The 144,179-nt window shown below is 37.1% G+C and overlaps 6 protein-coding genes and 1 long non-coding RNA gene across 12 annotated transcripts; 4 read left to right on the plus strand and 3 right to left on the minus strand.

The window, feature by feature from the left end:
• The first annotated feature begins 332 nt into the window (after positions 1–332).
• amotl1 (angiomotin like 1) lies at positions 333–42,230 on the plus strand. Of its 3 annotated transcripts, XM_043259354.1 has the most exons (13): positions 333–381; positions 728–4,752; positions 14,489–15,697; positions 16,046–16,367; positions 16,606–16,750; positions 16,962–17,042; positions 17,427–17,572; positions 21,194–21,343; positions 29,747–29,937; positions 36,626–36,742; positions 38,101–38,285; positions 40,995–41,420; positions 42,034–42,230. In XM_043259354.1, exons 3-13 carry the CDS (start codon positions 14,553–14,555, stop codon positions 42,120–42,122), a joined length of 2,997 nt encoding a protein of 998 aa, XP_043115289.1. In that variant the 5' UTR covers positions 333–381; positions 728–4,752; positions 14,489–14,552; the 3' UTR covers positions 42,123–42,230. The 3 variants fall into 3 exon arrangements, with proteins under 3 accessions (XP_043115289.1, XP_043115288.1, XP_043115290.1); XM_043259353.1 differs by lacking the exons at positions 333–381; positions 728–4,752 and adding an exon at positions 8,792–8,938; XM_043259355.1 differs by lacking the exons at positions 333–381; positions 728–4,752 and having other exon boundaries at positions 14,493–15,697; positions 16,046–16,265.
• Positions 42,231–44,556: 2,326 nt separating this feature from the next.
• On the plus strand, positions 44,557–46,494 carry her8.2 (hairy-related 8.2). The gene is made up of 4 exons (XM_043259558.1): positions 44,557–44,963; positions 45,052–45,147; positions 45,279–45,357; positions 45,652–46,494. The coding sequence occupies exons 1-4, from the start codon at positions 44,898–44,900 to the stop codon at positions 46,038–46,040; spliced, it is 630 nt and encodes a 209-aa protein (XP_043115493.1). The 5' UTR covers positions 44,557–44,897; the 3' UTR covers positions 46,041–46,494.
• Positions 46,495–47,750: 1,256 nt separating this feature from the next.
• her13 (hairy-related 13) lies at positions 47,751–51,377 on the plus strand. Its single transcript, XM_043259152.1, has 4 exons — positions 47,751–47,972; positions 48,059–48,145; positions 48,277–48,358; positions 48,450–51,377. Exons 1-4 carry the CDS (start codon positions 47,895–47,897, stop codon positions 48,875–48,877), a joined length of 675 nt encoding a protein of 224 aa, XP_043115087.1. The 5' UTR covers positions 47,751–47,894; the 3' UTR covers positions 48,878–51,377.
• Positions 50,606–69,389, minus strand: LOC122359034 (period circadian protein homolog 2-like). 3 transcript variants are annotated; one of them, XM_043259148.1, is made up of 23 exons: positions 69,229–69,389; positions 67,718–68,097; positions 65,858–65,950; positions 65,446–65,600; positions 65,225–65,346; positions 64,539–64,740; positions 64,194–64,245; positions 62,596–62,738; positions 62,422–62,500; positions 61,935–62,041; positions 61,070–61,223; positions 60,829–60,937; positions 60,487–60,657; positions 60,165–60,261; positions 59,884–60,016; positions 58,912–59,036; positions 58,613–58,813; positions 58,012–58,245; positions 53,986–54,887; positions 53,718–53,880; positions 52,959–53,133; positions 52,014–52,164; positions 50,606–51,868 (listed from the first exon to the last, which is right to left on the minus strand). In XM_043259148.1, exons 2-23 carry the CDS (start codon positions 68,035–68,037, stop codon positions 51,725–51,727), a joined length of 4,032 nt encoding a protein of 1,343 aa, XP_043115083.1. In that variant the 5' UTR covers positions 68,038–68,097; positions 69,229–69,389; the 3' UTR covers positions 50,606–51,724. The 3 variants fall into 3 exon arrangements, with proteins under 3 accessions (XP_043115083.1, XP_043115082.1, XP_043115081.1); XM_043259147.1 differs by having other exon boundaries at positions 59,884–60,019; XM_043259146.1 differs by having other exon boundaries at positions 59,884–60,028; positions 69,229–69,388.
• Positions 69,390–69,399: 10 nt separating this feature from the next.
• LOC122359038 lies at positions 69,400–71,827 on the plus strand. Its single transcript, XR_006252677.1, has 2 exons — positions 69,400–69,597; positions 70,348–71,827. It is a non-coding gene; the product is annotated as an uncharacterized LOC122359038 (long non-coding RNA).
• On the minus strand, positions 71,540–103,460 carry pik3cb (phosphatidylinositol-4,5-bisphosphate 3-kinase, catalytic subunit beta). Of its 2 annotated transcripts, none has more exons than XM_043259151.1 (24): positions 103,001–103,460; positions 95,502–95,559; positions 89,817–90,000; positions 89,161–89,389; positions 87,869–88,089; positions 87,591–87,773; positions 86,712–86,879; positions 85,415–85,504; positions 84,828–85,079; positions 84,540–84,636; positions 84,173–84,303; positions 83,913–83,963; positions 82,221–82,409; positions 82,019–82,140; positions 81,786–81,929; positions 81,586–81,685; positions 79,894–80,078; positions 79,082–79,191; positions 77,297–77,375; positions 75,384–75,551; positions 75,152–75,275; positions 74,770–74,915; positions 74,508–74,640; positions 71,540–73,090 (listed from the first exon to the last, which is right to left on the minus strand). In XM_043259151.1, the coding sequence occupies exons 3-24, from the start codon at positions 89,964–89,966 to the stop codon at positions 72,959–72,961; spliced, it is 3,204 nt and encodes a 1,067-aa protein (XP_043115086.1). In that variant the 5' UTR covers positions 89,967–90,000; positions 95,502–95,559; positions 103,001–103,460; the 3' UTR covers positions 71,540–72,958. The 2 variants fall into 2 exon arrangements, with proteins under 2 accessions (XP_043115086.1, XP_043115085.1); XM_043259150.1 differs by having other exon boundaries at positions 95,502–95,565.
• A 7,123-nt stretch (positions 103,461–110,583) lies between these two features.
• foxl2a (forkhead box L2a) lies at positions 110,584–114,811 on the minus strand. Its single transcript, XM_043258312.1, has 2 exons — positions 114,669–114,811; positions 110,584–112,253 (listed from the first exon to the last, which is right to left on the minus strand). The coding sequence occupies exon 2, from the start codon at positions 112,238–112,240 to the stop codon at positions 111,320–111,322; it is 921 nt and encodes a 306-aa protein (XP_043114247.1). The 5' UTR covers positions 112,241–112,253; positions 114,669–114,811; the 3' UTR covers positions 110,584–111,319.
• Positions 114,812–144,179: the final 29,368 nt, after the last annotated feature.

Below are 144,179 nucleotides of genomic sequence, written 5' to 3' on the forward strand. Positions count from 1 at the left end.
GAACTTATTGGTTATAATAAGATATAATTTTATTATATATAGGTTAAATACATTACAAATAAAATACTAATATAAAATAGAAATAAAAACAAAGCTGTGTAATCTGTGAGCTTGGTCGTTCGGAGGCATCGTGGCGAGGCTGTCTGGCATCGGAGAAGCGTGTCGCCAAGGTGCAGCTTGAACTTCTGGCTTACTTCTAAGTACAGCCCTCCTTTATAGGCTACAGGTGCAAGTCGACACTTTTTGGGAAAGTCCCATACAGCTAGAGACCTCCCTCTCAAGAAGCTCACTATAAAAAGACAGCCATCTTATCAGTCTGCTCTTCTGCGAAGATCTTTCTAAGATGTCCTCTTCTCTGCGTCAGGAACTCAGTACTCAACGGTAACTTTCCTAGTCTTCAAAGTTCTTACTAATACATATTTTATCTCTGGCTATACTTTAAATGCTACATATGTTGATGTGGCACATCACATGTACTTAAAAAAACTTAATGTGGCACAATGTATTAGACAGTGATATTAAAAGACTAAACTCTGCACAAAATTATATCAAAAGACTGAACTCTACACACACTTTATTAATCAAAACCTTATTAATAGAATAGCAGATAATATAGAAGCAGTTGAGTCCAGAATATGAACACAAGTTTAACTGATTGACAGAACTCATAAAAACATGTTAATGTATTAGCTTTATCCCTATGTGATCTTCTGGTTTTCTTTTATAGGACCTGGGTTGGTCCCACCCTTCATCAGCACTCACACTCTGGACTTGGATGATATTGGAATTTATTTGCCTCCTGCACATAGAGCAGTAGGAGATAAAGGGCAAGTTCAAAGATGTTATAGTTCCACCCACAGCAGTTCTACACAGTTCTCCATAGCTCTGCAGCACTTAATATAACAGTAAACAGTATGGAGTTATAAACAAAACAGACAAAAATAAAACGTAATCTGAAATATACATTTCTTTATGACAAGGTAGTGACAGTTCTATCAGTGTCTATGTTGTATAATAGCTTTCAGGCAGTATCTAACATTTCACATGAAACGATATTTTTAACTTTTGGCGTGGAGCTACAACAAAAACTACTTACCCACAGCAGTTTTCCATAACTCTGCTGCAGACTGTTTAAACTCAATGGGCAATAGCTCCACCAGCGCAACCAATAATAAGCACGATCACATTAACGCAGGATTTACTTAAAGGACTTTCAAACTAATGTTTATAATTACAGAAAATGTATCGTGTTACATCTTCAATTCTTCATTATGCTTGTTATACAAAGATCTGTTATAAGTTTTCTTGGTGGGATGTGGTAAGCATGTTAGCGATTCTGGGTTCTATTCAGTCCTTGTAATTTCCATTTGTTAATGCAAAGCAACTCACAGGTGCTTCTGTAACTCCCTCTTCTGGCCACAAGAGGTCTCTAATACCCTGAGTATTAAACTTTGCCCATTTCACTACATTTCCCATTCACCCCATATCTGACACTGATGAGCTGTTTCCCACTACCTGGACAATTTAAGAAGTCAGACCAGTGAGGCTCTTTGTGAAGTTTTTTGAAGTGTTAATAAAGAATAATTAATAGTGTTAATAAGCGAATTTATTTGCCTCCTGCACATAGAGCAGTAGGAGATAAAGGGCACGTTCAAAGATGTTATAGTTCCACCTACAGAGAATGGCAATCAGAATATATAGGAGAAATGCTTGGTAAGGCCGTAAGACTGGTAATACTTCGCACTGAGCACATGGAGGGCCTATGGTTATAAAGCTCTCAAACAGGAAATGAACCAAGAAAAAGCAGAGGGGATGAGTACAGCTAGTACTCAGGCGAGGGCTCCCTCTGTTGGCTAGGCATTATAGATTGATACTAACAGAGATAAAATAGTAACTATGCAGCCTTCAGCTACAGTATCACATCAGATAGTGCACTATAGATCCCTTGAGGCAAAATTATACTCATTCTCTATTATAAGAGAGGAAGAATTGTACAAACTTATTAAATCATCTAAACTGGCAACACGTATGTTAGACCCTATTCCATCTAAACTATTAAAAGAGCTACTTTCAAGTCATAGATCCTATTTTGACCATTACTAATTCATCACTATCATTAGGATATGTCCCAAAAAACTTCAAATTGGCAGTAGTTAAGCCTCTCAATAACAGACCACATCTTGACCCCAAAGACTTAAAATGGTAAATTATACACCAATCTCAAATCTCCCTTTTCAGTCAAAGATACTAGAAAAAGTAATATTCTCGCATTTAAATTCATTCTTAAAATGGTTTCTGTGAGATTTTCATTCAGACCATACCGTAGTACTGAGACTGCTCTTATTACAAACGACCTGCTTATATCATCTATCGTTATTAGAGCTATTAGATCTTAGGGCAGCGTTCAATACTATTGATCACAACATTCTCTCAAATATATTGGCCCGGTTCTGTCAACACTGTATTGACTCCCATTCAAACAACGGATAGATTTTAAAAACTTGTTAAGTACTTATTAAGCCCTAAATGATTAAGCTCCCCAACACCTGAACAGGTTCTTTTCACATTATTGTCAGCACCCAGATATAATATTCATCGGAGACCAGAACACCTAGATGAGCTCCGTGGACCAATCACCAGAACCAGATGCACATTCACATACAATATGTCCTTTGCACAATCCGACATCACTGTGTTTAAAATTTAACTGGACATTAAGTGCTGGTATCCGGCCAGAGGAGAACTGATCCCAAATGAGATGTCTCCCAGGTTTTCTCCCAGGGTTTTTTTCCATTCTGTAATGGTTGGAGTTTTGGTTCCTTGCCATTGTCACCTCTGGCTTGCTTAGTTGGGGCATTTAATTTCTAGCGATTATCATTGATATCATCACAGAGACCATCTTTCCTATTTTCCTATCTGAAACTGTTCAGTGCTTTGATACAATCTGTATTGTTAAAAGCGTTATATAAATAAAAGTGAATGATTGATTGAATAAAGCTGCAAATGATAACAGACAAGGCACAATAGTGGGGTTTATATGCTAAAGTTGTGTTTGAGAAGTTTGTATTCAGGTATTTATAGTATCAGGTCAGATGTCAGGTCAGTTTTACATGGAGATGAGGAGTCTGATGACTTGGGGGAACTGCCCTGCCAATCTGCAGTCTGACCGTGAGGGTCTGAATGCTTTTGTACCTTCTGCTGGTTGGTAGGAGGTTGAAGAGCTGATGTTGAGGGGTTGGTGAGCGTGATTTCACCAAGTACAAGATGTTCTGGAACAACATTCCAATCAACCAATCGGATTTGAGGGATAGGTTTTCAGCAAATATTGTTTATCCAGCAGTCCTGGATAAACAATAATGAGAGGTGTGTGGGGTTGCATTCAATCATGGTGGCTTTCCAAATGGAGCAGGTGGTCTAAATTTCTGTGCTAGAGGAGAAAGAGACGCTGATGATTTTCAGGGGTCCTCACTATCTGTTGCAAGGTCTTGCAGTCTTGCATTTGTTACTTTTACTGTGTATTTTGGAAGACAATAATTTGCTTTACCACCAGATAGCACAGATCCGTTCACTTTATTACAAAAATAGACTGTGCTTAATTTATATTATATACATCTAACATGCTACAATGCAACAAATTCTTAAAACTCTGTATTGTCTTTATGAAATTATGCAAATTTATGCAATTTGGTGAATAAGTAAAGTAAAAATGCCCACATGACCAAATAATGTGGAATGTGCACACAAACCCAAGTAGCAATGTATAATTATGGTCAAGGGTGGGAGCCCATTGAATTCTGGGACAGCTAAAAAAAGCCACTAAGAGAAAAGGAGCGATACACATTTAGTTTGGGATCTATTTGTGTCATCTAAAATGTTGCCTTTTAGTATAAAATGTGTATGTTCTTATTACATATTACTTGCATTAGTTATTGAATAAATGAATTTTTTACTAAGCATATATCAAGGCTATCGCCTATTACAAACAGTACACTTTATGATATTCAAATATAAACAATAGCACAAATATATAGGAATAATATAGTGATATAAAACAGAAGTTCTTAAGATCATATGCTATTACCATTTTCCAAAATTCTATCTGCAACCGTCTCAATCACTATATTGTTGCTGTTTAGTGGGAATAAAAGTAGTTATTCAATTTGTGTTTGAATATGTATGTGTGAGTTGATATAATAATTTCTTAAAATGCAGAAATTGTTCAGGTTAGGTTACAGTATTTAAAAGGAAAAGTTTATAGGGTACATTTCTAAAACTATGTATATGTGTATATGTATATGTGTATCTGTATGCATATGTGCATATGTACACATCACTACTTTTATTTCTGTATCCTTTATTAATTGTAAAGGATGTTTGCATGGTTTACTTCTGACTTTTTGTCTCTTTTCCTTTGTCTGTATTTGTGCCTCTGATTTTATTTCCCTTAACCAATGTCTCTTTCTCACACTCCCTTTTTTCCATTCCAAGGCCTTTGGAGTTTGTTCAACCAGCATGTCCATGCAGAGGATGTGTGTGTAGACTTGGACTGGCATGTCAAGACAAGACACATGCACTGAGGCAACATATTTTGCGTCGTTTTCCGTCATAAGTGCTCATACCTTGATTGACATTTCATATTCTCAGGACAGCTATTGAACACCCAAAGTAGTCTGCTGTATTTTGCCTGTATTTGATAATATTGTTTGTGGCAGCTGCAACAACATTAGCAATAACACAAGAACAAGTGAAGAGGTAGGAAATCTTTTATAGTATGTGAAGTTTCAAATGTTTGCTGAAAAGATAAATAATGAAGTAGTAAAGTTAGAGAGGCAAGCAAGAGAGAAGAGGAAAAGAGTAAAGATTGTTTTGAATTAATTCAAATTCGAATTCATGATTTTGAGTTTCAATTATTGGCCATATCACATCATAGTGACTTGCAACAATTTGTTCTTGCTTTATTTTATTTTGTGTAAGAATGGTATACTTATTTACTTTAATCTGGGGTCTTAATTTGTTTCCTATAATCTTGTCTCCTAGCTTTATTTGAAAAACACTAAATAAAGAGGGAAAAAATCAGATCCATTTTATAGTTTATTGAAGTTTAGGTGTACAGTCTTTGATACTTTTACATCAGTGTCATTCATCTATCATTTCCTCTGATTTTAGGAATTACTCCTATAAATAGCTTATTCATGATTTAGGAATTACTGACATGAATGGCTTATTCAGCCTTGATTACTATTTGACCAACATGATTATTAATACATATGGTAGAAATGTTTGAGCTCATTTTGAGACTTTTGACTTGGGCTTGGGTATCCCTGGTCTGTTCATTCCTCTTCATTGTGTGTTTTCTTTCCCCATGTGCTCTGTCTCGGTGTGACCTAGTTTCTGTCTCCCATGATTGTATCTTTCTCTTCAGGTGTATGTCATTATCTTTTCTCCTCTTTATAAGTTCCGTTCAGTTCAGTGTGCTTTGTCTGGTATTAATGTTGATTTGTGTTGTGTATGTGTGGTTCTTGCCTTTGTCTCCATCTGTATGGATTATTAAATATGTTAATTAATGAATCTTTGTGTCTTCATTCTACACACCGTGACAGAAAACAGGACTATAAAGAAAAACAAATCCGTGATTTGTTTTCCACTCAGCAATCACAGCCAGGAGAGCCGTTTCCGAATTCCTGACACAGGGGCGGCGCCGTCAATTTTGATATTCTTGGTATTATCAAATGGTCAGAGTTTTGAGAACGCAGCAGACATGGAGGACTATAATGTGATTGCTCAGGTTCTGAGGAGCTAAGCCATTCAAGGATTCACAAATATTAACAAGATTTTAAAATCTATCCAATGTTAAATAGGGAGCCAGTGCAGTGTTGACAGGACAGGGCTAATATTGTCATACTTACTGAACTTCAACTGCTGCGTTTTTTACACCTAGGTTCCTAACTGACGAAGAAGAGTTTACAGAGCAGCCATCAACTGTTAGACACTAGGTCCAATAACTAGCACCTTTTTTCAGGTTTTAGTGTTAAGAAATTACTCATTATCCAGTTTTTTATATATATATATATATATATATATATATATATATATATATATATATATATATATATATATATATATATTGACTATGCATTTTGTTTGTTTCTCAATTTGGTGTGTTTCACCAAACTGAGAAATTAAGGACCTTAGCACTGGCGCTGTACGGGCAGCCCTCATTTAGCCCTTAGGAGGCCCTCACTTTGCCCACACAGGGTCCGCACTGTTAATCTACAAGAATACACTTGGTTTGATTTCCAAGCAAAACCGAGTTCGATTGCATCCCCTCTGCCTTGCAGTGGACTACACATATGACCCTATTGGGTCTGAAAAGCAGTGTCATTAAGTCAGCAACTGTTTACCCCATTACTTAGTTAACAATGGCGCAGAAGAAGGAGACCAAAGGTGACACTTTTATAAAAGCTCATTACGTCAAATGTTTCTAAAATGTTTTTATTAACAGGCAGATTGCCAGCAACAGCCAATTTAAGATGGTTATGAGTTGGTCTTAGTGACTTAGGGGTCCTCTTTACTAGATTTAGGAGCTTGTTGTTGCACTAAAACACCAATTTCCACCTAGTCCTAGACTAAATGTAAATGTGAGCTTTTTTTAACCTAAAGAAAACTTCCACTGACTGAACTTAAAACATGTCAGTGCCTTTGTTTTGTGATGCACATCAGTAATGCTTTATTTTGAAGGCATGTTTATAAAAATTACTTGATTGTTCTAAATGAACTAGCCTAATTCTTTGAAACCGGGCCTGTAAATACTCTTACTGTAATACTGTAAATACTCTTACAGTAACAATTTAGGAGTCCTAAATTTAGGACTGACATGCCAATAATTTTTTAAGATTTTCTCCTAAATCAGCAAGTTAGGAGCAACTTTTAGCCTTAATATGTTTTGTGAATATGGGCCCAGGACTCTTCCTAGATCTAGCCTCTTGGCCAAACTGAACAATAGAAAGAGAAAGGTTTTAGTTAGAGAGGTGATGAAGATACGGATGGCCCCTCTGGTTGAGTTACGAGATTTTATAAACAGATGGGAGAAACTTACAGAAGGTTAAACGTTAACCTGGGCTTGATGACAAAGTCACCAAATTCGAGCTTCTCCTGAGTAAAGGTAAACGAAACCCTGATTAGAATTCATAAAAATACACCCAAATAACTCTCAGACTATGAAAAAAAAGATTCTCTGGTCTGATGAAACTCAATTCCTTGGAAAATTATAAGCACCGCTTATCACCTGCATAATACAAACCCAACAGTAAAGCATGGTGGGGGTAGCATCATGTGATGGGGGTGTTTATTAGTGGCAAAGACCAGAAAAGTGATTAGAGAAGACAGAAAGCTAAATGCAGTTAATACAAAGATATTCTTAATAAAAATCTGATTCAGAGCGCTCAGAACCTCAGACTGGGCTGAAAGTTCACCTTTCAAAATGATAATCACTCTACACACACATTCAATACAATGCAGAAGTGGCTTAGGGACAACTCTATAAACATCTTTGAGTGGCCCAGCCAGAGCTGAGACTTGGAATCAATCAGACATTTTTAGAGAAACCTATAAATGGCTGTCCTCCAATGGTCCCCAGCTAACCTGACCGAGCTTGAGATGATCTAAAGAGAAGAATGACAAAAAAACAAAAACAGCAACTAGGAATGATTTTAGTTCCAGGAACTCCATTTGGAGGAACTAAATTAGCTCCTACTTTAGAGTGGGGCCTAAAAAAGTACTAGGAATTATCAATGACATAAGTGTAAGCTGATTGTATAAACCATAGCTGTCCAAACTCAGTCCTGGAGGGCTGGTGTCCTGCAAAGTTTAGCTCCATCTTGCCTCAACACACCTGCTTGGAGGTTTCTAACAAGCCTAAAAGCTTGATTAGCTGCTTTAGGTGTGTTTAATTAGGTTTGCAGGTTTAGGTTTAACATTTATCACTGCTAGCAATAGCTACTCTACAGAGCCAGTTTACACTAACCACCACCATCTTGCCATTTGCCCCTGTTTAGATTATAGCTCATTATAAGATTTCCCTTCATGTCAAGTCCCCCGTAGTTCGAAGACCCACGCATGTTTATTGTACCTTTTATATGACATAACCTTTTGTTAAATCTAGCAACAAAATTTTAAGGTAGCAACCCTGCAGACATTTCAGTATTTTGTCACCAAATGTCACAAACCACACAAAATTCAATAATGCATTCAAATGTAGTATTGTGCACTTTTCACAAAAGTGAAATTTGGTTTGTAAACAATTTAAGCAAATGTTTTTACAGCAGTATTTTATTTACGTAGTAGCAGTTAAAATATTTCTTGTATATCTCAACTTTATTTGCCACTGTAGGTGGCCAGTCAGTGGCCAGATTCACAAATCTCATTCTTAAGAAGAAATTTCTTCTTAACTGTCATTTTTTATTTTGTATTCTGTATTAAATTTTTCTTAAGAATATTCTTTTTTTTTTCTTAACATTGTTCTTAAAATCTAAGCAGAATTCAAATTCTTGATAAGATTCTTCTTACAAATCTTAAATATCTTCTTAAAGTTAAGATAACTACCAACTAGTCGCGGATCCATAAAGGTTTTAATTTTCCAAATATTAAACATTACAAAATAATAAAACTTATAACTTTCTGTGTAAAGATATATATATATAACATATTCAATTATAGTCCACGTGCGTATCCTAAACTGGTGCTAGGACCCAGGAGCTCATGTTGCCTAGCGGTCCGGGCACACACATTCCTGCCATACCACAGTGAATGGACATGATTGTTGCAAGTCAGTCAAATGTGTTAAACAGCAGACATCCAACAGCTAAAGAGTCCGTGGAAATTCACTTACAAAAATTCTTCCCTTTAACGGATTAAATAATCCGTGTCAGGATCTCGCTTGGTAAATATGACATACATAACTTTGCTAACTTTGTTGTGTTTTTCGAAGTTTCTTCTGTCGATTCAAATATAGCGGATAATGTGATCAATGCAACGTAATGCGAGACTCGTGTTTAAAAGCTTTCAGTTGCAATTTAGAAGAATGTGCCAAGCAGGGTTTCTTCACTGATACATTTATTTTTCAAATGCAATGGATTACTTGGAAAAGTACAAGTTTAAAGCTTTTCACGTCGGATTGCATAAACCTAAGAACTGAGTATATATGCTTTGATCCTAAATGTTTTTTAATGTTTCATGCTTCCTGTCTGCGATATGGGGTTTTAATAGCTGGCGACGTAATGCTTAAATTCATCTGGTGGTTCTATTTTTGGGTTCTCTGGTACGTTTCCCTGTTAACTCCTCCCGTCATTTCGCTTGTGGTATATTGTTGATAATGCTTCATATAACTGGTTTGTTTTTTAAAGACACCATGAATATACGGAAAAACGTGCAGATGGGAGATATTCCTGCCTAATTTTTTTTTTTGTAGATGTAAGCAGATGTGGTTGTATTATAATTATGCACATATCATACCTGTGCGTAATTGTTTATATATTGCGTTTTTGCTATTTTGTACATTGTCTATTTTATATATTTGTATATTATTATTTTTTATTATCTGTGTCACTAAAACAACCTGGCAATAAAGCTAATTTTGATTCTGATTCTGAAAAGTAACTAACCGTAACGACTGCTTATGGACTAAACTCGCTAAAGTTGTGTGCCGCTTTAAATGCTGATATACTCACCTTTGGGACATTCAAGGGGAATCATGACATCATTATTCAATAATAATAATAATAATTTAAAAACTAATAACAATACTTCCCAATTCCAGCTATTTACAAATATCGGCCTAACTGTATTTTTTCCAAAAAAAACAAAAAGAGCAAAAAATTACATTTTAAGATTGATAAATGTTGTGCATACATTTAAACTGGAGGGTTTTAGAGCATCCTGTTTTCTGGAATTCAGTAATTCAATAATTTGGCATCTTGTTCCTCAGTGCATTGAATGAATGTTCCACACACTAGAAAAAGTGTTAATTTTATTACAGACTTTGTAATGATAATAATGTGTGTGTGTGTGATTTTATATATATATATATATATATATATATTGTGACGAGTCGGCTGCCCCCCCCCTAGATTGTCATCATCACGCCGTCCTTTATTTGCCGCCCTTCACCAGGCTCCCGATGGGAGTGGGTGTGTTTGAGAGGAGGGGCGTAGTATTGGACAGGTCTGGCGGCGTGTGACACCTGAAGTGTATCGAGCCTCGTCACCACTGCCATTAAATACCGAGCGTGCAAGTCTCTTCCCCTGTGCATGCACGCTGGTGTCCTTGTGGGTCCAGGAAGGGAGCATAAAGGGACTCGCCACGCTGCCAGAGAAGCGCGCTGTCGGACTCCGTAGTCCTTGTGAAGACTGCAGACGTGTACCGCTGACAGGCCAGGATGCCGGGCTGTTTATCCCTTCAAACTGGAAGAAGCGAAGGACGAGCCGCGGGAAGAAGACGCTGCCCCTCGCTCCCTAGTCCAGAGAGGGGAGCGCGTGCGGCCGCCGGACTCTGTCCCTTATCTGGACCCTTCCCCCCGGATCACTACCCGACCTGCACTCCCCCTGCAGCACGACGAGGACACCAGTTCCCCCGTTTATTTTGGACACTTTTTCCCCTGGACACTTTATTTTGTATATTTTGTTTAATAAAAAGATTCTTGTTCTCGATGACAAAACTCTGGCCATTTGATAATACCTAGAATATCAAAATCAACTGCGGGCGGCAGAGCCTTTTCCTATCTAGCACCTAAACTCTGGAACAATCTCCCTAACTCTGTTCGGGAAGCAAACACACTCTTCCATTTTAAATCTAGATTAAAGACACATCTTAGCCTACACATAACATACCAACACACTTTTATTATTCAAATCCGTTAAAGGATTTTTAGGCTGCATTACTTAGATTCGCTGGAACCGAGAACACTACTCCTACAATACGATGTACTTGTGACATCGTAAAAAGTGGACCGATCACCAGATCCTGATGCACACACACACACACACACTAAGTCATTTACACTATCTGACACAGCTGCGTTTAAAATTGAACTGGAAGTTAAGTGCTGGGCGTCCGGTCAGAGGAGAACTGGCCTCAACTGAGTATGGTTTCTCCCAAGGTTTTTTTTCTCCATTCTGTATGGATGGGGTTTTGGTTCCTTGCCGCTGTCACCTCTGGCTTGCTTTGTTGGGGACACTGAACTTCTAGTGATTATCGTCGAATTGATTACAGAGACCGTCTCTGCATTTAATAACAAATTGTTCACTCTCGTCATTATACATCCCTGTCATTGTATTCTTCTACTTTATACTGTTCCGTGCTTTGATGCAACCTGTGTTGTTAAAAGCGCTATATAAATAAAAAATTATTGATTGATTGATTGATTGATTGATTAATTGATTGACGTAGGTCCACCCAGGGTGAGGCAAGAACACGTCAGAGAACTGACTGACTAGGTGCTTCTGGGCAGCAGAGAGAAGGAGGGTTAACGTCAACAACCACGGGATCGGAGGATGCAAGAGCTAGTCTTTGTTCCCTCTCCATTGGTTGGTCAGGGTGTTGGCGGTCTGGCTGATGCAAATAGTAGGTAAATGGGCCAATCCGCTCCAGCACTGTGCCCTGCAAGGTCACCAGGAACTTGCACGTGGCAACGAGGACCATCACCTTGTCTCCGTGCTGGAACTCCCGTGGGTGGGCTGCCCGGTTGTAGTGACGTTGCTGAGCTTGTTGGGCTTTACACAGGTACTCCCGGACTAATGGCATGACCCGGTCGATCCTCTTTCTCATCTGCTTGACATGCTCCATGATGGTGCAGTGGGATACTAGCTGCTGTTCCCATGAGGCCCCGGGGCTGCCAGTCAAAAAGGAGCTCAAAGGGGGTAAAGCCAGTTGAGGCCTTGGGGACTTCCCGGATTACCCGGGAACCCCCTTCATTCTCAAGCAGATGGTACGATGCGTGGTGGCAGAAGACAGGCGAGATTGGGACTTGATGTTGCCCTACATCCTCTTATCAAAACCATTCGAATGATATATGATATAAACCATCCTCTGGTCAAAACCATTTAACCTCAGCCTCCAGGCCGGGCCAGTGGAACCGATCTCGGATGCCTTGACATGTATTAAAAATGCAAAACTTTTTGTGTTTCTAAAATTACATTTTTTATTTTTTTTCCCTCCAATGGATGACACAGTACAACAGACCGTTTTTGACAAAGAAGTGCGGGAGAGGATGGGCACCAGGCCACACCTCTTGGCTCTCAATGATGCAGACCTGGGGCCAGCAATGTTTGAGGCGGTCGTTCCCCCTGGGGCTGGCAGGCTGTGTGGCGGTGGCTAGCAGATGGTCAAACCCTGGCCAGTCTCTCCCGAGCAATATCGGGACAGGCAAATCCATAAGGGAGAAGGGAGAAATAAACTCGCTGGGCTTTGCCAGTTAGAAGGGGGGCCAGCCCTCGTGCCCAATCATCTGGGTGCCATCCCTCGGCGTTTGCAATGGTTTCGAACATTTGCAAGAAAGCCTCAACATCATCATGGGCTGACATTTTGGGCAGCAGCTTGGTGCCTTGGGCACATTAACAGCCTGAGCCCACCACAGACAGCTCACCCTCCCATGCTGAGGGTGAGCTGCAAAATGTGGAAAGAATGAACCTTTGCAAAGAGGATTTAATTGACTTGTTTGGAGAGGTAATACCCAGTGCTCCTGGATCCCCTATGTCTCCTAAAATTCACACCCAGCCTCCTTCTCCTGCCACCTCAAAAAACCATTCAGTTCCTCAGCTCACTCTTAGTGCTATCTGTCCACTCTGTGTGGTCATGACATTCAGTCTCCAGCTAATCTATAGGCGTAAGGATCCCCTGTCTCCAATATGAGTCTCTGAGCCCTGGATTCCAACTCGGTTCTTCGACCCATCAGCTCTGCATTGGCTCCTGGCTCCTTCATCTCCACAGTGGTTCATCATTCCACTGGCTTTAATGGGTTCCCTCATTCCTCTGTTTCCACCTTGGTTAGTCATCAACCATCTGCCACCGCAGGACTCCTGTCCTCTGGCTTCGCCTTGTCACTCCACGCTTCTGGCTCTGTCAGGCTTTTCCTTCCCTTCGGCTCCACATTCATCCTTAGTCACTCCAGCTCCGCCACAGTCTTCCAGATCCCTGTCTTCACCTCTGTCGCCTGAGCCTTCAGGTTTGCTTGGCCCTCCAGAGCCTCTGTGTCACCCTGGCTATATGTCTGCTCTGCTCCATCTGGGTCTCCAACTCCAACGCCTCCGTCTCTGTCAGTAGTGTCCAGGGTGTTGTCAAGGTGTTGTCCTGCCTCGTCTCTGCCCGTCCATTGCCAGCCTCTCTTCTGCTTCACACCCACCTCCAGAGCCCCCACCCTCCCTCCTCTCTTTGTACTCTCTATGGTGTGAGGATGCACCTTTCCAGGAGGGAGCAATATGTCACAGTTCTGTGTGTTTAGTTTCTTCTTTGACTTAGGTTTCTCCTGTCTTGTTAATGAGTTAATCACCTGCATTCTGTTCACCTGCCTACTCCTCATTATCTGCCCTTTATCAGTTCCTGTCCCTTCAATTTTAGCTTGTCAGTTATTGCTAATGTTATCCTGTGTATATTGGACTGTTTGATTCTTGGATGTTTATTAAATGGATTAGTTTATCCTTATCCTTATCCTTCCTTGTGAATTTCCCTAGCACTACTTGTGACACCATGTCAATTAGGTACTTTTGAGAAATTATATGACAGTACTCTAACAAGATATAGCTGAATACATGAAAATGGACATGAATAAATACATAAAGAAATAATTAGAAACACAAAGATAGATAGATGTAATTAAGAAAATGCAATGAGTGACACTTTCATATTATGCCTTCAAGTCTATATATTTTAAGGACAAAGGTTTATGGGGTTCCGTTCTGTCACTAAATTGAGAAAAATACATTACTGGTCAGAAACAATGTGAAAGTTAACATTTAAAAAAAAATAATTTACCTGATGAGTGTTTTCATGCAGTTTAGTTTGATGGTTGAACTCTAAAAAATCAGTTGTAAGGGCTTTGACAGATATTGAAAAACAAAGGTGGGAATTAAAAATGATTGCAAACAGAAAGATCCATTTCAGCAGAAATGAGTTCTTCAGGATGATATGGTTCTAAATAGTAATTTGACTGTGTAAAATAAGACCCTTTTAACAAGTCTACCAGTATAATAAACTGATGCATACAAAATGCTTCACATGGAGTGGGGTGCACTGCAAAATTCAAATGGGTGTTTTAAGTGTGAAATTGTTTGAATTAGTTTTTCATTTTTTTTTTACATTTTTTTTATTTGTATTAAAAACTTGAAACATTTTACTTTGAATGCATTATATTTTAAAAGTCAGAAGGAAATGTTGATAATATATTCTTGATTTTTTGTAGGTCTGTTGGCTTTAATTATTTACCTCTTTAATTTTCCAGACAAAATCATCAAACTCCTCTAAACAAATCTGTGCTAACTTTGCCTACCCGTGCAGCAGCAGACATGCATGGTTCTGAAGAGAGTGCATCTGGAAACATGCTTCACAGGCTTATGCAAGAACATCTCAGATATGGAACAAGTGGAATCAGAGGAGGTGTAGAAAACAACTCTCAGATGCCAAGCAACCCCACATCTACAGAAAACCTACTCCTTCAAAAAGAGGGTCAAGTAGCCTACGCATACCAGCTTATGCCCCTTCAGTCTCAGTCTCGACAGGAACCTCAAGGTCAGGAGCATCAAGTGGACAGCAGCTCCATGGAAAAAACTGGTGTGAGCCAGGGTGCAGGTATAGCAGTCCAAGCAGACCAGACATCACCTGGGTTTGACACCCTGGAGCTTCCATCATATGAGGAGGCTAAAATCCAGTCTAAACTTTACAGAGGGCAGCAAAGTGTGACAGACCTTCAGTCCCAAATCCCTGGCCACAATCACCGGAGTATTCAAAATCCAGATGACAATTTTCAACAAAATCAGGACCAGGAAAAAGATGGCAATGAAAACATTGTCTACCAAAGTCAGCTGCTACACAACTCGTTTCAGAAGATGCAACAGTTGTCAACAATGTCTGGCAGTGCTGCAAGCTCACATTCCTGTCTGCCATCACTTTCTAACACACACTCACTTTCTTCCCCTCCTTCTCTTTCATCCTCTTGCACCTCTCTCTCAGCAGTTCCCATGGAAGCTCTTTTGGATGGTCAATCATGGGTTCAGCAAGGGGGCACTGGTGGCACATTTCTTTGTGATGAAGGTCTGGTAGAGTTGAAACAGGGTCATGTTCGCTCTCTAAGTGAAAGGATTGTGCAACTCAGTGTAGAATGCAGTGGAGCTAGGCAAAGTGTAGGACCATCTAATTCACCTTGCACAGGAGGAACTACTCTTTGCAGGGCTGATAGTACAGCAGATTCTCTCTCACTAACTAATAAGACCTCCATGAATACCCTACAACTGCCACCACAATCCTTAAACTCTCCACAGTGTACTTTGGATCAAAGAGGTCCTCCTCCAGAATATCCCTTTAAGTTCAAGGTACAGACTATACTTTCTCCTACATTACACAGCAACTCAGATTCTCTGGAACATGGCCACTTCAGCAGTGATACCTTGACAGCTGCCATGTTGGAGACAGCGCCACTTAGAAATATAGCAAGGTAACAGTAACAGAAACTTTAAGGTGAATTGTGTTGAATTCTGCACTACTAGCAACATCAATTGAAACTGCAAAATATTGATTTCCAAATTCCCCTAAATAGCTTAGGCAGAGGCAAACACTGATAATTTGGAAAACAATGTTTTTTAAAGTATCTCAGTGTTTATGCTGTAAGCCAACATACTTGATTAGTTGTCACTGCATTAAATTACCTTCTTAACTTCAAGTTATATATAATAAATTGTTTTAAATTCAAAAAGTGTACACACTTCACCTATAAACATTTGACAAACAGTTGTTAATCCATTCACTTTTTTTACATTTCACATGCTGTCTTTCTGTATTTTAGACAATTTCCTTTGTCTACATCGCAGCACCAAACACAGACCATTCCCATGACTTCTGAGCCTTGTATCCTGCCATCACAGGCTTCTCAGCAACAATATCAGGCTATATCCCTATCTCAGTCACTAGCATTTCCTTCAGCTCAGACTGGATCTGTGACCCAGGGACTGTTTTCTTGCATGGCTCCTTTTGGACAGCCTTTCCCAGGGGAAACATTTGCCAAGGTAAACGATGGCAAGCAGATGCTGGAGACCCTTAAAGAAGAGAACCAAAACCTCAGACAAGAACTTCAAAAGCAAAATGAGATGGCCAGCAAAATACAACGGGTACTTGTCTGTGTGTCTGTTTATCAGATAAGAAGCAAAGTGTATTACAATGTAATTATAACATATATGAGAGGAAGTATTATTACATATATGAGAGGAAGTAGTGAATTAAGGGGGGAAAACTATAACTGGAACGTGTTGTGGTGATGAAAATATTGTCAAGATACTTCCCAGCATGACTGTAATTTATCACGCTGACAGAAGGACATTTGCATGCTTGTTTATGCTGTATTTTCAGTTGGAGTTAGAGACTGTGCGTCTGTCAGAGGCATATGAGAGTTTAGTGAAGAGCTCATCCAAACGAGATGCTCTGGAAAAGACCATGAGGAATAAGCTAGAGGCAGAGATCAGACGTCTTCATGATTTTAACAGAGACTTGAGAGGTGAGATTATTTAAAATGCCCATGCTTTGGTTAGAACCTGTGGTTTATACAAATTCAACCAAATTTTATTGCTGAAATTTGTGAGTTCACAAATTAAAATAGAGTTCACAAAAAAAAAGTTAGTATTGCATTTGTTTGTTTGTTTGTTGATTTACCTTATTTGAGCTGTTCTTGGGTCCTGTGGAAAATCTTTTTTTCATGTGTTTTTCAGACCGTTTGGAGACAGCCAGTCAACAGCTAGCCAGTCAGGAGCTGAAGGGACAAGAAGACGGACACTTGTATCTTTCACAGAGTGAGATTTTAATCCTTATGCATATCTTCACACAAATATGCTCACTTTTTGCTGAGTCTGTTCACTGTTAAAAATATGTGTTTAGCTACTCAACCCAAATTTCCTGCTTCCTTCCTTCCTGTCACATACATCTTCCTTTCTTGCACTCAGATATAATTAAAATTCCATTATTTAGCAAGTACATCTACAGCAAAACAACTTCTCTTCTAAAGAAGAAAATGCTATATAAAAAAAAGTCTGTTTACCTACACTTGAACTTCTATAGCCACTGCAGCTTTGTGTAATTGGCAACTACATCCAAAAAATTATAAAAAAAAAAAAAAAAAAGTTTCACAGTGCACCATTAAGTTCTCTAAAACACATTTGTATTTATTTTTTCCTCAGGGAGAGAAAGCCTAAAAGATCTGGAAAAATTAGAGATAGAGGCAGCCCATCTCCGATCAGCCAATGAGGATCAACGACGACACATTGAGATTTTAGAGCAGGCATTAAATAATGCTCAGAGTAAAGCCCTTAAACTAGAGGAAGAGGTGAGTCTTAAATTTACTCTAATGGATTATTGGTAGTCTTTTAAGTAAATATTTGAAGTAATACTTGCAAATTATTACAAATGCATATCTAGCAAATATATGGTTTTGGTAGCATGGGCTGTGTGAAATTTGCAGGTTTTAAAGTTCCCCCACAGTCACTTATTTTAGCACTTAAAACTCAACTCATATTTCTATCTTAGAAAATATTTACTGAGAAATTATTCCACAGTACAAAAATAAAACAACGCAAATCTTATGACATGTGACAATGAACAGTATATAAATCATTTGATTAAAAAACAATTACACTGTCCAACAACGAGACTGTAACGTCCAGCCAGCAGAGAGAGCCCTCACCCGAGTACTAGCTGGGCTCATCCTCTGCTTCTTCTGCTCTTATTTCTTGTTTAGAGGCATTTATAACCAAAGGCCACCCATAAGACAATTTGAAGTATTGCCAATCTACCTGCCTTACTTAGCGTTCTATATCTGCCTGCTGCTATCTTGTGTATGATCATTGCCTGTTTGCCTGTTTCCCGACCTTTGGATTAGCTTTTCTGTTTTCTCCTCCTTATTGGATTGCTGTTCTGGTTTTGACCTGCTGCCTGCCTACTCGTTTATGATTATTTTCTCAACCCTCAATAAAACTCTGCAAATAGATTCTACCTCAGACTCCGCGTCCTTGTTACATTATACTTCGCCATCCCTGAATCCAGCAGAGGTTTCAAGCCTTGAAGCAGCATTCAACTATTAAGGAGAACTGCTCAAAAACTATCAGGAACAACTTTCCAAGTTGCAATCAGTGAACGAACACTTGACTCATTTTATCTGAGCACTACCCCCAAAGACACCCAAGATGGTAAGATTTGCTCTATCTGATCAATTTGATGGTAACGCAGAGAAATGTCTGGGCTTCATTCTACAGGTTAAGCATTATCTAGGGATAATTTTGAGTCAGAGGAAAAGTGTGCGTTACTTATGACGCTACTAACTGGTAGAGCTATTGACTGGGCTGCAGTTGTGTGGGAAACTAACTCACGTTTACGATATTCAGTTAACTATTCAAGTTCAAGAAGTTTTTGAGTACCCCTCCAGCAGTAAAGACATTTCCACCCAAATCATTAACCTCATCCAGGGAAGCCGCACTGCCGTGGATTATGCCATCGAGTTCCACACACTAGCAGTGCAGAGTGGTTGGAATGACACTGCACTCAAACTGAGTTGGCTTGTAGAGGGGAGCACTTGTCATTTAATGACTTCATCGCGCTAACGATCAAGATCAATAATCTGTTGAGAAAAACACCCAAACATAAGAACAGTAAAACATATTTGCTAAAAACACCTGCTCCAGTCCCTGTGTATTCACGCCAAAATGAGGAACCCATGCAGCTCAATGTGTCACGGCTTTCAGGGAGTGAGAGAGAAAGACGTCGGACGAATCATGTATGCTTCTACTGTGAAACAGCTGGACACTGCAGCCTTGGATGTCCGCAAAAGTCCCAGAAATCCTGCGTGAATATTGATCATTTTACCCTACTCAGTGACAGAATACTTACCTTACCCATTACCCTTAAAGCTTATAACCTGTCTATTAATCTCACAGCCATGATTGACTCAGGAGCTGCCCTAAACCTGATTGACCAGATCATTGTCAAGAAATTCCAAATTCCCCACTCAGCCATGCAATCCCCCCCATTCGTATTACAGCCATCAACTACTCACTAATCGGAGGAGGTATTACCCATCAGACACTAACCCTCACTCTTCACGTAGGAATTTTGCATCGGGAATCCATTTCGCTATATGTTGTGGACTCCCCAAAGCATGAAATCATTTTTGGCTTCCCTTGGCGTGCATGACCACCAGTATAGAAAGCCCAGAGACCCTCAATCCTGTACAAATCCCTTCCTGTTATAACGACCTGGCTGTAGTATTTAGCAAATCAAAAGCCACCCAACTACCCTTGGGATTGTGCCATCGACCTGCTCCCTAATGCAATGCCTCCCAAAAGTAAAGTCTACCCTTTGTCCAGAAATGAAAGTCAGGCCATGGAGGAGTACATATCTGAAGCCTTTGCAGCCTGCAGCTGGGTTCTTTTTTGTAGAAAAGAAGGATGGAGGGTTGAGACCATGCATTGATTATCGAGGCCTTAATAATGTCACAGTCAAGTTTCGCTATCCACTCCCCCTCGTGCCTTCTGTCCTGGAACAACTATTAGAGGCCACCATATATACCAAGTTGGATCTAAGGCATGCACTATGAGTAACTTGTTATGCCGTATGGACTGGCGAACTCACCTGCAATCTTCCAGTCTTTCATTAATGAAATCTTCAGAGACATCATCAACCAGTTTGTCATGTGCTCAATCCAAGATAACCAAAGAGTTACCCTCCGGTCTCCTGCTACCTCTACCTATCCCACAACGTCCCATCTTTCAATAGACTTTGTGACTGACCTACCACCTTCCAATAACCACACCACCATATTAGTTGTAACTAACCGTCTCTCCAAGTCATGCTGTCTGATCCCGCTGAAAGGACTCCCCACTGCTATGGAAATCATGTTTCATCATGTTTTTCAAATCTACTGCTTACTGGAGGATATTGTCAGTTATCTTGGACCCCATTTCACATCCCAAGTCTGGCGAGCCTTCTGTAGACATCTGGACATCAATGTCAGCCTGACCTCTGGCTATCATCCCCAATCCAATGGCAAAGTCAAACGTCTCAATCAGGAAATTGGCAGATATTTAAGAACCTATTGCAGTAGGGACCAACATAGGTGGTCTGATATCAAGCAACCTATAAATCATTTGTTAAAAAATGAATATTATTTTTGCACCTGCAATTAATGTTGAAATTTTTTTTTTTATTTCATCAAACCACTATTACTGTGATCTATGTTGTCTTTGGTGAGGTTCTTCACTCTTTGTGCTTTAATGTTAGGTTTTGTTGTAATGTTGTAATTTTAGGTGTGCTATTTCTTTGGAATGCACTTGTCAAAGGGAGCAATATATTTTCCTCATTATGTTCAGGTGATATGTTCCCCTGACAATGAAAACAGCATGATGTGCATCTACATATATAGCCGTTTTAATATCATAAATGTTTTTTGTTGTTGTTAGTATATAAAATGTTTTTATATATATATATATATATATATATATATATATATATATATATATATATATATATATATATATATAATGTATATAAACATTTAAAAAATATATACATATATACTTATTTTTTGCCATACCTAAACGAATCTGCTGACGCAAATCATCATCAGATTTGAGCTGCCTTGTCTCTGCAACATCCCAGCCGAAGATAATGAGGAACCTTTTGACAAGTGCTTTCCAAACGATTGGCAGGCATTTACTCTGCTCCTTTAAACGTCCCCACTAACCACTAACAAGGGGATAAGGATGATCACTTTGATTTGGTAAATTGTCATGAACCGTTTGGTACATGATACTACTATTGTTGCATGCCTAATAATTATTAGTAATTAAATAGTTATTATTAATTATTTTTGTTTTGGATTAAACAGTGATCTGGTATCAAACATCAACTAAACAGTGTTAGTCATCTCTAGTAAATCTCTCTCTTTGTGCTGTAGTTGAGTAAAAAGCAGAAGTATGTGGAGCGGGTGGAGCGGCTGCAGCAGGCACTAGCACAACTCCAGGTCGCATGTGAAAAACGTGAGCAGCTGGAACGACGTCTACGTACTCGTCTGGAGAGAGAACTAGAATCTTTGCGAATGCAACAGGTCAGTGCTTAAAACCTCTTCATTATAGTACCAACACTTAAAATTTTAGGGTTTAGAAACCTTTTTGGTTTGTTCCCATTCCTTTTTTTAATAGTTCTTGCCACATTCTATTTTCTATTTTTAATCAGATTTATACAGAATTGTGCCTTAAATTGAATTAATAAAGCCCTCATTGAGCAAGTCAAACGCGACTGTGGCCAGAGAAGAATTAAACAGAAATCAATACTGAAATAAACTTAGCTGAATAATGTTTATTTCTGTAGAACTGCCTCTAATTTTGTTTCATAATTGATGAACTTGGAAACATCTACACTTTGTTAAACAGAACTTCATCTGTTGTTGTATTAGCAGCAACTGCTCAAGTATTTGTTATTTGTATGCTGCTAACTTGTTAGCTGGATTTGATTGATGTTTTGTTTGATCTTGGATTGGTTGGTTCTTCAAAGCTCAACTTTCTGTTGCTGTCAGTTTTTAACGATTAGGATAGGGTGCATTGCAGTGTGAGCTGGATGGAAACAAGATACTTTTTAGGAAAAATTTCAAAGATCTTTGTATTTGGAAGTTCATGCTTTTGGAAGTTCAATAGGGCAGGATTTTTTTTAAACTAAGAGATCAGAACAAACTAGAAAGATCATTTTGGGATTCCAGAATAAAAAACTGAAACAGTCAATATATTGAACAAGACAGCTATCTTTACTTTAAGTAGAGCAAAATATGATTTGACTTACCATCAACATGAGGAATCTACAGCTGATACAATCCTGTCACACCTCTGGACTTTTGTTATTGTTTTTCTCGAGCCACGTGTTATCACGTTTGTCGGACAACGTTATCAATGTTACCCAATGTTTCAAGGTTACAGCTTTACTCTGTTTTGTTCCCGAGCTCTTTTTCGTGGTTTTTGTTTTGCCTTTGTATATATTTTTGCCAGTTTTGAATTAAATCTATTTGTATTTTCGAGTCTTGAGCGTTCCTTCTCTCCCGAGAAACCGCAAATTCGTGACAGGATAATCCGACCACGAAAGTAAAGCAGCGTTTTTTCCCCTTTTTGTTTTTTGGGTTTTTTGTCATGGATTCCCCCTACAACGACCCAAATTTCCTCATCCTCCTGCTGGAGCAGGAGGATCGCTCTCTCGAGGGTTATACTAAGGACTTCCCGGACGGCTTTTTGTGCTCGATCCACTTCCGAGGACTGAACACCACCACACGAGCAAAGCTGTCCGGGAATGCCCCTCGAGAGAGCGTCGCCGCTTACATCGAGTGGGTGCTGGTGTCATGCAATTCGCCGATGACTGTTGCGCTGGAGGACAACGACACCAGCCCCACTCCAGATCCAGAACCCAGCCCATCATCTCCCTGCGTCGCGGAGGCCAGGCCTGTGCCCACGGAGGGCGCAATCGCTGAGTCTGGGACGACCACAGAACCATCGCTGAGGAGAGCGACAGAGCCGTGGAGCGCCACCGGACCCGAGCCGATTGCAACAGACCAGGTGCGTGAGCGGGCATCAGAGCTTGCCGTGGTGGAGACAGCCGACAGCGAGAGCGCGGAGTGGAGCTCCGCCCACTGCACATCGGCTGAGGATGAGCTGATCATCCACCTGGGGCTGCTGGATCTGCAAGAGGAACTGGATGTGGACTTGGACTTGGAATTAGACTGGGCACCTCCCGTGTATCCTGAGTTGCTGGTCCCGCCCAGCCGTCCTGTTAGCCCGCTGGTCCCGCCCAGCCGTCCTGTTAGTTTTCCCACCCTCCCACCCTGGTCATACAGCGACGATGTATCCCAGCTGCCCCTGCGCTCATCCTCAGCTCTCCATCACGAGCTCGCCACGGGTCTGCCGGTCCCCATCACCGTCGAGGGTGGACGATCCCTCGCCTCACCGTCCCGCCTCCGAGTCCCGGACTCCTCCTCGGCTCGTAGACCCGTCGGCTCCCCCTGGGCTTCTAGCTCCCTCCTCTCCACCGTGGTCTGTCAGTCCACCAGCTCCACAAGGCTCCATCGTCCCTCCGGCTCCGCCTTGGTCTGTCGTCGACCATCCGTCGCCTCGGGATTCCTCTCCAGCGCCTCGACGTCACCTTGGCTCTTCGGCTCTCCGCCTCCGCTTCGGTCTCCTCCGCTGCCGTCGGTCGGACCCATGGAGTCGATGGCCGCACCTCCTCCATGGCTCCTCCCTCCGTCGGCGCCACCATGGACCATCATGGCTGGGTTCTGGACCTCCTCCCAAGATCCGGTATCCCCAGTTCCGAGTTGTTTTTTTGTTGTTACTTTAGGTGCGAGGACGCACCTTCCGGGAGGGGGGCATTATGTCACACCTCTGGACTTTTGTTATTGTTTTTCTCGAGCCACGTGTTATCTGTGCCCTGCCTTCCCTTTGTGTTTAATTGTGTGATTGTCTTTAGCCGTGTCTCGTTAATTTCCCTGTGTATTTAAGCCCTGTGTTTTGTCTGCACGTTTGTTGGACAACGTTATCAGTGTTACCCAATGTTTCAAGGTTACAGCGTTACTCTGTTTTGTTCCCGAACTCTTTTTCGTGGTTTTTGTTTTGCCTTTGTATATATTTTTTGGAATTAAATCTATTTAAGTTTATTTCGAGTCTCGAGCGTTCCTTCTCTCCCGAGAAAACCACGGAAAACGTGATACAATCCATTGGGAGATAAAATAAAATGTGTTGTTTCAGTAGCATTTCTGTGGGTAGGTGCAATTTCGAACTGAAATAAAAATACTGTGGCACTGAGGCTGTTTGCTCCCCATAATAAATGGGTTCCTCTTATTATCTGCTATGGGGGGAGGAGTCAGAGGAAGCTAAAAAAAAGAGAGGAAAAGGAGAAGTGGAAAAAGCACAGCAGGAAATGATAGATAATAAAGAGCCTCCACGTTGTTGCTTTTGTGGAGTTCAGACGCCTCCTGATACTCTTGTTCTAGATTATGAGTTCAGGAAATAATCGATGGCTGTTGGCTGCTTGTTAAACCAGATTTCCATCTCCTGTATTTGTTCTGGGAAGTTACTTTTTATTAGTTTTTATTAGTTAGATTTTATTAACAGACCACATTTGGTTGAATCACTTATTAAGCTGTATACTGTTGTGATCTAATGTAACAAACTCACAAAAAATAAATGTAAAATTATTAAAACAAAGCTTTAAATATATAAAAAATATATAGTTTAAAAAAATACAGAGAGGGATCATTGCAAAAACCTAAAATGTAATAAAATATAAACAAACTGTTCACATAAATTGATGAAGGATGAAATGTGCATAACTAATATTTAGAACATAAACATAAAACATAATACAGAAAGTAATTGTTCACCAGTTATATTAAGTTAGAGATTAAGTTAGAGATCTACTTCTAATCACAGAACCGGCTATACTGATGAGATGTGCATAATAATCACATTCGATTATTTGGAGGACTTTAGCTGCTGCATTTTGGACCAGCTGAAGTTTATCAAGCGTGCAGAACAACCAACCAATAATGCATTACAGTAATCTAACCTGAAGGTCATAAACGCATTAATTAATATTTCTGCATTTGACGTTCGGAGCTTAGGTTGTAATTTGTATATATTTTTGAGACGGAAAAAGGCAGTTTTACAGATTCTAGAAACATGGTTTACAAAGCAAAGAATGCTGTCAAACAGCACACCTAGGCTCCTAACTGATGAATTAGTAGAGCAGCCATCAAGTGTTAGACAGTGTTCTAGATTATTACATGTGGGGTTTTTAGGTCCAATAATTAGCACTTCAGTTTTTTTCTGAATCTAGCATTAAGAAGTTACTCATTCTTTTAGTTTCTCAGTTTGGTGTGTATCACTGGGCTGTGAAGAAATATTAAGTATCATCAACATAGCAACACCATGTCTCTTGATAATTCTCCCAGAGGTAACATGTAAAATTGTGAAAAATAACAGCCCTAGAACTGATCCTTGAGGTACTCCATATTTTACTTGTGAATATTATGATACCTCCTCATTTACTACTACTAGCTGATAGCGGTCAGACAAATACGATTTGAACCATGAGAGTGAACACCAGGAAGGCAGCAGGACCTGACGGCATCACAGGTCGGGTTCTGAGAGCCTGTGCTGACCAGCTAGCACCGGTGTTCACTGAGATATTTAATCTCTCCCTGAAACAGTCTGTAGTCCCCTCGTGTTTCAAAGAGTCCATCATTGTTCCTGTGCCGAAGAAACCTCAACCATCTTGCCTTAATGATTACCGCCCTGTAGCTCTGACGTCTGTAGTGATGAAGTGCTTCGAGAGACTCGTCAGAGACTTCATCACCGCATCACTACCGGACACACTCGACCCACTACAGTTTGCTTACCGCCAAAACCGGTCTACGGAGGATGCCATCACACACCTCCTCCACACAACCACAAGCCACCTGGATTTTAGGAAAGGGAACTATGTGAAAATGCTGTTCGTGGACTATAGTTCAGCGTTCAACACCATAGTTCCCTCCACGCTCACCTCGAAGTTGGAGGTCCTGGGACTCAGCCCATCCCTGCGTCACTGGATCACCAACTTCCTGACCGACAGACCACAAGCCGTACGGATGGGAAAACACACCTCCTCCTCCCTCACTCTCAGCACTGGAGCCCCTCAGGGTTGTGTTCTGAGCCCCCTGCTGTACTCGCTGTACACACATGACTGTGTGGCCACTACAAACTCCACCACCATCATTAAATTTGCTGATGACACTGTCGTGGTGGGCCTGATCTCCAACAACGATGAGATGGCCTACCTTCAGGAGATCAACAACCTGGAGAGATGGTGTCAGGAGAACAATCTTCTCCTGAACGTCAGCAAAACAAAGGAGTTAATAGTGGACTTCAGCACGAAGCAGGTGCGCTCTTACCATCCCATCAAGATCGACGGGACCCCAGTGGAGAGAGTGGACAGTTTCCGGTACCTGGGTGTTCACATCACGCAGGACCTGTCTTGGTCCTGTCACATCAACACCCTGGTGAAGAAGGCCCGGCAGCGTCTATACCATCTGAGGCGCTTAAGGGACTTCAGACTCCCCATCTCAGGTGCTCAGGAACTTTTACACCTGCACCATCGAGAGTGTCCTGACGGGAAACATCACCTCCTGGTTTGGAAACAGCACCATGCAGGACAGGCGAGCTCTTCAGAAGGTGGTGCGGTCAGCTGAGCGCACCATCCGCACTGAGCTCCCTGTGCTGCAGCACATCTACAACAAGCGGTGCTGTACCAGGGCCAGGAAGATCGTGGAAGACCTCAGCCATCCCAACAATGGACTCTTTTCTCTGCTGCGTTCAGGAAAGCGCTTTCGTTCCCTGAAGGCAAACACAGAGAGAATGAGGAGGAGCTTCTTCCATGAGGCCATTCGGAGTCTGAATCAGAGAACACCCAGCACCTAAATACCGGAATTCCCATGTGCACCCCTCTTTCCCAGATACTCGCCACTTACATTTGGACAATTGCACTAGCCACTTTGCACTGGACATTGCACAGCCACTTTACACTTACACTTATACACTTTACACTTTATATCTTATACTTTATATTTATATTCTATTTTATTTTTTTATATTCTACTTTGCACACTTTTTTTTTTTATACATATTTCTTATATTTTATATTTATATATACATTTAAATTTTGTTTCTATTTTGATGCTGGACGGTTGTAAAGAACATTTCACTGCATGTCGTACCATGTATGTATGTGTATGTGACAAATAAAATTTGAATTTGAATTTGAATGCTACGGCGCTTCCACTAATGCCATTCAAAAGAATGTTGTGATCGATAGTATCACTGCACTAAGATCTAACAGCATTAATAACGAGATTAAACCATGATCAGATGATAGAAGCAGGTCATTAATAACTCTAATGAGAGCAGTCTCAGTGCTATGGTATGGTCTTAATCCTGATTGGAGGTCTTCGCAGATACTATTTTTCTCTAAGAATGAATATAGTTGTGAGGATACTACGTTTTTTAGTATCTTTGACAGAAAAGGGAGATTAGAGATTGGTCTGTCACAGTCTTTGGGTTAAAGATGTGGTTTCTGGCTTAACTACAGCCAGTTTGAAGGTTTCGGGGACATATCCTAATGGCAATGATGAATTAATAATGGTCAAAATAGGTTCTATTACTTCTTATTTGTCCTTTTAATAGTTTAGATGAAATAGGGTCTAACATACATGTTGCTGTACAAGCTTTTACAATTCTGCCTCTCCTATAATAGAGAATGAGTGTAATTTTTCCTCAGGGGATCTATAGTTCACTAACTGATGTGATACTGTGGCTGACGGCTTCATAGTTACAATTTTATCTATGAGACTATCAATGTTGGAAATAAAGAAGTTCATGAAATCATTACTGCTGTACTCTTGGGGAATGTAAGTACCTGTTGATGCTTTATTTTTTGTATTGAATATAGAATTCTATAGTGCACTGATGTGATACTATAGCTGATGGCTGCATAGTTACAATTTTATCTCTGTTAGTATCAATCTTGCTAGTAAAGTAGGTTATGAAGTCATTACCCCTGTACTCTTGGGGTATGTAAGTACCTGTTGATGCTTTATTTTTCATTAATTTAGTTGCTGTATTGAATAAATACCGGGGATTGTGTTTGTTTTCTTCTAAAAGAGAGGAAAAATAATCAGATCTAGCAGTTTTTAATGCTTTTCTGTACAATAGGATACTTTTCCGATGGGCAATACAAAATACTTCTAGTTTTGTTTTTCTCCACCTGCACTCCATTTTGCTCTCTTCTAATGAGAACACTCACACTCTAAAGAGAGCAGCCTGGAAAATACCATGAAGTCAGATTATTTTCTTTTATCTTTCTTAAGCATAAAGGAGCAACTGTAGAAAAAAGACTGCATAGTTTCTGTAACATCATCAAGTTTTTCTGCAAGGAATTGAGAATTAATTCTATGTGACAGTTTTACATCTAGAGTATGATTTCAACGGTAGGTCCTGACACTTGTTGTCTAACCCCAGTGGAGTTCAGAATGTCTAGGTATGCTAATCCTAATGCAATTAATCGCCAACAATTAAGTTAGAAAATCAACAAATTCTTAATGAAATTTATGTGGTGCCCTCTATATGGTATCCAGAATAAATATGACGGGATTTATCAGTAGCACATGTTTCTCTAGATAATGTTATATGCAGCACGATAACTTCAAATGAGTTATAACAGTTTTTATTTGTTGAATATTAATTAAATTGTTGCTTTTAAATTGGTTTTGGACATTTTTTGCGTATTCTAATATGGGGTAGAGACACAGTTTCTATAGTGTGATACCTAGGTGAATAAGTCTCTATGTGCTGAGAATTAACTGTCTTCTGTCACTTGAGGCAGCTAGCAGATTTAGTCAGTCCGGATTGTCATTCCTGAGTCCTAGTTAGTCAAGTGTGAGCTCTAAGACTATGTGCCATATTTCTAGACCATTTCTTTTCAACATGTCAAGTCTGCTCCAGAAACTCATCCAAATGTCTATGAAACCTCTGTTATTCTGCGGGTACCACTTAGACATTCAGCAATTGAGACCCAGCAGTATGCTGTAAATTTCATCACCCTGGTAAGCAGGGAGAGGACCAGAGCATAATACAGTGTCTGACATTGTACTTGCAAATTCCCACACCTATACACTATACATTTGGCAAGTGACAATGCAAGGAGAAGCCATTTACTCACCATGAGTGACAAAAGATTTACTTACCACTGTTGTTTGATGAGTTTGTAAAAACAAATATTGTAAAAACAAATATATTTGACATGAAAGGGAGTTTTTTGACCTATAGACTGTTTTATCGGTCGTTTTTGCCTGATCGTATGTTAATTTCCGGTATGTATTTGTTTATCGGTCTGGTTAGTGCTACCGGCTACAAACAGTTGAGTAATAAAGTTGGTCTCAGATTATTGTGCTATGGGATGTTTCCAATACATTTATTTATTTCTGGCGACCTACCACGATATCAAAACTGACCGATTTTCCAAAAGGCTTTGTTGAATAAACATGCATAGGCTGTATTTCTGAAGGAAATGTCATTTTTATTTCATTCGTCATGTAAAGCAGTGTTTGTAATCTCTGAACTGCTTTGTCTACAGCCATTACAAGGGAAACCTCCATTTCTTGTGCTTCAAGCACCTCCTGCTGGCAGAGAATGAATTAACATTTCATTTTTAATAAAGCTTTCTGATTTACACAGCAAACATTTTGCTTGTTATCAAAAAAATAATCTGCTCTAGAAGACTTATAGCTGCTGTTATTGAATCTATTGCAATGTCTACTGAAAGATAAGTAAGGGCCACAATAGCAGTAATGTTTATGTTGTCGTTGTTGAAACTGTCTATATGTTGAAAAGCAATTATTCAGCCCAGTATACTCATAACCACTGTTTCTCCCTTTGTGTAGCGTGCTGGTGTAGGTGTACCTATTAGTAAATGTGAGTCTAGTGCTCCTGCACTACTGGATCTGCTAAGGGAGAGAGAGGAAAGGATTCTGGGATTGGAGGCTGATATGACACGCTGGGAACAGAAATACTTAGAAGAGAGCGCAATGAGACAGTTTGCCATGGAGGCCGCAGCAACAGCTGCAGCGCAGAGGTCAGTGCCTTCTCATATAAATAATTAAATGTAAATTTTTATTTGCACTTTTAAAGACAATCCTGTCTCAAAGTCTGCAGTAAGAGTTGGCAAAATCAATATTTGATTATTTCAAAAAATATTCAACATCATCTCATAGGTGACCATGGACCACAAAACTTAAATCTTAAGTCGCTGGGGTATATTTGTAGCAATAGCCAAACATATATTCTGTGGGTCAAAATAATAGATTTTTCTTATGCCAAAAATTCATTAGGATGATTCATCTGTTTAACAAACTAACAACTTGTATGCACATTTTGTCCTGTCTCTAAAATTGTTTATATTTCAGCATTTCAGATTCCATAACATAAGCACTGCATTTCAAGCTCCAGCTGTCATAGAAAGTAATTTTAGCTCAATGCTTGAGAAGACATATTGCCTTGGTAATAGCCCTTCAGGGCCAGCTAAGATTTGCTAGAGAGGCTAATCTCTTTTTATCTTCAATTTGCTCTGTATACTGTCAAGTCAAAGGATTCTGTGACTTAGATATCATCATGGCCATCTTTGTCAAGCTGCCGCAATGCAAAAAGAGTGTAAACCACAAATGATTTACCAAGAAGTTTATCACAGTCACTAGTATTCACATTAAATGTACATGTTCAGTTAATTTGGAAGCAAAAGTCTTATCTGAGACATTCCTGATGGGCATCAAAGGACATTGACAGGAAGGCAGGCGGCAGGTGAAGTGGCGGCAGGTGATGGTGATCAGTACTCAGGTGATTGTGATCTGGTGAATAAGGTCGGTTCGGCTGGTGAGGTGACCCTAAAGAGAGCAGCCCGGAAAATAGAGTACTGGTGGAGAAAAACAAAATTATAGGTATTTCGTATTGCCTGGCGGGAGAGTATCCTGTTATACAGAAAAGCATTAAAAGCTGCTAGATCTGATTATTTTTCATCTATTTTAGAAGAAAACAAACACAACAACCAGGATTTACAATACAGTGACTAAATCAGTGGTTCCCAACCAGTGTGCCGCGGCACTAAGGGGTGCCGTGAGATCTTTTGAGGGTGCCGCCAAAATTTCGGGGAAAAAATTCCAAGGGTGCCACAAACAAGAAAAGGTTGGGAACCACTGGTGTAAACAGTATTCTCATATCATCTAGGACTAGGTATAAGGTGTTGTTGCATGCAAACTCTCGAAATGAAACAAATAAATAAATAATAATAAAAAAGCTACAGAGATTTTAAATATCTATTTCCTTATAAGGGTGCCGGGAACTTTTGAAAGGCTTTCCAAGGGTGCCTCAAACAAGAAAAGGTTGGGAACCACTGGACTAAATTAACAAAAAATAAAACGTCAACAGGTGCTAACATTCACCAAGAGTACAGCAGTAATGACTTCATGAATTACTTTTCTTCTAAGATTAATACTATCAGAGATAAAATTGTAACTATGCCGCCATCAGCTACAGTTTCATATCAGTTAGTGAGCTATAGATCCCCTGAGGAAAAATTACACTCGTTCTCTATTATAGGAGGATGTATGTTAGACCCTATTCCATCTAAACTATTAAAAGATCTGCTTCCAGAAGTCATAGATCCTATTTTGACCATTATTAATTCATCATTGTCATTAAGATATGTTCCCAAAACCTTCAACCTGGCTGTAGTTAAACCTCTTATTAAGAAACCACATCTTGACCCCAAAGACTCTCTTTTTTGTCAAAGATACTAGAAAAGGTAGTATCCTCACAACTATATTCATTCTTAGAAAAAAAATGGTATCTGCGAGGATTTCCAATCAGGATGTAGACCGTACCATAGTACTGAGACTGCTCTCATTAAAGTTATGAATGACCTGCTTCTATCATCTGACTGTGGTTTTATCTTGTTATTAGTGCTATTAGATCATATCACAGGATTCAATACTATCAATCACAACATTCATGGAAGCACCTTAGCATGGTTCATATCTATCAGTTTGTAGCAGTAAATGAGAAGATGTCATATCGCTCACAAGTGAAATAAGGAGTTCCTCAAGGCTCAGTGTTAAGACCGTTACTTTTCAGCCTATACATGTTACCTCTGGGAGATATTATCAGGAGACTTGGTGTTCGCTTTCACTGCTATACTGATGATACTCAGCTGTATATTTCAAAGCAGCCTGATGATACACAACAAATTGAAAATTTAATAGAATGCATAATCGATATAAAAGACTGGATGATGAGTAACTTCTAAATGCAAAATTCTGAAAAAAATAATTGAAAAGTGCTAATAATTGGACCTAAAAACCACACATGTAATAATTTACAACACAGTCTAACACTTGATGGCTGCTCTGTTAATTTTTCATCATCAGTTAGGAACCTAGGTGTGCTGTTTTTCCATCTTAAAAATATATCCAAATTATGAACTATGTTTTCAACACCTAATACAGAAATATTAATTATGACCTCTAGGTTAGATTATTGTAATGCTTTATTGGGTGGTTGTTCTGCACACTTGATAAACTTCAGCTAGTGCAAAACGCAGCAGCTAGAGTCCTTACTAGAATTAGGAAGTATAACCATATTAGTCCTGTTCTGTCAACACTGCACTGGCTCCCTATCAAATATCGAATATATTTTAAAATCTTATTAATTACCTATAAAGCCCTGAATGGTTTAGCTCCTCAATATTTGAGTGAGTTCTTATCACATTATAGTCCTGCACGTCTGCTCTGTTTTCAAAACTCGGGCCATTTGATAATACCTAGAATATCAAAATCAACTGCGGGCGGCAGATTCTTTTCCTATCTAGCACCTAAACTCTGGAACAATCTCCCTAACTCTGTTCGGGAAGCAGACACACTCTGTCAGTTTAAATCTAGATTAAAGACACATCTTTTTAACCTAGCCTTCAGAATTTTAAAACTGACACAAAATCGTAAAATCGAGGTAGTGTTGAATAGATAAAATATGATGTAATTATATTTCTTTGTTCTTGGAGAACTGGAGAATATTTTTAGAGCAGATATGACATCCATGAAGTATTGCATTGCAGCTTTCATGAGATTTTTTTTTTCAACATCAAAAAAGATGGCATAATTTAGCAATATTTCTGAGGTGAAAAAATCTTATCTGCAGACATCGATACAGCAGTACAACTTTCAAATTACAAATTACTTAAGGGATAATGTACATCCATCAGGTTGTTAACCCAGAATAAAGTCTGACAAGCTTATAGGCAGCTCGGCGTGAAGCGTTATTTAAAAGTTGTACTGCTGTATCAATATGCTGTATGAAGGGCTTTATTCTGCATTAAAAACCTGCTGAATATACATTATCTCACTTATTACACAGGTTCTTGCCACTAAAGTAAATAATTAGACACAAAACATCAATCTGAGTTGAAATATTGTATTAATTTAAGATGCAAGATGACGCCAAATTGTCAGTCACAGCAGAGTGATACATATAATTATTAACAATCAAGATCATTTGTAGTATCCGGATGAGCCTGTGTTATTAGTTTTGCCGGTTGTTATCTAGAGTGGGGGAACTATGACATCACTCTATAGACAAGCTGTTAGCATAAAACTGGTTCCCTCAACAAAAAGCCAATAGGATTTTTCTATAGGCTTTTGGATTATTGCAAAAAATTAGCTCTGTGTTCAATCATAGTTCATGAAACATGAAACACAAATTTTGTCCATTGAGATAATCTTCACAAAATAATATAAATTTTAGGAATTTTGATGTCTAAATAAATAACCAGAACTTAAAAGCTAAACTTAGGCTATAAACAAGCTATACAGCACCACAGTCGCTCGTCTTCAAAGTCACCACCTTGCTCATGACCACTTTTTTTTTAACTCTATGTTATAAATTGGAATAAATACAAAACTAGAACCGAAATAAAACATGAGACGTATAATAATTAGTAGAGTGAATAAATCAAGCAATCTAAACCTAAAAGACATATGAAAGCATGTATTTCTACAAATTTGAAACTGAATTACATTAAAACGACTAATTTTGTGGATTGTAGTGGCCATGAAGGATTGTATCACAATGAAATACTGTATAGACTCTGCAGAGCAAGAATGTTTAATGCTGTTTAAGTAATTTGCAGAATTTTAAAACTGACACATAATCTGAGGTAGTGTTGAACAGATAAAATATGATGTAATCATATTTCTTTGTTCTTGGAGAACTGGAGAATGTTTTTATTAAATCATTTGTATTATTAAAAATTAAAAAATATAAAACTTTTTATTAAATTTTTATACATTTTTTCATTTATATACAATTATCATTGATTTAATGAGAATATTTTGATTGAAAACGTGTCTGCACATACTATTCAATAAAATTTTAGTCTTAACAGTGAGAATAAGTGAGTTTTTGGATATGGGAAAATAGGGAAACTTATTTTAGTGTATAAAGTGCCACATTTTAGCTATCATTTTGTTAGGGTAGGTACATAAAATGTTATTTTATTTTTGATTATAGAAAATTCTCAGTAACTGCTTTATATGTGGCATAAACATTTAATTTTAATGTAGCCATATGCATCATTGGTTTCACTTTCACAGTGACTAAGCCAGTAATGTGGCGTTTACATGAAATAATCCGAACCCAGTCTCTGCATCAGTAGGAAAGTGTTAAAACAAGCATCTCTCAGCCGAAGACTTGTGTTGCATTTCTTGGCAAAAAAATCCATTGTCAAACAACAATGTGAGAAACTATTAATTGTTGATTCTACATATAATTGTACTATACATTACATTAAGATTAGAAAATACTGTAAATTAATAAACTGTTCAGCGTGATGACGTCTAATGCCCCGACAGGCCTGTAGTCCCATTTAGCAACTTGTTAGCAACAGGTAAAAAAAAACAGGAATAGGGGTATAGCCAATCTGTTGTGTCATGTCATAGAAAAAAAATTGAAAGTATGTTGAGCTTGTGTGAACCACTGAATTTTTTTTTTTTACCTACGAAGTGACATCATAGTTCCCCCCCCTCTATAACAAACCTTGAAATGTAGTGAATGACCAATCAGAATCAAGTATTACTAATTAATAAGTAGTATAATTAGATGCAGTGTCAGGTTCTTTAGCACACCGTGCCTAGATGTACCTTCGCTTCTTAATAGAGATACTAAGGTGCTTGACCTTGCTCTGTTTTTTTTTAATAAATATATATATATTTATATCGCGCACCCTTCCTGGACCCACGAGGACACCAGCGTGCATGCACGGGGAAGAGACCGGTCTCCCGAGGAGAGGCGCGTTCGGTACTTAACGGCGACGGTAACGAGGCTAACTCAATCCAGGTGTGCCTCGTCACACGCCGCCAGACCTGAACAATACCACGCCCCTCCTCTCGAACACACCCACTCCCGTCGGTAGCCTGGTGAAGGGCGGCGAATAAGGACGGGGTGATGGTGACAATAAAGAGGAGGGCAGCCGACTTGTCACAATATATATATATATATATATATATATATATATATATATATATATATATACATTTTCTAATTTATTTTATTCCTCACAATTACAAGATTTTTAATTATTTATATAGTGTTACATTTACTAGCTGGAGTGCCCACAAACTTCATCAGTGGACACTCTACCCCTAATGTTTGTGCTACCCTGACTGTTTTGCTGCTGAGTCTCTTATTGTGTAGTGTTTGTTCCATATTATGTCTGTGTTCTCTTGCCCATTGTTAGTTCCCTACGACTAACTATTAATTAACTACTCCCCCGTTATCTCGTTATTTTGTGTATTTAAAGTCCTGTTTGTCATACAGTCCCTGCTGAGTATTGACTTTGTCATACAAAGAGTTTCGCTGTGTTTAGTTTGTTTGTGAACTGACCTTTGCTTGCCTCTCTTTTTGCTCTGTCTTGCCCCTCTCTGCACACTATCTGCTGATCGCTCAAATTTCCGCATGTTATCTGAATTATTCATACTTTTTTTTACCTCTGTCATTCCTATTTGACGTTCTCTTGACCCTGCCTATTTTGACCAGCGAGGAATCAAGTCGAGCGGCAGCTGATCTTCACAAGCCAAGTCGAGCTACAGTTGATCTTCACAAATCAAGTCCAGCCACAAGCCGCAGTCGAACTTGACAAATCAGGTCCAGGCACAATCGATCCTTATATCTTGAGCATAGGAGCCACACACTGTGCTCCAGAGGCCTCATCTGTCCATGAGCCTGCTACAAAGGCCTCATCTGCTCACGGATCTACTCCCAAACCCTTTTAGGTGTCGGCTTATGCTATAGATCCTCTGGGGGTATCCCCAGTGACTGCAGAATGGTGTCGGCCTGTTCTGTAGATCCCCTGGAGGATGTCTGCAAGGCCTCGTTCTGCTCTGTCACAGCTATGGTGGCAGCCTTTAAATCCTCGTCCTGCCCAGTCATGGCTATGGAGGCCATTAACTTCTCATCCTGCCCTGCTACAGCCATGGAGGCCATCCCTAAGTCCTCACCTTGCCCTGTCATGGTCATGGAGGCCATCCCTGAGTCCTCGTACTGCCCTGTCATGGCTATGGTGGCCACCTTTGAATCTTCGTCCTGCCCAATCACTTTCATAACTTTCCTAACACATAGACATGTTAACAGAAGTATTATCATTTTTTTGACTTTTTTTGTACCTTATTATTAATTCTGCACAAAGCGACAGATTTATTGTATGTTTATTTGTTTTTTTTCAGGGATACAACTATAATCCAGCATTCACGCAGTGGCAGTTACAGCGACAGCTCACTGTGGCTGCATGAGGATGAGAACAGGATCCAAAGCAGTCGTCACTGTCAGGAAATGGAACAAAGGTGAATGTGATTGTTTTTAGAAATTCTTAGATATACTATTACATGTTATGTACTGTCACGTCTTTGGACTTTGTTATTGTTTTGTCATGTGCCATGTGTTCAGTGTAACCTACTTTTAGTTAATTGTCTATTGTCTTCAGCTGTGTGTGATTAATTTAGTGATTTACCCGGTGTATTTAAGTCCTGTGTTTTCAGTTCCGTTTGTCCGATCTCATCCGTATTTGCGTGTGATATTGTCCTGTCTATCTGCCTGCCTGCCTGCCTGCCTGCTGCCTGTCTGCCTGTCTGTATATTGTTTATTTCATCCCTGAGTGGATTAAAGCCTTTTATTTTCATTTATACTAGTCGTGTGCTCTCCTGCTTACCACGCCTGTGACATGTACAATTCTAATTATTGACTAAAAACCAAAAAATACAATATTTAAGTTATTGAAAGAAATAATAAATGTCTTTATAATTGATGTTAGATGCTATCTTTACAATTAAGTTACTTATTAAGATAGAAATTTAGATTCTTCAGCTGGTTAAAGTGCCTGATTCAGAATTCTTCTAACATTAATTTTATAATTTAAGAAGTGCTTCTGTTGTCATACTTCAATGATGTAACTAAAGTATCAATTACTGTTGTTGTTGTTTAGTTTTTGCTAGCAATTAATGTTATTAATTAAAAAACAGTGTCTGAACTGCAGACTAGGGGGAAAGGATTGACTAAAAAGTGGAATTAGTCAAAGGAATAGTTAAAAAAATAGTTAACCCAAAAATGAAAATGACTGCATATTTTACTCACATAAGTATGTATATGTATTCATGTGTATGTTGTTGAATACATTTGGCCAAAATCTAGGTTATACATTAGGTCAGAACAGACTTGCCTGCTGCATGATAAACATGGATGAGCAGTCTCCTGTCCATTATTTCTCCTAAGCACACTCAGGACGCAGAGTTTCTGTTGTGGCCCTTAGCTGTGGTGTTGGCTAGCCAGGACGAATCATTAGATATGAAGATATGACTTCTTTTAGAGGTGTTCAGAACCAAACTGAGCACCAGGCCGCCAGTCTGTAGATCTCCTCTCGGTATGCAGGTTAATCTCCAGTACCAAATCATGGTAAAAATTTTATCTTTTGCTCAATTTACATTATATTATGGTGAAAGGTGAGATCTATGTCATGACCCTAGTGGTATATGTTAAATAGTCATATTTTAGAATTGCTTAAACATACTTTCTTCACCTTTTTAAAGCTTTAAGTATATAAATTAAACTTAAAAATGCTAGTGAACTTTATGGTTATGCTGTTTCTGATAACTGTGTGTCTGAGATAAAAAAAAAAAATAACAAAGAATTGCTCTGCATGTCACAGGATGAAAGACTTGCATGCTCAATTGCTGGAGAAAGATGCCATGATTAAAGTCTTACAACACCGTTCCCGTCGAGATCCCGTCCCCCTGCGTCCTGCCCGCTCGGTGCCCTCCATTTCCATAGCGACTGGACTACACACACGTCAGTCATCCCAGTCTGATCGCAGAGACCATCACAGCTGGAAAGGTAGTACAAATACATATACACTCATTCTGATTAATGTCTTATGCTTCCTAGCATGCTTCCTAGGTTTGGGTTTTGTTTTCCCTTCATAATAAAAACCTTCATTTAAAAACTGCATGTTGTTTACTTATGTTATCTTTGATTTAATAATATTTAAATTTCTTTGAGCTGAAACATTAAAGTCTAAAAAAATATGCAAAAAAAAAAAAAAAAAAAATCAGGAAGGCTCCCAATACTTTTTCACACCACTGTATCTGCAGGTACTGCGTCGTAAAACTAGCCTATACACCTTCGGGGGGTTATCACTTGTCCTCTGAAGCAGATTGATGGGTTTTTGTAACAAAAAATACTTTTAATTATAACATAAATAACTGACTTAGGATATTCTTAGGATATTCACATTTTGTAAAGAAACATTCTGCTGGTGTAGCACTAGCTACAATGTTATTTTCATTTGGAGGTATTGGAATAACAAATTTCTTTAAGAAAATCAGTATATGTAAGTACAAATCCTTGATTGTTCATCAGCTGTGAAAACCATAACATAATTTTTAACCCAATTAGTATGAAAAAATTATGTTTGTAATTTTAACATTCCATATTATCTGGGAAGAATTGTGTTTGTATTTAAGAATCCAATATAGAAGTCTATGAAAATTAGATAACTGAATGGGATGTTTGTTGACCTCAAAATCACACTGTTCCTTTTAACTTTTTCAAAAATAAGATTTGGAATAATATACCAAATCTTATATTTATGATTAATTTAATGTTTAATCCAGTTCAACTTGAAAGTTGTCGTAACAAAATCAAGTACATTCAAACCTCCTTGATTATATGAATTGCATAAAATATTTTTGTTTAAATAGTTCTACCTCTTCTAATAGTTCTAAATCCCTCATGAGCCACATGTCAAATTTCTTTTAAATTTTCAACAAAAATGGCTTTATTCCTCTCTAATTGGAATAACTTCAAATTCAGTAAAAGGAATATTAAATATATGACTGAATCTATTAACCAAAAATATTACAGACATTTATATAAAGTTTGTATTGCTCTTTTAAAATACTGACCAAATCCAAAAAATAATAATCTTAATCAAATAGAAAATCAGGTTTTACAGTATCACAGGCTTTATTTTTATATCACAGATACATCACAGACTTCTTTCTGTCTTTTGTCAATACAATGTGCAACATTTCTTATGAGAAAGAAAATTGAAATCTTAGATTACTATATAGTTTTTCATAGAATTCTTTATTTAGGATCTTCTAATATCTGCTCATTAATTATAAGTTTATATGTACTGTTGACATTAATATTTCTTTTTTCTAAATTATGAAAGTGTTCAGTATTCCTTTCACCATGTTCTATCCATTTCCATCAAGTACGAATGAAAGCTCCTTGTGTCAAATTTTAATATTATCCAATTCAGAATGCCATTCACTTAACATTGACTAATTTATCATTAAAAAGTGTATTGTTTAATTTCCAGTAATTTGGCTTATATTTAATGAATGGATTCATTTGGATAAATCATTTGAAATAAGCCAAAAGTCAATTCTGGATCTCTTAGATAAATCTTTATTTCAAGTGAACTGGATTTGGTGTGGATTTTTTTTGTTTCCACACATCACAACAGCTTAAGTATAGACATAGATATGAAATTCTCCATAAGTACCTTTTATAGTTTATAGACAATTTATAACAGGATCATTTATGCAGTTCCAATCACCCCCCAATATTAATTTAGCTTTAATGTGTCACGGATCTGCCAGGTTCCATCTCTACCCAATCCCAGTGATCCGCCTCCCCTGAATAATGATCATTCACACCTTCACCTAATTATCCACTCAGCACCGCAAAATATTACTTAAACATGCACCCAGCATCATACATACAAAGTGGACTCTTCTCAAAGCTCCTGTGAATAGACTTCCTGGAATACTTATATTTTGCCTGCTCATTGTGTTTACTCCTGTTCTCCGTTGTCTCCTGAGATCTGGTCCTAGTCTTTTGTGGTTGTGGTGTGTGTGTGTGTTTCTCTTCTCTCCTGGTGTTGTTTGACAAAGATAAGGACTGTGATTTACATTGCATTTGTCCTGCTACTTACTAACTGCTTTCGTCATACTGAACTGCTCCACCAGCAGAGTTCTCTGTATGCTCATCTGTGTAAGTAAAAATTTTATCTAGAACCTGTGAGTCTGCATCTGTTACATGAAGCTAAGGCATGTGTTTCTTGTAAAAAAAAATAAAAAAAAATAAATAAAAAATCTGCTTTCAGAAGATTTGCAAACAAATATACAGCTTTGCTCTTAATCTCTGCGAAGTGCAGTAGAACAAAACGTAATATATAATAATAAAAAAAAACTTTCAAAAGGTGTAGAAAATCATTTTTTTATATAACAAGCAAACTTTTTCATTTTTGGTTGAGCTATACCTTTTCAACATTTCCAACATTGTTAATAATTCAGTTAAAATTATTTGTGAAAGATCATGTGACCCTGAAGACCGTAATGGCTGTAAAAATCTGCAAATAAATTATATTTGAAAGTGTATTAAAATAGAAAGCCATTATTTGACATTGTAATTATATTACTGTTTTTGTTTATCAAAAAAATGCAGCTTTGAGCATCCTTTTTTATTTTGTCACTCATTATTAAAATGGGACCTGGGAAGGTTTTACTTAATGATTTGTGTTTTCTTTTGCAGATGTTCTCCTGGGAAAAGACCGAGCAGAGCACATCCTTCCCACTCTGCCCTGTCTCAGCCCTGCCTCTGTCTCTTCATCTCTCCCTGCCTCCTCTCTTCCTCCATTATTCTCCTCTTCTCTACCTTCCTCTTTTCTCCCCTTCTTGGCCTCTGCAGGTTCAAACAAATCATTAATAACCTCATCTTCATGTGTTCCCCGCTCCAGCACTTCCTCTCTTCCTCAATCCTCTTTTTCCACAATACCCTCTTCTTCCACATTACCCTTGCCCTCATCTGGCTCTCCTCTGCCTCCTTTATCATTCTCTCTCCCCTCCACTCCTCTCCTGTCCCTTCATTCCAAATCTGCCAGCAGGGACGGCAACAGTCAAACAGTACTGAATCCAAGGACACTTAGCGCTGCAGCCTCCAAAATACAAGAAAAGACAGGTGATACAGACAGAGAGAAAAGCAAGTGATAGTTTAGCTTCTGTATTTATACAATCATATGCAGGGCACAATTCTACTCAGTGATTCAAATCACCATGAAATCAAAATTGTTGTTTGTATTTTGTTGGAACATCCTGTGTTTGTGAACGATTTGTCCATTCACATCATAATGTAAAAAATCTTAAGTCCCCCCCCCGTGATGTCTTTCTATGTTCATGGACAAAATCAAGTTTAGTTGATTATACATCACAATAGAGAAGAAAAGTTGGTTCCATTTATACTTTATGCCAGCTTTAAATTGAAATTCAGTCTCGACCTTGCAGATAAGATGCTGTGATCATCATGACAAATATCGGTCACAAAACCACAAAGTAAAATATAATGTAACAGTGGATTATGTATTGTAACAAAACACAGTTTCAAGTCTTGATGTCTTTGTACATGGTGCCCTACTGAAAAAAAACATTCAAAGGGCTAAATGATTTCATTGACAAAATATTATAAAGAAAAAATTCTAGTATCTTAAGAAATAGTGTTATAGAAACAGTATAACCGTTGCTGAAAAAAAAGGTAAGACAAAAATAATTTTTTAACATTGTGTTTATATGTGCAGAATCTCCATTCAGCCAGGCTGAAGGCCTAGAAGGTCAAGTACAGAAGATGCCCCTACCTGACTTAGATCTGGTGGAGATCCTTATCTGAAAGAACAACCCTGGAAGTAACATTCCTACAGACAGGAGAGCACTTAAGAAAGAGTGAGAAAGTGAAGAACAAAATATGAATGAGTATAAGTTTGAAAAAGAAAGGAAGTCATAAAGAAAATGTGTAGTATGTAATGGATTACAAACAAAAGAGACAGAAAGGAACAAAGGAAAGTAAAAGCTAGAATTTGGTATTGTACCTCTAAAATATTTGTTAATTGATTCTAATGCTGTTTCTGTTCATTTTTGACCCTCTCCTATTTAGTTATTGCATACGTCTTAAGTTGCATTCAGTGTTAATTTATCAGTTGCTTTATAAGTGCATTCCACCAAGCTGTATATAATTTGATCATATATTTGTGTCAGTCTTCAGAAATACAGTGTTGTACTGATTTGTTACATGTACAACGAAATTATTGAACAAAAACGAACTGCAAATAGGCTTGTTATTAATTAATTTTACAGCAAACTACTGTTTTGCCTAATGAGTGTTTTAAAAACACCATGTTGTAAACTGTGTATTTTGGCTGGGAATATTTTAGTCATGATGAAGTGAGGTCAATAACGATGTTTAATGTATGAGTCAGAAAGTCAAAATCCAGTCATGCATGATAGTTTGGTATCTATTTTCAAACACCTATTTCAAACCTGTCTTGTTTAAAATTAGGTTTTATTTTTTTGTAATTTATTGTATTGATTATTAATTATTATTATTTACATACTCCAAAAAATACAGTATTATTTTTGTGTATTATTTTTGTGAAAGTCAAAAAAGTTAAAAAAAAAAAAAAAAAAAAAAAAAAAGCACTTTGGGCTGGATTGCATTTTTATTTTATTTATTTATTTATTTATTTATTTTTTGATCAGTTGTTTCACCACATTATGTACACGTATCTAATTATCAAAAAGATCATTATTTCATTCTTTCTCCAAACTGGAATAAAGTGAAAACCTTTACACAGAGCTCTCAAAGTCTCTCTAAAATTATTCAGTGAAACATTGTGCACATACATTTTGCACAAATTAAGCACTATGTGTTGCAAACAGTCTGAAACTACATTTGAAAAAATATATATAAATATGGTGGTAGTAATATCATTATGAAAAATATGTGCAATACTGTAAATGCTAGAAGCTGAGATTGTCCTATATAACTGTTGTGTGTGTTCACAGGCTTTGGCTTTTTGAGCTGTTTTTCTAGGGGTGAAAATGCTTATACAAGATGTTTAGGAAACCCCAAAGCATAATGTGTGTAGTTCAGTTGCTATGGTAAATTACTATAGGATTTAATTTAGCACTTGTGTGACTTTGATATACTAAATATTCATTTAACATTTTGGTTGATTGTGCACAGAAGAGGCATGATTTTCATATTAGCTTAGTGTAATGATTTTAAATAGGACATGAAATATGCAAATTTTGAATGTGTCCCTTACCTGACACATTCAGGGCTGTGTTTCCCAAAAACCTTATAAACCTTATAAAGTACTTCAGTAAGCAATGACTGAAAATTTTCCATAGTTGTCCATAGTGCACAAAATATTGTTTTCCCATGACAATGCAAAAAATGACAATATCTCAAACATTTTTCAGTGAAAAAAAAGCCAAGGAACCAATGCAGCCAAATACGGTAAATTTGTTGAAATTAATTATTAATTATGAATTAATTAAAATTTGTAATTTACATTAAACTGCAAGCTGCATCTACAAAATACAACAGAATTGTACAATAACTAGAATAGCTCTCTCTCAAAATGTGGGTGTGAGTTCAAATGTGAGAGGTTGCTTATACAGTGCAAATATGATGGATTATCCTAAAATAGAAATGGCAAACGTTCTGCTGCGTTAACCTAACTCTGTCAATGTACACTTGTTGCAGAGAGAAAACAGTGCACCTGCTTACACAACTGCACTGGGCACTTCCCAATTTGCTTCCCCCTCCTCCTTTCACTGGGTCACTTTCATTAGCCGTGGATCAATGAGCGGTTTGTCCGGTGGAGTTTCCCACGTCTGTATGCTCTGCTGGCAGTCGCGTGGCTCTAGTCAAACAGATCAGAAATTAATTCACAGACATCTGCTCGTGGCCCGAGAGCACTCTGACATCTTCTCACATTCACTGCTGGAAGGCAAAGTGACTCAACTTATGGCCTAGTTAACCTACCTGCTTATTTTTTCTTAAGACTTCTTTAACCATATATTCATGCATGTATTAAGGTTGTCTCATGTTTTATATTATGGAATTTTAAACAATTTGTTAAGTAGGATTTTTTTTTTAGCAGATTAAAATGTCTTTTGTCTGTCAGAGTTCTGACTCTGTATACCTTCGGGATTGGATTTGGTTTCGCTTAGGTCTATTAGAGACAGGACGCTAATATGCATTTGGTCTCAGGTGGGTGACTGTAACAGAACACTCTAATGAGATCCTGGGAATGCCAAGCCACCTTGGAAAACTATCCTGTGTTTTCACGTGACACACAAAATGTGTAGTTTCTGTGTGCGGAACGCCTCTAGGCTGGACATCTGTTGTTTGCTTTGAGTAGGCCTATGTGTGTGTGTATTTGGGGGCTCATGCATTGAATAGAGGCGGTGACCTGTCATTTGTGAGTGATAGGAGTGAGCGTGTGGGAAAATATCTCAGGCAAAGAGCTTGTGCATTGAGATGCTAATGCCCCTCCTATAAATATAGGGCGTGCACAGCGCGGAGGGCCTTAGAAACACCCAGCACTTAGATAGGAGTGAAACTGTGAGTGAGTGTACTACTCAGAAGCCACTGGAGATGACTGCAACCAACCTCCAGCAATATGCAGGCCAAAAGCACATCAACGCCAAAGAGGAGAGAAAGGTATTCTATATATATATCAAGTATAAAATGTTCTTAGCCATGTTATGAAAAGCATAGACTTTTGTTTTATGACTTTTGGTCTTTTCAGCTGCGTAAACCCCTCATTGAGAGAAAGAGAAGAGAAAGAATAAATCACTGCTTAGATCAGCTGAGAGAGACAGTAGTTGGAGCTTTTAGGCTTGATGTAAGTTAAAAAAAAAAAAATCTTCCAAAAATTCTTACATATTTAACATACTGTCGTCACACAATCTTTAAACTAGTTAATCTTATATTAGTACCACTAGATTCATCATGATTTTTTTTATCATAAAACAGCAGTCTAAGTTAGAGAAGGCTGATATTCTTGAGATGACGGTGAAACATTTGCAGAATATCCAGAGCAATAGAGTTTCTGGTAAGTAAATAACATTTTTTAAATTTTACATTTTTCAAGTGCCCAGTGTACAAACTTCACAATGGTCATTGTTATTTGGCATTGTTTTAGTATGATTTTTTTTTTTATTGCATTATAATTAAGTGAATTTTCCCCATTTATGCTTTGGCCGTTTCCTAAAAGGATGCCATAAACTCTCGTGAGTTCAGCAATATCACCAAAACAGAGCAACAAACAATTTCACTGATTTGTTCATTGCATTGTTGACGTTTAATTAATAACAAGTATTTTTGTGATCTTTTTGTCTCCACTCAGACCCCATTCTGGACACAGAGGCCCAACAGAGGTACAGTACTGGATATATCCAGTGCATGCAGGAAGTTCACAACCTTCTACTTTCATGTGACTGGATAGACAAAACTTTGGGGTCCCGTCTGCTTAACCACTTACTGAAATCTCTACCTCGATCAGCTAAAGACTGCCCTCAGCTACCCAAGAACTCCCAGACAAGTACTTCTTCTAACCATAGCGACTACATTGATTTCCATGCTGATGATTTAGAGAGTCAAAAAACCTGCCCTTCTTCTCCTGCCTTGTATGAGAGGACCGCCCAGTCTCAGAATCAGTGTTCTACTCCCATGAGAATGCCACACAATGTGGAGAGCCCACACTTCTCAGTTCTAAAGATGTGGAGGCCTTGGTGAAATATCTGTAATTTGGCAGTGTAAAGCTATGGTGTGTACATGTGTTTATGTAGTACATATGACTTCTGTATGTACCACTTTGTGTGATTGTCAAATGAATAAGTATGCTGCCAGTCTGCACAACGCAGAGCTGTATACACCCATTTTGTGCTGACTGTGGTAGACCCTCCTCTAATATGTATCTTATAGATATGTTTCACTGCACATGTGTGAGGTGGATCTAGACCAGAATAGTCCCCATTTCAGACCCTCTCTACTTCCTCTCTGAAGTAAAAGCTACTGTAGCCTGCATTGTAGAAGGCCCCTAATAATAATTTTATTTATTTAACAACAAAAATGTAATGAAGTGTTAGAACTCTTTTTAAATTAAACACATTATTTAGCTACTAATGTCAGATTTAATTCCTTATCACGTCTGTGTACATTTTTTAACAGTCATTAATAAAGAAATTGTTTGCAACATGTACATAGTAATTATTTTTCTCTCACCTATTCAGATGCAAATATATAAATGTCTAAAATAAACAATGCTAGTCTATGTTTGAGGACATTTTTGACAGATACAGTTATTCCACATTCACGTGCAAAGCATTCCTCAAGATGCTAACAATTATATACAACAAAAAAAAATAATTATGCTAATATTCTGATTTGATTTATTGTTATTATACTGACTCCAAGCTTTTGAATGGTATAATGCTGCAAGGGGTTTTTATTTTAGTTTTATTCATCAAATAATCCTGGAAACAAATTTACCTGGCTATTTTAAATATTGATAATTATATAAAATGTTTCTTGAACAGTACGTCAGCATATTAGAATAAATAATGGAGAACACTTCGGTTATATTACTACTACATAATATTACTGCTTTTGCTGTTTCGGCTCAAATAATTGCAGGCTTGGTGAGCAGAAAATTATTCTTAAAAGAAAACAATTCTTACTGTTTAAAAAACGTTTGACTGGTACTGTATATTATTATTGTTATTAACAAATGAAAATAAATGCTTCATACCTACCCACTTTCACACATCAGAATAAATAATGAATTGTGTAACAATCCCAAAAATCTTACGTGTGCCAAACAGGCTTAGTTTTCTTGGTGCAAATGTTATTTTGTTTATTATTATTATTATTATTTTAGACTCTAGTCTAACGTGACCAGGACGTATTTACGTAACAGTAATGAGTTTAATGTTGCCTATTCTGTAGTCAGTAGAGAGGCACATCGGGCGCCAGTTGAACAGTTGGACACCTGTCGCTCACCCACCCCCTCCCTCTCCTTGCTCTGTTCTATTCAACCCTAACTGCAGTGTGCAGCTGCCAACTGACGGCATTAACTTACACCCGCACGACCCTCGACCTCTGTGAGCACAGCCCAATTTTGAACAGATTTCTCACGACCATATGCAAGCATGTCTTAAGTATTACTAGTATTAGTATTATTATTAGTTGATCGGTTGAACTGTAGTTGTAGGAAAGCAGCTAAGTGCCAAAAGACAATAAACCATCACACACACATGTGGAAATATGGAAGTGGAATGTAAATATACTGACATACCTAGATATAAACAAAAATAATTACATTTAAGAGCTTCGCTTGTGTGCGCTCTCTGTGACAGAGACAAAAGCGCGAGCGGTGATTGGCTAGAGCGAGCGCAGACTACAGCACGCGAATGTTTCATTCATATGTAAATTGGCTACTATAAAGCCCTCATTCTAGCCTCTCATCGATGAGCTGCCAGTCCTGTTAGGTTTCTTCACACGTGTACATTTACTGTATATTTACTCTGCTTTATTTACGAACCGAACGGCTCTGGACGGCGGAACACTGACCAAGCCATCTAGTCTAGAATGTCCCCCGCTGCTAGACTTAGAAATGGTTTCGATGTGGAGGAGGATGCGTTTTATGCCGCTAAAGGTGACAGAAAGGTAAAACCATTTTGCGTTATCTATGAATGCTTAAAATAAAAAGTCCGCGGTATGCTTAAACACCATGTTTATATCTGCTACAATAGACTCGCAAACCTATAGTCGAGAAAAAGAGGCGAGCGCGCATTAATGAAAGCCTGCAGGATCTCAGGACTCTACTTACAGATAACGATGTAAGTTTATCTCCTCTTTACTCCCTGTACCACCGACTCTTAATCAGTTGACAGATAGCCTAAATTGAGTGGCCTCGATTTGTAAATATTAACAAATATTAAAGATGTTTAGACATATTTATCTACTTCAGTTGCAGACAAAAATGGAGAATGCAGAGGTGCTTGAACTAACAGTAAAACGAGTTGAGAACATCCTACAGAACCATTCTAAGGGTAAGATGACCCCAAGCTCAGTTGCACTGCATATTCATTTAATTTGTTTCCATGAAAATTATTTGAAGCTCTTGTGTGTCTGGACTTCCAGAGGCTGAAACTGTGAACCGAGAAGCCAGTGAGAGATTCGCAGCGGGTTATATCCAGTGCATGCATGAGGTGCACACATTTGTGTCCTCATGCCCGGGCATCGACGCCACAGTGGCTGCAGAGCTACTCAACCACCTGCTAGAGTGCATGCCATTAAATGAGGATCACCTTCAGGAGATGATCATAGAGCTCATATCAGAGCCTTCCTCCTCTAGTCGACCATGGCCAACTGGAGAGGTGCTAAGTCCAGGAGGCCACAGTGTGTCTGACCTATTGTCAGAAATGTCCCCATCCCCATCCAATCTTTCTAGTGAAGACCTCTGCTCTGACCTAGAGGAGACAGAGGCAGAAACAAGTCCTGCAGCAGCTGAGGACAACCGGAACTCCTCCATCATTGCACACTCTAAGTTTATGTGGCGGCCATGGTAGAAATCTCTTGAAAGGCCTTACATCTGTATTCATGATTCCTGTTAATTCCAATTAATCCTGTAATGGAGTACGCTGGAATTCTTGAAGAAGAAAATGTCTGGATTTTATACGCACAGGGTGATACAGTGGAAAAGGACATCATCTTACAGCAAAAATTCAGTGACTTTCACATACGCCTGCTGGAAAAAAAATTCATTTGGAAACATAATGCCTCGAAGCATAAAAGCTTATTTAGAAATTAATTTCAGAATGAACTGGCTTAAGAAGTGAACTGTAATGGTGTATACTAGAGATTGAGAAATTGTTTTGTTTTAGTGAGCTGAAAGATTTGATTTGTGTATTTGTAGAGTTAAAAATATAGGAAGTCTCACTCAAAGACTGTCACATAGATAGTCCATGGCCCTATTTAGTAGTCATTAAAAAGTATGTTTTATTTTTTTAGGGAATATATATGGGATGGGATAGTAATTAACATAGATTTGAAAATATAAAATTTGTAATGAAAAGTTCACGGTCAACCCTTAAATTGGGCCAGAAGGTTCCTAGCTCCTTGGGGACGTTAGTTTGAAGACTTAGTTGTGTGTCGGAGATAATAGATTGTCTGAAGAAACAATCATTTATGGTAATAAGGAAAGCATACATGTGGTTACATTGTGGTTTGTGGTTACATATTAAATCATTACAGCTATATGGTTCATATATATGAATAGTGTGTGAATATTAACTTTTTGTCTTTCTTGATAGATTTCATATCTATATCAGTGACTTAAAGTGTCATCAGTTATTTGATCCTGTCAGGAACGATAAAATGTTATTCAAAGAATCTGGATGGATTTCAAAATCAAAGACACTAAAAGAAGAAGAATCCTTACAGTTTAGAGAATGCGCAATAAAGAGGATCAGTTTTAGCCTGTTGTTTAATATAGTTATTTACTGAATTTATTCAAATTTATCACACTTTATTTAAAACACAAATAAAGCTTATTCAACATTTGCATTATTCAGATGAATGAATAGAAATAAAAAAAGAATAATTTGAGTAGGGTGAGGGGCCAGCTAACTGTGTGCCTGTTTGAGAGAACAGATGGTGGTGAAAACCATGTGTCCATGTGACCAAGATGGAATGAAGAATGAAGAAATAATAATACATTTAACATCTCTGCCCCAAAGTGTTACAAATAACCATTAATGTAATTATAAAAATTTGAATCCTTACACCTAAACAAAGTGTCATCATGCTTTATATAGATGAATACTATACTTTTTATGAACAATATAAAGCAGTCCGGAATCATGCATTAACAATCTACCACAATCATTCTCAAAAAACTGTATATGGGTCAGTAAAAATTTTTTTAAATATTCTGAAAAATGTTTTATATAGAAAAAAGTTGCAAAATCATTTAACAGTATTTCTAAATAAAGCTCTATTCTGAATAGTATTCTTAGCTCATTCATACAGAAGGTTGCAACACCTGTACCAAAACATAAAATAATATTTAGCATTTCACTGTATTCAAAATGTATTCAGAATAAAAAGGATTGATAAGATCAAAAAAAATACTTAAAATTAATTTAAAAGGACATAATGCAATAATAATAATCAAATAATTATTAGTTCATTAATTTTATGTATGTATGCCAACATTTTACCTTAATCTCACATTTGAAACAATTTTCTAATTTAGATTTTAGGTCATGAAAAACAAAAATGCTGACATCCAAAAGTGTCGATATTATATTTTTATTATTAAAAGGTAGGAATAAAGTGACAAGTTTAATTTACTACATTTATGAAAAAAGAAAGATGAAAATACAGCCACAAACCAAATGACAAATTTGAATAAACAATTTTACAGTCGCCATAACCCTACTTTTCAGCTTGTCATACAGTCTCTTGCCTTAATACTTCACAAATCAGAAACAGATGTAGAGCCAGTTCCAATTTTTCTGCGTCAGCACTACTGGCCATAAGCGTATACTCACTGAATTTCAGATAAAAGAAAACGAGTATTTCAGGTATAGGAACAGCTTCAGACCTTTTACAGAATGCTACACATAATAAATCTAGTCTCCTCCCCTCAGAGAACTATTGCCCTGACATCTTTGTTGAATGACTGCAATGTGACTACAACATTTGTATAGCCAAAAGAAGACATGAAAGAAAAATGAAGAGAAAGGCAGATAAGTACATGGTCAAGTTTTTATGACTTACAAAAGACATCTACAAAAATATTTGTTTCCATGATTGCACATCCCTGAAGACATGCAACAAACACTTGCTGTCCTCTTAACAAAATGACACAACAGCTTATTTGGCCGGAATGGTCCCCAAATACACAGTATGGAGGCGTTTCATTTCCTGGTTTAGATTTTTTTTGTAAAATGCAATGGCCCATATACTTTTGTGTTCATAATAGGACTTTTTTTTATGATGCACTACACCTGATTCCACTCTTAGCTGGTACAAACATAGTCTGACAATTTCTGAACAAAGCATCAATACACTGAAAAAAACATTGCTGTAGCTACATATAAACAGTAGAGTGAGCTGGCAAAACTGTAAAGATGCAGAACCACAGAGTATGTTAGGTCCATGTGACAGCGGTTCCATCCAATCAGAGTTTGCACATTTATACAGCATCTTTGGGTTAATAAATCAGCTACCTGGCATACGTTTTGTTTTTACACATGTACACACACACTCACAAACACATTCATAATCTTTTAAAATGACAAAAGATATCTGAATAGATACTTTCAGACAATTTTACTTTGTGTGTACAGGAGGGATACTAAAAAGTCCTGTTGCCCTCTGCTGGCTGAGATTAGTGCAAAATTTTCAGATTATTCACTAGGTTTCTCCTCCTCTTCCTGTAAATGAGACCCTCCTCCATGTTGTACCACTTCTCCTCCCAAAATGCCCAACTCCATATCTGGCAAGTCTTCTTCTAGCGGGGCAGAGACGTCATTCTCACAGTACATACACTCCTATACAAACACATACAAAAGTCTTTTTACCATTTAGTAAACACATGCAACTATAATCATGCAACTGGCACACATGTGAACTGCACAAAAAAGAGAAAATGTTTTATTTATATATATATATAAGCCCATCCCTAGAGTAACATACCATGACATTGATTGCATTGGGTAACGCTCCTCTCCTCATCCAGGGGTGCTGATCAATCAGTTCTCGACGCTGTTCTGATGAGAAACGGGGCTGGTTCTTCTGCATGCGCCTTAAACGCTCCCTATCTTCCCCCAGAACCTTTTCCATATCCCTATCCCAAAACACCCAAACTGTTAGAACACAGCTTTTTTTTTTAAGTATAAAGTCCAAATGAAATAAAAATTCACATTATTTACACTTCTAGTCTTGTGGTGAAATTGAAAAAACTTTCAAAAAAAATATAAAAATTGAAACTGAAAAAATTATTGTCTTGGTAACAAACTTTTAACAAAATCTACAAATGTTGGTATTGTATTTATTCTCTGATTAAATCAATTTGTTTTATTCCATTCAAACCATTAGTTTGCTGCGAGAAAGATGTCAACAATGTGCACTAAAATAATTTAATTTGGAAGTAGGTCGATATCGAAGAAAAGTGATAGCAACAACTGGATCTGATTTCAGACTTTTATGTACTCACAATGTAGGGCTTTTAAAGCCTTTTCTGTATAATTTACTCACTGATTGATTAGCATTATATTCAATTGACTTCAGTTTCATTCAATTAAAACTTAAATATGTGAATAAAAGCTTATATTAAATCTGTTTATATCATGAAAATCTATTGTCTCCATTCAGAAGACTTGGATTAAATGATTTGATTCATATACAAGTCTGTTTATGATTTTTTACAAACTTTGAATATTTAGGTGGAATGGATTCTCAAATGAGGCAGAGAAATATCTAAGGATTCATAAAAAATATCTTCATTTGTGTTTTACGGATGAACATATATCTTGGAATGACTTTGAGGGTGTGTAAATGACTGAATTTTCATTCTGGGTGAACTTTACCTTTAAACACCAAATTCTCTTTTTTCCCAATACAGACAGATTAGACTCTCACCTTGATGGCACTTGATAGGTCATCATGACACAGTCATCATCATTGGCCGTAAGTCTCCAAATAGGCTCTTGAAGAACATATTTAAAACTCTCCTCCTGTTCCTTCATTATGTATTCACTCTTGTGATTGTTTTCTGAGGAGTCCACACTGCCGAAATACTTGCTTGTGTTGCTTCCTGTTCAGGAAGAAAAAATGCAAAACATCTTTAGTTTTCTGAGATGATGCTATATATATATATATATATATATATATATATATATATATATATATATATATATATATATATATATATATATATATATCTGCTTCCTATGCATCGTATCTTAAAATCTTTTTTTTAAATAATCATTCAATTCAAAATATAATGAAATCTAAAGCATTGATCAGTAGCTGACGCCCTCTGGAGGTCAATCATCTAGTTAAATTATTATAACTAACCACTTGCGGTGCACATTATTAAATACAAAAGTGTCATGTCACTGTAATATGGTCAACAATTTTGGAAATACCTATACTTTAAATTAAACTAAAGGTGAATTTGTCATTAGCATAAAGTAAAGAAATCTACCCTCAAGTATTTTATGGATTAAAATATCCTAAGAGACAACAACATAAAAATGGTAGCTGAGACTGGCAACTTTCAATCTAGTAGTCTGTTGTTTGCAATTCCTTACATAAGACAGGATTACACTGCGTGTGTTAAGTATTTTTTTATTATTAATACGTTTATGTTAATGTGAAGCATTAGCTTGCAGTGACCTGTTCCACTGTTAGAGGTGTTGCAGTCATTGGAAGTGGAGCCAGTGGATGCTGACATGGCAGAGCCCATGCCAGAATGAGAGTCTTCCTGCAACAACAGGTCCAACACGCTGCTGGATGAGGAGTGATCACCACAGAGGTCACCGTTACCTGAACAACATGCCTGGAAGAATAACCAGAGAAAATCAGGCGAAAGATGGAATTCATCAAGTTCATTATTTGCAAGGTGTACATGTTCAAAATTGTTCATATGTTTGTAGCCCTTCACCTGCTGTAGGTCATCCATTGCAGAAGCACTTTTAATGGAGGTGTTGTTTTTGTCCACTACTAAACTGCAATTACCCTGGGTGCTGGACTGGGGTGCTGCAGTATGAGAGTCCTGCTTTTCCTCCATCTGAAGCAGGTCCAACTGCAGTGGAGAACTACAGCGAGACTCAAACAGTGGGGGGGACTGAGGGGGTGGCAAAGGTGAAGGACACTCTGTGGACTCAATGGCAGAGTGTTTGGGGCCAGGTGTCATTCCATACTGAAAATGTGTCTGGGGTGTAAATGCTTGCTGCTGGGAAGTAAAGGATGTGTGGGTCTGAAAGCACCGGTGAGTACTGCAGCCTTGAGTGTTTTGAAGATGCTGCGTGCTGCTGTAGGCTTGTTGTGGCTGAAATCCATGTTGGCTGGTGTAGGCTTGCTGGGGCTGAAAGGGCTGCTGGCCATTGTAGGCTTGCTGAGTCTGAAAAAGTGTACTGTAAGCTTGCTGAGTAGGTGCTGTACCTATCTGTGGCAACATAAAACCAGGCAAAACAAACGCTACAACTGGTGTGACTAATGATGTAGGATATGAAGCTGTAGAGGGTGTGGCCTGAGTGTTCTGGGAATCTGCTACTCCCGTAGGGGCTTGGGGTGGGGCAACAGAGGGAACTACAGGGTAGAGAGGATATCCTGGGACCACAGCTGGAAATGGAACTGAAAGGCCAGACTGCGACGTCTCAGAGGGGGACCAAGATGTCTGGTTTAAACCCTGCAGGGGTGGGAGAGGTCTGTGCTGAGATGCAGCATTGTCTGATGAATCAGGATGTTTTGTGCGAGCTTTTTTCGACTTTTTGGTGCGCCAGCTTTTCTTGGTGGTGGCCTCTGTAACAGGGACACCTGCTACTGCTTTGGATCCACAAGCTCCTGAAGCCACCAATGGGACAGTTAAAGAGAGAGAGAAAGACACAGGAAAATTAGTGTATTGTAAAGAGAATTCCATGGACTAGTTAAAAAAATTTGAGACTGTAAGGTGCCACCACATGTCATTTTATGATACAGAAATGTGCCCCCATTTTATGTCATTACATCATCAGTGCATAGACGATTGGAAATGTAGAGGGGATCATACAAAACTGGGATTGGGAATGGGAATACCTGAATTTACCTATTTACTGAAAAAAAAAAAATCTACCAGAATTTACTCAGCGATTTATCAGCTCTGATACAAGCTCAAGTCCATTCAATTAAAATTTTAATATGTGAAAAAAAGCCTATGTTAAATATGTTTATCATATGAATCAATCGTCTCCTTTCTGAACCACTGGATTCATATGGAGTACTTAAATTTTTTTCTTAAAAGAACTAATGTTTGAATGTTTAGGTGGAATGGACTTTTAACTGAGGGACAGAAATATCCCTTTATATCACACTAACTGTCCACTCTCTGTTACTCACACTCTCTCTTTCTGTCCCTTACTCTTTCTTAGTGAGATTTTTGTTTGCACAAAGAGTCTGACAACAGCCAGTACTCCACAGATCTGATCTCATAATCATCCAGTCTGTCTGGAATGCCACGAAGGAACAGAAAACAAAAACAGAGACAGACTAAATACAGAAGATTTAAAAGCTACAACCTTCAAGTTTAAAATAGCTTTTGTCCTATGTACTCTACACTAGCACAGTTCCCTTTCAGTCAGTCACTGTGATGTTACATCATTTGACTAACTTCATGGGGTCCTGCCTGGGAACCCAATCACCTCCCACTCCAAGCCACTTCCCCGTACATACGGATATATAAGATGGCAGCATGCAACCACTTTTTCAGATTTCTTGCTTCTGGAGCAATGGATAAGAAGAAATGCTGAGCTGTAGGAGATTTTCAGCTGTGAGTTCTTCTTGCAATTCAGTGGAAAACATTGCTCTGGGCCTGCATGCTGTGTGCTGCAGTCTTCTCCTGGACAAACCAGCTAAAAGAGCAATTTCCTACAGCTGCAAGGTCATTGAAAGTGTCTCCTGAGATGTCTTTCTGCCCATGCTTCTGGGTGTTTCCTCACCTCCTATAACAGACACGATCGCTGTCTCACATGCTTGGGCCGTAAACATGCTGAGGCAGCGTTCATGGATGGTTTATACTCACTTTGTGAGTGCGAGCCCATGGCATTGCTAAGGTTGCGGCTCTCATTTATTATGTGGCTCACTGCTACCCGGCCCAGTTAGTCGGGTTGTAAAGTCTCCACAGCTATGCTGGCTGGGCCGACTCCTACCAGCATTGCCTCATGGAACTCCAGAGAGCTGATGCCGGTCAGTCCTCCAGTGTCACTTTTAGGGCTCCAGAAGAGGATAAGACGTATATTGCTGCATCAGAGCTGACAAGGATGCTGAACAGCCATGGTCTGCCCCACCCCACCCTAGTGCCTTTCTTCCAGGAGGTGCAAGAAGATTCTTCACTCCTAACTACCCTCAACGGTGGGGCGGCCAGGGGGTACACTGACATTCCCCAGGTGGAGCATGCAACTGCAGTGCATTTATACCTGCCAAACGCTACCACCTGGAGGAATTGTCCATGCCTCCCACCTAAAGCCTGTAAGCTGTCATCACCTCTCACTGCCAAAGCTTACAGTGCTGCCAGCCAGACGCAGCTTCTACACTTGCTATGCCCCAGAGAATATCTAAGGGGGTGACCCACAATGAGGACATCAAGCAACTGCTCCCCCACCCTTGGGGGAGGGCAGAGGGCTTTTTCCATTGCTGTACCCACCCCTTTAATAAAAGAGAAAATTTCCACTTCTCTAAGCTTTGCTCACCAGGTACGGGTTGTGACACACTGCTTCCTCACACTTTGACTCGGGGCGAAATATCACCACTGGGGGTCCAGGAGGAACAGGTAAGTGGTATTTTTGGCAGCCTGTCTCTACCTTGAGGCACGCTGCTTCCCCGGTTGAGTCACCCATCTTCCCATGGCTGCCCCTCCGCAAGTACGTCGCTGAACATTCCTTTGATCCCGCTTGTACATGGGCTGGTGGTCTGGTTAGTGCTACCCAGTCTGTTTCGCTGACTGATCCAGACGGTACAACACAATTCAGTTATATGCTTGGCATGAAAATTCAACTCAATGATTTTCATTGGCCTTTTCTTCCATGCTCAGAGGTGATTGGATTCCTAGACAGGACCCCATGACGTCAGTCAAATGATGTTATATGTCTTAATTTCCTCATTCAAGAACAGGGGTTACACAAGTAACTGAGACATTTTTTTTAGGTAGCTTTGAAAGTAGGCTTCTTTCAAAGTTCTTCTGTATAAGACTTTGCCACTTCTGAGTCTTCATGTCATTCCAGACAAACTGGATGATGGTAAGACTCTTTTTTAGAATGTAACTGTATTATTACAGTCAATGGCAAAATGAAAGTGTGGAAATGTAAACTGATATTTTCTGACATACTACAGGAAAATATAGAAATAATTGAATAGAGATATGGACAAAATAACTGAATAGAAACATGTAAGAAAAAAAAAGGATAATTTTGTTAAAATTGAGATTTATTTATATATATCTGAACAAATATGGACCATGATCTTTACTTAATATCCTAATGATCTTTGGCATAAAATAAAAATTCTGAGATGAAATACAATGTGTTGTTAGTTATTGCTACAAATATACCCCTGCTGCTTATGACTGGCTTTGTGGTCCATGGTCACATATATTTAGGGTTATAAATATATGGGCCAGTTGGATTTGTGTTATTTAGATTTATGAAAATGCATTTATTTTATCACAATTACAGTAATTCTGTTTTCTATTTTAATAAATACTGTACAATTCTTAATAATCCTTAAATAAATATCTTTGATGAATAGAATTTTCAAAAGCATAGCATTTATTTGAATTAGAAATGTTGCATTATATAGTATATGAAACAGTACAGTCATAATCAATTAAAAAGCTGTTTGTCATGAGCAGTAAGTATTCACAATGTGGATCCAGATTTGTTTTATTACTGCTGTTGATAGCATGCATCAGCTCTATGTGTTTCTAATGTTTACATACCCTCAGCAGCCTGTCCTCGGTTTCTTTGTGTGCTAGGTGGGCAATCCTTCTGAAGGGCTTGAGCATTCCGAAGTTCCCTACACCGACTTAAAAATGCTTGCTCTTCTTTTTGTGTGTGCGCTGCCAGCACCTGTTTTGTAAGTCCCAGTTTCTTATAGGCTTCCTGCTCCACTGTGGGTGGGGAAATCACAGGTGCAGAAGGGGCTGGGCTTTCTGCAGCATCCTCAATGATCTCTGTATGTAACAGTTAAATGACATAGGAATCACAATTTTAATTTAATCTTCCTCTTGAATCAACACCTGGATGGTTCTGATGCCCATCAGTATTATGGAAAGAACACTAGTTGTTCCCTACATCACTGATATCAACTCATGTTGATATCAACTAGGGATGTTGATTTAAAACATTAACTGAGTGTGATTAATAATAATAATAATAATAATAATAAAAAAAAAACACACTAAATTAATTATGCATATATCCTACACCAGAATATTTTTACCATGTATGCATCATGATAGTCAGCTATATGACTTTAAAATTTAAGATATGAAGAAGCTCTGTTTTTTGTGATAATGTGTGTGATTTGTGAGTCAGTACCTGATTCTGGTTGCGTTTTTTTGTCTCCCACATGTACAATTGTGCTGCTGTAGGAACACTGAGAAACTACACTGTCTGCTTTGCTGGCTAGGTCCAAGGGAGATAAAGGCCCTCCAACAACACGACCTGGGACAGACCCTGGCGGAGACTTTTCATTGGACTTTATAGATATTGAAGATGGTGCTTCCATACCTAGGGAATCTAAAAATACATACAATATAATTGCAAACAGGAAATGAAAGAACCATCTTTTTGGGTATCTATCTAAACATTGCCCTCTAGGAGCTGTTAAAAATTACCATCAGTTTGCTGTAGACTGGCATCAGAGGCTTTCTTGTCATCATCTGAATTTGAGGAGGTGGTGTTTGAGGAGAACTGATACTTTCGTTTTACTGTGTTCGGGACATTGCAGCTCTCCAAATATCTGTGAGATACACAATTCAATAATGCATACATATTCGAATAATACCATGCTTATATCCGACTTATGATTGGACACTAAGTGATTAATCTATTCACAATTGAAATCAAATATTTTTCATGCTACTAGCAACACATTGCTACTGAGTTGAATTGAATTTGAAAATGCAGTGATTGACAGTGATAACCATGGCAATGTACAAAACAAAAAATTTGGTAATTTATAACTGAATAAATCTGTGTATTAATACTCTGCCACAATATTTTTTTTGTTTTGTTTAGTTTTTTCTTCATTTTTGCAACAACCACAAAGATCAAACATTTTGTATAATTTTTCATGTTTTTATATGTAGCTTTATGTAAACCTGATTCATTTCCTATTTGTGTTAATAACAGTAAGGTGATCCTATGATTTAATAAGTGCTGATTTTACACAATTGGTATGTACTCTATTCTGAATCAGGGGCTTCATTTCTAAAACATGCGTAGAGATCAGATTTAATCATAGAGTGCGTGCGCTTAAATCCACGGCAACACTTATATATTGACGTGGAAAAGTGCTTAGGGTCATGTCAGGGTCTGAGCAGATGTACGTAACTTTATTGTCGGAGTATTGCAGATTTTTGAATATTTTCACTAACTTATTTGGTGGATATAATAATATTAATTAGAGGTTGTTTACAAGCAGATAGCTAACGCATATCTAAGAAAAAAATTATAAATTATTATAAATTTAGGATGATTTCTGTCAAACATTTCATAAATGAGGCCCTATTTGTTTTTCTTAGGGAGCAAAAAAGTGCAAATGAAAAAAAAAAAGATCAAGATCACACACACACACACACACACACCTGATGACACTGTCCAGACAGCTGATTTGCTGGTATGAGTACATTGTATGGTCCTTGAGTTCCTCCATTGTTGCAGGTCCATCTCTAACCAGCAGTGCAGAGTCTTTCTGCTTTACAACAGGAGACCGGAACCCTGCTAAAGACACTTGTGTAAATACACAAATATACAATCACATTAGTACATTGACTGCATTATATGACATACTAATTTATATGTAACAGTGACATACCCTGATGTACTATAAATGCAAACTAACATAAACATAAACGCATATACTTACTGTCCAAAAACTTTTTCTGTTCTGCTTTGGAAAAAGAACTTTGCTGTTCCTGAGCTTTCATCATGTGAACCCCTTTACAAATCTCCTGAAATGACCTCTGAAAAAATTAATCATTGTTTTATATTAATACAATTGTCTTTATTAAATGGTTTTAGCACTTTCAAGTTCCTAATAACACCCCGCTATAATAAACATGCTAAATGAAAAATTTGACAAATCATAAATGACATAAAGCAGATGGTTCTTACATAAAAAATACATATATTTTGTAATTGAGTACAAGTTCGGGAATAAGTATGTGCATGTTGAGAAGGAGAATTACCGGTTTCATTTTGCCCTCCTCCTTTTTGGTATTTCCACTGATCCTGTTCCCATTGTTTGCTGTGTTTCCATTTCCATTACTGTCACTAGAGGATGCTATGCTCAGCAGGTGCTCATGAGAACCATTGCTGCCATGACTGCCGTAACCACTTGACCCCATACTATGGACTGGCTACAAGACAGAAACTTTCACAGTCTATTCCATTGTTAATTACAAATTCCACATTATGCTAAAGAGTATTTGTGGATAATGTGAGGCCATCTGGGGAACGTTAAACCTGATCAAATTTTACATTGTCCAGTGTGCATGTGTTTTTGTATCTGCATAATATGAATATTTCACCTGTAAAAGCAGTCTGTGAATCTGTTCAGTAATTTCCTGTATATCTGAATCCATAACCTTTTCATCTGTAAAGGCCGGAGCTGAAAACACATCCTCATTCATCGGGCCCCTGTACAAAAACCACAAATCAAAAAGTAATCAAAAAATCAAAAAGATATCACAAAATAAAAATGTGTATTATATCGACCTTTATTTACATATAAAAGACCATTAGCAATATATACATAAGGTGAAAACTCACATGCGCACTTTGTGTCGTCCAATCACAAAAGACACTTTGCGGCTCCAAGGGTTCACAAAGCTACACCAGCTTGTATCAAGTGTAACATATTCTCCATTTCTCACACAGAATCGGATGGAGGAGTGATCAATTGGCTGTCCAACATACTGCAGAACTGTAGCAGAGAGACAGAGACAATTAGGAAAGCAAGGACAATATTGGATGTGATTTGCTGAGGGTAGGGTAATTCCAATTAAGGGGCTGTTCTAGGACTTCATCTTTAGGGGGGCTTAGCCCTCAGAGATACAAATTACCCAAATAAACTGTATTGTATTGTGCTTATGATAACCGTAACTGTATAACTGTATAATAAAAAAGATACAGAAGTTATTTAAGATGAGCAAGTGAGTCCCATTGAGATCCGTTATACTGACACACATCCAATATTTTATTAACTGTTTATGTTTGACCACATTAAGACTGATAAATGATGGAATCAGCAATGACCTGATGTTCAGACCTGATCATTTTGATTATAGTTTTAGAGGGGGCTGAAGCCCTACCTAAAAAGGGTCCAGAATCACCCCTGTTCCAGTTATTGTTTGTTAGCGAATCCTCTTTTTTTTTTTTTTAATTTTTGTCATGTGTAGCACAAATTCAATATAAAGTAAATTTAAGATAAAGCTGAATACTATCAATAAAGGTATTATTCAGCTTTATCTTAAATTTACTTTATATTGAATTTGTGCTACACATGACAAAAATTTTGTAAAAAAAAAAAAAAAAAAAGAGGATTCGCTGCCCCCTAATGGAAAGCCGGGAAGAACATTTGAATAAAATAAACCATTCTCATCAATTGTGTTTTTGTATGAATTCATATCCTTACTTTTCCGGTGCACTGCCAACATTATAGGTCTGTCACTGGGATGCAGATGTAACAGAAGAGGTGTCCCAATCAAGTCCTGAGGCAGGAATCCTAACAAAGGCACGGCCCTGCAAAGCATGCAAGTATTAATACGCTTTTAGATTATATTATTCAGATTCAGTTTGTCTTTTAAAGTATATTTTTTTATAATAAGAGATATTTCAAAATAAATGTCAGTGGGGAGGGTTTGAAAGTTTTGGTGCACTAGGTAGCTATTGTCTGTTACACTCTGGACTCTTTTGAAGTAATTTACTTGAGTTCTTATCCTTGACAATGGCAGAAAACCAATATAGCATTAAATGACATATAAGAAACTGAGCCAGTATAAGGCTTATAAAACACACATGCTTTATCCAAATGAAATGAATCTTAAGTCTGCTCAGATAGTGCAAACTCAATCTTATTTCTTCAGTCTTAAATAACACTTAAAAAACTCATAGACACAAACCTTTCATCAACATCTTGAAACACACAGTTTGGCGTGTGTGTTGTGGTAAAGATTCTCTTATCAGGTGGAATTCTTGGTGCTGCAAATAAAAAAATAAACATCAAAAGACACACTAATTATCATAATAGTTTGAAAGCTAAACACTTGAAGGCAATAGCATCTGTGTGTGATTACCTTCATATCCAGAGTGAACTCTCTCAGCCAATATGAGGCAGCAGAAATGTTCCTCAGAGAGCTCTGAGTCTTGAACCTTCATCAAATATGGGGTCATCCTGAATGGGTAATACTGCAGATCTCCTTCCTTCTCTTTACCACCACTACACACACAAACAAAAAAAACACATTTTAAAGATAATATAAAATCCAGTTTACTAGTTACTAAATACTTCAAAAAAAGCCAATTTGAAGCTCCAGGCAGAAGTAATAAACTAGCTATCCAATTATACTTGAATGTTCCCTTTTGTACAGTCTACTCGTTGCATATAACACATTGGGGAAATCTCCTGTTTTACTATTGTACTATTTTACTCTGTACTTGTACGTTTGTGTAGCTGGACAAACCAATGGTACTTTAGCCACCAGAAATGGCTAAACCAACTACTATGTAAGTCGAAGACGAAACTCCACATACAAATGTTGCACCCATGTAAAGGCTGCCGACAACACTGCAGACGACAACACTACAATATTTCACAACTTGAGTCTTGAATGGTCAGCTCCAAAAGAGCCCACCCAGGGCTTATTGAACGAGTGGTATCTGCTGGGAACCTGTCAATAGTCCTCTCATTAGGGGTCCGCCCAGTTCGTGCTGCAGTTCACAAGAGCTCAACAAGATGCGGCATACCACTACTGCCTGGTTTAACCCTCTGACTTCTTTTGATGGTGCTGACAGCACAGCACAGAAGAACAGACCATAGCTGTGTCAAAGCTGTAGGCTAAGTTGAGCAGTGGGTTTAGGCCACACTCTCTTTACAGCATGGCTTCACGCCTCCTTCTATGGGAACTATAGCTCTAGGAAAATGAACTCTACATCCTCAAATGGGTCTGAAAAACTGGGTTGTCTTCAGGAAGGTCAACAAAGCTGCTGCTATCCGGCATAAGTGCATTTACATATTTTCTGAGCCAAAAATATAATGTGAAACCTATAAAAAAGGCTTTAAAAAGCACTTGGTGTCATAGTTTCATTACTTCAAAGTGTCACAGTGACTGCCTTTTTGCAGGAAAGGACCTGTCATAGATTAATCAGTGAGAAGATGGCATGAAGCAACACATGGTTAACTTGAGCACACATCAGCACACATCCGCATAAACAGATCCTGATGAGGGGCCAAGTTCATGGGATTTTGTCCACAGAATGATAAGTGCCATCAAGATCTTGAAAAGATAATTGTATTACTTAACACTTCAATATTTAACTTCAGCACTGAAATCTATGCATACAGTGCTGGACAGGTTTTCTTGTATGCAAAACAAGTAAAGGACTTCCTTAGCTTATTACCATTACTGGTTTGTGCAGCTACACAAATGTGGACAAAAATTAGGCTTCGGTACAGACTACAATAGTTGTTTTTCCCAGTGCTTCATTCATAATGCACAGGGAACCAAGGTTACGTATCAGACAGTCAACAGCCAATAACTATTTCAAATGTAGTACACTATGCTTACATGTGTAATATAGCTACAAAATAAATGGAAGTTATGAACACTTAACATAAATTTGTATAACAGTAACATAAATTAGTATAATAGTGCTTGATTCAAGTCTGTCTGACCTGATGCGACAGAAGAAGGATTTCTCTTGCATGAACTCAGTTGATGATGACTCTGAAAATGAATGCAAGATGTAGAGAGATTAGTAGAGCAAATAAATAAACCTCACTCAATCTGTTCCCTGAATAACCATTCACTGTATGGAGCCAAATTGTTTAAACAGATTTTTTGAATAAAGCTTTGCACTTGGATCTGCACGTCTCTCATCTTGTCTGCCATGTTACAATATACAGAATTTCAGGTATCGGAACTGGATCTGTATATTTTTCAGATTTTTTTGAATGGGAGTATGTGAGTAGTTGATTTATGTTTAAATAAATTAGTTCACTGCACATTAGTAGACTGACCTGTTCCGGTGCACATGCTCCAAGATGGAAGTCTGTAGGGTGTAGTAAAACTGTAGAACACACTGACATCGCGAGGTGTCAGAAACTCCACAAATTTTCTGTCTTTGAACTCATCTTTTCTGCAGTTCAAGATCCCTGCAGCCTGTTCCGAAATGTACACAATCTTTCCTGTAATTAGGGACACTGCAACTGCAAAAATATCCTGCAGACACAAAAACATCAAACATTTTTAAATATTTATGTTCCTACGTCATTAATGAGGCCAAGAACTAATCTATGTATAACCTATGCACACACACACACATATAAATGTATGTGTGTGTGTGTGTATATACAATTGCAATCAAAATTATTCTCAACCCCCTTGCAAGACACTGCAGTGAACAAAATTGTTTTTTAACTATAATAATTACTCACATTATTGACTGTTACTTACATGTTGTTACTTGAAATACCACAAAAAATTTGAATGATATTTAAATCAAAAGACTGCACTCAAGAACCCCAAATCTACTTAGGTCATTTTACATTTTATACAGCTGATTGGTGATGAACATAATGCAGGGCTACAGCTGTGAAGTAGTGTACAGATCCATATTATATGACAATCACATGACTTGTTTTCAGGAACAAGGAACACTATAATTTAAAGGCAGTTGAAAGCTGTGTTTGTATGTACTACTTACAGCATTTTTTAGGGTATATTCTGAGGTAATACTGTTGATTTCTTCAATAGTATATGAGGACACGTCCAGACCTGAGGGCTGACTGTCATTGATCATAAGCATCTGATAGTACTCTTCGTTGGCTGTAAAAACAGAGAAAAAAATTCAAGGCTTGTGCAAGGCAATATTAACAAATAAAAATATATAAAACAGCATAAATTATTTTTGTTATTGTGCCTGACCTTTGACTTGTTTGACACAGCGCAGGGCATATCTGAGGGTGTGAAGTGTGCTTGCCCGGCCCTTGTTGCGTTTGTCAGGAGGGAGGTGATATTTCAGCTCTTTTAAGGTCTTAAAAAGCTCCTTCTGTGTCTTAGCTTTTGCTGACTGTTCACTACTGCAGAGAACAGGCATACAAAATGATACTACTATTAATCCTATTGTACCTACTGTATTTCTTAAACGGGGTCACTGCATGTTTCAGAATGTAAAACATTCTCTAAATTGGTGGTTTGCAAACCTGTCCTGAAGGCACCCCTGCTCTGTAAATTTTGCATGTCTCCAGGACAGGTTTGAAAACCACAGAATCAACACTCAATCACTATTATGGCTGTATTATGTATTATGGCTATTTAATGCCTGTGGTTGTGTTACCTGCAGCCGCTGGTTGATGGGTTGTCTTGCTCTGAACTGACTAAGCTGAATGCATTGTTGCTACTGGGAGGGGAAAGACTTTGAGAGTTTGAGCTGCAGAGTAAAAATAAGAGGTGAAGAGAAAGACAAATAGAATTAAACAGGCATAAAATGACTGAACAAGAGACATTATTATAAAGACTTTACTTAAAGTTTTATTTTATATTAGGCTCCCTGTCTTGGCAGGTTCTAATATAGTGCTTATTAATGCTTTTTTTTTAAGAAATATACAAGTTTAATTTTAGTAGCAATTTCAATAAATGTTAGTCTTAAAAGTCATAAATTGTTTGCAAAGACAGCCTTTTAAGCCAAAGTGTCTAAAAAAGGTTTTGATCACATATATATTTTATTATTTTAATAACATGATGAACATGATGAGTCCAGCATAGCAGCCAGAAAGAACTAAGGATTTTATTCTGTACTCAAACGGATTATTGCTTTACAACCTAGTGTAATTAAACTTGTATGATGCATAATATAATAATAATAATAATAATAATAATAATAACAACAACACAATTTTATTCATTTTAATTTAATTTATTAATTATTATTATTATTAGGTATTTGTTAGTGTTTTTTTCTTCTTCTTCTAGTTGAGTATAAGGCAGCTAATTAAATCATATGATAAAAAGTTGCAAACATATTTATACTAATTACTTTTGAATCATAAGGACTTTTTCCCTTTTTTCTGTTGCTCTGATTTACCTCAAAAATCAAATCATATCATTTTAGACCATGCCAATACAAAGTTATGGAATTAAAGTTAATTAGTCAAATCACTGTCAAATAACATGTGAATGAACGACTAAAGAGAATGCCAAAATGGATGTGAGGTTATATTGCTGCAATGTTTTAGCATATTCAAACCAAACTTGGTGTGTCTGCACAGCACCACCTAGTGGTCAGGATATATTAAAGATAGCCTTTTGCTTATAACTTGTGAATGGTCTGGTCAGAAAACATGAGAGGTCTTGTTTATTCAACAGTTTAGCTTCAAATCATCAACAGGTTACTAATTACTAATTTTTTTTTAGTTGGCCTGATGTTCTCTGCCATATAGTACTTATCGATAGTTTCTCATTTTTGCCTATGTTCTGCTTGGCCCTTTAATTACTGCTTGCAGCTGTTTAGTTCTCACTGTTTTTCTCAGTCATGCTATTGTTCTGAATATACCTGGCCACAGCAGCATCATAGGGCTTTTCATTTAACACACTAATTTCATGCAAGTAATTATGGGGAATTTAAATTACTAATGCATATAAAACATCAACCATTGCATGCAGTTGCCGATGAACATGATGCTGGACAATTACTGATTAGAATACAGTCATATGCCCCTAAAATTCAAGACATGAAAGCAAAAAAAACCCCAACTTTTTCTTTTCTTTTTTTTATATTTGTCTTATATCCATATGATAACGCTTAGCAATACCACTTGAGCAAGTATGCTGTTTTTTAAACAAATATCTGTAACACAATGTATACTGTGAAATGGATCAAAATTTTTGTTCAAAACTGTCCTAAAACCAAAACAATACTTGTTCTTTTCTTAGGACTTTTTTTGATCTAGGCTGCTTGAAATGTTGACTGTATATATATATATATTGCAATGTGATATTGACTGTTGTTCATAGAAATGCTGCATATCAGACTGTTCATTCAGGTAACTTAAACTTAAACTAAATTAAAAGTACATTCATGTCCCTCTTATCACACCACTGACTCACACTCTCAATTAATACGAATGCAACTGGTTCCATCTTGCATCTCAATCAATTTTTTATGTTACACATTGATACACATCTTGTATTCCCTCACCTCTTGTTACTCCCTGATGATGCCATTATTGCAGAATCTTTTCCATTTCCACTGGAACTCCCCACAGACTCATTTCCATGCGATTCATTACTGTGATACTCGTTACTGTGAGATTCTGTGCCACTTCCACTAGAGCCACTTCCGCCCATCTCCATGTCCTCATGCATCTGTGTTTGAGGCCTCGGAGAACTGGGTGGGTCGTGACTGCTGTCACTCCCCTCAGAGGCCCCGTCCATGTGGTGCAGATGAGACATAGAGCCACACAGGGACTCAGATTCACCCCTGTACAGGTAGGGCTTTGGCTCTGTCTCACCTGACATAGACAAGGTCAAGCTTTACATTTCAGGTCAAAGGTCCCCTGACCCAATTGCATGTTGTAGCTGTGAAAACAAACGGTAAGATAAGATAAATGCATTAATAGTTGTTATAATTATTTTTGAGTCTCTAATAAAAAATGTTTAATGTTCAAAAACATCAATTTCTCAGCCTCCAATAGTTATTATACTAGTTACTATAATACTATTGGAGATTATTATTATCATTATTACATTTATTATTGTTTATATTGATATATAAAAACCTTAGATTGCTGGTTAAGCATCTATAATATTATACAACAACTGAAAGTCACATTGGAAATGCATTTGGATGCACACACCGGACTAATATTTCTGATATTTGCTTGAAATAGTTCTAAATTACAAAATAGCATTTTTCAGGGCACTCACTACGAATTTTATTTAACAAAATACATATATTTAACCCTAAACAAACATTAAACTTAATTTCATATTATTAGCTGTTCTGCTGAAAAAAAATAAAACATAATACATAATACACAAGTCCAATAGATATAGTTCAAGATCAATCAAAACTTATAGGGCCGACAAAAAACAAGCCTGCAGTTATATATTTTCTTCGTGACTTGTTGACGCATTATTTTGATGTGCATATTTGTACTTTTTGCCGTAGGAATGTAAGACGTTCTGTGTAAAAACATTAGTTTCTTGCAAGAGTTGGTCTTTGTCTTTCAGGGAGATTTTTAACATGTACCGAGGGATTACATTAAAACTATTATTTTTAGTACACATATAATGGCGTTGAATACCAGCCATGAAAACATTAGCACTCTAAATATGGTTTTATGTATTTAAATTGTTGTTTTATTTTAAGACTAAACCCCCACCCAGCCACCTCTTTAAGCTCACACACGTTGACCTGCAATGCACTGCACGGTACACTGACACAGTTATGTAAAAAGTCGTGCTACCACCGATATAGTTCGTTTTATGGTCTTCTTAATTGACAGAAAGGTTGTAATAAGAAAAGCCCACACATAATATTGTATTTATAATGTATTATAATAATTACAACTCTAAAAATATAGGAATACAATACAAAACAGAACGACAAGAAAATTTCCGCGCATGCGCGGTACGCGGCAGGTTATGCAACATATTTTTTTTATTTAAACTAACAGTGAAAATATGAAGAGGTTTAATGTCACAAACCAGCAAAAGGACGCTTGATTCCCGGTCCAGGTCTTTGGTGATATCACCGTTGTCCCGACGTACTTTTGTCACAGCGTGGCACGTATAAATCCTGGCATAGGCTACTGTACAATACTCCACCGGTCCCTATTACAGCTGAAAGCAGTGGCTCACTCGCTGACCTCAATTTTAGCTCCTCCCCTTCTACTTCCCATTGGCTGCAGCACTAGGGTTCCCATGGAAAACACTACCTAGTGACGTCAATATGCGCTCATTGGTGTATGACTCCGCCAGTCTCTTTATATAAATCTTGCAGGCGCCGCACGTGGAATCCCATGCCGATGCTATGATCTCGGAAAATAGAGTGACCGTATAAAGTTCAAAATGACGGTAACGTTGCTACGTTATATAAAGACAAAACAGAATCATTTATCATCTAAGTACCCCGTTGCATGCTTGATTTTTAATATCCTAACAACTGATCTACACTGCAGTTTTCCTGTCTACGTTTGTTTAATGCTGTGTTCTTTATTAGACATAATTTTGATTAACCGAAGACTTATTTTCACTATTGTAACCGCGGGTCACACCCACTGATTCACATAAACAAGGACTGCTGTATCTATTATCTTCGACAGAATGAAACGCAAACATCCGATTAAGAATTATTGTGGATTATTATGCCTGACCACGATTTCAAGGAACTGTGATGCAGGGTGCGATTTATGGAAAAAACGGGGATGCTTTTGAAATTTTTTATAAATGTTTTTACTACGATGGAAACTATATTTAACATGATAAGAGTTCAACAAAAGCATTGTAGGGCCTTATTTGTACAACGTAGCTTTTTGAAACTCAAAATCAGTTAAACCAAGACAGGATTTGATCTTGTGTAAGCTGCCCGGATGCATTGCAAATATGACTGCAAAACCTTTTTTTTCATGAATGTAATGGATTTAGGTTATTGGTAACAAATTTTGTCATGTAATCAGGAATCAGTAATGGATTGCAATTTGTATTTAATCTTTCCAACTCTGTAGTTAATCTGCTTCAACACACCATTTTTAGTTTTCCAGTAATCCTGAAGACCTCAATTAGCTGGTTAAGTTGAATTCATGTACCAGTGATTCTTGTCTCCAGTCCAGCATAGCCAGTGGTGTGGGCAGCCAATGCTGCGGCACCCTGGGAGTAGTTGGGTGTTCGGTGCCACAGCGATTTGAAGAAAGGACGGCCTGGTGTCAAGAAGCAACAAAGAAGACACAGATGATATTATGCAAATGGTACAGAGATTGGACTGCTGAGGACTAGGGTAAAGTAATTTTTGGGATAAATCCCCTTTTTTATTGTTAGACAGCATTCCAGGGTGAATTGCAGTTGAAATTGAGGCCTTAAAATAGAAGGATCAACACTGCAAATATTGCATAAATTTAATACAATTGTCAATAAAGCCTTGGCACTTATGAAATACATATAATTATACTGACAAAAATATCTATAAACACAGAAGCAGCAGACTTTGTGGAACCTAATATATTTCTCAAAATTTTGTCCAAAACCAGTACAGTTTTGGAAACCACTACATATGGCTGTCCTCTCAAAATATGCTCTATTTTAGGGTATGGGGGTAGTTTTGGACACAGCCTCTGTCAGTTCAAGTCCATGGAGGTGAGAACAATTTTTACAGTGTATATTAAAATTATTCAAACCTTTTTTGTGTTTTGTTGTTTTACAGCCATAATCAGGGTTTCATTTAGGTAAGGCTCTATTTTTCATGAGGATCATGATCTGTTGACTGTTATAACAATGTTCATTATATATGGATATACTTTTTATTTAAACACTTTTGTGCAGGTTTGTGCAAATAAATGTAGGGTGTTGCGCCTAGAACAGTTCAGTTCATTTAAAAATCATATAGTTATCCTCATGCTTAATGGGGAGTTACTGGGGTTCAAAATATTCATTAACGGCAGTTGTTTCATCCAAATGTTTTTTATTTTGCACCAAACTCTAAAATGATTTTTAACTTTTTTTCAGTTATTTATTATTTATTCAGTAATTGTACTTATGAGGGAAAGTTCAATGAAAGTAACTTTAATAGTATTTATATAAAATGGGCAAGACAGAGCAAAGCCTGTATTAAAGGTTTCAATGAAATCAAAAGTCAGTGTAACATACAGCAACATGAGCATACACACACACACACACACACACACACACACACACAAAATAAGTTTACAGTTGCACTTTTACATTTGCATATTGCACCAAGGCATCAAGACATCTTCTAAAATAGCATAAGGAGTAGGGCCAAAAGACATTTGAGTATAACCTGTTCTAGTGTAAAATGAAATTTATTTGATAGGCACAAATCTTACTCTCATATACCATAACAGCACAGGAAATGAATGTATAATTCTCTGGAATGTTGGTCCTAGAATCTTTGCATTGCTCTTAATAATCTTCTAATCACAGTGCAAACTTTCTTCCCATTCACACATACAGATATTCAGTGTAAAAATAACATGCTCAGTGCATCAAAACATCCCTAGTCACACAGCCAAAAAGAGAAGCAGCACTAGAGACAGCATGTTATGTACAGTAAAAAAAAAACATTGAAAATTACTCTCTGTGCTGTAAAATATAGGCATTAATCAGTAATTACTACTGCTTGAGCTGTCAGTAGACAGTAGCTGTCATGACAGTTAGACCTCCCCTTTTTGGTCCTTTGAGTCTTTTGTGCAGATATTCTGAGTAAACAGGTGGTTGAAATTGTGAGTTTCGATATGCAGGCATACATTTAGACCATATGCATTTGTGAATTACTCTTAAAATAACAGGCACCAAAATGAGCCGTTTCATGGTCGAAAGCTTTAAAATGTTTGATTACAATGCTGTGCTTACATAGAGATTTTCTTTATGGCCAGCACCAAACAAACTACATGAGCTTTTCTCAACACAGAGAGGAAAGGAAAGTCCTTCATCTACACAGCATTTTTTCAAAGTGATCCTCATTGAATATCTGTGTGTGAAGCCATCCCATAATTTTTATTATAGCCATCTCTGCTATATATAGCTATAGTAGTACTGTGGTATATAGGGACAGTGCTTTACTAATACAACATTTAAAACTCATCAAATATTTATACCTATAACATAATTCCAGTGTTTTTAAGACTATTCCTCATAATAAAGTAGTCTGGCACATACAGTTAAAAAGTTTCTTGTGCAGTGAGGCACATGTTTACCTTTTGGTATTATAAGATGCACTTTCTCTGAGCTTGTGCTTTGATTTGTCCATTTTCAAAAGTCCCAACATAAACATCTTTCTGAGTGGCCAAACCTTGTGTTGTTGAGCCATCTTTTAGGGACTCACGTTTCTCTCTAGAAGGATGTGCTGGACATATTCATTGTTTGACTTTTCAGTGGAGGGAGAAAAAGCTGAAACGTTTTCTTTTGTTACCTCGTAGAAGGCAATTATATCCAATGTCAAGGCAAGGTTTTTTACAATTCTCCTGTGGTCAGAGGCAGTTCATATTCAACAAAAAAAAGAAAGCGTAGAAGCTTAGAAGTTTTTTGTTTATTCCTGCAGACTCCAGATCTTTGAAAAATCACTTAAATCCATGTGATCTGGCCATCAATTTCGTAAGATCATAAATAAGTTGTATTGCATATCACTGTTTTGCTGCACTTTATAGTGCTTTATGGTGAACCCTGACGTCAGTTTGGAGCCTGAAGTTGCGTTTCTCTCGGTTTATGAAGGGTGAGCCACAATGTGGGCCATCCAGTTGACTTTGGTGGTCCAACTCTCTCGCAGAGCTTCATCAAACTTCTGCCGGAATTGCTTGAGAGCCTCCTCATCAGTTTTACCTAATGCCAGAGAGTCCTGGAAGACAAACATACAGCTGAAGTCATTATGTATGCAATTATTTTATAGATGATGATATAGATATATGGTTATTCATAGTTATATAATAATAATAATAAGAAGAAGAATGTCTTTAAAAAGTGAAAGTGAGAGAAAATGAGAAGAGAAGAAAAATAAATATTTTAATGAATACATAATGACAAGAAGGTATGGTAGTAATATGAGCTATATATTATTTAATATGTAATAATATGTATTTATGATTTATGGAATTTACTGAGGTGCATTAAGTATAGCAATTTTTTTCACATACAGATGCATACAATATATGAGACATGAATAAGCTTGCAGCTAGTGCATTTGCCTTGAGTGCATGCTGCTAGTTCATTTTAAATATTTTGTGGATTATTTTATTTAGAATTTTTATTATGCAAACATATATACTACTTGTGGAACAGGTGGCAAATCAAATACAAAATAACCAAGGTCAACAAAACATACATGACAGCCAACATTATTTGTGTGTGTGTGTGTGTGTGTGTGTGTGTGTAACTGGGTGTGGGGATGGAATTATATAAACAAAAAGGAACATGTAAAAAAGTACAACAGTAGAAAACAACAACAACAATAATAATAACAATAATAATAACGATTATGAAATCGTATTAATAACAAAAATTTGAGAATGAAAAATAATATTAGTAAAACAAATAAATGAACATATTGTTGTGTTGTGTAAAACTGTATTCAATACAGCATATGATAAATAGATATTTGAGCTTTCAACAAATGAAATCTGCACATTCCTTAAAAGTAGAATGAACTTAAATTAAATTGTTAGAAAAAGATCTAATCAACATGTCTAATCAAATACAAGCAATATTTCCTACAAAAAAAATAAAGATTAAAAATATAAGCTTTCTTTAGATGTAGCATCTAATGTAAGTGTAATAGCTTTCAACATGCAATGAATTCAACAATAAACACCTAAGCGTTTTTTATTTTTATTTTTTTTGCTGAATATACAAATATCTTTAATCTTGAATGTTGACTAAGAAATATGACCAGAAAGTACCATCATTTCTTTAAAGTTGACCATCACTATACAGTTTGTGTACAGTATAGGCTCTCTTTTTTGCATGTTACAATTTGCTAATTTACTTTTTGATCCAGCTGTTGTGGTTTGCTAAGAAATAATTTTCAGTGAACTCTTCCTCTTCCTCATACAAATCTATGATATGACCTTGACATAAACATTTAGGTTATTTTTATGGTGCTTTTTCAGTCATTTTGGAGCTTGTCATTCTTATTTCTTTGTATTTCATGAAACAGAAAAGGCTGTGCATTTTGAAAGAAACATCATATGGGTTCACTTAATCTGAGAATGAACAAAATTACAGTTCTCATTTTCATGTTTCAATGCACCTGTCTTTACCTTTAAATACTGTATATCTTTGACAGAAGTAAGCTCTGGCAGGCCTGCTGTGAGCATCAGAGCAAAGAGTGTGATGAACAGATTTCCATTCTTTCTCAGAATCAGATACGCCTCCTCACAGTATTGCCTAAAACTACAAACATATACAAAGTACCGTTAAATTTGCATCCTGTATGATTAGAAATTATGAAAAAGTATAAATCATGTACAAATTGTGCATTAAGAATGAGCAAGATAATATGTCAGTCAGTTTTTCACTAACTTTCCAAATTTCTCAGTGTTGCCTGTTTTTCCTTGCTGAATCACGTGGATGAAGTCATGTGTAAGAATGAAAGGAACACGCTCACGCTTGATCCCGAACTTGGACTTAAAGTTCCCTAGGATATGGCCGAAGTCTATGTGGAAGAGCTGAATTACGCACACACACACACACACACACACACACACACACACACACGCTAAATAATATATAATACACAAAATAAATTATAAATATAAATACAATACATATCCTGTTAATATAATATAAAAACTATTTTAATCAACAGAAGACCATGAAAGATTAAGTAAGAATAAAAGGCAGCATGCATCTTCTGGAAACAGTATATTCACAGTTTCAAGTATAGAATGGTTTTCCAACTTACCTGCCCTGTACTGCGAACCATGATGTTGTCACTATGCCGATCACCAATGCCCAAGACATAGGTGGCAACACAATAACCAGCACACGACAAAGTGAACTCCTCAATGGCTTTCTCCAAAGCATCTCTATTTCAACACATCACATGACAAAATAGTTTTGACTCAAACAGTAACTATATTTAATACGAACATAACTATTGTGAGACACTGTAGGCTACTACATGTCTAACTCACCCAGAGTTCTTGTCTTTAAGCCAGTTCAGTAGAGCATCTTTATTAAAGGCGGCGGCAGCAGCCATGTTGCTGCTTGTTTTTTGGATGTTCGCAATGGTGTCAGCTGATGACACAACCTCAATCAGACCAGAGTGATCTCCTGTTGCCAAGCAACCATAAGGCACAATTCTACAAGGTATATGAAAAAAAGAACAAAAACAAATACATATTTACAGCTATAAATTTTAACAATAACATTGCATTGATGCAGTGTACACAGATATAAATATAATTCAGCAAATGTTCATACATTTCATAAATAATAAATAGTGAAAATGTATGAAAAATGTTTATCTCAAGAGCTATAATAGATTTGTTCAGAGGGGTAAATACTTGAGTAATTTTACTTTATTACTGTACTTAAGTATTATTGGGCAGAAGTTTAACTTTATTCAAGTACTATTTAAACTGATTACTTAAGTACTAACTCTTCATTAATTCAACCCATTCTTGCATCCTGTTTAGAATATGTTTCAAAACTCTGCATCACATTGTTAATAAAAATTTAGATTCTTATGTCGTCCCAGATTTACTTTCTTCAGATGAACACAAGCAAAGATTGTTAGTCTGTGTAATACAAGACCACTACAGAAACCAGACAAAGTGAACATGACAGTAAAGTTAATATTAATATCTGATTTATTAACCGGGGTTGTATGGCTTACTGTCATATTCACTTTAGCGTAGTTTTTGAAATGTAATTTTTTGAGAGAGATGAGAAGAGTTTAGATGATTTTCTTACCCTGCATATCACACAATGAGGCATTGTTTCTAATTTCAACAAGTACAAGAATTTAATTGTTATATTTAGAAATCCACACTAATTATTTTTCTAACTGAAATAAAATTAAAATTACCTACCTAATAAATCTACCAAATATCTGAAATAATCTCAAAAATAAATAATCATTTTCTTAATCATTACGTATTCTCACCCCTTGGCGGAAAAAATATATGAGCTGTGTGTGGCGCTTTGGGGAAACATCTGCAAATGGCGCATCACGCACATTGGGTTATCTGACGGAGAGACGCAAAGCAGTTTATAGCAGAGTTCTGTACAGGTCCCAGCAGAACAACCGACCCAACTGACAGCAGCATTTAATGCTGTACCAGAGCTAAACGTTTGACAGACCGTTGTCTCGATCGATCCGCACCCTCTTTAAATATAGCCTATTACATCAGGTAGGCGAAATTCTTCTCTTGTAGCACAAGCAATCAAACCAACATTAAGCATACACATTCTAAGTTTGTGCTTTGAAGAAAAACACACGCAGCGCAACATCATAATTAACAGACAAAATGATGAGAACGCTCATCCTTTCTGTAAACAATTCAAAACCTTTGCCTGCATCTTGTGATCACCCTGGTTTTCAGATATGCATTGGCTAAATCACATAATACACACTCTTATAATTTTTCATGAATGGAAAAAAAGGCATTCAAACATGAACCTTTACTGTTTAATGTGATTGGCTTTTAACATTCGCCCAGTTGTGAATTATGCGCTAGTTCACGAAAAGTGATAAAGACGAACACAGTTACAATATCATGACTATGGTTAAAAGAAAAAAAACTAATTAGGCTGCAGTTATTTTAATATTAACTATTTCAACACATCAGATACAATCACAACTGATTTTAGTAAAAAGGCTTCAAGACTGCTTCATTTTGGCTTAGGCTTATATTTGTATACTTTACTGATTTCCATTTCTATAACGATCTGTTAATTCTGCTAACGTTAATTAAAACTGAAACTAAACTATAAAAAATAAATAAAAATGTCTTCACAAAATAGAAACTAAACTAAAACTAACAGAAATATTAAAGCAACTAATAAAAACTAAACAGAATTAACTAAATTAAAATAACTTTACCTGAGGTCCAGATTAGCCTCCTTCCACAGCAGATCCATCAACCTCAAGATCTGTAAAGTCAACATGTCTTGCCGCAGGTCTGAAAAATGCAGATATTAAAAAGTTTATTTAATCTAATCTTGTGACATTGCTTTGTCTTTGCCTATTATCTGTTTATTATCTACAAACCGGATTCCAAAAAAGTTGGGACACTATACAAATCGTGAATAAAAACTGAATGCAATGATGTGTAGGTGCCAACTTCTAATATTTTATTCAGAATAGAACATAACTCACGGAACAAAAGTTTCAACTGAGAAAATGTACCATTTTAAGGGAAAAATATGTTGATTCAGAATTTCATGGTGTCAACAAATCCCAAAAAAGTTGGGACAAGGACATTTTCACCACTGTGTGGCATCTCCCCTTCTTTTTACAACACTCAACAGACGTCTGGGGACAGAGGAGACCAGTTTCTCAAGTTTAGAAATAGGAATGCTCTCCCATTCTTGTCTAATACAGGCCTCTAACTGTTCAATCGTCTTGGGCCTTCTTTGTCGCACCTTCCTCTTTATGATGCGCCAAATGTTCTCTATAGGTGAAAGATCTGGACTGCAGACTGGCCATTTCAGTACCTGGATCCTTCTCCTACGCAGCCATGATGCTGTGATTGATGCAGAATGTGGTCTGGCATTATCTTGTTGAAAAATGCAGGGTCTTCCTGAAAAAGATGACGCGTCTGGATGGGAGCATATGTTGTTCTAGAACCTGAATATATTTTTCTGCATTGATGGTGCCTTTCCAGACATGCAAGCTGCCCATGCCACACGCACTCATGCAACCCCATACCATCAGAGATGCAGGCTTCTGAACCGAGCGTTAATAACAACTTGGGTTGTCCTTGTCCTCTTTGGTCCGGATGACATGGCGTCCCAGATTTCCAAAAAGAACTTGAATCGTGACTCGTCTGACCACAGAACAGTCTTCCATTTCGCCACACTCCATTTTAAATGATCCCTGGCCCAGTGTAAACGCCTGAGCTTGTGGATCTTGCTTAGAAATGGCTTCTTCTTTGCACTGTAGAGTTTCAGCTGGCAACGGCGGATGGCACGGTGGATTGTGTTCACTGACAATGGTTTCTGGAAGTATTCCTGAGCCCATTCTGTGATTTCCTTTACAGTAGCATTCCTGTTTGTGGTGCAGTGTCGTTTAAGGGCCCGGAGATCACGGGCATCCAGTATGGTTTTACGGCCTTGACCCTTTCTCACAGAGATTGTTCCAGATTCTCTGAATCTTTGGATGATGTTATGCACAGTTGATGATGATAGATGCAAAGTCTTTGCAATTTTTCGCTGGGTAACACCTTTCTGATATTGCTCCACTATCTTTCTGCGCAACATTGTGGGAATTGGTGATCCTCTACCCATCTTGGCTTCTGAGAGACACTGCCACTCTGAGAAGCTCTTTTTATACCCAATCATGTTGCCAATTGACCTAATTAGTGTTAATTGGTCTTCCAGCTCCTCGTTATGCTTAAATTTACTTTTTCCAGCCTCTTATTGCTACTTGTCCCAACTTTTTTGGGATTTGTTGACACCATGAAATTCTGAATCAATATATTTTTCCCTTAAAATGGTACATTTTCTCAGTTTAAACTTTTGTTTCGTGATTTATGTTCTACTCTGAATAAAATATTAGAAGTTGGCACCTACACATCATTGCATTCAGTTTTTATTCACGATTTGTATAGTGTCCCAACTTTTTTGGAATCCGGTTTGTATTATATCTGAGCTATCTGTCTCTCACCATCTCCATTTTTGAAGATGATGCCCACTGTGTCTCCTCCTAACAGCTTGTTGTTGTAAACAATCCACAGAGGTTTCATTTTAGAGTCCATGTACTTGCACCTCTCCACGCTGACAAAGAAACAGAAAAGTTAAACGTAAACGTATTCTGTATGAAATTATTCCAACAATTTAATAGCATTATCAACATAAAAATGTTAAATCTATAATATGTGTTTCATTAAAATATAACAGCCCGTTTAGTCTTTAAAACCCTCATTCATTTTCAGTTACAAAAGTTATTTAGCCTGCAAAGTTCCATAAAGAATAAAAAGCAGCCACAACCTCTTCCCTGGGAAATTAAGTGTGCTTATGAAGGGCTCGTGTTTAGCTCCCAATTTAACGGAACACAACAGAACAAACTAACCAGATATCATGTCTGAACATGTCTACTATACTACGTGAAGAGAAGTGTATGAAATGAGTAGTATGTCCAGATTTACAGTATTTAGGATTGAGAGTCTTACTTTTCAACATACAAATGTTTTTCTATACAGTTCCATTAAATTATAACAACTATCTGGGCCTTAACTTTCAGATCACATCATATACCCCAATTATTTCTTAACATTTCCCTCCAACAACATGCCATATAGAGAAAGCTTTTTATAACCTTATTATTAATGGAAGTGTAAAGACTTTGCATATTTCCTTTTTTATTCATGCTATTTTATCGCTATTTACTTTTTTATTAATTATGAAAATAGTTCAAAATTCAACTGATGTGCAGTGTACCACTGTATGCATAAAACAGCCCACAAACACAGATCTTACTGTACTCCAGCGAGCAATGTGTTGGGGTTGAGAGGTGAATGCAGGTCAGAAAGTGTTTCGATGAATCCCGTCTGTCTAAGGCAAGTCATCATGGCCTCTTTAAGATGAGCTTGTTTTGTCTTAGTTTTTATGGTGCCCAATTTAATCAGCTCATTTACAGCTTTCAGCTTACTGAGAGCTTCAACCTTTAAAATAATAACAAAACACCATAATGGTTAAGTTCCACAATCAAGATCAATATGAAAATAAAATCCAATATGCATTTGGAAAGAAATGTGCATAAAACAATGATGCACACACATTTAACAAATAAATGCATTTATATCAAAACAATAACACGTTTTAATGTCTAAACAAATCGCATTGGATGAAAATACAGATTCTTTTTATTTTTTTGCATTAATGAAATACACTTGCATGGAATTCCAGGAAGAAAGAACTTTTACAAACTTATAAGTTACCATAAATGTGAACGTGAAACAGAACACCAGCTTTATTCAGACAACTTTAAAAAGGCAGTTTTCTCAGTATTTAGATTTTTTGCACCCTCACATTGTCCTATATTGTCTTAACAAATCCTATGTCAATAGAAAGCTTATTTTTTTGGTTTCAGATGATATATTAATCTCAATGAAATTAGCCTTATGACTGATTTTGTGGTCCAGGGTCACAAATGTTTAGTGATATTTAGATGCTAGAAGAGCAAGCAGACCTACAGATGTTTTTATCAAAAGCAATTTACAGAATAAAATTACAACAACAAAAAAAGATTCAACAAAATTCCATGAATTGATAAGCGATAAAAGTCCCTTCCATGTAAAGTCAGCTGTGTCCATTGGAGGGCGTGCTCCTGGAGGGCAAACTTACAGATTTTAGATCCAGCCTTAACTAAACTCACAAAGAAGCTAATCAGGTCACATGTTCAAATATGCTTACTATACTATGTAAAAAGTATGTGTGCAATAGTATGTGTTTTGAGTAATATGTCCAAATGTATAGTAAATACATCCAGCTATTCTCAAGTATAACTTCAATATTTCACTATTCCATAAGGCCACAGGAGAGCAGCCTTGAGTGACAAGAAAGCTGGAAAATTCTTTATCAAATCAGTAAACAATTTTTGATGCTGAGAAAATCTGCAAGATTATTAAGGCAGATGTGTTAGAGTAGACTGTAGCCAAGCTCTGCAGTAAGGTGGAAATCTTATTTTTAACAAATCTATTAAAGAAGAGGTCACTGAAGTGAACTTTTGACTTTATTGTGAAATGTCCAGCTCTCGTTGTTGCCAGGCTTTGTTTCTTAAGCACTGTTCCTCTTTGCTAATAAGTTTGTCAGAGTTTGGCATTTGCTCATTAGTTTTGACATGGTTCCCTTTAACATATAAACATTTAGTGACCAGTAGCCGAAACTCAGTTATGTTGCTTTAACTTGCTTTTTAAAATGCAAACCAATGTCCATTACAGCTGATGTTTTTTTGATTGGAATGTAAAGATTTGCTTTCACGTTGCTTTGACCTCCACCTTCTGGCTACATCTAGAATCTGATTATATATTAATTTGTAGTATAATAGTATATTTTTATATAACCCCAATAGTATTCTGATTTTATATGAAGTACAATAAATGCTATCTCTGAATTAAATTTAAAAAAGAAAATCAGTAATTGAAATGAGAGAGAGAAAAAAAAAAGTACCTGTTTTTTGAGAACTTCTATGTGTGGGATGCAGCCTCGGCAGTATGCTTCCAAAATCAGAGCAAAATGAACTGACACGGCTGGCATGTACATTTCAGACCTGCAATGTACAATACATGCAGTCATAAATTCTAGTTTCTAAATAAGCATATTGAAATAAATATTTACATATTCCAGCATCTTCACATGTATACACTTGCCTGAGATGCCAGAAGAGGAAGTGGCCAATCTTGCGACTGGACTGAGCGCGCTCCAGGAGGAAGCGGCTGAGGGCGCAATCATAGTACGGCTCGTAGCGCAACACCTGCACGAGCTGCAGTAAATACTGCAACAGCTCATCATCACTAACACACACAGAAACAAACATTTAGGATTTCAGCATTTCTTATGAGGTTCCTTGACAATGTGCTCTCTGACAGCATGGACCTCTCACCTCATATCTCTAAGGCAGTTGACCGCAAATTCTCGGACATATTGGTCAGGGTAGTTGAAATCCAGAAGTTCTAAGGCATCCCGAGGGCTTAGTTTGGGCCAAATCTGCAGCAAAGCCTGTAGCTGCAGCACAAAAGAGAGAATTTTTAAGGCGTTTCAACCCATCTCTTTTTTAATGTCAATGTATATGGTTGGTGGTTTACCTGAGCCATGTCTTCATGTTTGCTCCATTTCACAGACAGCAGCAGTTTGGGGAGAGATTGAGGAAAGTTTTCTCTGCAGTCGTAGCGAAGCGTCCATATCAGATCTTTCTCATTCTCACAAAGCTGAGAGAGAGGATCCCTCTCCATGATCTCCTTTAGCTCTATGTAAAACTTCTTACCCCCACGACCCTACGGACATTCATTTTAATATTTTTAATCCAGACAACTCACAGACACAACAGTTTTTATATGGAGGTAATGATATTATCACCTATTTTGTTTTTTTATTTATTTTCAACTTGCTTTAATGTGTAATGTTGTTGTTTGTGAAAAAGGATCTGAATAAAGTTACAAGACACAAAAAGGGGAGTCATAGGGAGTCATTCTCGAAATCAGTCAGCACTTTTTCCTCTCTTAAACTCTCGATTGTAGAGTTTTGTTCCTGGAACGTACATGTCACAATATCCCACATTCAAGTAAATCTCACCCAAGGTGGGGGGTGGGTGTAGCAAGCATTTTTCAGTTAGTAGCGTGTTGTCGCAATACCCAAGAGATGCTGTTTCACAGACTCAATGCTCCGATACATATGCAATTGTTTTCCTTCACAAACATAATGTTTGTGTGATTTTCACATTATCTTGTGTGCATTTGACAGTTTACATGAAAGAGCATGTACTTTGAATACCATATTTAAGAAATTCAAATAAATGCAAAGAATAAACTCTTTATGATGACGAAGAATTGCAATGGCACGTGAGCTTGAACGCGATAGACATGTTAATCAAGAACAAACAGATGTTTGTTGTTGCCATAGTAAACAAGAGGCCAGCTGTAAGGGAGAGCTTTATTCTGGAAAGAGGGGTAGGGAGCAGCAGCTCACTTGCATTTTAAGAGATATACATTGGAAAGCATGTTAATGCTTTAAACTAAAAAAATTAAATTCAATTTACCCTATATTTTACTCACCCCGAAGCCAACCGTGACTTTCTTCTTTCAGACAAAAAAAAAATAAAAAAAGTATTTTGGCTCTTCCCAGAGCATATATCATATATACCCGCAAGTACTGCAAACTAAAACTAATCTATTCATCTTTGGGGGTTTATCGCATGTCCTCTGAAGCAAATCGATAGGTTTTTCTGTGGGTTATTTTGATCTGAAACTTCATGGACACATTCTGGGGACACATGAGGCCTATATTACAGGGATTCTGCCTAAATGACAACTTTTAGAATATTCACACTGTAACAGAGTAGAACAAACACCACCTCGAAAGAAGATGTGTGGGAATACGCAAAAACAAAATGCTCAGAAGACAATAAGACCCTTTGCAGTGCCAAGTTGTGGAAAAAACAGCCTTTGCATTGCCTTCGTTCTGATACTACCATTATGAAAGAGTGTTTGAAAAACTATCCCTTGTTTATTTTATTTTACCATGAATTTGTACAAAACAAGAAAAAAATCTGACATGGGAAAAAATATTGAAACTATTTTGAAACTATATTGAAAAAACTAAGCTGTGCCAGCTACATTGGATCCAACAGTAAGCACATTCTGATCTCAGGGGGGTTGAAAACAGGACAGAGAATAGCTTATTACTTCTAAATAATGAAGGTTTTTATGTAAAAACTTGATAAAATCATAAGCGACCCTTTGATAATAATAATAATAAGAAAACAAAATAACACACTTTACCATAGTCACGATATCACTGGCTCCAGCTATTTCTGCAGCTTTTTCCAGGATCTATGGGAGAAAAAAAAATAAAAAAAAAATATACATATCAGAATATCTGGTAACATAACCTGTAATGCACACAAAAAAGCTAGGCACGTTTTAAAAATCTGTTGTTTGCCTGACTGCCAAGTAAATTTCAGGTGTAATCAGAATTACATATAAAAATATAAAAAAACACGTACATTTGTGAGTCATGCTCATATTGTGCGTATACATACTTTGTCAAAAGCAGGAAATACAACTGGTTGCGTTGAGTATTCTGGAAAGCTTATATGTAATTCTGTGGCATTCTCTGTGTATGGATTGGTCTGAATTGTCCCAATAGGGTTCAACATCTCTTCCAGCTCATCTGCAACACACAGAAAAAAATGCATTTCCTGAGCACATTTCCTTCCTTTACAAGACATCAGTTCACAACCTTACACAAAATGAAATATTACTCAGAGATGAAATGATAACTTATAACACAGTTTTTTTTCTAAATTTTACAGACACACGCCCTATGACACAACTGCCCGGCGGTTTACACAACCCTGTAGTCGCAATCAAACCCTTTTAGGAGAACGTATGTGTGTGTGTTCTCACCAGGAAAAGAGGACCAGCAGTGGAGGATAATGTCACCAGTCTTCAGCTGCCCTCTGTAGTCAAACACCATTGTGTTAACCCATGCTATTGGGTAGTGCTAGAGAGAAAATAGTAAATTCAAAACATTTGATTAGGCAGTGTGTAATTGGTGATGGTGATTAAAGGAAATTAGAAAAGTATAAAAAAAAAAAAAAAAAGACTTGTAGGTACTGGATCACCCATAACACAGTCAATTTGAGCACTAGTATAAGAATATGTGCAATGAATAAAGTTGAGTTTTGATCTCACCACTTTCCCCGCCTTGCGGATAGTCTGGTATTTGTTGAGGTGTGTGTTCTTTGTTGACCTCTGTTTCTTCACTTTGTCCATTACAGCGTAAATGGCAAAACAGAGGCGGGCCATTCGAGGCAGGTCACAAACAGCGATGTCAAATTCCAGTGTTTTGTTCCACACATGCTCAGATCGACTGCTGCTCTCACTGCTGACTGCTGTCTTACACAATAGTTCTGTACCATGAAAGAGCCCTGCTCGAACCTGGATCTACAAGTTACAAAAACAAATTAGCATCAAATATAATCTTTTATGCACTACATCAGGGGTGTCAAACTCAATTCCTGGAAGGCCGGAGCCGTGCAGAGTTTAGATTCAACCCTGCTAAAACACATATACTATGCATGTCTGAAGTACCTGATTAGCTGGATCAGGTTTGTTTAATTAGGGTTGCATCTAAACTCTGCAAGGCTCCGGCCCTCCAAGAATTGAATTGACACCCCTGAACTACATTATTTGCATAAATGCAATACTGGTTCTGGGCCACTAGGAGGCATATAAACGTTAGTGTAAGGTTAGAGATTATTCTGAATTCAGGTGTTTACCTTAGCAGCATCTTCAGCGTTCACCTTATTACCTTTCACAAGATTAATTCTAAACAGAGAATGAACCTTCCAAACACATGTATGTAATTGCTGAGGAGACAGAAAGATAAAAGTAAAATTATGACAATAAAATTATTACATTACAATGAAATAAATTATTTTGGGCCACTTGATGAGCGTGAGGACCTGGCAACCTTTATAAAAAAAAAAAAAAAAAAAAAAAAAAAAAAAATCACACTGATACCTTGAATAATTTTTCAAAAAAGTCAAAAAGCTACCATTTTGTTGCATATAGATATATTTTATTAATTGTATCTAATGCAAATGTCATTCAAACATTAAGTGTCCAAATCGCTATACCTCATCACACACCAATTCAAACACATAGGTGCTCATATAAATGCATTTACTGTACGCATTCCCTCGGGGTTTGGTTTAACACTAGCAGTTTTGCGGAGGTCAGCAATCTGACATCTGCAAAATAACTCACATGATCAGTGCTAACACACACTTGCTTGACTCACTTCCTGGAACACATTTTTGAAACTCACTGGCCCAAAATCATGTGTGAGGAAACATACCCTACTGTGCAATGGACACTACACATGACCACAAATTGATATCTGTCAGACACACATACTTACAACATAACTGATCTACATGACAGCAAACATCAGCCAAAATGTATACCAGTCATTAAACACTGTAAAAAAACACAAAAAAAAAAAAAACCCAAAAAAACTGCACAACAGAAGAGCTAATTGTTTCTGCTTCTATTCCAGTTTAATGTGGAAAAAAAACTCCAAGTATTTTTTATGTAGTTAGATTTACCTGGTTTTACAAAAATTAACCAGTGTGAAGTTTTTTTTTGTATTGATTACTGTTTGTAAGTTGTATAACAGTTTTACAACAAATACCATGTTTAAGCAATGGTTAATGCTGCAAACCCATGGTTCATTTGTGGTTGCCATCATTTAACTATAGCAACTTTTTGCAGTAAAACCATTTTTTGGTTAATGAAGTTGGTTAATAATGGTTAATTGAAAAATGTAATCATCTTGACCCTATGGCACTTTACAAACAATGTTTAATTTGAGCTGTTGAGTTGTCAACTTTTGCCTCAACTAATGGCTTGCATGTTTATCTAAACCAATGACAAGTTACAAGATGAAAGGAGTAATTGAGAAACCGGTTTAGAAAAGTAATTACTTGCAGTGTCGTTTAGTGCTGCATTACTAAGAAAACTTTGATTAGCTGAAGTGCAGAAAGTGTAGGAAAGTGCAGAAAGTGTCCTTACCGTTGGTGATCTCTTCTTTGGGGGCAGTGGTAGAGGAGGGTTAGAAGTTTTCCGAGCAAGCACTGATCCAATTGTACTGATTTCCTTTTCAAACATTGCCTTCACAATGTCACAGTGAACTAGTGTCAGATGAGGGCTCTCATTGGCTAACAAACAATCCCTAATGTACTACACACATAAAAACACAAAAATATTAATATTAGAGTTCTCAAACTGAAAATAGATCATTTTGCCCCTACAAAGGGTCACATCTGTCACATATACACACACATATATATATGTGATTTTTTTCTTGGACTACTGAACCAAACACGCCACAAACGTCCTTGATGAACTGCTCCTCACAATCACTCACCTGACTGGTTTTAGGTTCATGATGAAACTAAACTATTGTGTAAAGCACACTTTCTTTTGTTTGATGTCTGTACATGATTTACCAGTTCAACATTTAAAGTAGCAAAATTAAATTTCATTGTTTAAAAAAAAAAAAAAACTGTACTGTATATCTCATTCTCAAGAGGTTTTCACTTGATAACATTATTGATGAACTACACTAAAGCTGATTTCAGTAATATGAAACATGATGAATAAAATGCAAAAAGTCAGGGAACCCAACCGAAGATCTTAAGAAATATTTTTAAATTTATTACATGTAATGTTCAGTTATCACTTTAAATTATTTAAAAACTTACAATATTAAGAAACAAATTAATTAATTTAATATACATCCTCAGAAGACACACAAACCATTTAGACTATTCTTTACATTTTTTACTTCCCGCTGCCCTAAAAACAGTTTGTATGTATGTAGTATGCTGTATTTTGCCATATTAACAATAGTAAAACTAGGATCATTTAGTTTCTGGCAACGTATCTTACTTTGCACTGATTAAGAGGATGATCTTCAAACAGGAACTCAAGTCTACCACTGACACGCAGCACATAATCACTACGGATACCAATGTCTTCCTCTGGGCCGTGAGTGGTCTGCCATTTCTTGAGAGCTTGATCCATTAGTTCAGTTCCTGTACAATGCAAAGAAACTTTCAGGCTTGCTGTGTCCTACAGGAAAAAAGAAATAAGAGGATAAGACTGATAATTACATTTCACTGTAAGGACATCTGCAACATACTACATACTTAAATATTATTGCACACCTGTGACTGGTCATAGTGCATGGTGATTTTGATTACGCCCTCATGCTTGTCAATCACATTTTCCAATGACCCTGTCTCCAGCTGAGTAGAATAACAGCTCCGAAGCCACTCCCCCAACGACATTAGCTGCATACGCTGCATCTTCTCTTCACTGATTCGCTTCATTTTGGACCGAAAGTCTTTAACTTGCTGGTCTTGCAGGGCATCCAATTCATGAAGACCTGTGACAAAGTTCTGTGACTTTACTCTCACAACATCAACAACATCTGCTGCAAATAAAGGAATCTGAATTTAACATTATGTGAATTTAGCAAATTGGGAACCACTGTCATTGATTAAATTGTTCTAACACTTATGTTACTTATGTAATGTTTAATGCTTTCCAAAATCTTGCACTGTATGATACTGAAGTGAAAGTGTGTGTGTATGTGTGAACAAGGAGAAATTCACGCAACCAGTTTGTTGCAGAAATTTACGTCAACTTAACACTAATTTCTCCAACAATCTAGTTGCGTAAATTAAGCAATAGTTTGTGAATTTCAAATTGAATAGAAAAAAAAAAAGATTCTTCCTTTTGTATATCCTTCCTTTTGCAGAAAATATGCTTTCAGGTTTGACTGAACTATTCTTTTAATGAGCATCTGTTTCTGGACAATTACATCAGTGTGTTTTGTTTACGAAACAGAGCTCTGGGGAAAGGTTCCAAATGGCTTCCTGATAACACACATGATGACATTTAAAGAGCATTAAAAATTCATTTGATCCTCTCCACTAAGAGAGGCTGCCCATATTATGTGTATTTGCGTGCGTTTTAAAGTCAGCCAATGGAGTGTATGAGTGCATTAGCCTTCCAGGCTGAGCCTGACAATTCCTCATAGCCCCATGATGATTCATTGCATACGTACAACAAACAATCAGCATCATCCAAATTAGCCTCTGCTGAGTCATACACAATACCGTTTTGTTGGTACCAAAAGTGTGTCATAAGATTACATAAACAGACATGCATTAGAAATGTCTTCATAAATGTGTAAAACACTAAAATAGTCAGAAAAATAAATTAATACTAAGTAATGTGCATTTTAGATAAAATAGTTCTTGTTGCTTTGTTTACTTTTACTCTGCAAACTAAGAATGATTCAGTGAGATTCTCATAATACACAAAAAGTAACTTGTCGTCACCCACTGGGGTAACAACTTTAAGATGCAGTTATTAAAAAAAATCTCAGATAGTCTACTGTAAGCTGAAAGTACAGCTTTCACCATACATGTACTATGTACATATGAGTCACCTTTCCCAATGAGCACTCCGATTTTAGAATCTAGTATGCGCTCTGCACGTCCACAGTTGCGTGTGATTAGTTTGAGGACAGGCAGGAATGGTCGAACGTCACATAGCCGCCTGGTTTCATCCTCCAGCTCTTCGTGCACTGCTGCCTGGTTCACACACTCGAACATGTGACCCTCCATCTCCCCCAGCAATGAGAAGAGAGGGTACGTCTGTGCCTCCTTCCATAACAGCTATATAAGCACAAGAAGCAACATGATGAGAGTGAATAATCAGAGTGAATAATTCAAGTGCCCCTTGCATTTTGTTTAAACTGAAACTCTCTGTGAGAAAATGTGAGTGGTGCTTAACTTTGGAAAGCTCCACCAGAATACTAAAGCCGGTTGTCTGGGCATTGCTTTGTGGTTGTTAAAATGTTTTAAGCAGTTACTACGATGTTGCTACGATGATTTGCACACAAAAGCAAATATTTAACTTTTTATATTAAAGTTGATATTAAATTTTTAGATTTTTTGAGTTACTCAACATGTAGTTGCAAAGTTATAGTCAACAATGTGTAAAAGGGGAACCTTAAAAAAAAAGAAATGCAACCAACATTTTTTTTAATTTAAAGCACAAATTAACAGAGCAGCGAATCTGCTTGCACACAAGCATGCGTACCAGTTTGATGTGTTGAATGGTGCTCTCGCGAGGAACCTCCATCTGGATGTATATTCCTGTGGGCAACAGGAAATCGACCATAACCTGGTCGTCTCCATCTAGCCCTGATTCCGCCCACAAGTCCAGCTGATCTGTCTTGGCGGGAGGCATGGCAGACAGCACACTGGAGCCAAACCATGGGAACCTGAACACAAATAAATAAATAAATGTATGCTTTATTTATTTATTTATTTAAAGCAACACTTAATCAACACAGTATAACAGCAAGTAAATTAAACTTAAAATATCAATTTGCTTTAGTGATTTGCTTTGGTGCAAATGATAATGACAACAGGTGCACTAGAGAAGCAAGAAAAAAAAAAAAAAAAAGATTTTGCAGTTCTCATCAAGCACACATGTTTGAGCTCCCATATTTGAGGTATCATGTGTGAATAAAAGTCTTAATTAATTCTGTTAATCACAAAAAGCAACCTTGTCCTTTTGGAAAACAAAGAAAACAAATGCTTAAAACATATGGAGTAACTTTAATGAAGTGAATATATGAGAAATAAATAAATCCTTATGTTCTGAAGATGATAGTAATTCTTGGTATTAATAACAGCATAAGGGTGAATAACAGAATTTCTTTTCTTTTAAATAAATATGAACTGAATTTTGTGTGTGTGTACATTAGGTAGTGCACACATCCCTTTTCTAAACAGCTTGGTCTTAACTTGCTATTTTCAGAGTCAATATTTTCCCTGAAGTGTGCAACAATGAGTCATTGAAACACATGATGCTTATTATCTCTGCTCTCACCTTATTTAAAAAAAAAAAAAAAAAAAAACTCTATACACCATAATTATAACACCATCAAACAGAGACCAGACATGTGCAGAGACGTACTGTCACACAATGTCAATCTTTGAGGACAGAGGTGGGGGTTGTGCTTTGATAACACACTTCTACACGCAGACAAGAAATGACAAGTTAGACAAAGACGTATCCACATTAGGGGACAGAGGATGTGGTTTCTCCATTTTATGAACGCAGATTGTCACACATACAAGCAAACTATTGTTTATTTAGATATACACAAAAAGGAAAGAGTTAATTGTTGTGTCAATGCAGCTGTAAGTGCACTTTGTCTGCTTTTAGACAGGCCGCAGTGCACCACATCCATTATAGCTCATATCAAGAGGTTCAAATAACTATGCCGTGAAGTGCTTTAGGAAGCCCAACCTCCACGTCCACCACAGCTCAAAAGCACTGACGTTCTCAGACCTCTGACCTCTTCCTGTTAACGGCACCATTTGTTAAGAGCTACAGTGTGCTGAGGTTTCATCCTCTATGTTGATTCTTGAGAGAGCATCTTGTGAACTAGTGTTCCGATCAACTGTGTTCAGGTTATCAGGAAGCTTTCCCCCGATCAGTGACCATTCATGTCAACTACAGAAGGACTAGACATTTCATGTATTTTGAAGTTTTGCGTGAAAATGCAAATCCTTTTTCTAGAGTGTATTTTTTTCCTCTCTCCTTACTTTCCATATTTTTGTGGGTTTTGAAGTACACTACTAAACTTTAGTGCACACCTCATCTCAAACAATAGATTATAGGGTTTGTTCAAATAAGTATTAGCAGTATTAAAAACAGATTCATATTCTTTAAAAAAAAGGTTCTTTATTGGGACATTTGGTTCCACTAAGAACCTTTAAAATCCATGAAAAACTTTCCACTGCAATAAAACTACTAAAATACTTTTCAAAGCACTACAAGACCATTGTCTGATAGTGTAGATGGTAATCACACATTGGTGGGTGGAATTAGTATTTATAGCCACGGCTAACAAAGTGTACTATATGCACCTGTAAATATGCACTCCGTTTTTGTTTTTTATTTGTGAACTGATGCTGATCTTTTTTAAATAGTCAATTTATTGTCATATTTTCACATCCAACCTGAAACTGAAACTTTACCTGCGGCTGTTGCTGTTGGACAGTGTTTCTTGCTTAAAACGAGTGACTTTTAGACTTTTAAATTTCATATTTTAATTATATTTGCACTGCTAAATCAATACGGTCATGAACAAGTTCTTAAAATTAAATCAGATTAAAGTAAAAGACATACACCTTCTTTAACACAACTTACAGTATCCTTTAGTATTTGCTCTTTAATTTTCCAATATTTTTTTGTATTGTTAAAAGCACTATATAAATAAAAGTGATTAATTGATTGAATAAGGAGTCTACTTGTAAACCCTCATAGGGCAAAGCATTCCATTCAAAAAAAATGAAATATTACAGCCATATTGCATTCTACTGATGGTCTCCACACAGGTGGAGAAAATAGGTAGACATAGTCTGTCGACCTTTAAACATTCACAATTAAATTAAAAAAAAGGCTTTACAATTCTGGATAGACTTACATTGTAGGTGTGAAGATACAATATAAAGACCTTAAATCACATCTGAATTGAATCCACAGCAATATCCTCCCTGAAGTACCACAGGCCAGAAACAACACTCCAAATATAAATACATTTCAGAAGCCTATTAGAATGAATAAAAATTATGAATTGACAGAGATATTTATTCTACTGCACATAAAACACTGGAGAAAACAAAAAAACCCCAAAAAGGCAAATTAAACCTGGATCTAAACAATAAGTACCGCGTATATATCTCTTCTCTGTCAAAGACAGAACATTGAGAGGGCACAAAGTTCAGAATCAGTGATGCCCAACTGGCCACAGGAAGACATAAAAAACAAAACAAACAAAACAACAACAAAAAACCCCACATGGCTACTGAAAAGTTGATTTGCACTGACTTCACACCAGGGCAGGTCCAGACAAAGGTGCACTTCCTTCACTGCTAAAAATACTCCTTTAAAAAAAAGGAGTATTATAACCAGAAGAATATAACCATTTATCTCCAAGTTCCTTTCACTGAATGAAAAAGAGAAATGTAGAATTTTAAGAGGTCACTTCCTCTTTAATGTCACTGCATTTACACAGCATAACCCAAGAGACACAGGCACAGAAGTAACACATGAAGTATAAACCTCCCAAGCACTGATTAATCTTTTGATACAAACAAAACAGGAAGTTCTCTCCCCCCATTATACTCAGACACACCAGTATGCTTGTGACCCCTCTCTTTCTCTCTCAAAAGTACCATGACTAATGGAAGACCTTATAACCCAGCCACACGCAAATGCTAAAAAATAAAATAAACTGCAGCAGTGACTGAGTTAACACTCTAGCCCCTCCCCCAAGTCCCTGCACTTCTTTACTGAAGAAATGTTTAATGAATTTGCAGTGGCAAGCAATTTTGAATAAAAATTTGCTCAGTGTTTTTTTAATAATTTTTTTCTTTTTTTTGTATTATTATTATTATTTTTTTTAATGATCCCATCTGTTCTAAATGTCATTCCTTTAAAGAATCAAAGCAACGTGAAAAATATTAAAACATTAAAAGTACAATACTTCCTAACATTCCAAGACTTAAAAGTTACATTGATACATTGTCATTCAACAATGCAGTATTTTTTTTATGTTTTGCATAATATATTTAGTGAAGAGATTACAATTACTGTATTCATTGATATTATATCACTTTTTAACTTGTATTTAATTTAGTGAAAATGCAGTATAGTGAAGACACCAAATACGAATACGACAAACAGAATGAGGAGGAAAAAGGATATTAAAAGTGGAAGAAACCCTGAAAAAGAAAGACAGGGGTTTGAGGGGGATGGGGAAGTCATTAAGCTAGAAAAAGTTCTAAGCAAGAGATGGGATTTAGAGCCCCCCACCCTAGCACTAATTTGATAGTTGTTTGACTACCATTATTTCATCAATTCAAAACATTTTGATTTTATAAAGTGTTCTGTGTTACTAATCAAAACAAGTACACCAGGTAGCAATTTAAAATGTAAACATCTATTTAGTTCATAATTTAAATTAAATCTGCAAGCTTATTATCCAAACAATTCTGAACACCTTATTCTCAGTATATTTGGCTACCCACGTACATTAAGCAAGTAAATTCAATGCAGTCACAAGCAGCATATACTTGGGAGTAAAAAAAAGAGAATGCTGAATCTCTAAAGCATGTTCCAAGGAATTCAAGATAAAAATATACAATACCAAATACTAACATTCTGTGCTTTGGCCACTAATAAGAGAGTTAAAAAAAGAAACAAAACATTTTTTTTGTACATTGTGCATGCTTTCAGACACCACCATCAAGCCATTAATGAATTAGTAACACAATTCAAATTCAGACTTTCACGCAAGTTTCACTCTTGAAAAAAAAAAGTTATTTCACTATGTCAAGAGAAAATCAAATCAAGCAAAAATATCAGTTATGTGACACTTCATCCATTTCAGATGCAGTGTGATGGTAAAGCGATATAAAACCTCCCCATGTTGTCATGTTGCGAAAATGAATTGCTTCTTTGAGAGAGAGAATACACTTGTATTAGTTTCTTTACCAGAGAGGAACAAAAGACCTCTGTACTAAAAAAGCTTGGTGGGTGCGCACACACATCCCCACGCACACAGTGGTGGGTTCAACAGAGGTCACAAAAAGACTTGTTGTCGCACATTCACAATTTGAAGAAAAAAAAAAAAAAATAATAATAATACATGAACCATAGGCTCTTTCTCGTACTCTCATAGGCAAATGTGAAAACCACATGCAAATTTCCCTATCTGATTCTACGAAGCAGTCTCTCTAAAAATACCACTTTGACAACACATTATTTATCTTTTTATTCTATGCATATCTTCTGTTATTCTATACATTCCTCCTTTAATCATTCAAAGAAACAGAAAAACATGATCAAAGTTTTAAAGCTTGGATTTTTTGTTATATACAGCATATCACAAGCTAGACAGATGTTACACTGTTGTTACATCTTTTACCATTTGCAAAAACTGATAAAAGCCACTTTTCAAAGAGCTAAATGCTGTAAACACACACATACACAGCATATATATGTCCTTTTATAATAGGGTATGTTTTGGAACCAATTAACATCACTGCTCATCATAAGTGTGGGAATGTCTTAGCAACTTTTTGCTACTGAAGCAATGGCCTGATTACAAAGAATGTGCAGAATTGTGGAGAGGGACCAATCAGGTTCAAAACATCCAATGTTCTATGAAATACCATTAAGGCCTTCAGCAACAATTAGAATGGAATAACAGGAATAACCTTCCAAAGAACATGGCACATGTCAAATGTATCTAACCTCACCTACATTTTGCCAAAACCATGTGGAAAAGTGTTTTATAGCCTGATGAAACTAAATTGATTTTTTGGGCTACGATTTACAAAGGTATGGCACAAAAACCAAATTAATCATTAACCAAACCAACTGAAACAAGGTGGGGCAAACATTACGCTGTAGAGTAGCAAGATAGAAAGAATCATGGATATTGCCAAAAAGCATACTACTTTTGGCTCAAAACCTGCACACATTAAAAATCTAATGACGAATGTCCTTCAAGGGAATAGCTAATGTGCAACTGGGAGAACTTGGACCTCATTATCTGTCCTACTCACTAAACACCACACAAGTCAGTAATGCCGAGTCTGCACAAGCACTAAAATGCCTTTAATTTTTTTTTCCACTTTTTTCCAGTGGACTTTTTTTATTCTAATCTGTTAATGTACATACAAACATACACAAACTCACCTGCTGTCTCTGCAGTCTCTTATTTCTCAGCCAGCTCCATGATGGGATAAAGAGGATGCTGCATCTGACAGAAAACACAGAGAGGATTCAGAGAATATCAGAGATGAAGAGAGTGAAAACTGAAGGACAATGAGTTTCCCCATATCGGCGGAGATGGCAACTCAGAACTAATAGTTCATAGTACAGTATGACCCCCTGGTTATTCTAGATAATTTGACTGTATTAATGTTTGTCAAAAACAAACTGTTTACTAACAGACTCAATACTTTATTATTAGGTACATATTTTCAACTGCTCATTAATGCAAATATCTAATCAGCCATTTACAGTAAACTTAGGCATGTAGACATAATCAAAACAATCTGCAGAAGTGCAAACCAAGCATAGAAAGGAAGGTGATTTAAAACACTATAAAAGTGGTATGGTTGTTGGTGTCAGAAGGGCTGGCTTAGGCATTTCATAAACTGCTGATCTACTTGAATTTTCATGCATAATCATCTCTGGGGTTTAAAGAATCATAAAAAGAAAAAATCCAGTGCGTAGCAGTTCTGTGGGCAAAAATGCATTGTTAATGCCACAGAACTACAGTACCAGTAGACGATGCTGCCTGGTCTGATGATTCTCGACAATGGGAAAAAAAAAATTCATGTCTTGTTTTATTTTATTTTTTTTGCTGAAAACAAAAATCCACCATTGGGAAGTGACCATTGATAATCTCAGAATTTGGTTTAAGCAATACAAACATTTTAGCAGTTATAAAAATGTGCAGTATTGTTTGTATAGGTTGTATTACGTTTTAAAGACTCTATTTAAAAATGCTCAGTCATTAACAATTCAAATGAATTCATTCATCATCACAATAAACCTTTCAATAAGAACATTCAGTAGTTACTGGAAACCAGTACACCTCAGTCGTTGTGTTGAGGGTGGAAGAGAGTGCAGGTTATTCACTCCCCTAACCTACAAACTTTGCCTGACCTGAGTCTCTAAACCACAACCTTGACTCTCTAACCATTAGGCCATGACAGCCTTAATGCTTTAAGTTTGCCTGAATACACGATTATTCTCAGAATTCTGTGTAATATTCAGAGTGTTTTTACTAAGGATTACATTAGTATGTTTTTAAGCATGTGCTAAAGCTTGATGCCATGTGCTCAATTGCAATTAAAAAACAATAGTATACTTTGCTTCAAAGTACTATGCTTCCTTGTTATTTTTTGAAATAGCATGTGATATACATTGATATTTTAAATGCAGCAATCTTTTACAATCTCTTCATATGAAAGCCACACAGTATAACTATATCTGACCCCCACTGTACAATACTACCAGCATAGTATGTTTTGTAACAAGTAAAGTGGATGTCTTTAGGGGGGGGGAAATGGTTAGTCTCTTCTGCTTTCTTTATGAAAAGCGAGCACACACAGAGTTTTTTTTTTACATTTTTTGCAAAATGAGGAATATTGTTTTTACATAAAGCTAGCTACAACCTAACACTTGCCCACATCCTTACCCAATTAAAAAACTTTTACCATTTTTGTAGGCATACACAACTGAGGGAACAATGCTAGCAGAACCAAACATACAAAGCACAGGGCATTGACGTAGACACACACGCACTGCAAGATTCTTCGAGCACCACTGCTTACGTACACTCTCAGCCAAACACACTCAGACAGGAGAGTATAACCATTCTTCATTCGTACACACACCAACCACCGTGGCCTTATCACAGAGTAAACAGAGAGAGGCACAGTAAAAGGTACAAGCCTTACAGCCCTTTAACACAGAGGTATTCCTCTCTTTTCCTCAACTGTCCTGATCTACCTCCCTTTCTCACACTGGAATGTTAGGAATCCAGACTCCACATAGAACTACATCCCCCTTCCCACATCACTTCTGACACACACACACACACAGAGAGAGAGAGAGAAACCTTGTCAATGGTATGAATAAGTTGGAAAAACATGGATAAGAGCATGATGGAACAAGAAGTAATGTGTAAATATTAATGCTTCAACACTGATCACTCACAGTGTCTGCACCGGATGCAAAACGTGTGACGCAATGCAAGTAAGGACAAGAATATAATGTTATTTCGAAAGGAGACATACCTCATACAAATAAGTAACCTATAGTTTGGATTTATACCACAGTCTAATACCATTCCATTGACTTCGTTCACAATAATTATGATCAACATGTTTTCCATTTACATAATTATAATTTAGAGAAACTAATAATGATCTCAGAGTTGGATGCTTAGTGTCTACATTTAAATGAACAAATTCAAATCAAAAACTAATATGATCTAATGTAATCCATATGAAACTAAAGGCAGGTAATATCTTTTCCATATCTGAGCTCATTATATGCAGTCACCTGTGCACAAACGGATTTACCTAGATAATAAATAATAAAACAACAACAACAACAACAACAATAATAATAAAAGTGAGTAGTAAGCTTGAATTGAACTCAGAAAAATATATAGCGATTTGAATAATTATGTTACTTATTGACTAACTAAATTACTTTTCAGGCAGAATAATTAGTAAAGAAATTTAAATACAAATGTTGAGGATTTAATTAGTAATTAAAACACCAGCAAGTCCACCTCTGAATGGCTGAAGAAAAATAAAATGAAGACTTAGGAGGGGCCTAGTCAAAGTCCTCACCTGAAGCCTATTGAGATGCTGTAGCCTTAAAAAGGCGGTTTGTGCTCGAAAAGCCTCCAACATGGATGAATTACAATTTTGTAAATATGAGTGGGCCAAAATTCCTCCTCAGTGCTGTAACAGTCTCAATGCAAGTTTATTGTAAATGCTTGATTACAGTTGTTGCTGCTAAGGGTGGCCAACCAGTTATTAGGTTTAAGGGGCAAACAAACACTTTCACGTAGAGCCATGTGGGTTTGGATTTCACTTTCACTTCATAATAAAAACCTTCATTTAAAACATGCATGCTGTGTTTACCTGTTATCTTTGATTAATATTTACATTTATTTGAAGATCTCAAACAAAGTGTGACACAAAAAAAAAATCTGGAAAGTGATATAGATAAATCTGTATATCTGAAGGAAGACTATTTTTAAAAATTGTGATTTTCATTTCATCCTGCATGTAAGTCAGCGTTAAGTTTAGAGCTGCTTTGTCTATAGCCGTTACCGGGGAAACCTCCATTTCTCGTGCTTAAAGCACTTCCTGCTGGCAGAGAATTAATTAACATTCTTAATAATGTGTGTGTGTGTATCTCAATCATTTTTTAGGTGGTTTTCTACTCTTTTAACCTCTAAATTTAGAGTCCATTGTGCAGCTGCCCTTTCATTGCTGTGCCATGGTGGCAAAATTTCACTAGACACACACACACACGCACAAAAAAGACGTTAATCAGTTACCTACTGAGGCCTGACTGAACAAAGGTCCCGTTTTAGCCGTGGGTGGAGCACACATGTGTCTTTCACTCTCTTCCTCTAGAACTAACTGTACATGCATGTCTGAATTGTGATATGAGCCTACTTGAGAAAGTTATGCGAGAACTGACAGACGGAAAGCAGGGACATTACAAATTTTCAATTCACTGTTTTCTCTCACATGCGAGAAAACCTGAAAGATGAGCGCAAAAGCAGCTGTCACACCGCTTGAGATGACTGCAGTGCGATTTCCCACTCTTCATCTAGGGCTCTCGAGAAATATGAATCTGTGTGTCTGTGTGATTATGTGTCATGTCTTCTTAATCAGAAGTTAGTATTGGATTTTGCATGATGTCAGAATCAAACATTCAGGTCTTAATGCATGTACAGCAATATGACAAGCAGGAACAAACAGACAAACTGAGAAATTGCAGGGTAAAGCAGTTTGGGAAGAGGTATATAATATTATATATGAGCTAATGTGAAATATTGGCACACTTTCTTTTTTTTTTTTACTTGATCAAGTTAAAAAAGGTTAGGAACAAGGCTCTGAAAACAAATAGAAACATTATAACATAAATTTCTTCCTAAAACATTTCAGACTAAATATTAACATCTGTTCATATACATTTAAAAGAGGATTTAGGAATCAAATCATTTACTTGGTTTAAAACACTTTCCCTTCATTATTTACTCAACCTTTCTTCCTTCTATTACTCTTCGTATGTTGCACTCCCTCCTTTCTCATTTTTGGATACTGAATTCTTTAGCATGTCCTAACTCGTATGCAGAGAATTGTAGAATTCCAAGTGCAGGCACGCTTAGACTTTTCTTCACTATAGAACCTCTCAAGTACGCAGGTGTGCATACAGGTGTGTGACTACATATATGCATAGCAATCAGGCCAGGAGATATGAATGCAAATCAGCTATTATGTAAGTGCATAAAACGGAAGAGACCACCGTGCAAATCTGAGGCCACATATTTAAGTAAGTGGGACTCAATTAAAACTGCCAATCATCCATTCCAGCTGGGGTTCCACAGGAAATGAGTGCAGATGGCTTGTAATCACTGACACTAATTGATCAAATTATGGACACAAACGAAAGCAGAACTATGATTATTTTCTATTAACTACTTGTATCATTTGAGTAAAAAAACTATTTAGATACTTCCCAAAAGCTTAAAAACATATCCCCACTTGTTAAAGTAAAATGTAAGGCCTATGTTATATTTCATTCAACAAATGGGTACATAATTGCCATCCAATAAAACGTAGCAGCTACACAAAATATTTTTCAAATTCTAACAATCACATGACTACAATCCATGTTAAGCTACATGGTAGCTGCAAACATGTGTTGAATTAAACCTACACAGGCTTTACCACGCAGATAAAGAGACATATAAAAGGCAGTAGACAAGACTTAAATGAGTTTGCTGTAGTGGAGGACTCCCTCCTAAAACACCAATGGCTCACACTTTTAACAAGGCTTTACGTCTGTTGAGACCACTCTGATGCAATTCAACAGAAACGCTTCATTTTCAAATCTGTTGCATGTTGTCAAAGATGTTTTAGCTTTAAGGGAACTAAACCTTGCCAATTTTCCGTAATTTTCCTACTTCTTGTGTCATTTGAAAATATAATTAGATAGTATGTAGACAAAAGAGAACTGCTATTTCACAACAAAACGTTACATTTTTCTTTAGCATTAGATGTGCTAAAAAAATGTGCTGTGAAATAAAATAAAATAAAATACAATTTAAACAAATGGTCACACTTTATTTTTTACTTACAACCAAAAAAATAAGTACAAAGTACTTATTAAGGTTATATTGTAATGTAAAACACTTTTGCTGCTATTGAGGTGGGATACAGGTAAGGTTAGGGACAGGTTTGGTGGTATGGGTAGGTAAAAAGGTGATGGGTCAATAGTGCAATTATAAATGTAGGTTTTATAGATGTAATCACATATAGGTATTTAAAAAAATAGAAGCACAATGTAAAATAACGCATGTACACAATAAGTGCATTGTACCAAAATATTATTTTAAATATAGCTACGGCCACCTAATATAAAGTGGGACCAAACAAATACATTTGTGTTCCAAGGTTTTAAATTAGCCAGTTACACTTTTATGACCTTAGCTACATCTTTGTATATCTAATAGTTGAAAGAAAAAAAAAAAAAAAAAAAAAAACAGTTTGAGATTGGAAACTAAATATTTTTAAATGTCATAAAATATAAATGAAATTTAATGTCTAGAGAGTTCAATGCACTACAAATTTGTAATTTTTTCCAACAACAAAAAAAACAAAACAATGGAAGCACCTAAGCTGCTCACAAAGTACACGACTTGCAATACGCCTTTTCACAAGCATCGATGATTACCCACCGAGTAAAAAAACGTAATATTTTAAAATAGCTTGTGCAACCTCAAACTTGCATTAAGACAGTTAGTATTAGGGGTCAATTTTGTTGAAATAATTTTTTTAAACATATTTTTTGTAAAAGACTATGAAGTTAAAGATGTAATTCTTAACGCTAACTGTCTCTCCCATACATAATCTGCTCTTTAAACCATACAGTCAGCCCTGGGGGTGTGCATGTGTGTGTTTGTCCCCATTTCTAAGGAAAAATGTTTTCCTGCACCGCTAAAACAAACACACTCACTGTGCTCTCACATGACTGAGAGAATCAGCCCATTCATGGCCCCTGTCACCACAGTGACCTCTCTTCTGACTGTGAGCAAGTGTGTGTGGGCATCCCAAAGTGTTTGTGTCCCCTGACTGATGACATCACAGTCTGCCACCAAAGTCTCTCTGAAGCTCTTGTCACATGTAGTTGGGTGAGAGCCAGGGAGCTCAACTCACAAAAACACACATCTACACACAATAATATACTATCTTACTGAAGATGAACTTTCATGTTTTATGACTTATGGCTCATGAGGGTGCAGACTGAAACACAAAGACAAATAAGTCTCCTGGATTGTTTTTGCTCATCTTAACTCTAAACTGTGCTCTGAACTGTGAGTATCAAACATAATCAGCTGCGTTTTTGCAATCATAGTGTTGCAATTTTCTTTTTAAATGATATGCTTATTTCACACGTAGTATTTAAGAATGGACTCCTATATTTCCCTATATTCAACAAGGAAAAAGGAAATAACCATGGCAAAATTCACATGTGTACCCTGCCAAAAGTTAATTTACACATGCAAACAAAATGACAAATCTCATTGAAACATAGTGAACAGCTTTCAGAATCAGAATGCCACAGTTACATTTGAGAAGTTCTTAATTCCAAGTTTTACTGAAGTAACAATAGCTGTTATGAATGATCTGAAACAGATCCAGAAAATGATTTTCACTTTTATGTGCAATATGCATCAGCAGGTTGGTGGTGTCCCATGGCTGAGTGTGCTCAGCTCTTATTACTCATGTCTGTATGGCGTTTGAGTCATAGTTTAGTCCAGTATTATGGCATCGCATCCGTCTACGACACACAGCTGATGTCGTGCCTCCATGTCCTATAAACCCACGTTTTATAGATTGTACGGTAAACTTGTGATCGAGTGTCATCCAACCTGCCCTACATTTTAACAAATGGCCGTAATGGATCGATACATATCGATCTATTGTTTGATAATAAAATTTTGATTCTTAACTTTATTACTTAAAAGAATAAACTGAGAAATCAATATCATTCAAACGGATGCCGACATCGGCCATAACTCCATAAAGGACTTCCATATTTACAACTGGCAGTCAAGCACCTCGATTTGATAGTCGTGAGGTTACGAATGAATTTAGAACATGACACAACTCCCAAAGTCAACAACTTTTAGATAGCACGAGACGTGAATAATAAGTCAATAATAATTAATCCAAACGAAGCACGACAATGCTTCTCAACCAATGTGTCTTTTTGCTGTCCATTCCGTGTATTCACGTTCAAATGGCTAATAAATGGCATTTAGACTGGCAGCGCTAGAGATCAAAGAAGCCGTCGACGCAGCTCAAAATGTAATTGTTGACGAAGTGTTGACGAAAATGTAACATCAAACGGCGCAAAACGCTCACCTTTAGAACAGATTATTCCAACTGGAACGGAATGTCCAACGCCAGTTCTGTTTAATTCACGGAACTAAATGTTAAAAGTTAACTGTCCGCGTCTCGGGTTGTACTCCAAACATCGGTCAGCTTTCAATCACAGTAAGCAGGCAAAAGCTGAGCCTTCTTCCCCTTTAAATGTCCAATGCAGGCTTTCATTCGACACGGTGCAGGTGAACAGCTCTGGTCCGCTTCCTGCTTTTTTTTCAGCAGGCTGAGAGACACAAGCGAGCAATCGCTCGATTTTTTTTCCCTGTTTGCTATGTACACCCTTCCCTTTCCACACGTAACCGCTATTTGTCAACAGCCCACAAACACCCGAACTTCTGAGCCGTGATTTCACCCGGAAATAGACAGAACGTGATGGGACGGCAGCTTATGCAGTCGAGTATGTGTTAAACGTCGTGTAAATATCTCCACGCAGACTAGGCCCGGTGAACTGCGTGACTCTCACTCCACAAACGCATTCCACTGGGATGAGGGTGACTGGTTAACTGCTCCACTTCTTCTGTTAACAACAGTCTCGTTTGTTATTTCAGCTGTTGAGCTGTTTTGAATGCTTGTTTTTTTTAGTATTATTTAGTTATATTTTTAAAAATGTTACTCATATAGTGTACTTTGCAACTAAATAATAATACTAATAATGATGATGACGACGATGAGGGGATTTATGGGGAAATTAAAGCAAAGTTTCACTCGAATTATATAAGGAGTGAGTTTTTTTTTATTCCTTGTTATATTCCTCCTTATTTAGTTCCTTATTTAGTTCCTTAAAAATGACCTGTTACGCTTGACGTATAGTGTGTATTTCTTTAGGATTTGCTGACCTCTTGTGGTGGTAGCTAGTATATTGCAAATTTGAATCAAAACGTCATTTTGGGCTGGAAAGTGTATTTTAATATTCACCATTCCATTGTTCTGAACCTGCGTGATTTTTTTTGTAGAATATGAAAGACTAGGCAAATTGCAACTCCACAGGATCAATATACATGGCCGGCCTGCTGTAGCCAAACCTTTGGTCACTCGTGCCAACGTCGGTTTCAATGATGCAAGCAGCAAAATTCTTGGGCTGTGGACAATCTGAAACATGTATTGTTCTCTGATTCCACCTTTCCCACATCCGAGAGAGTTACGGTGTGGAGAAGCTCCAAAGAAGCGCACCACCCAGACTGTTGCATGCCCAGAGGGTGAATCAGTGATGGTTTGTGCTGCAATGTCATGGCATTCCCTAGATGAGTGCGTCACTGCCAAGGACTACCGAAACCATTCTGGAGGACCATGTGCACCCAATGGTTCAAACATTGTATCCTGAAGGCGGTGCCGTGTATCAGGATGATAATGCATCGATACACACAGCAAGACTGGTGACGAAGAGTGGTTTGATGAACATGAAAGTGAAGTTGAACATCTCCCATGGCCTGCATTGCCACCAGATCTAAATATTATTCAGCCACTTTGGGGTGTTTTGGAGAAGCGAGTCAGGAAATGTTTTCCTCCACCAGCATCACATAGTGACCTGGGCACTATTCTACGAGAAGAATGGCTCAAAATCCTTCTGGCCACTGTGCAGGACTTGTATCTGTCATTCCCAAGACAAATTGATGCTGTATTGGCTGCAGAAGGAGACCCTACACCATACTAATGAATTATTGTTGCCTAAAACCAGGCATTTCAGTTTCATTGTCCACCTCCTGTATATTTTTGACCCCCATACTTACCCTCCCTGCATGGCCTTCCCAGTGTAGAATTACCAGAGAGAAAAAGTCTTTTCCTCATAAGCAGAATGTCATCAAAATGATTAAGGCAAAAGGAAGTGCTCTAAGTTTATTGTGAAAAAAATTTTCATATAGACATGAAGTAGTTGCCTGTATTAAAAAACAACTTTACAGGATCAGTGTTTTGCCGTGCTTTTATGTTCTTCTATTAAAAGACTTGGACAAACTTGACAAACTCCAGGTGCTTGGGCCAGCTGAGGTATTTCTATTTTTCAGTAATAGACATTTGTTGTTTATAATGGTTGTTCTGGTGCCGCAGTCATTTAAATTTAGATACACTTAAATGTCGCTCACGTTTCAGTTAGAAATGATTTGATCTAAATTTCCCGATAAGCATTTCCAAGCCTTTCCTAAACATTCTCCAGTCATTCCTGTGGTGAGCAAAGGCAGAAATAGGATTGCTGAAGGAGATCAAGTTTCAAAGCACAAACTCTCTTTCAGTCATCCCACAAATGACTCCATACATGTGGAACTGTGTGTGGTTCTATATACATGAAGTAATGTGTTTGGTATTTATTTAGGAAATGATTAGATGTATTGTTATTATTATTTGCAACCGAGTTGTGAATGTCAGAAAGTTGCATTTCATGTGAATGTTTTAGGTTAAAATGTACCACATATTGGTTGATATTAAATGGGTGGACCCACAAGCAGCATGCTTGCATTATTCACCCATTCCATTCTTATTTCATTAAACATTCCGTTAACGGAATCCAACCCAGCTCTAACTCCTAATCTTATCAGCTGTAACTAGACACACATGACACTTGAAAGGAGCCCCCATGCCTAGGCGTATAATTATGGGTATCATAATATAATAATTTTTTAATTGTGAACCTTGGCCAAGAGGTATGTAATTGTTTGAAAGGGCATTTTTGCTTTTAAATTAGATTACAAACCTTTAAGATCTCAATTGCAGAAAGGGCTGCGCTGAGGTGGAAAACTAGGTGAGTAGATGGAGGCTATTTAAAAGACTCATTTAAAGGGATAACTGATCATTTAATCACGTTCAAAGTGTTAAAAACCTGTAGGAACCTCAATGCAAACCCATTTTGCTGATAAATTAAATATTTACCCTTTATTTTTTCTAGGAAGCTCCCATTGAAAATAAATCTGTTCTTCTAGGGAGTTCTGGCCAAGATGACCGTACAGAAGTTTCACATAAAATATAAAACAAACACACACTTAATCATGAATCAAATTATGGAAAATACTATCAAGGTTCATTCATTACACACTGCAATATTTTGTTTTTACAAAATATTGAAAGAAATTTTAATGGAGTAATAATTCTAATTAAAATCTGGTGAAATAGTTATTTTTACACAAGCATAAAAGAGTAGTGATATAATCTGTAGATATCACAGCAACACCTTTACAGCAGAGAAAAATGTGATTTCCTTGTTTTATATGCATGATTAAAATAGACAGAACTAAAGTAACACGGGCATGTGAGAACTAGACTTGAACAGTAATTGACTATAACCATAAACTGACTTGACACCAACAAAACTAGGCGTAAAGGTAACATGAGGACTAATGATATAAGACACACCTGAAAGTAATCAAGACACAATCAGGGCTGCGTTTCTCAAAAAGCATTACCCCACCATAATGCACTGAAGTTAAGTTAAATCTCGGAAGCACAAAATTCTATTGATATTACACAACTGGTTTAGTTATTCAAATATGAATATTATTGGTAGTTTATTTGAACAAGTGCACCAGATTCTTTTCTGAGAACCAGAAGATGCTTTTCACCACATTATAATCATACATATCTTTCCACCAGTATCTATAATGGCCTGTTCAACATTATAGAAAAGCTAAAACGTATAAAATGTTTTGACTGAAATGTTTATTAGTCTCAGTGACAATTATTTTAGTTCAGTTTTTATTTATTTTTATTTTTATTATTTTACTCAACAAACTCTCTGTTTTTGGAATGGTTAAAACTTCGGTTAAAATTTTAATTGGTTTTAAAATAAAAAGCTGTATTGATAGATCCCTTTGTTACTGATACATCCAAACAATTTCATATGACAGGAAACATCCTGAAATTACTTAGACACTTTCATTGTACTTCTGCCTCATTTTTCCTGATCTTGAGGACCCTATAAGTAAAAACTGATTTATTTTACTAGACTCTTCCCCTACAACGGCATGATTAAATTTGACTGACCTTGGCTACCCGAGGTCATTCTGAGGTTCCTGCGTGATTGAGCAAGAATCTCTCACTTTTATTATCTTCTAAAGGAAAATGACACATTACTTATTTTTAGCTGACCATTTTTGAACCTCATTATGGACATCTGCGTGTACTTTCTAGGGTGAAGAGGTCACCTATACAAACCTTTGTGTACATTTCCCATTGGTAAACAACTGTGGCATATCATAATACACCCCAATAATAATTCTGGCATAGAGATGCTTATTTAGTGTCATCTATTGTTCATCAAAGCCAATAACAAAAAACATCACGTAGGGTGAATCTTCACTCCACGCCCAGATGTAAAAGGGGGAAAATGATAAAAATGAAACCTCTCATCTCCACTGACCAAATTATTTTGGATTCGGACAAAAGTCACGTGCTTCGTAACAATCGCCGGAATTTGTGCAAATCAAATCTCTGGCTATTTTCCTGTGTATAGCAAATACAGCTGACCCCTCTCTGCTTTTCAATAGGCGCGGGGCGATGTGCGCGAGGGCGCTCGTGAAAACCACTGCTGTCCAGTTTAAATCTTTCCCAAGAATCCTGGGAATTCAATTGTGTACCCAAGCACTGGGAAACCGACAACCTGTGCTGTGACACCAGATCAGTCAGGTCAGCCAGCGGAAACCTCAAACCGTCATAAACCTATTCGTCAAACTAAGCTCGAACACTTCTAATGCGCCTCAGTGCACTATAATCTGATTTTAATAATTCGTATATAACATTCATAATAACACGACCTAGTAAATATTTATTACATTTTTGTGGATTTATTGAAAACATGAATAGCTAGACCTTAACTGTATACTGTTTACATATATTACTGTCTGGACACATTGATAGAGGTTTCAGTACGTTATTAAAATGTATTTTACATTTTCTTACAAAAAAAAAGGAACGAAAAAAAAAGCTCGAGCGTGTCACTCTTCATTAATTAGATCGCTAATTATCTAAGCCGGTTAAATACTCGCTCAGCGATAGTGGCCACGTGACAGCAGCCCTCATTAAAAACCTGAAGTTACATGACACTCATTAATTCACCTATTATATCTAACAGTATTTTAAGTTTGTGCTTAACTAAATATAGCCTGTACACAAACATAAGTATTAAATACTTCGTGGGGGTTCATGTTTCTCCTGTTTTTATTCCCCACTAAATAGTTCTACTCCCACTGAATTTCACGTGTAAACATTTTAATTTGCTTGTGCCAGACTACGTCTACACAACTATTGTCTGCAAACACGTACCCTATTGGTTTAAACAAACGTAGAAGCAGTATTAATGAATGTTTTTTTGTCATGTATCGGGCCTGGTCATAACTGTATTTAATTTATGTAAATTTGCAGTTGGCCAGCAGGTGGCTGCACGCGTCCACGTCCTTACGATGCGCTTTAGCTCTGTACTCCTCGCGGGCGCGGAGTACTTATGTAACGACTAAACGTTTCTAAAAATCGTTTTTTATGATCCGTTTAGGCTCACGGTGCTTTAATGCGTAGATATGCAATAAGCAGCCCGATTGTGGGCTATAATCTCAACAAAATCACAAGAATATGCGATATTTAGGCTATGTTAAACGGTTTGTTAAATATACAAAATATTAAAATAACAGTTTGTAAATAATATTTATAAATATATACAAAAAGCCCCAATAATGTTGACCGACGATCGATTGATAATAGAGAACTTTGTCGGCAGACAGCCAGTCTCAAGTTGTTGTTATATTGTGAATTAGGCCTACTATAATAGTCCTACTTACTAATATAGGCTAAAACAAATGATAATTGGTTTCTAAATATTGCACATATAGGAAACACTGCAGTGGATTGGATACTATTATTATTGATAAATTAATAAAACAATACATTTGACAAAAATCCCTTTCAATTATTCTCAATTGAAAGAGATTTTTGTTTCATGTATTGTTATATATGTTCTTGTGGTCTTGTAACTGCATGAACTGTTTTGTGGATACATCTGTGATCAACCCCGTCAAAAATGTAAGAACAAAGTTCTTTTTTGACAACATTCCCGATGCGCTTTTTAGGGGACGCAAAAAATAGGGGGCCCGCCTTTACTTCCACTGGCCCTGAGCATCCTACATGCGGGTGTATTATGTGATACACACCTGGCACCTGAAAATGTAATGGCAGACGGATGGAAGTGAGGGGACACGGAAACTATAAACAGTCATTATAGGATGCATTCTTCCTTTTCAATATAACCGTTAATATTCTTGGTCTTCTGTCGTTGCTCTTCTTGTTATTGAAAGTGGAGCGAATTGTGTATCTAAGAGTTTATTAATATACTATGTCCATATTGGTGCAGTCCTAAAAAAATGATTATGTAATCTTAAATGAGTTTGGCCATTTTCGTTAACTCTTAAGCGAATAGCCAGCACTAATCAAAATATTGGACGAATGCATTTATTAACCAGGGAACTTTGAAACACCCTTTTACACGACTTTAGCCTTACTAGTCTACATTACAAAATATGTTTTCCAAATGAAATTCTGTATCAGTCAGCCTACGTTCCAGCCCCATGCTTCGCGCGAACAGAGGAAGTCGGTAAAAATTTTGAATAACTTAAAAAATAATAATAATTAAGGAACGTAATCGTAAAATCTGTTTAGCTATAAAAAAGTTTAATTGCATGTATTTCATTTAATTTAACGTATAATACATTATTTCAATGTTGATTAACTATAATTGATCAAACATTCGATATTATGTGAAAAGGTTTTTGTAGGTTATGTGAAAAGGTTATTATATCCTGTTTGACTATAATCAAAAAGGGGTTATTTTGTTTGCGCATAGCCTATTTTGTTATATAAAATTAAAAAGTGCGAAAGCATGCTCTTTATTTAGCTGGTAGTATTATGATTTTTAACCCGTTTTGATTAACCTTGTTTTGACAAGTTTTTTCTCTCTCTCCAAATGAGCATATTCACCGTCTAATTAATAAATAAAAGACAAACATGCATTTTATTACGGACAGTCGTGTACTTCTAATTTATATGTGTTTTTGTAAGCACGAAATAAAAAGCGACAAAATGCTCAGCTATTCATATGATACAGGGCATAGCTGTTAAAACGTTCAAATTGTTAATTGTTGACACCACGTGCGGAAGCAATAGCACTGAACATACACATAACGACATTTTGTCATTTTGCAGTGTGTTGTATTGAGTCGACGGGGCTAAATATTTACATCTTCCGCAGAATAAATTGTGCCAGATTACGCAATTTTTTCTGCAAGCTCCATTTTGATTTTATAGGCCTTGGAATCACGAATAGCTTGCATTACACGAGTAGCTTTATGATGCAAAGAAAGTGTTTGGAAAATCTTTTTTTTACAGTATTATCTCGCCTATCTATTAAAATCACACGCCTGTATAAACGTAAACCAGGTTACTACAAAGATTAAATAATAAGTTGAAGGCCAGAACTGTATGTTGGCTGAACTCCTAAACAAATCACCTTGTTCTATAATAATAATAATAATAATAATAATAATAATAATAATAGCTGAATTATACCGTATAAATGATCAAATCCAAAACAAGTGTTAAGTTCACAAAGTGTTTATTAAAGAATAAAAACTAGACCTATTAAAAAGAGAAAAAAAGATTGAAAAGTGCTAGTTAAACATGGCCCCAATGTGTCATATATACATTAAAATTATATTTCTTTTTTCCGTTTCCTTTTTCTGTTTTTTATTTATTATTATTTTATTTGTTGTTGTTGTTGTTTTTACAAAGCACAAAAGCTCACGTGCTCTGACTCCTGTATGAAACCCTGAAACACTGAAACAAGAGACTATAACACAGGTGTGTATACTTCGGTTTGTATACCTGTCCAGAGCTCCACTGTATCCTTACACATTCAAAAGCAAATAGAAGAAAAGAGGGTTCAGAACGCAATACTTCACTCCAGGGGCATTGACAGAATGGATTCAGGTAAACATGAACTGTAATTCCATGACGATTATACCTTCAATCTGCTGGCCATCCTCCCATTTGTTTGTTTACACATTCACAACATAAATGTCCACAAGTCTCCTGTAAAGGAAAATATGATATTTATTCCCTGCGTTAGGCAGGCTACAGGCAGAGAAACGGCCAGAAAACGCCCGTGCTTCCACAAGTTTGCGGCTCCAGTAAAAGTTTTTCCTTCTTATCAGTCTTAAATCAGCAGAATTTTATAATATGCCTTTCTGTTTTTTGAATTTGATGGACCTTGTTTTTATTTCTTATTGTACGCGAGAAATTGAATCTGTCCTTGGTCTCATACTCACATCCGAGCTATATATCAATCCGCGCGTGTAGCGCGGAGTGTTTGCTCTCGTGGTCCCAGTACGAGCAGTGCATCATGGAGAGTTCTGCGGGTTGACGCGAGCAAGCAAACTGCAGCCCTGTTCCGTTACCGGTGGACACCGGAGGGGCTGCGGCCGTGGCGGGACTCAGTTGCTGCGCGTGCGGGAGCGCATGAGGGTGCGTGTGATGGTGGAGGTGATGGTGGCTCATGCCGTTGTAAGTGTTCACCATGCCCGGTAGACCTGTGCTCTGCGCCCGCGAGTACGGATTGTACGAGGATGGCGCGGACAAGCCTTTCACGTTAACGGGACTCAAGTTCCCACTGCTCATCTGACAGGAGGTATAGGGCATTGGCGCAGGAGACCACGAGTTGTTGATGAACCCTGATTGCAGGTATTTGGGCGGGGTGAGGTAACCGTACCCGTCACCGCCGAAGAGAGATTTGCCGGGCTGGAAATGGGTCGGTGGAGGCCTGAACGGTCTCTTCATGCGTCGCCGTCGCCGGTAGTTGCCTTTTTCGAACATATCCTCGCATGCAGGGTCTAAGGTCCAATAGTTGCCCTTTCGCTCGCCGCCGCCCTCCCGAGGCACCTTGATGAAACACTCGTTGAGTGACAGGTTGTGTCGGATGCTGTTCTGCCATCCTTTTTTGTTCTTCTCGTAGAAAGGAAACTTACTGATGATGTACTGGTAGATGCCGGACAGCGTGAGACGCTTCTCCGAGCTCTCGCGGATTGCCATCGCGATTAACGCCACGTAGGAGTACGGTGGTTTCTGTGTCGGGTCGGATTTGTCCGGTCCCTTCTCGGGAGGGGTTTCCTCTTTTGTTCGATCTTTCTCCGCTGAGCTCGAGGTAGTGTCCATGAGTATCATGCCGTTATCCTCGGGGCCTGGGTAGGTGGTCATCATTGCACACGCAAACCTACACCAAAACAAAACCGTAGACAAATAAAACAGCTCAGCAATGCTTGATGGCGACCTCAAACGTTAGACTGATATAATTATTCCTTTTTTTGTACGCGTGGAGCTTATTGTCAGCATTAAAGGTTTTACAAAGTTCTTGCGCTTCAGAGTTTCTTCTCAACTAGATACCCACGGAGAAGGAGGGCAAATTGTGGTTTGGTTTCTCCTTAAGCCCGCCTTTTCTTTCTTTCACACACTCCCTCACATTCACACATATTTGATGCGGTAGGACATAAGCTTCCTGATTCGTATGCCTCGAAAGCGATTTATCTGTTTTGCTTCATACCCTCAAAATTCTGAACTTTGTCTCTCACCACAACAATTGAACCAACAACTGGAAAGCGACACAGTTTTAGAAGACGTAATTAGTTCCTATAACAGGTGCAGGAGCTGAACTGTTATACAAAGTTTTGCACAGTCAAACTACTTTTAAAATAAACCAGCCTTCGTCCTCAAATTGAAAACGTGACTTAATGAAAATGAATGATAGCCTAAATTAATATTTAAAATATTATTACAGACTGTTTTAACCTAATATTTGTAGTGGCTAATTATATTTGTAGGCTAGTGGGCTAGTTAAAACTTACTATACCACTGTACAAATTATGTCTATTATGTCTTACATCCTTATGGATTAACTGGAACCATATTTAACACAGGCTATTCCTGTTTTCCTACAATGGTGGGAACTATTTTCATTTCTTTTAAATATAATTATATGGATGTAGCACTATTTAAGATGTAGTAATGCATATTTGGATTATTATACTTGTGTATTCCGTTAGGTTAGTTATTCCCAAGATATTTTTTGGAATAATCTACGCGTTTGATTTGCTGCCGGTTCTGCTTATATCCAATAATAAGCCTCTCTAAGTAAGAACGTGTTAATCAAGAACATGGGTCCAAATGTAAAGGATAATGTGACAAATCACTCATATGGGATCTGTTCTAGTGGATCACATTGCGCCAGAGAATTTATCTCCATTACGCAGGCTAGCAAATGTGTGCCGTGTAGGTCTGAATCTGAGTAAAATTGGGATTATAGACAATAACATTACATATAGCGAGTCATAAAAGAACCTGCCTCTTTCAGCACCAATACTCTGTGCATGACTCATTTCTGGAGACATTATCTTATACGTTAAATCTCAAATTATTACCCATTACACATCGCATGCCCGTAAAAAAATGATGTAGCTCTTTACATAGGCCTAAATCATGCAGCTGCATGTTTCTCCTCTGCATTAACTGAATGCGGTCAACCAAATAGCCTACTCTAAAAACCGTTCTGATGAAAAACGCCTTTAATATAGCGCAGTCTGTGAAGGCCTACGTAAAAGTAGCTCACTTAGAACGAGCAAATTACGGGAATAACTGCATTCCCGTAATAGGCTACATATTACAATATTATTTTGTTGTATATGTTCTTTTTTCCAGGCTTTATTAAACATTTTTTTTTTACAATTAGCCTATTCAATCAACCAAACAAAATTTAATTTATTTATACAGCGCGGATGCGATAATCTGAATAGCTAAATGCATCGTAGGCTAAATGTATTCTCGCAATCTAAAAATAGGTTGAGGTTTGTTTTTTACAGGTCAGTTGCCTCCAGGTTTTTAACGAGTTGGCAACTCGCCTAATTGGCTATACAACACAAGACAGGTTATGACCATTCTTCATCATCATCATTGCACTTGACAGTTTATTTACGACTGTTCTGACGGCTAGTACTGAGCAAGCAATCCACGTGCTGGTTTATAAAGGGTAAATCAAGTTAAGAGCATACAACATCGGACATCTCTGATGGGATAAAATACAGCGTGATTCAATTCCACGAGGTGTGAAAAACATCAGTTGAAAACTGACACGAGCAGAAAACGCGCATAATATCCATGCATTCTGAATCAGCCTAAGCGATTAAAAAGCAAATGCTAAAAGTATTATTATTGCGTGTTATAACACCCACGTTTTGATTTGCTAGTAGCCTGCCATCGAAACAAATTCAGAATAGTCTATCCAAAATCGCCAGTGACGTAATTCTGCTCAAATTTGCAAACACGTTCATTCCATAACAAGATTATTAAAGCAAATATTCGTTAATTAGGGTAAGTTGGCATATTTCATTATTCATTAAAAATCGCTGTTAAAATAACCTGTTATTTTACTTTCTTTTTTTTTAATAATCAATGTCCGTTTATAACATTTCAGAAATGTTTAATTAGTTTATAAATTAAACGTAGATGTTTTCGCAACACGTTTCCAGAATTAACAAATAAAATATTTTCCACCGAGAAAAAGAAAACATGTTTCGTATTGTTTTTTAAAAAAATACATATAAACACAATTCATCAGATTTTAGTCGTAAAAACTCACCGGGGTTGTTAACTCTCACCACGAGCCAAAGATTTTGAAAAATGCTCTTTCAGGTGTGAACAAGATCCATCGTTTGTTACAGGCTCAGTGAGGAAAGGAATATCGAGTATGTGTGAAAAGAAAGGAAGGAAGAGGGAGGAGAGGGAGAATAAGGAGAGAAATGTAATGCATTAGTTTGTGGTGCGTGCTTAAGTGTATACTCTGAAAGACAGAAATTCCCGTTCCCCATACTTTCTGAAATCGGGTTATGACATTAGTTGAACGTTTGGGAGTGCGGGAGGCACACACTGGAATGTTTCACTATATTATGTGGTATACATTTCATAGTTATTAGATTAATTGTCTTTTCTTATGCTTAACCCAACTTAGAATGTATTCTAACAAATATGGACAATAATCTTAAAGCAAATATTCTAACCAATTAAAAAAGTCTCATATGGCTAAAGCAATTTTCTGATTAATAGGCTGTACATGGGCTTAAACAACACTTTTATGTCACACTTTTTCTGTGCATGCAACAACACAGCCATTGTTTCAGATGTGTAGGCTAGAAATATAATGTACATATTAATTCTAATTTCCATCAATGTACTATTGTCTTATCAAAAAGCTGTTCATTGAGATGAGCTCAAGTTAAAGAAAAAAAATCTGCAAAACATTGGCAAACTTTTTTTTTTAAATTATCTCGAAACTCTTGATGTCTGTACGAATATAATTTTCTTCTTTAAAGGGAAAGGACAGACAAGGAGCAAAAAGGGCATGCAGAGATGTGAAAATGGAGAAACGGAAAGAGGGATTAAGAGGGAGGGATGTTCTCCTGCTCCTACTGAGACAGGTGGACATCATCAAGGGAACACACACACACACACACACACACACATCTACAAATTCATTTTTAATCACAAAATGTTACACATTCAAATAAACAATTGGAAACAAAATAAACCTACTGTTAACATTATTTTGTAACACAAAAATAGCATTTACACGCCTGAAGTGAAATTGACAGTTTCACAGCTGACATGTTTAAATCCTCAAAATTAATGGACCAAAAATGTGTAGGTTTAACTCAGGTGAACAAGGTGTTTGTATGATAGGGCGGTCTTTACCTGACACCCCCATGCCCTGCAGTTGCCAAGCTACCAGAGAATGTTCTTGGCAGCACAAAAGCCTACATGTGGGTGGCTATGAATTGTGGGAGATCTTATCGCATCATGACTCCATGACAACGAGACGTTAATGCAGCCACGACACTGCGACAGCGTCACACAGCTGTTTTACTTTTTACTGTTTTTGCCGTTCTCTTCATCTCATCTCTCTTACACTTGTTGTGCATTCATTTTGTTATGTTAATTATTAATGTTAAATGCTAAAAGTGTCTTGATTTGAATCTGTAATGGTTGTGGTGCAGTATAGGTGTGAAAATATGTACATTGACATAGTATGGAATTAACGTTCAGAGTACTGGAGCACTGGAGATGTTGTAAAACAGTGTGAAAAAAAAGCAATGAATCATTCTAAAATGTATTTGTGAAGTGTGTTGGTTATGCATCTGGATATAAGTGTTCGTATTTATTTGCACGTGTGATTAAAATGGTGTGTGTGTTTGTGTGTGTGGTCTTTGCACACAGTCGTGGAGTTACTTCCTGCAGGAAAAGAAAAGTAAAACAGGACGTCTTCAAATCCGCAGGGAAAAGGATTCAAAACCTGTGTCAGACCTCCACACACACCATCTCGCTCCTTTCATTTACTACATCCCTCAATCATTCCGTCTAAAGCTTTCCAAAAACGTAATATGTTATCCGTCATCATACAAGTATCTTTACTTTTATGGCCTATTTTCGTGTCCTGCTTTTATTTACGATGAAACTGTTAACATGTGTTCCAAAGGTTGGTGTTTATGTACAAGTTTAAATCGAGACTCAAAATTTGGAGGTTTGAAAGCATAACGGTTAAAGTGTTGTTGTTAAGTTGTTCATATAACATTTATAAATCATAAAAATCCTAAAGTGTATAAAGCCTACTTTTTTGTGGTGACTGATAGATTGGTGTTGGTAACATTTTATTTTAAGGACCAATATTAAATATTCAATAAATGCCTTATTCTTTATATCATATGCTATATCTCTTAATCTTACCCTATACTGAAGTGTAACAAATACCTTATTATTAACAAGCAGTAAATTAGTTTGACCTTGGTGTTATATTCCTTACAAAAACATTATGCAAATATTGGGAATATATAGCAAATGAAAGAAAAAATACTTTTTTACTAAATGCTCCCTGTTACATGTGAACTATCTTACTATCCTCCGTGTTAACATTTAACATTGTTACCCTTAGGGATGCATTTTAGGCAAGAATGGCCCACAAAGAGAGGGCGATTTCTGATTGTGTTTAGCTGTAATATTTCACAGTGGCATCAACACATAGGTTACGAGTATCTCTTATTATTGATGTAAAAGAAAGCGATGCAAATGCAGCATAAAAGATTAAGTGAAAGAAAGTGTAGGCTGTTTACCTTGGAGAGTAATACGTTAAGAATGTTTAGTGTGAGTGTTTATAGGAATAATCAGCCCCAGATGGGGATTGTTTACTGTGGACTCTTGGCAGATGAGAGCATTAACAGGTAATTGTCTAATCCCTGTCAGTCTCTTTGAAATGGGGCTAACGTTTCATTTGGTGTGGATAATCCTGCCTGGCTCTTATACTCTAGAGCACAGAGTTTGGAGGATCAGGCTTTGTGTCTCTGCAGCGGAAGATGATAGTTCACATAGGAGTATGTCTGGATACAGATGACATCTGAGGTTTAGTCCCGTAATTCCATTTCTTACATTTCATTTCAATATGTTAAGGTTATTGTTTCTGTTGACATTTGCTGAAAAATATAATAAAGTAAATCATCAATTCACAGTATATGGGCCATTGTACAGAACTGGTCCAGAGTCAAAGTTGGAAATGTCTTGGGGGGGAAAAAAGTTGTATGTATGCAAATTGTATAATACCCAAGGTACACATTTCTAGTAATAACCAAAAGTTCATAACATTTGATAATTCAGTATACTTTATTTCTGAAAACATCCCGTGTTTCAGTAGTGCTATCTCATTTTCAATTGTGACAATAATGCTTTGATAGTGACCACATAACTTAAAAAAACTTTAAGTCACATATTAAAAAAGAAATGTACTAAAATTTAGTTTTTTTTTTCCCCAAATATGAAGATAATGTCATAATAATGACTTGTTTTTTTGTGGTGACAATTCAATGGGATAACACGCTAAAAAAAGCCACCAAATTTATCGGTAGTAACGATTTAAAAAACTTTTGAACCTGGCTCAAAGATGCTACAGCACATGGTTAGCTAGCATAGTCCTGAAAAGGTATATATATAAAAACAAAATGTTTTAGAAAAAAACTCCCAAAAAGTGTGATTAGTTTTACACACAGATTTTTCAGATTTTTTTACGCATTTTTCTCAAAATGATGAGACCTATCCACTCATACCTTGTAGCTATAAGAGAGATGAATATTTCCTGATCACAATGTGTGAGTTTAGATCAAATCAGTCTCAACCAATAGACTAAACATATACTGTTTCGGTGGTGACATGAAAAATGCAGGACGCATTATTCTTATTTTTTACATGAAGTTTAATCATTTACAAAGAAAACTGATATATCTTTTAACTATAAAAGTACAAAAGTATTTCAATATTTGTAGTTGGGGTTAATATATTTTATATATTAAGGGTTGGGGTCTGGGACAGCAATCTGCCAGTTGAAAGTACCTAGTAAATTATGGTTTTCATATATATTAAGCTTACTAATATTTTAAATATTATTGTGGGTTTTTAACAGATAATAGAATGTCCTTAATACATGTCTATGATTTGCATAATACACTCTAAAAATGCTGGGTTAAATAATATAGTATGGACAAAACCTGTAATTGTGTTGTGTTGATCCAGCGGTTGAATTGCTACCCAGAAGGTTGGGTTAAACATTTAACTGAGCCACACAGTCAAAACAATCCAATTGATGGGTTTGCCCATATTTCACCCATCACTAGGTTGTATTTAACCCAACATGTTTTAGAGTGTACTAATCCATTTTGAATATGTTTTTGTTTGCAGGACAGCAGTTTGCACCACTTCTGTAGAATGGCTCATTTCATTTACATTCATCCATTACAGCTGCAGACTCTTGCAGAAAATAGGTTACTAATGTAACTTAGGCAGGTTTAAAGAGAAATATTTAAAGAATATCGGATTAAAAAAATTCCTTCTTCAAAACGTTCTGCCATTTGTTACATTAACTGAAACCATCAGGCGGCATTAATGGAAGATATTTCGGAAAACATAAAGGAAGATATTTAGGAAAAATGTTTGTAATCATGCTGTTTTGGGCCACCATTGACTTCCATAAATAGGGACAAAAGTCAATGGTCACCCAAAACAGCCTGGTTACACACTGTCTTCAAAATATCTTCCTTTGTGTTCAGCAGAACAAAGAAATGTATACAGATACGGAACTACTTGAGATAGAGCAAATGATGGCAAATTTTTATTTTTGGCTGAACTTTAGTATCTTTAAATATCTATGGATCATTTGTACTGTATAAATTTGTGTAGACCGGTTTGTAGAACGATGCGTTAAAAGAGGCTTGATCATTTGATCATGGGTGCTTTTTAAAACATATAAATTGTTATTTTGCACAAGTTTTGTAACAGATTTAGGGGTGGGGTTAGGTGTGGTCATTCATAAAAATAACACCTAGTAAATTATGTAATTGTAAGTTTAAAGTTTATTAAGTAAAATATACAATCTTGTAGCTTTATTTTTTTCTGTGGTTTACACAATTTTCCATCAAATCAAAGTTTGCAGTGAGTTACCCAATAGCTAACAGGCTATGTTAATAGCTTATAACTCCTAAACAAAGACCCCTACGGGAATAACAAAAAGAAACTGCAGTAAACATAAAGCTATTATGCTACATACCAGTGTGTTCCACAACAAAGCTGATGAAACAAGATATTATCTCCTTTACTAGTACTAGCACCACCAGTAAGTATCCACTGAGCAGTGAAGATGTCAATGGAGACTATGGAGGAACTGGCAGAGTGGATGACCATGGCAATATTGGAAGGATGGACATCCATAGCAGAGCTCGCTGGACCGCTGACCATGGTGGACCGAGTGAATCGGAGACAGGAGGATTGTGAAAATAAAATGTAATCATGTATTCAATAAAAGTAACTGCAGTCGGGTTACAAATATTTTAAGATAATATTTAACAAAACATAATCTGATTACAATCACTTATGTTTTGGAATCTTATTATAATTAATACAGATGTAAACATGTAAATACATGTAAACAGTTCCTTACTGGTGACAGGGCATTAAATTTAAACGAATCCGAAACATAATTTTTGTCATATTATATGTGATGGATTTCATTTTTGCATTCATTTAATTACATTTTTGCATCATTATGCTTTAACACAAACTACTCTTAGAATTTATGTTTATTGAAAAACAAGTTTAATATTCGTTTCAATGTATCTATCAAAGTATCAAGAAGATAAATATGAGCATTTTTTCAATGCCTGTTAAACAAGGTTTCAAATGAAACCAATCAGTAATTCTGAGCAGTTGTAATGCTAAGAAAAAAATGGGGGCAAGTCTTTTCAGTCATTTGTTTTCTTTTCCTCTGGGATATTTCTAACGTGTTTATTTTAGATATGAATGACAAGTAAGTCATACAGGCATGAGGGTTAGTTTAAATGACAGATGACAGATTTTTTTTAACAATTTATTTCCTCATACTGCAAGCACACACAGAGGTCAGAAAAGTGTTGTGTCTTTTTTTCTAAGTCCCTTCTTTTTCTTTTTCTCACTTTAGAAACATGCACATGCATGCACACATCCAGCACACAGCCTTTGTTTTCTTTCTGCTTTATTAGTGCTCAGCCCCCCTAGAAAGTGCCTATAAAGACGTGTGTGTTTGGGTGTTCACTTCAAAGCTACACACACACACACACATACACTCACACAAGCTATGAGACTTTTCCTGAGGGAAGTGTTGTTATGTGTTTGTTTTTGGGACAATCCTCAGAGGCTTTTTTTTAGAAACCTTTTAGATTTCGGAACCAAAGCTGATTAAAGCAGGCGGGGGTCTATCAAGCGACGGCCATCACTCAGCACTTCTGCCCAGCAGGAAGTGCCTATCAGAAAGTTGGGAAGGATCTGCAGCTATGGCACGAAAGGCGATCTCACTACAAATGGCATAACAATTACAGTATAACAGCATTGTCATTCGAAGTCTGATGTCATATTACCATGGTACAGCCCAGTTTTTCTGTCATCTGATTCCATCATTATTATGATATTGAACATCTAATCACAAATTAAATTTTTACAAAAATCTGAATTAAAACAACTTAATTAATTAAAATTACAATTATTTCACATAATTTGGTTTCACTTTATTTTAAGGATCCTTTAAGGTTCCCTTGTTACAGTGTAATTGCACATTTTATTACTGAGTAACATTAATTAACTACCCACTATATGGTTAAGGTTAGGATTAGGATTTGACGTAGGGTTACTTGCATGTAATTATTCATAAAATATAATTATATTTAACTACACGTAACATGTAAAGTGACACCTTAAAACAAAGTGTTATAGGTAATAGTATGGTAATAGTTGAGAATATGCAGTACACTATATTCCATATGGAACAGACTTTTCTATTTTATTTAAAGAGACAGTACTTGAAACAAAATTCTCACAGATTAAGAAACACCACTGTGTAAAGCCAAGCCTTTTATATATATATATAATATATATATATAGTCAGTATATATATATAGTTTCACCCCGGTATAGTGGGGGCATGTTGATATAGGGTCTTATTATGATGGTTGTCAATGTTTTTCAAGTCACTTTTTTTCTCATAGCAAACTGATCTCATCCTCAGATATTTTGGTAAATGCAGGTTAACATTGCATGATCAGCTGCCCGTCATGTTTTCCCACACACACTGCTGAAACAAAAAAGCAGTTGCACTTTATTAAAGAATAGACATGGATCGCGAGAGATGGAGTCAGAAACTGACAGCCTCAAATCAAATACAGGTGCTTACACTTCCTGTTCTGCCAAGTTCTTTCCTGTTCACCTTCCTATGCCTCTGTGCAGGAAGACCCTTTTCTTCTAAAATAACCTATGCCCGTAGCATTTACCTCTTAAGTCCTTCCAACGGTGAACAAAAGGTTAGAGTTTTCTGTGTTCTTTCTTCTTTAAGCAAGATGTGTGTGGTTAGCTTCTCCAAACGTTTTTTATCTGGAGTTGTTTTGAAACCTTTTTTCTTTCCATTAATCAACTCTATCTTTGAACTCAACTACACTCTAAGAAATTTGCTGAAATACAGCCCAACGTATTTTATTAATTTGAACTAATTTTAAATATGCATTGCATTTAGTTAGTGCTCTACAGAAAAACAATACACACGATAACAAACAATAACAAAAACACATAACTCTTATCTGTGCAAAATCATGGTCAGTACTTTTAGAGCAAATGTGTGTCAGTTATACTATTAAGTAGTCAGGAATGAATGAATGAATATGGAAGGCTGGAGTTCTTGTACTGAATTAATAATTGATAATAATAGACTGAAAATATAAAGGGCCCTATCATATACCCGGCGCAAGGCCAGCGCAAGTGTGTTTGCGGGAAAATGACAACTGCATCGGACTGAAACTAGCAAAGGCATCAGCACACATTACAAATAATAAAACCTAAGGGTTACAGTGTAAAATAATATTATTATATGGGCTACGTATATACAATAATGTAATGACAGAATTAGCTGTCAATAATGTGTATCATAGTTAGCCAAGCGCACAAGCAGATCCGTTTTCTCTCCGGAGACGCGTTCAGTCTTTGTGTCTGCAAATTCTGGCATGTAAATAGCGTTTTCCATGGCGCGAGCGCAACTCGCTCTTAAAGGGAATGGGAGATGAGACTCTGATTGGTCTATTGCACTTCACGCCCAAAAAACACCTATTACTTATTATTACTTACCTATTACTTACACTGACCGTTTACCCGTCGTTAAAATAGCAAAAGTAGATTTAGAGACAAATGTACACCAAAATGTTCGCCAATTTCCCATGACATTGCAACCATGCATCTAATGATCGAATGTCTTTACATTACCCAAATTTTGGTATGCAACAACATAAAAAACAAAAAAACAAATGTGCATTATATTCCACATTGTTGGTCCTGTCAAATGATCTACCAACATCAGCTGCGTTGTTTCACTGCCATTCATAAATCCTCTGCTGCGGCCTCAAGGGACGGTAAAGTGTCCAATGAAAGCAAAGTCTAGATGATATACGTAGGTATGCATACGTAACATTTACAAGCATTAAACGTGTGCGTTTTTATTGATGCTAAAACATACAATTTAGACGTATTTTAAAGTTTAAAAAGTACAAATCGCTATGTATTTTTAGTAAAAAAAAAAAAACCCAAAACAATCCTTTTTGTATCGAATATAAAATGCAATTGACCGAAATTAAACATTTTCGTAACAACATAGCATTTTAAAATATTTTTCTAGTCACTAATCCTACTCCTACCGCTAAAGCTAAACATAACTATCTCTGTATCTCTTATAAGAAAACATGATAGACAGATAAATGCAATTACAATCATTTATTTATTGCAAAAATGTCAAAAGCAGTACTAATGTAAACCCAAATGAAGTCCTCTCTGGCGAAATACAGTAGGTTTGTGTAAGGTGCAGAGCAAAATTTCTGTTGTTATTCGCTGAAAATATTGCATGTATATTGATCTTGCATATTTCTAATCATATTAAAGCAACAGAACTAAAATTATATCATGTTTATCAGCACCACAGCAAAAGTGATGCTGATTTTCAGGCAACCCGTAACCTATGTTTTTCCGAACTTCTACCTGTGAAAGTGCATTGTAATTGAACAGCACTGAAAAGCGTGACTTCCCACCCATGAACTCATACTAGATTGATAGTCTTAGTTCCAAATTATGACGTCACATAGCCCAATGGCAACCCCTACAGATGCAATGTTTATGCAAGTGGTACTACAATAAAAGGTACAACAGCTTCTCTTGCCTTGTTGCCTCATTTTTCATCCTCCATTTCCCTGAAATAAACAAAGAAAGCACTTTTGGCGATAGAAATTATTGTAAATGAGCACAAGCCCAATACGGTCATGTTTACATCTAGCTACCACAATTACTTGTGCTCGGGCAGTTTGGCGTGACTTGCCATAGTTTTTATCGTTGAATTGACTACAGAGACCGTCTCTGCATTTAATAAGAAATTGGTCACTCTCGTCATTATACATCCCTGTCATTATACTGTACAGTGCTTTGATGCAACCTGTGTTGTTAAAAGCGCTATATAAATAAAAATGATTGATTGATTGATAGTATTACAGGCAGCCCAATACGGTTTGTTTACATCTAGCTACCACAATTCCTTGTGCTCGGGCAGTTTGGCGTGACTTTCCTCATTAAAATATTCATGACTTGCCATGCTATAAAAACAGGTAGTTGCAGCTGAGTGGGTCTGCAGGAGTTTGATGCCGCTGCTCCATCTCATGAAAAAACTGCGCTCCACTACTGCGCAAACTCTGGCTCTAAACGATGTCATTGAATCAAGATGTCAGCGGCCATACTAAGATGATTTGGCTTCAGTTCCCTATAGTGAAAGGAAGAGATGTCTTGTCCATCTTTTTTACAGTCTATGGTTCCACTCCAAGAGGTCAGAAATGTCAATCTTGACCTTGTGTATTTAACTCCTCCCCTTATTACAGCTGTGAGGCTAGGCGCATCTCACACAAGCCTTTTGTAACGAGTATGTCAGTGAGGCATGGGCTTAGACATGAAATGACAAAGACTAAACTCTGGCAGCATAAATCACACAGAACAGAATGAAATATTATCATTTCATATTAAGTAAATAGTTAAATTTCACATTTCAATGCTGAAAATATGTATTTGTGAGTTTAGATACCAAAAAGTATGTCAGTTTTGTAATTAATTGTACTTTTTATAGAGCTAATTTTTCATGAGATCACGTTGCCTTAATGAAAAAAATAGGTAACTACTAGATTTTTCGCTTGTTGAATACTTAGCATTACATTTACATATTTCACTCTTAGTAGTAGTTTATAGCAGTTTATTTTGACTGCTGATAAACCATGCTTTCACAAAAATAATTAGTTTAACTGTGTGGCCATTTCATAAAACAACAACAACAAAAAAGAATTGTATAGTCAAATATATACATTTAAGATGTTTTCATGTAACAACAGAAGCAATGTAAACATTGATTTTGGGGACATTATAGTGGAAAAAAAGGTGTAAGACCATAAAACACACATGTTGCTAATCAGCATGCACAGCTTTAAGTCAGACACCAATAAGTCTGTTCAGAACCTGTTAACTTCAATTCCATTCAAATATGGTAGAAAGAGAAAAGCTACTGGGAATATCACTGCATTCCAAAATGCAAGTTGGCTGAACTTTGTCCTGACAATTCATAACACAAGAATTCATATCACATGACCAATTACATATGTCATGTGATCTGTTTTCTAAGTTAAAATAACATCAATTTTAAATCTGAAGGAATTTGTTAAACACATTACAAATAAGATTGGTTTGACAGAGTAAGATTATGTTTGTTATACAAATCCCCATTTATAACCAGTGTTTGAAGTTAAATGTTAAAAGAATAGTTCACCCAAAAGATGAAAAATCATTTACACACCCTCAAGTAGTTCCAAACCTGTAACACCTTTGTTTTGCTGAACACAAAGACAGATATTTTGAAAAAAGGTTTGTAACTAGGTTGTTTTGGGTCACCATTAACTTCCATAGTAGGAAAGAATATACTATGGCAGTCAATGTTGACCACTGAAACTCATCCAGGTTTGGATTTACTAGTAAATGATGTATTTAGGTGAACTATTCCTTTAAATGGTAATGATTAAACATCTCTGAAGAACGTTAAATTTCACGTTTTTTTCCCCTTAAAAACTATATGTAACTTAGAAAAATATTGTAATCCAGTGTGTTGGAATCCAGTTGAGCAAGAGGTTTTGGAGACTGATAACTGTTCATGTTTGTCAAACATGCCGTGCAGTGCAGCAGCATAACCACCAAGCATACAAAGTGGTACTGTTCTGTGTTGATGATTTCATTATCGCACGGTACATGCTTTACAAATAGTTGATGATTAACAATTTAGCATCAAGCACTAAGTAGCAGCTGCCATATTTGCAGTCACCGCACAGCTGACAGGTGCACAAAATGGATGTTGACATGTTTTCCCCCTTTCACTCTCTCTCTCTCGTATCGGCTGAGGTGAAAAGAGATAGTTTAAGTATGTGTGAGTGTGTGTCTGGAGGTGGGCGGTAATGAAAGACAAAGTGAATGAAGGGCCATGTCTGGTTCACAGGTTTTTTATTTCTTACTTATTTGGAAGGGGGAGACTGCAGCGAGTAGGTGTTAATTGACAGACAGCACACTGACCCGATGAGTGTTTGAACGGGGTGATCAGGTGGCGGAAGAGAAATCGGGGTATCACATGTGACTAAACACATTCATTCTGACCCCTCAATTCACCCCTGACAATGAAGCGACAGACAAGCTTCAGTGAGACTTTATCTGACCGGGCCCTGGTCCTAAACACACACGCACACAATACATGCCCCAGAGGACTCCCCATTACATGTGTCCGCAGAGCTCTTTGATTATTTTTATCTGCAACAGGAAGCACCCCTCTAATAATAAACCTTCAGATCAGAGTGATGACAGATCCCAATTAGAGCAGAATGAACAACAAAAGGGAAGGAGAGGGATGTGCTTCAGTCTAACGATTCTTTGGTTTGCTTAAAACAAGAAATAGAAGATGATTAGAGCTTTATGAAGCAGGAAACTCAACAGTAGAGCTAGGAAATGAATTAGGCACAGAAAGAATCAGATGAGCAGCAAAAGAGAGATAAAGAGGAAAAAAATAACACTTGTTTTCAAAGACAGAAACCGTGGACTGATTAAGTGTGCCATCTATGATGAGAAAGGAAGTGAGTGAGTGACGCAGCTCTCTGATTGGACATCCCGCTTGTGGCACGCACGTGACACGCCTCTTTCTCCAAACATCCTCCTTCCCTTTTATTAGTTATATCAAAAGACTAAAAACTATAGATGGTTTATTATGCATGTACAGCATTTCTGTTTGCAAGAACAAAATATTTTGGATTGTGTTAATCGATCTAAGAAATATGGCCAACATTTTATTCCAAAAGCCATTATCACAGTAATAATAGTAATATCACAAAATAGCAATTCTTTCTGTAAATCTGCTTTAAAGCTAAACCTGAACTGAACTGAAAGCAATTGCAGACTCTGGTTTAATATACTTGAAGAACTGATGGAAAAGTTATGTGAAAAAGTTATTTTTATAATTTTATAACGTCCTCTGGTCATCCAAACCCTTTGTGCCTTTTTTTCTCTTGTGAAACACAAAGGAGATATAGAAGAAAGACCTGGCTATTCTTATACCATGAAACAAAATGAAAAGGAAAAGAAGCTTATAAGTTACAAAAGGGTCCAAAAATTTTTTTGCAGTCATATGACAGCTTTGTGTGAAAAAAAGACTGAAGCTTAATTTAAGCTTAAGGGAAAAAATTCCCAATTTTCTTAATAGTGATTTGTGATCATCTCAAAACATTTAAACAAATCAAGTTAAATGTAATCACCAATAAAGTCAGCACATAAAATGTCACTTTTAAACTGATAATACTGATACTAACAAACTAATTATATTTGGGATGTATGGAGGGGATATTTTCAACAAATTGTGGTTTAGAAGAAAAGGAGAGAATTTAAATTTTTCTGCAAACAATTTCTATAAAGAACTGGATATAAAAAATATATATATTAATTTATAATGTTCCAGATTTTGGTCATTTTTCTTTTCATCAAACACTGCCATAATTTTCAAAGAAAAGGTCTTCTACCTCTCTTATTTAAACGACACTCTGATAAACGGCATGTGTCCTCTTTAAGACTTAATGTAAATAATGTAAATCACAGTGCTTTGATTGGGTAACATCTTTGCATATGTAAGAAGTATTACATGTGGTATTCACTGCACTGAATTAAAGTGACTGAAGCTCTAGCAAAGCACTCATTCCAATTTGGAAGAACGTGTGCATTTTTTATGCTACTAGGAGGAACAATGTGAAAATGCATCATTTACTCACTGGTTTGTGTTACTAACACAAAAATAGCAATAAAGAATTTTGTGGAAAATATTGCCTGACATTAAAATTCACTAATCACAGACTGGATATTACAATTAAGCTTGTTACTTACTAGTTGCAGCATTTATTTTATATTAAGTAATATAATTTTAAATTCATTGTTCTTGGTTTAATGTCCCTTCCTCCTGGAAGTAAACGTGTTTCAGAGTAGGACTTCTTATTCTTTGGAATAATGTTACATTTTAGATCAAACGTGAGTAGCAGGACTGCATGTTAATAAAATAATAATTTTTTAAAACTTATCAAATGTGTATATCTGATACAGGTGTCTTTTTGACATTGGTATGGGAGGAATTTTTCTACCCTGCCCAGTCCAGCCAAGTATACATGCTCTGAACACACAGAGACACACACTTTAACACACTGTCCACACCCCATTCACACCAACACTGACAGACATCCCCCAAATAGCAAACACCTGGACTTGACACACACACACACACACTAAAATCTCATGAGGGAAGCTTGGGGCTCAGTAGAAACATCAAACATCAGAAACTAGAGAAAAGAACCCAGCTGGAATATACAACTCAACAGTGCAGAGAAGCAGAGTCGGAGACAGAGGGAGAGAGAGAGAGAGAGAGAGAAAGAGAGAGAGAGTGTGTTTTGGACAGGATTAACCATTTACCTACAGCTGTCAATCACACATATATGCTTCTGACACTTAAGTCTTGATCAAACTCTGTGATTGTTGGAACTCTTTGCTAAATCATGGTTAAGTAAAAAAAAAATCAATAATAATTTTTTTTTTTGAATATGTTGAAATAATGTGAACTGATTGTTTCAACAAGAGCATATACATTGATTAGCAACCTCAGAGCTTGTATGTCTGAGTGTAGATGTTTATATGGAATTTTCACTTCTAGAACCTGATTGTTGTTTACTGTTGTTAATTGTCTGCAGTTGAAAAACGTCAGTATGATTGCTTAGGAAATTAATAGCATACCTCCAATCAACATTCCACTTTTCCAGTTTGAAGAATCATTTCTAATCACATCACAAAAGTGTAATAGTAAGATAGTCAGGGTTAAAGATTTGCTTGCCCTACAAGCTTTACTAATAAAAACAACACAGAGCAGAGAGACAGATGACACCCCCTATGCTCTTTATCTGCAGTGCTTATTCAGATGTGTGTGTGACTGCATGCTCTCATTTGGCCATGTGTGTATATAGGACAGTGTGGCAGTGGGATATCACAGCTGGCAGAGATCTGAGAAGAGCTTTCAGAGTTACTTACTCTAATCCAAAAGTACAGAGAGACAGAAAGAATGTGTTGGAAAGATATTAAACTTGCACTGTTTTCACTTAGCAGGATTAATCAACAAACCTTTATTAACCCAACACAAATCCTTTGGGCACACCACTAATTAGACTGTATATGTCATTGTAACCAATGAGTGTATGTTAGTTGTCTGTTACAGCCATATAGGGTAAAAAAGAGAAGAAAAAAACACAGAGCAATTTGAGGATAAAAGGTCCTGGTTCAGTTAGAGGACAGAAACTTTTATGCTGGTATTCGTGAATCATATTCCAGTGAAAAGCACAGTGACTCTAAAGGGGCAAAGAAAGAGCAAGTTTATTTTTGAATCATCAATAATACAAAGAGCAATTTATTTTAATAATGCAACTGCTAAAAATATTGAACACAGTGTGAAAAAAGGTAAGAGAACAATGACTTAATATGACTGTCGCAGCAGGTGTGAACCCAGATGAAGCTCAATGTCTGCCAGACTTGGTGAAGAGTGAGAATTGCCATTTGGTCTGTGTGTGTGCGGTGATTGTTTGTGAATATGATCCTGCTGAGCAGTGTAGTTCTAAGAGGGTGTGTTGAGGTGTCATAGTACAAATAGCTTCCACAACCATAGCCGCTGATTGTAATCCCTCTTTCATAGTGACCATCTGATACAAGCCTCGATGCGAGCTGATAACTAATTAGTGTCAGAGATGATCTCTCACAGTTTTTAATTAGAGAATTACAGCAACAGTTATCACAGGCCTGTTTATTTTAACCGAAGATATAAGCTTGCCCATCTGATAACAAACTAAAAACACCAGGACACCCTCATTTGTCTGGAAAAAAATAAAGAGAAACTTTTATGGACCATAAACTGTAATGTTTAAAATTCCAAAAGGCTGAGTGTAAATACAAAATACACAAAAGAACCTAGTGTATTTTCAATGCAGACTTAAATAACACTCCTAAGGTTATAAAGGAATAATGTTAAAGCATTCAAGTGACCCATACTTAGAAATCAATGTACAAATGCACATTCATAGAGAGAAAAACTTGCAAAGCAAATGAAAAAATGCTATAGATATATAAAACTAATGTGTGTAACTAATAGTAATGAACAATACATTACTATAATTATTTTGGAGTTCTGTGTAATTAAACTTTGATATATGGTGATTCACTTTCTTAGCATATTATGTATGTAACCCTACTTTACTTTAAAAGTGTTTAAAATCCTTAACGACGGTTTACATGATTTAAAGGTCTAATACCTCAAGAAGCTGTGGTTTCCAGTCATTTTAAAACAATAAACAAAATTCTGTCATTTTCTTTTAAACCAAAATTAGTTCCCTTCCACATTTTCAAACTAATACTGGCGCTGTTATAATACTATTACTTGAATAATAATACTTCTGTTAAGAAATATAGAACATTACTGTTTAGCAGAACAGTAGCAAAGAAATACACAGACACAGTGTTGCAGAAATAGTGAAGTGAATGTTTATATTGTTACAGCAGATAATATATGCTGTAAAATATATGGTTATATTTTACAGCAGCCCTAAGTTAAAATAGCATGGCTGCATCTGCCAATCCATTTTTTTTGTATTTGTTAACACTATTGGGTAGCTTTTGAGTTGGGTTTGGTGTAGGGGCTATCGCCAACATGATAAAGCATTCATCTTTAGCGACACTCACTGGATATTTGAATTCTGAAAGGCCAAACGTACCTTGAGCAATATTAAATCTCGTATTAAATGTGTTTTAGCACCACTCTCTGGACATTTCACTTTGAAACTGCTTCGAAACATGCAGTACGCTACATAATTACGGGATTGCAGAGTCACGTGTTTTCCAATGAGCCTGAATTGATATTTTTACATGGATAATATCTCTGTGCTAATTTTTATTTTTTTTGTTATACACTGAAGCTGTCTATTTACTTTCACACTATTACTATGATGCTAGACACATTGTTATGATAAAGCGTGTATATATGCATTTATTAATGTGTGTGTTTCCTGCTGTTAGGAATGTTCAGTATTTTTGAGCTTATGTGGGTGTGGGTTTGAGAATGTTTGTGTGTATTTGTGTGTGTGTGTGTGTGTGTGTGTGTGTGTGTGTTTGCAGGACAGTACGCTGTTTCAGCTGTAGTTTATTGTCGTGCTGTGATTCTCCCTTACTGAGAAAATATTGTGGTACATCTGTTCACACTTAGCCTTACCACACACACATACACACACAGGGAGAGATTAGAGATCAGATGAGAATCTGAAATACTTTAGGGTGTTTTTAGTGAACTGAGATGAGAAATTATGATCTTAGCATTCAAACATCATTAAAAGTCAAATGACCATGTAACACACAGATTCACCAGACTGTAAAAAGTGAAAGTGTGAAGTTGTTGCCTCTGACCCTAAAATGTATTTTTGTTGGTGTAACATAAAGAAGCCAGATTGATTGTAATAAATAATATGTAAAAAATATTGTTATAAAATGAAAAAAATGTGACCGTTCATTTAGATCAGAGTGCAACACACACACACACACACACACACACACACATATACACATCAGAAGTGAGTACCTCATATGACAATGAATTTTAAGTACTGAGAACTTTAAATGTCCTCACATTTTTTCTGCAACATTTACACTTTATATATTTATGAAAATATTTGTGCACTGAATAATCACAGAGAACAATATGTTAATTATTACATGAAGTACTTTGTAATTACTTTGTAATTAGACAATTAGACAATGTTTTTGTTTGTAAGCACTTTTAAATATAGCAGTGCAGTTTTACAAAATGGTGGCCCTTAAAAGCATGCCAAAGTCTGCACACACTAACACAAATGTGAACTTTTTGCAGTTGCATTCATCAAAACCATTCCCACCTACAAACTACAATCCCTATTCAACAAAAATTTTACAGATCTGTTTTTTAATTTATTGGTTCTTATGTTCATCAATATGACACATTTATTCTAATCATTGTTACATAATTAAAAAAATATATTTAATGCAACATTAAAATAATAACCCAAACAATAATGCAAGCAATGACACACACACACATACACACATACTTTTATATATACACTTGTAAAAGTTTGGAAACGTTCTGATTTTTAAACAATTTTACTGAAGTCTCTTGTGCTCACCAAGGAACAAGGCTGCATTTGTGTGCTCAAAAATACAGTACAAAGAGAAATGTGGAATACAATTTAAAATAACTGTTTTCTATTGTTTTTACATATTAAAACATTCTTTACTGCTGTGATGCAATTAATTTTATTGTCATTACTCCAGCTTCACGGTCATGACTTTTATTTTGCTATTATGCTCTATTTGCTTTAGTTTCTGTTCCTTTTTTCTAAGGTTTCTCGTTTATCGTTTCCCTGTGTTTGGCTCTGTTCTTTGTCCAGCATTGTCTTACTTGATTTTTAAGAGCTGCTGTGCCACACCCACTACCTAGACTGCACACTTATATATTTTTCCACACCAGCCTCACTGAGGGATCCAAAGCACATCTGTCTATGAGTGATCCTCCTTTGTGGTGTGGATGCTAGCTAATAAAGACTCCCCTCTCATCATCAGTCCCCCATTACAGTTAAAAGGAAGATTATTATGAGAATTTGAAAGAGCAAATTCCCCAAAAACCTTTCTTCACAACCGGTTCTATGCATATCAAAATCTTGTGTGCCTCTGCTGGTTCTGTCCAACCCTGAATCTCCCTTGTCAAAGAGTACAAGTCTCCTTTGGTTGAAATACTCCAGCCCAGTCTCCTTCTCCCACCTACTTTGCTAAATACAGCCAGTTCTCTACTTTTACCTACAATGGATCTCTTCAGTCCCTTCAGTTCTTCTGGCAGTGCCTCCATCTAGTCAATTTGAGTTGTCTGCACTTCCAGAACCTGGTGTGTCGATCCTGTGTCTGAACTTCACCTCGGACCTCTGAAAGTTCAGTTGCTCCTTGGCTCCACATTCCCTCGGCTCCACAAAGGTCCATCAGTCCTTGGACTGGGTTTCCTCATTCCAAAGTCATCACCCTGCCTCCACTGTAGAGTTCTCTGTCTGTGCCACTTTCCTCTATACACCTGGTTCCACTGGATTTCTCAGTCCCTCCAGCTCAGCCTTGGACCTCAGTCTGACAACTGGTTCTCAGTTCTCTCAGTCCTCCACCCTGGCCTGCTGTGCCCCTATTTCCACTTTGATCCCACAAGCTTATGCCTCCAGCTCAGCCCTCCAGAGCTGTGTTGTTACCCCACGGTTTCATATTTTTTGGCTCTGCCTGGGTTTCCACCACTCTGGTGCAAGTTATTAATTAATAACTTGTTTGCTCCTATGGTTACTGATTATGTTCTTCTTCTCGTTCTAATTGGAGGATGAATATTCTAAGATGTACAATTATCTTTCCAGAAAACACACAGCTATGAATTACTTTTAGGTCTGTTTGGAACATTACATTTCCACATTAGTGTGCCAAATTAAGTACAGGGTAAAAAGTTCAGATCCTTACAACCTAAAACAGCAAAAGAACAAAAATCAACGAATACACTGACCAAGCAAATAACTTTAACCAGTTTAACCAAATAATTTTAACTGACTTTTAGGCTAACATAGTTTGCAAGTGAAAAGATAAATAGCATTTCTCAAAAGGAGTTGGTAACATTGCTGTTGAAGAAAATAAATGTAAAGTTTTATTAATAGTCTACTAATAGGGGCTTTGCTACTGAACACTGCTGAGAGATGCAAAGACTTCAGTTGTGCATTATTTTTTAATAACGGCCCGTCATCAGTAATTCTTTGCACACACTCACACAAAACACACACATTGACCCCATGCGTTGTGTGTGAAGGGTGTCACAGCAGAATGACCTTCCTTATTTCAGATGTGGTAACTGTATCTGCGCTGACCCCTTCAACCTTTCCAAAGCTCACCCCCTGCCATCTCTGCCTCTCTCGCACACATACGGCTGGGGCAGCCCAGTCCCTTATTTGTTCAGTATGCAGGACTAATTTTTCGCATGTAGCGAGTGCACAAGTTGTGCGGCTGACCGATCTCAACCCTAGGCTTACCTTATGGAGTTAGTTACTGTCACACACAGTTCAACCCTGACACTACCAATCCAATCATGCTCCCCGACAAAGAAAGAGAGAGAGAGATCGCTTGAAGGGTTCCAATGTCTTTCCAGCCAGTGTCTCACCCCCCTGTTTAAAGCTCTGATCCTTATCGTAATTAATTCAATAAACCCGCAATGTGCCGCCAACCTCTTAGCCCCTCTGTCAGACGTGGACATGGATAGACTTTAACTATTCGTGTCTGTATGCTAGTGTGTGTGTGTGTGTGTGCATACATTCTCTGTGAGGAGTTTTCAGTTTGGTGTATGAACTAGCATCTTAGCAATTGTATCTGAGCGTGTTACTGGAATCTGGAATTATATTGGGTGTGTGTGTCTATGCGGATGTTAATATCAGGGAAAATCAGGAACAGACTAGGCACAAATCTTTTTCTTGCAGTAGGGCAAAGTATAAAGGTTTAATTACATTTGTTTTAGCCTTAAAAAAATGACTCACAGAGGTTTCCTTTAACAATTTCTAAGCCAAGGTCAGTGTCACTGCAACAGTTTTCAGTGTGTGTGTTTGTGTAGGCAATATTTGGACCTTTTCTTTATTTTTAATAATTGTATAACTACAGTTTTGTAAATGAACTAATTAGCAAGATTCTAAATGACTTGAATGAGCTTTAGAGTGCTTTTGAAATTCCTATGAATGTTAATAAACACTTTAATACAAATAAGAGAGCTGTGTCTCTAAACCCAGTATCTGACTAACTGTCTTGCTATGTTTCTTAAGTTATCATAATTACCATACAAGATAGTAATTCATAAATTATGCTGTAGATCAGCTGTTAATGTCCTCTAAAATAATTTGTTTTTTAAAATGACTCTGAATTTATGTATCTACAAATTCTCATAATGCATCATTACAATGATCATTATGCTTTAGTTTTTACAGTAGTTAAGTCAAATGGTTTTAACACCCTAGGTTTTGAGAAACAATCAAAATTTTGGTTTAATCACACACACAGCACTTACCGTTTCAATTTTCCTCAGGATTTTAGTGCACTACCCATGAAGTGCTGATTGATGCTCTGGTAACCAGACTCACCAGCACCTGGCTTAATCTGCACGCTTCGCACAGGTAACTAAACACTCCAACAGCATTAACTATCTCAAGGAAATCAGGCAGCACAGATGCATGCAGATCCCTTCATGGCTACACTAAAAGCCATTAGCTACAATAATATCCAGAGTATCAGTATAAACAGACTAAATGTCATCATAGAGATTTAAAATAATTGAGAAGGTGATATAGATGGACATAGAACAGAAGCAAGAGGTATGTTATGTTTTGTTAGGACGTTTTTAATGCTGCAGGTTGTGTGGGTATTGGAGAGTTGGATTTACTCAGGGCTCAAAAGAGCTTACAGACAGTTTGTTAAGGTTCAGGGTTAGCTGGGCTACCTAAGGCATAGTATTTTTTGTTGTTGTTGTTGTTGTTTTGTCTTAAAACATATATTTATGTGTTTTCATAAGAATTGGTCACACCTTGTTTTAATAGTTCACTTTAGACATGCTACTACTAACAGTAAGCAACTTTGCAACTACATGTCAACACACAATTTTGATGTGTCAACAACATACAACATACTTACTATGAGAAACTTTGCAAGTGTATGTCAACTTATTCTACAGACCCTACATCTAACAGTCTAGTAGTAGACATGTAGCTGCAAATTAATGAGAATTAGTTAAGTTGCAAAGTTTAAAGTAAATATTTATTTATTTATTAAAGCAGCTGAAGTACTATAGTTTTGAGGTTTTACTTAAAAATTTGAGCATGTGTTATCATTAATTGCGCCTAAGCAGCATTTTAAACATTATATGTACATAATATGCAAAGAAAATATCTATGGACTTACCAAATGAAAGGTTTGGCAAATTCATTATTAGAAGACCAGTGAAAGTGATGAGAATCAAATCTTGTCACAAAATAGGACTTCAATCAAATAGTGTGTGTGATGTAGCTATCCTGCAGTCACAATTTATTACATTTCAGAGCATATCATGCTATTTACCATTGACCTTTGGCCCCGCTGGTGAGTCGGAGTGACCGCCATTGAATAGGGTAGGAAAGGGTTTTCATGGGGTGGGTGGGGGCAATGCTCTCAGGATATTTGACCAGAATTTGCCCTCTGCCGCACTCCCCGCCCGCCCTGTCCTCTCCGTTCCCCCTCAGATCAGTCAAATTGGATCAAGATGACACCAATAATTGATTCAAGCTGCAGTCGCGCTCAGACCCAACGATCCATATCTGAGTGCGTTTGTAACTGGTGTCTGTGTTCACAGCGCTCCATTGTGGCTCCATGCAGCCCAGTTTACCTTGGCTCAGCCCGGCTATCCTTTCAGCCTGATCTCCCTCAGAGAGTCCTTGCGCCATGACATCATGAGAGGAACGGTGAGGTTACAATTTTCACAGATATTTGGGAAATTATAACTCAATCTTTTCATCAGCTTTTCACTTTGCACAAAAAACCATGTGTTTTCTTGAAAACTGACAGTTCTGGTTACCGGATGTAATTGGTTGCTGAAGATAAACAATGAACTGAGAGGGAATTTTGCAACTTTGAGAGCACAGAGATACACTGGTGGTAACATACAGAAAACTCTACTTTTATATTTTTTTTGTATGACCATAATCAGTTACCTTTAACTTTAAATGGTACACCAAGGTACATCTAAGAAAACCATGGTACATGTTTTAAAACATGTAGCATGGTAAGTTTTAGTACTGTTTTGAATATCAGTGCAGTTGTATGTTATCTAATTTTTTATTTGGTCAATATCAGATTTCAGTGTGAACTGAAACTGAACTGACTTGCATATGCAAAAGTTGAAGAGGGTATACAGCACGCTGTCAGGCTGAAGTAAACAACAGAGGGCAATATAGTAATGTGCTACGGAAACCAGGAAATTTGTGAGCATGTGATAAGGAAGACAAAGATGAGGAGAAAGAAAGCAACATTTTTTTATATTTATTGCATGACCCCTTCAGTTCAGCTTGTATTGGACTGCCGCTGTAATACTTCAGTACTGTCCCTCCACTGACTACCTCTACAACTGTCCAATATGTATGTATGTATTTTTAGAGCTACTCCCGTCAGCGCAAAATTGATCTAGAGTGAAGTAAAAGAATTTGCATGAATTCCATTCAGACTGAGGTCACATTGCAAAACGTCTGACCTGTATTGGATTTAGAACCACATATGGAAGTGGTCCAAATCAGAATCAAAAAGATCAAATTCCATGTGGCTTGTGTTGTTCACACTGTTAAAGAAAAAAAAAACATAGTCACCATAAGAACTGGTACAACATGAAACTCTGACAAGACTTGTAACTTTAATTGCTCCAGTGACAGAATAAATAATCGCGACAGAGTTCACATGGTCTGTATAGATTAGCTTGACAGTATTTGTTCTTAGTTTTAAATATTTTCCCACCTCTAATTAGCAATTTTCAGTCTGCTTGCAGGTCCAAAAAATGTAAAAAGTTGTAATTAACTTAAATCAAATAATAACAATGTAAAGATAGATATAAACATGCTCACACACACACACACACACATACAGTACACGCAATAAGAGAGAGTGCAGTCTTAACTGGCAATGACATATTTATTTTCATTCCACATGTAGACTACTGAAACCTTCATCACCCTACACTGCTTCCATAACCTCATGCTAACACATGCACTGTTACAAAAACATAGACAAAGCGCTAAGTATGAAACACAAAACATCAAAAAGCAACATACAAAAAAATTACGATTATTCAATTGTATGAAAACTCTGATAAATGTGATCTCCCTAACTTTCATGAAAAGGTCAGTTCTCTCTGGAAAGTCTTTGTTTCGATGGTCCCTTTTGATCATTACGTTGACAACGAGTAACATTATTTGTACATGACAACTAACTCTCATTAGTATTAGTAGACTGTCTGCTTAATATCTGCTAACATACATTCTACTGACTATAAGTAACTTTGCAAGTAGCTTAATTGAACCCCAACATTATTAATACTCTAGTGAAAGTTAGTAGATATATCGGTGTAACATTACTTATAGACAACAGAATGTGCTAAAGGAACCATCAAAATAATCTTATGACAAATACCAAAATATGATATTAGAATCTATGAATTAATAAGAATTCACAATATGATTTACATTTAAGACAGAGTTGAACTGCTGTTGAAATTAATAAACTACTTCTGAGAAAGTATGCTTTTATGCAATTGGATATTTATCTCGAAATTCTAACTAGGTTTGCTCTGTAATATGTTTGTGTGTATGTGTTAAGAGTGACCATCTTTTGCTGCTTCAATACATGGTCTATGTGTTCTGTTATCAGATGATGTGATCAGGGAGTACTTCTAACACAGCACTAAGTGATGCATTTAATTATAGTTCACATTATCTAACCCTGAAGCTCACAGAGAGCTACACACACACTGAGCCACAATAGCTGATTTCACTCTAGTTACCATGGAAAATAATCAAATTTCCATCCTCTTTCCAATATGTAGGATTTTTTTTTTTTTTTTTATGAAATGGTTGGCGATAGCTAAAGTGACTAGCATGTTAGATAATATGTTTTAAGCATTCACTGAGGTTAAAGTGTATTCTTTTACTCAGACACACTGTGCAAATAAATTGAAGCCAACAGAGTGAATACAAAACCATAATCAAATGAGAACTGTACAAGCTTTTAACAGTATTTGACATATTTACATTACATTCAAGTTTGCTGTAAAAATGTATAACACGTTTGAGCTGATAAACTGATGGGCAGCACTCTGACATGCAGGGTGGTTGTGCTTTGGATGACCTGAGTTCAAATCCGAGCGCGTGGTACTTTATGATCCCGTCTCCCAACTTTACTTTCTGTCTATATTCTTCAATGTTCTGTTTGAATAAAGACAAAAATGGCAGATATAAAGCAATATGCAGTGTATTCAAGGTATAGCTTCATTTTGCCAGTATGTGTGTTCCCTGAGAACTGAACCCATGACCCTGGTGTTGCTAGCACACACACAGTTTATTTACATAAGTGTGTCCTCTCAATTCAGTATCAACCAGAAAAAGCATCATAATTTTAGGATTTTTTTTGTTTCTAAACTGTTGTGTTTATGCCATGCCTTAAGTCTTTATTGGTGGTTTACGTCATGGTGCAGAGCATTCTGATGCTGATACCACAACACAAAGACCATATCCTTCTATTGTGCCTCTTTCTCTCATTCACTCACACACACACACACACACACACACACACACACACACACACACACACACATTATCACCCAGCTCTAAATGCAACAATACTGTAAAGCTTGAACATATTAAGATATTATAAACATTAACATTATGATTTTCTGTAAAGCTGCTTTGAAACAATGCGCATTGTGAATAGCACTATACAAATAAATTTGACTTGAGTTTGACTAGTGGCACCAAATGAAAACGAACAGATAGCTAAGCGTTCACACCATTCCTTCCGGTCTGGCCTCATCTTTCATATTTTGGAAAAAATGTTTTCCTCCCTCCATGCTGCAAAAAACACTTTTCTTGCTTCTCAGAAAAAATTAAGGAAGTTTTTGGAATAAGAAAAATAATCTGCTAGTGGGGTAGGTATTTTTTTTGCAGTGAAGTTTCTTTATGTCCATACATCACTTATTTAACATATTGATGCTCTATTTAACTTTTTATTTCAGTCTTTAACAGTCTTTAAAAGTCTTTTTTCAGTCTCTATTATACAGCTCTATGGAATGCTTAATTCAGTCAAACCAATTCACTATTACAATTATTTTTGTTGATATCATTGTTGTGAATACAATACTGGTTGAAAATTATATGAATGGTCATAGGGTACTTGTTTTCCATGTTAATTCTAGATTAAATTTATTGTTTTTTTTGTTTTTGCTTTGTTTTTTATTTATTTTATTTTTTTTTACATTTTATTGGTAAAACAAGACAAATATTCTGTATAAGAAAAAACATTTACAACCGCAGGTTTAATCTGTCACTTCTTCTGTAGTTTTTTTTCTTTTCTGTCCCTGTGTCCCAACGTGCATACTGTCCACCCTATCTGCCCTAAATGACTACTATCACATAGAATTTTGGGTGGACAGTACACACATTGGGTGAGGTGGTAAGGAACAGGGTGATTCAGTGATCAGTTCAGAGTGATCATTGTAAGGAAATGGTGAGGTAATCTGGTGAATTCAAGACCAAGTCACAGCATTTCTCAAAAAACCTCCTGGAGAGCAACCAGTCTGGATTCAGAAGTGGACATTCAACCGAGATTGTGTTGCTCTCAGCTGTTAAAGCCCCAAGACTGGCAAGAGCAGTTTTCAAATCTTCATTACTTATCTTGCTGGATTTATCACTGTTTTGATACGGTTACCCACCAGATCCGTTAAGCCTACTGGAAAAGGGGATATGTCTTTCCCCCTTCCTGAGGGTTTGAGGTGTCCATGTTACAACATCTAGTTACTGGGATGTCTCAGTTCCCAGTTCTTGGACCACTTCTTTTCTCTGCCTACAGTATATTCTGTCATTCAGAAACATGTCTATGCTTTGCTGATGACACTCAACTCCTTAACTCAACCTTCTCTTTATATTCTGATGAGCCGACAATAGCTGATCATATCTATTGTCTAACAGACATTTCTTGCTGAATAAGGGACCATTACTTTCAACTCAACTTTACCAAGACAGAACTGCTTGTGGTTTCAGCAAACCCATCACTTAGTCACAATTTCACTATGCAGTTAGGCACATCAGGTATAACGGCTTCAAAAACAGCCGGGAACTTTGGAGTTGTCTAAAATTACTCCATAATGCAGCTACAAGATTAATGTTTAATGAGCCAAAAATAATGCACTTAACACCTATTCTGTCTACTTGCTTTCATTTTGTTGTTGTTGTTGTTGTTGTTGTTGTTGTTGTGTGTGTGTGTGTGTATAGTGGGTAAAATAAGTATTTAACACGTCACAATTTTTATCAGTAAGTATATTTGCTAAAGTGCTGTTTGCATAAAATTTCCAGAAGTGCAAAGAACAGAATGAGTGAAAAGAATTATCAGAAGAGTTGTCCAAGAGCCAAGGACCACTTGTGGAAAGCTTCAAAAAGGCCTGAAATTAGCATGATTTTCTTAATGAGGACACTGATGACGACTGTGAATCCGTGTGCGGAGGTTTATTGGGACAATCCAAAAGAGAATAGTCAAATACAACAGGCAGAGGTTTGTTCAAGGGATTTGCAAATAGCAAAGACAGTAAAGCAGGCAATGGGTTGTGACACAAACCTCAATTCAAAACAAAATGTTACCAGAATGCAGGGATGATCCAAAGAGACATAGGTCATACACAAGATAAAAGATTGAAACAGGTGATCTGGCTTTATGCTGGACAAACAGGAAATGAGCGCAGAGGGAGTAGAGATGAGTCAGTACTCGGGCGAGGGCTCCCTCCGCTGGCGTGGTGTTACAGAACCCCCTCTAGGAGCGACTCCTGGACCTTGACGTGGACATCCCCGTGGTCGTGGTGCTGGACGGTCGGGTCTGGCTTGATGAAATTCCTCGATGAGACAAGGATCCAGAATGTCTCAGGGGCGACTACTCACAATTTCTCCTCTGGTCCATAGCCCTCCCAGTCCACCAAATACTGGAGCTGACCCCCTCTTCTACGCGAGTCCAGTAACTCATGCATCTGATATGCGGGCCTTCCGACAATATCGAGAGGTGACGGCGGTTCTGGGGCTTCATGGCCAGTGTCAGCTCCTGGGTGGACCGGTTTCAGGAGGGAGACATAAAAGGACGGAGAGATGGCAGAAATTCAGACCAGCGATGTTGTTCATGGCTGCAGTATGAGCGTAGATAACGTCCTATGTCCTGGTTTAGCCATTCCACCTGGCCGTTCGCTTGGGGGTGATATCCAGACATTAAACTGACATTGATATCTAGATGCTTGCAGAAAGCATATTTGTGACGTGAATTGGGGACCCCTGTCACTGATGATATCCTCTGGTATCCCATAGACTCTGAAAACATGTTCAAACAATGCAAGGGCTGTTTCCATGGCAGTAGGGAGTCCCTTCATCGGAATGGGTCAGCACGCCTTGGAGAACCTATCAATAATGACAAGAATGGCCGTGAAATTGTTCAAGGCAGGGCGATCTGTATGGATATGGATAGATTTGACCAGGGGCGTTGAGGAATCGGGAGTGGTTTGAGTAGGCCAGATGGAAGTTCCTTGGGAGTCTTTGACTGTGCGCACACTTGACATGACTTGACATAGATTGAGACATCATGGGACATTCTGACACCCTGATGGCCCTGATGGATATGGTAACCCAGGAAGGAAATCTTTGAAACATGCAATTCACACTTCTCCACCTTGACTGCTTCTGGAGAGTCTGGAAAGTCTGGAAAGTACGGTCTTTACATGGTCGATGTGCTCTGCCTCTGTTTGGGAATACATCAGAATATCATCAATGTAAGCCACCACATACTTGTTCAGGAGATCTTTGAATATTTCATTGATAAATGACTGGAATACAGCTGGAGCATTGGCCAGGCCATATACGGCATAACAAGATACTTGTAGTGCTCCCTGGTGGTCATAAACGCAGTCTTCCACTCATCACCTTCCTTGATGCGGATGAGATTATAAGCACTTCTGAGGTTGAGTTTGGTGTATATGGTGGTCTCTCTCAATTGTTTCAGAGCACAGGGTACAAGGGGAAGAGGGTAACAAAATTTAACTGTGACATTGTTGAAGCCTCTGAAGTCTATGCAAGGTCATGCAAAGGATGCCTCCTTTCTCCAGAAAGGAGGTATCTTGAAGCAGTCATTAGCAACAAAGGCTTTTACGAAGTAGTAAATACATTTCAGTAAGCGTCTTCAATACTTTTTCCCTGGGTCATTAATTTTATTGACATCTGGTGAAAATTTCATGTCAGCAGCACCTTGAGAAATCCAGGTGTGTCCTCTCGTCTGCCCGCTCTGTCTGCCTGCCAGGAGTAGCTGGTCCCAAGATCACGATCCTGAGAAAGAAAATAACTATTACTTACCTGAGTTTTCTCCTGTGTTCGAATTTGAGGCTTAATGCCAATGTTTACTTTATTTGGATCTTACTCTGTGTTTATTTCCTTGGAAAGAGCGTGATAGAACAGCCCTCTTAATGGAAAAGGGAGGTGAAAGATGGAACTCCAAGAGGGCTCAGCTCTCGAATCCCTCCATGCACTAATTGAAGTTTTACAAGATACTCTCTCCACTTCGACCAAACCTGCTAGCCCAATAGCCCGTCCAGCCGCCTTCACCGGAGAATCTGCCTCATGTGCGGACTTCTTACTACAATGCTCGCTGTATCTTGAGATGCACCCTCTCCTCGTTATTTGCCTTCGTTATTTCTCTCATAACTGGAAGAGCATTGCAGTGGGTGGAAGTGCTCTGAACGGCTACTATTCTTCGGGAGAGCTCCCTAGAGGATTTAAGGAGGTATTTGGCCAATCCTTAACCAGCGTCACCGTCCATGATGAGCTACTTCAACTCTGGCAGGCAGACCAACCCGTCCATGTATATGTCCTGCGTTTTCGTAAGCTAGCCATCCGCAGCGGGTGGAATGACACTGCTGAGATAGTCTCACTAATCTGCATATGCTTTAAATCCTCTTGGGTTGAAATGAGCTGCCGTGGTTGGGAAGTACAAAGTTCTCCAGATGTCCAGGAATCCTGCTAGGATGGAGACTCTGTTGTTCTTC

The sequence above is a fragment of the Puntigrus tetrazona genome, chromosome 15, assembly GCF_018831695.1.
Source record: "Puntigrus tetrazona isolate hp1 chromosome 15, ASM1883169v1, whole genome shotgun sequence".
Lineage (NCBI taxonomy): Eukaryota > Metazoa > Chordata > Actinopteri > Cypriniformes > Cyprinidae > Puntigrus > Puntigrus tetrazona.

Excerpts from the sequence above, each read along its gene's own strand:
- amotl1 (XM_043259354.1), top strand. The coding sequence starts at position 14,553 with ATGCATGGTTCTGAAGAGAGTGCATCTGGAAACATGCTTCACAGGCTT. Across the intron at positions 17,043-17,426 it reads ACACTTGTATCTTTCACAGA|GGAGAGAAAGCCTAAAAGAT; the intron begins GTGAGATTTTAA and ends TTTTTTCCTCAG. Across the intron at positions 36,743-38,100 it reads TGTCAGGAAATGGAACAAAG|GATGAAAGACTTGCATGCTC; the intron begins GTGAATGTGATT and ends TGCATGTCACAG.
- LOC122359034 (XM_043259146.1), bottom strand. The coding sequence starts at position 68,037 with ATGTCAGGTGAGACAGAGCCAAAGCCCTACCTGTACAGGGGTGAATCT. Across the intron at positions 62,739-64,193 it reads TCCTTCTTCTGTCGCATCAG|TGGTGGTAAAGAGAAGGAAG; the intron begins GTCAGACAGACT and ends TTGTGTGTGTAG. Across the intron at positions 54,888-58,011 it reads CCGAGGACAGGCTGCTGAGG|GAGCTTGTGGATCCAAAGCA; the intron begins GTATGTAAACAT and ends TGGTGGCTTCAG.
- pik3cb (XM_043259151.1), bottom strand. The coding sequence starts at position 89,966 with ATGCCTCCCGCCAAGACAGATCAGCTGGACTTGTGGGCGGAATCAGGG. Across the intron at positions 88,090-89,160 it reads CGGAGTGCTCATTGGGAAAG|GTCTTCATGAATTGGATGCC; the intron begins GTGACTCATATG and ends ACTTTGTCACAG. Across the intron at positions 75,552-77,296 it reads GAGGCTAATCTGGACCTCAG|AATTGTGCCTTATGGTTGCT; the intron begins GTAAAGTTATTT and ends TATACCTTGTAG.
- her13 (XM_043259152.1), top strand. The coding sequence starts at position 47,895 with ATGTCCCCCGCTGCTAGACTTAGAAATGGTTTCGATGTGGAGGAGGAT. Across the intron at positions 47,973-48,058 it reads CCGCTAAAGGTGACAGAAAG|ACTCGCAAACCTATAGTCGA; the intron begins GTAAAACCATTT and ends CTGCTACAATAG. Across the intron at positions 48,146-48,276 it reads CTCTACTTACAGATAACGAT|TTGCAGACAAAAATGGAGAA; the intron begins GTAAGTTTATCT and ends TATCTACTTCAG.
- her8.2 (XM_043259558.1), top strand. The coding sequence starts at position 44,898 with ATGACTGCAACCAACCTCCAGCAATATGCAGGCCAAAAGCACATCAAC. Across the intron at positions 44,964-45,051 it reads ACGCCAAAGAGGAGAGAAAG|CTGCGTAAACCCCTCATTGA; the intron begins GTATTCTATATA and ends TGGTCTTTTCAG. Across the intron at positions 45,358-45,651 it reads CCAGAGCAATAGAGTTTCTG|ACCCCATTCTGGACACAGAG; the intron begins GTAAGTAAATAA and ends GTCTCCACTCAG.
- foxl2a (XM_043258312.1), bottom strand. The coding sequence starts at position 112,240 with ATGATGACCACCTACCCAGGCCCCGAGGATAACGGCATGATACTCATG.